Genomic DNA, 143,671 nt, shown 5'->3' with positions numbered 1-143,671 from the left:
AGCTGGCTTGTAACAAATTTGTTCACGGATCAAAGTCATCTGGCAGAGCATCTGGAGGCTGACCCCGGGCACAGCGTGCGTGCCTCTGAGCCTCTGCACTCAGCCTGCATCCCGGCTGATGGATTAGCAGAGAGGGAGCGCCCGTGAGAAAGCCTGATGACCCCACTCGCCCTCAGACAGCCAAAGCATTGTGTTTGGACTTCCCGCACCGCCTTTTTCACGCCTTGCCCTGGATTACAATGTGACAGGAGCAAGATTTATTAGCAGGTGAGATTTCTTCCACCTCCCCATTTCACTGCCTCTCCCTCATCCTGAGAGAGAGAGAGAGGGAGGAAAGAGAAAGAGAAAGAAAGAAAGAAGCCTCCTGTCAGCTGATTCCAGGACACTGGGTAATGCCAAATGAAAAGAAGCTAAATTGATCCATAAAATTAAAAGTCATGAGAAGGAAGAGGGACTTGGGGTGGGGGCAGGGACACAAACACCAGGACTAAGAAGGAGACAGCTTGGATCTGGCAGGGGATGGTTCTGGAACTGAAAAACGGAAACAGGGGCAGGAATGGCAGTTCAAAAAGTGTGGCTAAAGATTCTATAAATTGGGGCCTCACTGGTGTTCTTCGAGACACTTACATGGGAATTCCTTTTCATTACCGTGGAAGGGGCTGGATTCTGCATAGAGCCTGAATCACGTGGACCCCTGCTTCCTATTCCATTAGATGGTTATCAGTGTCATTGACTGATTCTTGCACGAGACAGTGAGTTCCTTCCCAGTTGTAAACCAAGTCCCACCAGCTTAGTCTCTGAGGGCAGCCAGGTCAGGATGGCGTGCACCTGTGACTGAGCTCAAAGGCAGGGCTCAAGACCTCCCCAACAACTCGTACATGTCTACTTGCACCATGGGAATCAGTAGAAGGATCAAAATGCCCACTCCATCCCCTTCCCCCTAACAGGAGCCTACAGACGAGTTAGGACTGTCAAATAAAAATAAATCCACACTTACTAAGGAAAGACGCGTTCAAAAGGAGAGCGAAGAAGCAAATCATCCACATATCGCATCAAAGCAGAACCTCTAGGGAACTTTCTATCATCCAGATCAGTGTTCAGGATTTATGAGAAATAAGAAGGACTCTCAGTAAAACCCTGAGGCATTATTGTCCAGGTGAGTTGTTTTTCTTCCCAAGTGAAAGCAAAAAGGTATTGGCTGGTTTCATCAACCAGAATACTAACGAATACACTGCATAAATCAATTACAGTCAAGAATTTACTGCTGGTGGGAATGGAAATTAGCAACATTATGAGGGTTAGGAACAACAGGGTTTCCATGTGAGGATCTTCAGTTACTTTGGGAAAATCTTTGATTGTGGCTCACAATTCAGCGTTAGTCCAGGGTCTATAAGAAATTAAGGGCTTAACCTCTAGATCTTCAGACGGCTTTATTTTAAAGGGACAGGTTCTGATACATTCAGAGGAAAAGGGAGTGGGGAGAGTTTCAGAGAAAAAGGGAAATTTGGCAAGAGAATTAGTATGGAGGACCGGGGGGCTGTAGAGGAGATGTAGGTGGCGTCAAAGGGAAGGAGGAAGATGGCGCTGGAGGGGGGACCTGACCTCAAGGGGCTGAGGGAGGAAGACAAGATGGCACTAGAGGCAGAGCCTTCGACAAAGGAGCCGAGGAAGGAGAGCCTGAGGCTTCAGGGGCCTTTTTTTCTTTCTTTAACCATTTGTTTGCCACTATTAATCTTAAAATCTCATTTTGCAGAGAGGCAATTTCAGGGCCCTGTTAACATTTGGAAGCTTCAAAACACCAATAAAATAGGGAAATTTTAGAGCTGTGGTTGTCCAATTCAGTTTTAAGAAAAGTGAGTTTGGGGTTTTTTACAGTTCCCCACAATTGTCACTGATGTTCTAAATTGCCTTTGGTTGGGTCAGTCCATTTAGTTGGAAATGCACTTGAGGAAGAACTGTGGTTTTCAAACATAAGATCAGCCAGGGTCCCTGTAGTGGGGGCACCCTCAAAATATTTAGGTAACTGGAATCCATTTCTCAGAGGTTTTTGTCCAGAGTAAAAGAATAATTTTCAAACAGCCTAAACAGCTCAAATAGCCTGAAGGCCTAATACCAGCCAAGTCTAAGGGAACAGTCTGGCCCCCGAAGAATCAGGCTGAAAGCTGCTCAACATGGTTCCAATGAAACAGCCCCCGTTCCTGAAGGAATGGGTGAAGGGCTAGCCAGGTCCAGCTGGGACAGTCTGATTTCAAAATCAGGCAAAAACCTGCATTCAGAATGAGGCCTTACCCAGAAGGGATGAAAACTTAAAATAGATCCCAAAATGCTACTCAGCCACAAAAAAGAATGAAGTAATGCCATTTGCAGCAACATGGATGGACCTGGTGATCATCACACTGGGTGAAGTGAGTCGGAAAGAGAAAGACAGGTTATCATGTGATATCACCTGTATGAGGAACCTGAAAGAAATGACTCAAATGAACTGACTTGCAAAACAGAGGGAGATTCACAGACATGGAAAACAAACTTACGGTTACCAAAAGGGAAGTGGGGGGATAAATTAGGAGTTTGGGATTAGCAGATACAAACTACTATATATAAAGTAGATAAACAACAAGACCCTGATGTATAGCACAGGGAATATCTTGTCATAACCTATAATGATAAAGAATATGAAAAAGAAAAGATACTTTTTAAAAATAGATCCCATATAAAACCTGGAGAGCTTCAATATGCAGAGAAGGCAGAAGCTTGGGTCCAAGAGAAAAACTGACCCTCAGACTCGAGGGTCGGTGAGGAAAGCAGAGAGTGACAACAGTGGATACTGCACCTCTTGGCTCCCCAGCCTGAGTGCTCAGGGGTCTTGTCTGGACCCCTGTATGGGCCACCAAAATGTGACCTTAAACAAATGGGCTGCTAATTTAATTCTCCAGAAAAAAGGAGGTGGGGGCTTTATTTGGGATCAACAAAGAATTGCAATTCTGGTGAGCCACGTGCAAGTTCCTAGCAAAAATGCAGGGGAAATGGGGAAAGGAACTCAGGAGAGCTAGAGCAAGCCAAGTGTCCACGGCTTTTCATTGGCTGAGTAGTGACTTGTCTTGCCAGGCAGGAGGCTTTTTTCCTGTCAGGCGCTATCTTCATGGGGTGTAAGAGCTCCCCCTTCTGGTCTCCTGACTCCGTTTAATCAAGGTTTCTGTTAATTCATTTTTCACACTTCCTACTTTTGGGGTTTTTTCCCCTTTTTATGACTCTTCACAGAACCCCTAACAGCCACCTCCAACCCATGGATGAGCCACTGGGCCACTTGTTTCAAAAATCTTTCATGGAGAAGGACCTATTCTTGCCATCAAAGCTGTGCCCAAGCACAGTCACAAGGCAGAAGCATTAAGATGGTAAATTTTATGTTTTTCCCTCAATTAAATTTTTCTTAATTTTTTAGTTACCAGTATTTCCTTCCTGAAGAGCAGCATGACATACCAGAAAGCCAGAGACCCCAAACTAGTTTAACGGTCATTCAAGACAGTCATGATACTGCCTCAGAAAAGAAATGCCAAGGCTGTCCCAGAGGAGCAGAGCATCTTCTGGGTCCTGGGATGTGGGCTGTCTCCACCTTTGTCTCCCAGTGTTCAGGTACTTTGGCCCACATGCCAGGACCCTACCAACCTACACAACATCCTCGTGCAGATTAGATCAGCGCACTCCTTGGTAGATCCTGCACTCTCTGCACGTAGCCTGCTGGTAGAAGGAATCTTTATTCAACGAAAAAGCTACCCTTTCCTCTGCATAGAAGCAGGCCTATGTCATGGCGCATGACTTGGCCAGGAAAATGCATACTGGAATTCACGCACCCCTCTGCCTGATGCCTTTGTTCAGTGTACAGACCTCACAACCCTATTTGGCAGGCCTGCCCATGCCTTCCTCCAACTAGCACCTCCAGAGTCTGACTTGCCTCCTCAAGGTCTATCTACCCAACGAGTAATTTCCTGTTTGGCCTCTCTTGGGTCTCCACTGCCCTTCAGCTGGGTCCCACTCTACCTCTGGCATTTTCTCCTGCAAGATCCATTGGCTCCAATCGCCAGGCCCCCTAGGAGATCCACAGCCCTAAACCCACTACCACCATCATCACCATCCAAAATTCTTCCCCAGCTTACAGTGCATGAAAGAATCAACCAGTGTTTTTACAGTCCAAGCCTAGTGCACAGAAATTCAAGTACATTTCCTTTCAGATCCAGGCCTTCTCTGTCTTCAGGGCTTTTCTTCCTGGGGAACACTTGGGGAGGAGTGAAGTGATTTCCCTCTTTCCGAGTGATCCTCCATCTAGATCGTCAGCCAGGTTTGTTGGAAAGTGCCTCATTCCCTCATGCTTGCAAATTACTTCTTATGCTGTATAAAGGGTTCAGAGCAACAAAAATGAGACCCATTTCTCAGTCCAAAAGAAAGGGAGGCACTTTGGCTGGAGTTATTGAACTGATATGAAGTGTCTTTTCTGGCTGACCCCACCAGGGTCAGCCTGCTGTTTCAATTTCTTATCTCAGTGGAAACATCGTTCTCATGGAGAGAAATAAACCCTTTCCCATTTCTTTTAAGAAAGGGAACCGAGAAAGAAAATAAATAATTGCTGACATCGGACCTGTTAATGACTTTGTGGCTCCCCATAAAAGCTTCTTACAGAATTTTGCTTTTCCTCTCTGGCTCTTAAAGATTAAACTAGAATTAGTCTGGTATGAAATGCCTCCGCCCTGTCACTGCTCATGAAAGGGAAGCCATCTCCATGCTCCGTGCTCCCGCCCCTGCTCTTGCAGGAGCAGGATCAATGTCACCGCCAAGGCTGGCATGTCATCAGCGCTGGCGGGTACCGCCGTGAGCGTGGCAGAGAGGCAGCTATCCCACTGACAGCATCAGCTGCTGTTTCGTGTGTTCCCAGTCAGGATGTCACATACAACAGAAGGAGACGGCAGGGAAGAGCTCCAACGAGCAATGAGTGTCACACAGAGAATTATCTCGAGCCATCCTCCCGGCCTTTCCTTCCTGTTTGCAACGGAGATGCCCACACCCCCTTCCCTTGGTCCCTTGGCACACAAAAATGAACATCTAAATCTGCCTCTGACTTACTCATTCATTCATTCATTACTGACTTATTGAGCCCTACTGTTAGGGGCTGCAATGTGTCCACCACCAAAGCTGTATGTTGAAGTTCTCACCCTCCAGTAGCTCAGAATGTGACTGCATTCGGAGATAGGGTCTTTAAAGAGTGGTTAAGTTAAAATGTGGCTCTTGGGTGGCCCCTAATCTAGTCTGATTGCTGTCCTTATGAGAAGAGGAAATTTGGACCTACACAGGGACACCAGGGATGCACGCACAGAGAGAAGAGACACAGTCCATGAGGGCACAGTGAGAAGGTGGGCGTCTGCAAGCCAACAAGAGCAGCCCTGCCAATGCCTTGAGCTCAGACTTTCAGCCTCCAGAACCCGGGGGGGGGGGGGGAATTAATTTCTGTCATTTAAGCCACCCAGTCTGTGTTGTTTTATTATGGCAGCCGTAGCAAACTCATGCATTTACTGGGAGCCAGGCACTGTGCTAAGTGCGGGGAAGGAGCTATGAGTCCATGCAAATCTGATTCTTAATCTAGATTCCCATTCTGCCACCCTGCCACCACCATCTCCTCTGACTCTATCTCCTCAAGTCTCTGATGCCTGGTAGGTAGGCTGTGAAAAGGATGTTCTCGTGATGGGTGGAACTTTTTCAAGTGCATCGATTTGCAGGACTTTGATTCCATAGGTACCAATTTCTTATAAAACCTGATGATGTTTCAAAAATAAGCGATTTTCAAAGTCGGGGCGTGGGCATCACTTGTGGGATGGCACCACATACCATCAAGGGACTAAATGTCACTCCTTACTCGGTAGATTTTGTAAATACTTACACTCTGCAAAAAGTGAAACAAATCTGAAGGGTCTGCTGTTTTGTTCTCATAGAAGCAATTCCTGTTGCTTGAAGAGCAGATCAGTTCAGATGTTGCCATTTGCCAGGAATAGAAAACCTGGTTCATATGGCCTTAAACAATAAGGAGACTTGACTGACTCAATATCTAAAGTTTCCAAAGATAGGATGGGTTTCAAAAACAGCTAATCAGGGCTCTAGTGCCTTTCTCTATGATTCTCTTGATTCTGTGTTTCTCTGAGTGCTGGCTTTTTGTCTTCAGACTGACTTCCCTCATATTTGCAAACTGGCTGCAACGGTTCCGGACCTCACATCTGTACACTACACCATGCAAAGCGAGAGAGTATCTTTGTCTCAACATTCCCAGATGGAGTCCTAAGATTTATTCTGATTTTTCCAGCTTAGGTCCTATGCCAAGACACCCAGAGTTCATCACAGTGAACAATGGAATGCATGGATTGGCTTAGCTCGGGTCATGCACTAGCCCGTGGATCTGGAGTGAAGCCAGTTTCCTCAAAATCACATGCATCCGCAAACAGAAACTGGGGCACACTGGATGTCTTCCGCGGCCAGGACCACGGAGGGATGCCACAGAGGAGATCCTGGTGTTCGAGAAACACCATCCATCCTGAAAGTGCTTCCGGTTGGCCGTAACGGTTAACGAGGAACAGAAGGAGGGGAAGGCGAGGCAAGAGGAGGAGCAACCCTTATGGGAAACATTATGGAGGTTTCTCAGAGAATCTAAAACAGAACTACCATACGATCCAGAGATCCCACTTCTGGGAACTTATTCCCCCCAAAATTGAAATCAGGATCTCAGGATGTAGCTGTACCCCCACGTCTGTTTCAGCATTATCCTCAATAATCAGTATGGGGAGGAGAGAGGAACGGAGCTGAACTGTAGGTGGGGTCCTATCGCCAGGGCCCTGTACTCCAGGCTAAATTTCAGAGTTTATGTTCTTCTTAAAAGGGCTGGGGTGAGAAGGAAGTAAAGGGTATGATGTTCATTCTAGGAAGCTGGCTTTCAGGAGTCTGAGCAGGCAAACAAAGGGACAGTAAAAGAGGCCTGGGGCGTATAGGAAGATATGAAGGCTAATTAGCTGGCCCCACGTGCACAATTTCCACGCTGGCAGAATATAGCTTGGCCAAAGGCATCTATGCCTGAGGCTGGCTCAGGGACCCGAGAATCTTTTAAATGTACTAGACTCCCAGAAATCCCTCCATGTTCTGAGCCGGCCGCCTTGCCACAAATGGCCGCCCCAGAATCCACCTGCTACTGCTAGGGTCTGATCATGAGAGGCCCTGGGAGGCCACAGACCCCTCCCCCAGGGCTGTTCCCAAGTTTGGGCCTGGGGTCAGAACTCTCAGATGATGCAAGGGTCCATTTGGATGAGTGCTGGGAGTACCCCTCCCAAGGGTGGACAGAGGCCCTAGCTGCCCCAGCACCAGGTCCTGCTCATGGAGGGAGGCTCCTGCCTACACCGAATACCACCTCTGTGCCAGGATCAGGCCGGAAGATGCCATGTTCCATTAAAATCTCACAATCTCCCCACTTTACAGATGAGGAAACAAGACCTCCAGGAAGTGAAGGGACATGCTCAGAGTCACAGCTGATAACCAGGACTTAAACCAGCCCTCTGACATCAGGCCCACATGCTCTCTCAACCCTGCTTCATCCCTCACCCATGGGCTAGAAGAGCTGGAAGTATCACCATCACTATTTCTCCTTTTATGGGGAAAGTTAGTCCTGAGCTTGGGTGCAAAGCTCCCAGGAGAGAAGGTCTCATTTTCTAAATGTGGGTGTTCAATGACCCTCTCGCGAGACTGGTATGTGAAGGCAGAGATGGGTCCACTGCATAGGTTTTCTATCTTGAAAAGATGTCCTGCACTCCTCTGGGTTCCAATCCTGACTCCAACACATACTGGCTGTGTGCTGTTGGGCAAGTTACTGACCCTCTCTGTGCCTTGGTACCCCCAACTGCAAGGAGGGGATAGTGGTACATTTCTCAAGGGAGTGGTGTGAGGATTCAATTAGTTGAGACTTACCAAGTGCTTGCCACATAGAATGCTGTCAATAATGATTAGCTATCATTATCTTCTTTATCATCTGCACTGCAAATGCCCCCATACTCCTCTTTTCTCTGACATTCAGTGGTGTCAGCAGAGCCGGGATAGCACTGAGCGCTATGCTATGGTTGGGGTTGCAGGGGGACAGGCTGGACTGCCAAGGTAGAGGATGCTGGACCAGTCCTGGAGCCTGGGAAGGAAAGGGAGCACCGGCCAGGGCTGAGGCCACAGAGACCTAAGCTGGCCCTGCTGATGGAACACAGCCACTTCCAGAGATGCTTCTAGAAGCAGACAGAGAAGAACAACAGCTCCTCCCTTCCTCCCACCTTCTGATTTCCCATCCTGCCTCCTCTTGGCCTGGGGACAGGTTTGCGGAGTCTTCATCCTCTGTGAGATAGCAGGGCACAGACGGGGATGTGGGGGGTGAGAGACGCTGGTGAGAAACAGGTGCCAGGGGCCAACAGCTGGCCACGTGCACCCAGGCTGCTCTGTGAGGGGCAGAGAAGGAGAAGGAGAGCCTCCCTCCAGGAGCATACGGCCTCATCTGAAAGAAGAGACCCACACGTGAAAGAGGCAAGATAAGCCACATGCCCCTGGGATGTCCAGGACAAGAGGACTGCGGGCAGTAGCCGTCTTGGAAAACTTCCAAGGAAATGTGGGATTTGAGGCAGATGGAGGAAAAATGGAAGACAAGTGTTTTCTAAGAATGGGGGACAAAATATGCAAAGATTCCAAGACTCTGCCTTTGAAATCTGAATGTGAGTACACGATTGGGCTCTGCTCCCAACCTCTGGCTCCTTCCCTGGAGTGGGTACCCACTCCGGCCCCTCTGCCTGGGAGCCTGGCATGGGACTGGCTCTGACAGTAGAAAGTGCCAAGTCGGAGCTTGAAGAGGTGCTGGTGTCCCTGAATTGTATCTCCCCGGGGTTCTTATGTTGAAGTCTTAACCCCGAGCAACTCAGATTGTGACTGTATTTGAAGATAGGGTCTTTAAAGAACTAAGTACGTTAAAATGAGTTCATTAGGGTAGGCCCTAATCTGATATGACTCGTGCTCTTATAAGAAGAGGAACCTGGATACAGATGCACAGAGGGAGGACCATGTGAGGACACAGGGCGAAGGTGACCATCTACAAGCCAAGGAGAAGAAATCAACCCTGCCGACACCTTGATCTCAGACTTCCAGCCTCCAGAACTGTGAGAAAGTAAATTTCTGTTATTTAAGCCCCCTAGTCTGCAGCACTAATTCATCCCCCTCGAATTCAGCACAACCCCAGCCGTGGCTGCTACTTCAGCCAGGGCCTGGAGTGGGAAGACTTGGAGAGCCGGGTCCTACAGAGCCCAGCCCAGCAGAGCCCAGCAGAGCCCCAGCTGACCAGCAGCTCTCATGTAACCTGAGAGTCTGGGGATGTTTATTACCCCAGCAACGTGACAGATACAATCTCAAAAGCCCTTCCCACCCAGCACCCCCTCCTTCATGCACCCCACCCATCACCCGATGCTTTGCATTCCAGTGACCTCACGCAGCCTCGCGCTGCAGGGAGACTGGCCTACTCCTTGGTGACCTGCCTGGGGATTCTTCCTAACCTGGGACCTATAGGAGGGCCAGTGCCTCTCCGGTACAAGAGGATGTAAATGTGAAAATCCAGAAGTTCAACCTATGGGGAAATTTAGAGAGATTATTCTCTGCTGGAAGAGAGAACAAAGCTGAAACACAGAGAGCAGCAGGGACAAGAGAGAGGTTATGATAGCCCATCTTCCAGGTTTCACTGTTCCTACAACCTTGCTGTCTTCCTGCTCTTCCAGAGTTTTTCCAGGAAGGTCAAAGCCAAGCCTGGTGATCCCATTCCTGGGTCCGGCAATTAGAGTAGATGAAGCCACATGGCCTGTTCTGGTCAGGGAGTCACAAGGTGGAGGGGAAGTCACAGCGCAGACAAACAAGAGGCGCAGAAAATAAAAAGTCATCCTTTTGGTTGTGGAATTAAGTATCCTTGGGGCATAAACAGAGGACTCTTCTGGAAGCAGGCTTTTCACAAAGCCTTGTCAGCCAAGGCCATGTGAGAAGATGGTTCGTAAATGTGGAGGGCATGCTCTGTGAGACCTGGAAAAGGGAGTGGGGGAGCCAAGGGCTCTGGCAGAACACCCGGGGTCAATGCAAATAAGCACGACAACAGCCAGCAGGTGCAACAACCCCCGTCTGTCGGCTGATGGACGGATGAATGAAATGTGACATAAACACACAGCGGAATATGACTCAGCTGTAAACAGGAATGAAGTTCTGATACATTCTAAATAAGGGTGAACCTTGAACGTAAAGGCTAAGTGACAGATGGCAGACACAAAAGGCCACGTTTTGTGTGATTGCACTGATACGAAATGTCCAGAAGAGGCAAATCCACAGAGACAGAAAGTAGTTCAGTGGTTGCCTAGGACTAGGAGAGTGAGGGGGTGGAGGGTGACAGATGAGGGGTGTGGGGTTTCTTTTGGGGGTGGTGGAAACGTTCTAAAATGGATCGTGGTGATGGTTGGACAAATCTTGGAATATACCAAGTGCCCTTGAATGGTACACTTTAAATGGGTGAATTTAATTCCAGATGGTATAAAATTGTGTCTCAATAAAGCTGTTTTTTAAAAAAAAAAAAAAAAAGCATGACTGTCTGAGTTCAGCCCTTCACTGGCGCTCCCATGGGTATTCCTCAACTGAACCCCAAAAGATCCCATTTCAGAGAGATGCTTGTTCCCTACCCCCTGGGAGACCAGAGCATCCATAGGAGCCCCCAAAATGTGGGTCAGATCAGGGCTCCTCTGCAGACCCAGCCCATTCCATGCAGAGCCAGCCCCAGGGCACAGGGAGGTCCTCCTGCCATCCCCTACCCATCCTATACTGGCACCAATGTCAACTCTGATTCCTGGTGTTGAGCCCAGAGGGACCTCAAGGGTCATCCAGTCTAATCAGTTCCTGTTCCAGATATGACAGCCGAGGTCCAAAGAGAAGTGACTTGGCCAAAGGCACACATGCTGGGTCAGTGAAAAACTGAAACCACTATCCAGGGATAGCATGATCCATAGAAATTTCTTGGAACCAGATCAGAGTATTCAGCTGATGCTTACTATGGGGAAAATCCACCTCCCTATGCAGCGAGAGTGCTGAGCACTCTCCCCACATGGTAACAAGGCATCTTAGAATCACAGAGCCATTTAAAGGCACCTGGCCAGGTTTCTGCCCTTGACAGTGGGAGCCAGCTAGATCCCTGGTGTAATTGTCAGGCTTCTTCAGAGAAGGAGAATTAATAGGATATACATAGATGTATAGAAAGAGATTTATTATGAGGGATTGGTTTATGCAGCTATGAGGCTGAGAAGTCCCACAATCTGCCATCTTCGAGCTGGAGGTTCAGGAAAGCTGGTGGTGTCGTTCCAGTCCAAACCCAAAGGCCTGAGAACCAGGAGTACCAATGCCCAAGGGCAGGAGAAGACGGATGTCCCGGCTCAAGCAAAGAGTAAATTCACCCTTCCTCCACCTTTTTGTTCTATTTGGGCCCTCCATAGATTGGGTGATGCCCGTATTGGTGAGGGCAATCTTCTTTACTCAGTCTACCGATTCAAATGCCAGTCTCTTCCAGAAACATCCTCACAGACACACCCAGAAGTAATGTTTTACCCGTTATCTGGGCATCCCTTAGCCAAGTCAAGTGTGCATAAAATTAAGCATCACATCTGGCTAGAATTCTCCATCCCCTTTCCAGCCTCTCCTTTTCTATATACCCTTTCCACCTCCCCTTTCCACCTCCTCTTCCTCTCCCAGCCCTTTCTCTGTCTCTCCCCACCCCTCCATCTTTCTCTGTCTGTTCTACCACTGCTTATTTCACCACCTTTCTCCTTTTGTCGGTCCTAAACCATCACCCCTCCTTTTATTTTTCTGTGTTTGGATTCTGGCTCTGGCCCTTACTATGGGCAAGTTATTTCACCTCTCTGTTCCTTCATCTACAAATGAGAATTAGCACTACCTCGTAGATACATCATTGCACTCCAGACACCATAGCCTACTCAATTACTGTTCCTTAAATAGACCAAGCATGTTCCTACCTCAGGGCCTTTGCACCTGCTCCACCTTCATTTAATGCTGGGAACACCTTGTCTAAAGTAGCATATCAATCGTCCATCACTCTGTACCCCATCCTCTCGCTTCCTTTTTCTTCCTAGTACTAATTCTCACTTGATAATGTATTATACATTTCTTTTCTGCCTTCGTTGCCTGTTTCCCCACTAAACAGTAATCTCCACAGTGCAGGTCCTTGGACCACCTGGTCCAACGCTATATTCCTAACACTTCAAACAGTGCTGAGCCCATAGTAGGCACCCAGAAACTACCTGGTGAATGGTTGAATCATGTCAGTAAACTGCCTATAATAAGGTTCTCAGTAAAGTTAGAGATGATGATGATGACAGTGATACTGGTGATGGTGATGGTGATGATGATGATGATGATGGCTGTGGTGGTGGCAATGGTGGTGGTGATGGTGACAGTGAAGGTTATGATGTTGCTAATGTGGATGGGGAGGATGAGGATATTGATGATGTTCAAAATTAAATGAAAACTAAAGGTCCAAGCACATGAAAAAATGCTCAGTATCACTAATTATCAGAGAAATGCAAATCAAAACTATAATGAGGTATCACCTCACACCAGTCAGAATGGCCATCATTTAAAAGTCCACAAATGACAAATGCTGGAGAGGCTGTGGAGAAAAGGGAACCCTCCTTCACTGCTGGTGGGAATGCAGTTTGGTGCAGCCACTGTGGAAAACAGTGTGGAGATTCCTCAAAAGACTAGGCACAGACTTACCATATGACCCAGGAATCCCGCCCCTGGGCATATATCCAGAAGGAACCCTACTTCAAAATGACACCTGCACCCCAATGTTCATAGCAGCACTATTTATAATAGCCAAGACATGGAAACAGCCTAAATGTCCATCGACAGATGACTGGATAAAGAAGATGTGGTATATTCATACAGTGGAATACTATTCAGCCATAAAAACTGACAACATAACGCCATTTGCAGCAACATGGATGTTTTCCTGGAGAATGTCATTCTAAGTGAAGTAAGCCAGAAAGAGAAAGAAAAATACCATATGAGATTGCTCATATGCGAAATCTAAAATAAATAAATAAATAAATACAAAACAGAAACAGACTCATAGACATAGAATATAACCTTGTGGTTACCAGGGGGACAGAGGGGTGAGAAGGGACAGACTGGGATCTCAAAATGTAGAATAGATAAACAAGATTGTACTGTGTAGCACAGGGAAATATATACAGGATCTTGTGGTGGCTCACAGCGAAAGAGAATGTGACAATGAATGTATGTATGTTCACATATAACTGAAAAATTGTGCTCTACACTGGAATTTGACACAACATTGTAAAATGACTATAACTCAATAAAAAAAAATATTAAAAAAAAAAGAAAAAACTAAAGGGCCAGGGGCAACCCCCAGTGATGGTGCCTTCCCTGCAGGTGGATGAGGAGGAGATCTTTAAACCTCTCTCCTTGAACTAGCCCAACTGAGGAATCACTCCAAAGGTGGCCAGGTTCAGGACTGAAGAGCAATATTCGAGAACAAATCAAATCCTGAGAGGTAAAACCAGCAGACACTGGGTTTGGCTAAATCTTAGAGTGACAAATCATCAAGCTGGAACTGTCTGGGGACACCCCAGCCTGCTTCCTTTGTCCCCTGGGGCTGGGCCTCCCCCCGCCACCACTGCTGGCCCAATACCTTGCCCTGAGAAGGACCCAGCTTCTCCTCTGCAGCTGAAGGAAAGAAGCTGACCTACTGGGAGGTCACAAAGACTAGTGGAAAGATTCTGAAACCAAGAGTTCAGGGGACAAACGTTCACCCTGCTTCTGCTAAGTGTCCTTACAAATGCACTGAAGTCCTCTCAATCACCAGCCACACACACCTGCTGATATTTCTTTCTTGCTTTGGCCACTAGGACACTTAAGGGCAATTATCAGTGTCCGCCCCTCGGCGCCCGCCTCAGTAAAACGATCCGACTTTGTAGCTTGTATCCCTGCATGCTACAGTCTCCCTTCTGGCCTGTCTTTCTCTTCTACTTTTATTTTCCCTTTATCCTGATTCATGCTTCTCTTTAATTTTTTATTTATATGTTGTTTTCGTTTTCTAAGCTGTCGCAGATATTTTTGGAACAAGATGGGAAATTAGTAAATTAGTAGAGAAGTAAGAGCTAATCATCATAGCCAGCATCCACCGAGCCCTCGCCGCGGGATGACACTAAACTAAGACCTTCTCTTCACAGGCGCCAGCTCATTCACTCATCACTAGGCCCATTCAACAAATGCAACAGAAGCCTTGTGGTTAGATCCATTTCATAGATCAAAAAAAACACAGAATCATGAGGCTACAGAATTGAACCAAGATCAGACAGTGCACGACAGTCCCGGGCTCACCCGCAGGCAGGTAGCTCCAAGTCCAGCTCTGCCACCAGGGGGAAATGCCAACTCCGCCCTCCCGCAGACACAGGGAAATAACTGCAGCTCTTGAGTGCCTGCCTCTTGCCTCCACTGTTTATGGAGATAACGTCTGAGAAACCATGTCCCCAGTTCTCCAAGCAGATAGTCAGGAGAAGAGGGAACTAACGGGAGTATGCAGCTCACAAATGTCACATTGGCCATAGATGAAAGTACACTGATGAGATTCAGCCACCGCAAAATTAATCACCCTGAGTGAGCATATTAACATTTACTATCACAAGCATCTTGCAAATCAGGTCTGCAGAAAACAAGTTTGGCTGTATCCTGTTTTCCACACCATCGTGTTCGCATTATCCGAGCTGCACGCTATGGCCTTGCCGCTGGCAGGTCAAGCTCTCCAAGTCTTGCTGATGTGAAATGCCTCTCGCTGACTCCAGAAGCCTCTTTTGCAGCAACTTCTGCAATTACAGGCCCCTGCGCTCCACACATGGCGCCAGCCAGGGCCTCAAAGCCGGCAGAGCAGGCCCTGGACAGGGACGGGGGCTACTGAGGAAGAGCCAGCACTCAGGCCTTCTGTACTTCCTCACTGGGACCCAGGGGCTCATGTTCACTCATCCCAGACACACAAAAGCTCCTGAATCCCTAAGAAAATGTCAAGTGCCTTCCAAGTGTCTGATTTCAAGGGCCAAGCTCTATGCTTCCCACAGGGCCAGCTTCCCTCCCATCCAAACTCATGAAGCCCTCCAGGCCCTGCCAGTCATAGATTCTGCCTGGAGACAACCCAGGGGGACTCACTGAGTTTGCAGGACCCCACCCCCATCCATTCCAGGAGGCCCACCCCACCTCATTGCCCATGCACATGGCCTGTGCATGTGTACACACATGCACAGAGCACACACACGTGCATGCACATGCCACACACCATGTGCACCCTGCATACACACACCATCCACATACACACACCATCCACATACACTTTCCCCTTTGACTCCCTCCCAGGAGCTGAACCATCCGTCCACAGAGACCCTGGAAAATACAGGTTACTAACTGGCCTGCCCAAATTGACACGAAGCACTCAGACTATATGGAAACCAGATCGGGCCCTGGAAGACAGGCCAGGAAAATCCACACAGGCCATGTCTACACAGTACCAGAAACCACTCTCACTGGTACACGGAATCCTTAGCTGGAAATAGATGAGAAAATAAACAGTGCTGGCGGGAGAGAGTCCCAGACAGGCTCCAATCCCTTCCAGCTGGTGTGCAGATGTGAGCAGCAGACGAGCCAACAGAAAAGTGGGGTTCCTCTACTCCAGTGTGGACTGTGCTTCTGGATGAGAGGGCACAGGGCGTGAATCAGAGGTAGGAGGGCCTCCCCTGTTTTCCAGACTGACTGGCTCCTTTTGCAGGTAAGGAAACTGAGGCTCAGGGGCCAGTCATCTGCTGTCTGCCAGCTTAGCAGGCTGCTGTCTCCCTGCATCCAGACAGCCTGGAACCTTCCCTGCACCCTGAATGCCATACCTCTGAGGACTTCCAGAAGCTTCTTTCAGTCTGAGGGATCCTAGGTTCTCTCCTCACCCTTCCCCTTCTTCCCAGTATATCCAAGCACAGACCAGACAGGTGCATTGGAGCAAGAGAGAAGAGCCCTGACTTGGGCAATTTGCACCCACCTCTGGGTCTCACTTTCTCATCTGTAAAATGGGAAGGTTGGATAAGCTCCCTTCTAGCTCTGCTGCTCCCTGACCCCATACCACCCCTCAGGGAGCCAGCAAAACTGGGATGTTCACCAAATCTGCCCTCTGCCGCCTCTACGTTCCCCCATTCCGTGGCATGTCCCCATCCTGCCCCTGCCCCAGCAGAACAGCCCAAAGTCCTCAAACCAGCCCAGTTTCTCAGGTCACGGAGGAAAGATCATTAGGAAGAACAATTTACAATGAAGGATAAAAAAACATCCTGAAGAGGACAGTGCCTAATCCAACAGAGTGGCAGGAAAGCTGAGCCCAAGCCTAAAACAGGGTTGCCTGACCCTCAGCTCAGTGCCCTCCCCGGGTCACCTGGGCTGCCTCTGGGGTGCATCCTCTCAGGGCGGGATGACCCCACACCCAGCTTGTCTGGCCCATGACTGAGCATCCTGGGACCATGTCTCTGGCATGCACAGACACACGGTCCTGAATGTTCCCTAAATGAAGAAAAGACGCTTTGTGTGGGAGACACCCATTGTGTGCCAAATCTTTGCCAAGCCTCAGCCAACCCTTGTCACCATTTCTGCCCTAGCAGTGGCCCTCCCGCATGGACTGAGACCACCTTCAAGGGGCACCATCCATTGTGTCTCAGCTCAAGGAACCACACTCCTCTTTCCCCTCGCTGGGGCTGCCCTCTGGCCATGTAGCAAAGGATACTTGAGAACCAGACCCTCTCCAGACCCACCATGCATGTGCCACCTGCAGGGAGGGGTAATAAGCGCCCCCTCCCGGCCCACAGCTTTCCAGACAAAGGGCAGAATCCCCAACATGGCACACAGAGCCCTTCACAACCAGGGCCCTGGTCACTTCTTCAGAGTATCTCCCCCTATCCCCACTGGCAATCGATGCCCCGCTGTCCTGAGTCATTGCTCTGACCACTGGGCCTTTGCACAGGTGGTGCCCTCTGCCAGGAATGCCCTCTCCCCGCCTCTAGAAAGTCCCCTACCCCAACCCCAGCATGATTTGGTTGCTCTTCCCGCCAGATCCCCATAGCACGTGCTGTCTCAGCGGGTTGTTTGGTAATCACTAGCCTCTCTGGGTCCCTGCAGGACCGTGAGACCCTATTCTGGGCTAAGTGAGACCCCTGCCTCAGTCCCCCCAGCAGCCTGAGATTCCCTCCATGCCCGCACCGTCCTCACTGCTTTACTCCTCAGTGTCCCACCTCCACTTGAGGCCCCTGAGGACAGGGACCCTCCCCAAGTGCCCAGCACGGAGCCTGACTACATGTCACCAAGAGATCACGTCCATTCTTTTTAGTGGGATCATTATTGTCACATCTCGAGAAAAGGGGAAGGACTCGGCACGTCCTCTGACAGAGTAAGCTTTGCTCATTTTTCTCCTGTCTATCTCAAGGCTAAGGGAAGGCATTTCCAAACCATTCCCAGGGATAAAGGGAAGGCTCTGAGCTCAGAAAGAAAGAGTCATCCAAGTCAAATATTCCATAGACGAGGGTGGCGATTTAAGTTATCACCCAAACAGGGACATATCGGAAAGTGAAGGGGGCACGGTGATCAGCAGCTGCAGACGGGGACTGGCCTGAGCGAAATTGCCTGTGCGGCTGTCGCACCTCAAAATCAGCAAAGAGTGTGGGTCCCCCACTGCGGGTGTGCAGGTCACCCAAAGCTAACCTGGCCACCAGGGCCCTGATCTGGGTGGAAAGGAAACGGGTCAGAGCCCAGGCTCTGTTCTCCTGGCATCTCCACGACGCAGCTCAGAAGGGACAGGTCTCACTCATAGAGCTGCTTTCTAGAAAGAAAAGAGACCATTCAGGAGCACTGAGGACCCCCTGTGGGAAGCAAAGGATTTCCAGAGGCCAGCTGTCTCCCCAAAATGACACTCAGAGGTCCTGCAGGCATGAGCGAACCCGGTCTCTACGGGCGGGGATCTCAGCCCTGGAAACCTGCCCGCGTGGAGCCTGGGTGTCCTCAGCTGGAATGGTGGCCCCACAAGGTCCTGCCAGGAACATCTGTTCACACACAGCGTGAGGCCTGTGACCAGAGACACTTATCAGCATCAACAGCTTAGAAAGAACGTGCTGCCACATTCCTGTCACAGCAAAGAGCGAGAGCACACCAAGGCCACTGAAAGCCCCTGTCAGATACGGTGCCACGTTGGCCCACGCGTGTGCCACCCGGAGGGGGTGGGGCGCGGTAATTAACACCTGGGGGGACAGAACTCTGGCCAGGAGGAGACTGGAGCAGTGGACACACTCTTCGCCCTTCCCCTCCAAGGGCTGTCCTGGGAAGCTACAAAGCACAGGCTCAGGGATGATGGTCCCGTCCACCCACCCTGCCCACGGTGGCCCCAGAAGAGGCACCACCCACGCAGCCCCCCCAGAGCAGCCAACTCAGCAGCTTCCTCACACCGGCTCTGCCTCCCCTCCCTCACTGCCCTTGTCCCTCGTCACTCCCGGGACCCAGCCCTCCTGCAGCAGGTGTACGCACGCAGCCTCCGGGGGAGCAGTCGGGCTCTGCTCTCCGGAAACCCAGACTCAGACTCTGGTTTGCTCCTGCGTCATGTCTGCACTTGCAGGATGTTGCTTGAGCCCACGCTGCCTGCCAGGCGCTGTGCTGGGCGCTGTGCTGGGCGCTGTGGGTGCTGTAAGCAATCGCCCGCTGCTCCTCCTCCCCGGGGGCTGGCGGACTGGCAGGAGGAAAGACACGCAGTGGAATATCCACAAGAGAACCTGGTTGTGCCAAGTAAATCTCTTACAGCTAGAAGTTCCACCTGAATAGCAAAGTCAGCTGGAGACATTGAGCTGGGGCAGGAGGAAGCTGGGAGCAGAGAGGCTTCCCCAGACCCTGCGTCGTGGGCATCCCTGCCTGCCTGCCCCGCCTCCAGCTCCACACAAGGGCTGCAAGTTAGGGGCCCACAAAGCCCCAGAGCATCACCCCTTAAGGCTCATCTTCCCAAGGGACAACTAGGGGAGCGGGAATAGGGACTCCCTGCCCCCAATTTTTTGATCTGTAAAATGGGATAGATGATAGGTAATAATTATATCTTCCTGTCCCAAAGAAAATAATGAGATAACATTTAATCCAGAACATAACATAACAAGGACTCAATAAATATTCACAGTTATTATATGCCTGTGCGCCCTACACACACAGCACACACACACACACACAGACATGGGTGAATCAGACCACACCATCCCCGTGAGAATAAAATCCCTTCTCTCTCTCACAGGCCCTACGTGAGCCTGGCCCTGCCACCTCTCCAACTTCAATCGGGGCTATTCCCCCATTCACCATGCTCCAGCCGCCCTGGCCTTCACACACACCAGGCCCTCTCCCATCCCAGGACCTCTGCACATGCTGTTCTGCCTGCACTTCCTCCAGACTGTCACATGGTCAATCTTTCATCCATGAGGTCATACCTTGGAGATCATGTCCTCCCATCCACCCAGTCTAAGTAGTTCCTGCCTCTCCTCCCACTTCTCTCTAACATCATCCTTGTTTTATTTTCTTTGAAGCACCACCACCATCTGAAATACACTGGTACATTTATTGGTCCACTGGTTTCATGCTTGGCTCTCTGCTCAGCTACAGACTCCTTGTGAGCGGATCCTGTGCCTGTCTTGTTCCCTGATGTGTTCTCAACACCTAGCATGGTGCCTGGCACACAGTAGGCCCTCAGTGAACATGTGCTGAATACACAGACAGACACAGGGCTGCTGGGCTGTTCCGTCTGGTATAGTAGGGCAGACTGATAGTGAGTCTTTCTAGAACAGAAAGGAAGAGACACTATCTCCCTATCTGCCCTTCCAAGTTATCTCCTAGAGTCGGGGTGGAGCGGGGAGAGACTCGAGGTGGAACAGGAAGGGCCTGGGTCTCTGACACCCTCCCCATGGGCTCCTTGAGCGCTGGAATCTGGACCTGGAAGCTGAGACTTCCTGATGAGAGAGGGCAGAGGGGAAGGGCTCTGGAGGGGCCAGCCCAGCCCAACCCCAGAGCATATAGACAGAGAAACCGCTGACACTCCCCTGCCCCGCTGCACAGCAATGGCCCTGCAGAGTTGGTCACTTATTCTTTTCACCATGGAGGTACCAGAAAGCTCTGTGCCTTCCAAGGCCCACATTCCCAGCCGAGGCCAGATACGTCACTCTGGCCCCCTTCAGCTTTAAGATCCCAAATACTCTCTGTTCCCCTGACGCCCATGACCTGAGCCCTGATGTGTACCAGCCTGAGCTCCACATTCTACACATGCAATTGCCTTTAACCCTCCCCCACATTCTGGTGGTGGGCACTGAAGCAAGGGATACAACAGGGCCAGGAGGGAGGCGACAACACTGATGGTGGCTGCCCGGCTCAGGGTCCCCGGAGGGGAGCACAGCCAGGTGTGCAGCTGCCCAGCTAAACAGAGAGCCCAGTGTTCATTCCCAGCCCTGCACCAAAGCATCAAAGTCCAAGTATTCTGGGGCCTCCCCTGGCTGCAGACAGGCCTGAGCACAGGGAGCCTGCAAGCATCTTCCACGAGTCAAGAGAGACACCTGGTGGCTGTCATGAGCGCTCCTGCTCAGGTCACCAGTGCCCATCCAGCCTGGACTCCTGGTCCTCCGCCCTGCCCAGCTACCCCAGCCAGTGTACCCAGCCTGATGGGCCCACCCTCCTCCCTGAGGCCAGCGGTATTCCCAGAGCATTTCAGGGGTCCTGCCATGCAGGCGAGGCTCTCAGCTCGGGACCCCCACCCCCACTGAAGCCCTGGAGTCCTCCAGAGGAAATGGTGGCCCTGTCCCAGGGAAGAACTCTTACTAGTCAAATGAGATAAATAAATCTCTTCTAAGTAGAATTTCCCCTGGAAGGGACCCCCGGAGGCCCTGCACACCCCTCTGTCAGCCTTCCACCACCTCCTCTGCAAGCTGCAGCTGAAGGGTCCCCTCCTCGAAAGCCTTCCAAGGCTCCCCCGCCCGCCACAAATGCATCTCCCTGCAGGGATCACACCTTCCAAATCAATCTCGGGACTCCAGGTCCAGTAAGGCACTTGGTCCTCCATCTTTGACTAAACTGGGACTTTCTTAATTTAGCATCATCTGAAATTGTGACTTTTTTTTTTCAGTGAATGGTTTTTAACATATTGATGTGAATGGCGGGGTCTGTGAAGGCCGGTTTTTGGGTTGTTTTTTTTTTAATTTAGGTACAGGGATTTTTTAAATTGTGATAAAATGCACATAACATAAAATTTACCACCTTAACCATTTTTAAGTGCACAGTTCGGTGTCATGAAGGACGTTCACGTTCTTGTGCAACCATCACCACCATCCACCTCCAGAACTTTCCATCTTCCCCACCTGCAACTGTGTCTCCCCGTCAAACTCTAGCTCCCCATTCCCCTTCCCCCGCCCCTGGCAACCACCACTCCACCTTCTGTCTCTGTGGATGGGACTCATGAAGCTATGAATTACCAGTTTTCTGTATTTTATGTTCATCTCCCCGCTCCAGTACAAGTGGGAGCGGGGATGTGGTTGGGTTTCTCTGACCCCCTCACAAGGACACACTGGCAACGCCGGGCCCACAGTAAGGATGGACCCACTGGAAGTCAGTTCATTCCTGCATTTCACAAACGTTCTCTGAGCCTCTGCAGAGTCCAGGGAATGTGTCCGGTGCTGGTTCCCATCTGTGGAGAAGACAGTCACATCCTCTTGAAATCAGAACCAGAGAGAAAAACATTAACCAGTCTTGATGCAAAGGTTTCTATAATTTTACTGTTGTGACCTTGCTCTTTGAAAACATCTGAGGAGCTATGAGGGAGTATCTGGCCGGGGAGATCAGAGAGGCTTCCTTGAGAAAGTAGCGCTGCGATGGAGACTTCCAGAAAGAGAAAGAGCATTGGATGAAGGTGGGAGACCAGACGCAGTGCGAGGGTTTGGCCTCCTGCTGTTGCTGAAACAAGTAACCACCAATGGAGTGGCTTAAACCAACACCAAGCTGTCCTCTTACAGTTCTGCACATCAGAAATCCTAAACTCAAGATGTCAGCAGGGCTGCTTCCTTCTGAAGACTCTAGAGGAGAACTCACTTCCTTGGCTTTGCCAGTTCCTTGAGGCCATTCCTCTGCTCACGGCCCGCCTCTGTCTTCAAAGCCAGCAGCGTAGCAAACCTCTCTAACTCTCTGTTTCCATCATCACATCGTTTTGTGTCTCTGATTCTTCTGCCTCCTTCTTTCCTTTATAAGGTCCCATATGACTACATTGAGCCTGCATGGATAATCCAAGATAATCTCTCCATCTGAAGGTCCTTTAAAATCACATCTGCAAAGTCCCTCCTGCCACACAAGCCACCATATCCACAGGCTTTGGGGATTAGGATAAGGCCCTCGCTGGGGACCATCGCTCTGCCTTCTGCAGGAGGGATCGGAGCAGAGTCAGAGACCTCCATTTCCAAAGAGGAAGGAAACTCTTAAGAGAGGCCTTCTGTGCCCCCAGGGAATGTGATAGCACTGTGGGGGCCTCCTGTTTGTTGTTCATTCTGCTGTTTGTTAAGTGTATGATCTTAGCTGCAGAGTCACATTGAATCCTCCCAGCAACCCTGGGAGGTGAGCAGTGGAAAGTCCACAACCCCTAGTTTTCAGGTGGGTGCCCAGGAGCCCTGAGGTCAACCAAGGGTGCACTGAGCACCGTGTCCAGCCAAAGAAAAGACCTCAGCAGATGGCAGTGGTGACGGGGATGCTGGCAGCAACGCTGGTCACCTGTTGTAGGTGCACCGTCACTTCCATACTTGGGCCCCCCACAGACAGCAGCAGGAAGACTGTGTTGTCTTCCACCCCTGCCCCGACCACTCACTCCTTCCTCGACCCCCCCCCAACCCAGCCCACGTCTGAGCCTCCAGCCTCCAAATCTTTCAAGCTGGTGGTCCTTAAACAGGCTTCCGGCTCCAGCAACACCAGCCCCAGCTGGAAACGTACTGGAAATGCAATTAATTCCTGGCACTTCATCCCAGACCTGCTGAATCAGAAACTCTGGGGTGGGACCAGCATTCCTGCGTTTAACAAGCTCTCCGGGTGATCCTGACAGAGCTCAAACATTAAGTAGCTTCCTCTTCAGGCTTTCTCATCCTCCAGACCTGAAGCTCAGCTGGGCTCCTTCAGGGTGACCTCGGGTTTCTGTGCTCCACCACAGTCAGGATTCTCCCGCCACCCGACTTCCAGGAACCCCTCCACACCCTGCTCCACAGGGACCAGGGGCAGGTCATATGGGGTGGGTGATGTTTCCCCAGGTCCTCTCTGGCCCGGGAGCAGGACCCGGGCCCCAGCCTAGTACTTTTCTCACTGCTTTGTGTATATTCTGTGTGTGCGTGTGTGTGCACGCAAGCATGTTACGTCTCTCTACCTCTCCCTCACCGGCTCCCCAAACTCTTAAATTCCTCTGGGAGAGGGACTGAGTCTTTGCAGCAGATTAAAGAAACAGACAGAAAGCAAATGTTAGTCACCCAGATGTTAACTGCAGGTAACTCCACCAGTGTGACTTGGATGTCACAGAATCACTAATGGTGGGATTCTGGGCACTCTCTAGGAATGGAGAGAGGCATTGACCTCAGTCACAGCCACTATGACACCTTTCTCTGTGGCTTTGGAGGACACAGCACTGCTGATGGGTGAAGAGAGAGGCTGGCTTCATCTGTCCTCAGCATCTGGATCTGTGAGGGCACTGGGCACCATCCAATGCAGGGGCCATGACGCTGTCCCCAGTGTGAGCTGCCCGGACCGAGAACAAGTTGGTTTTTTTCAGTGGTTTTCAAACGGTGCATCATGCAATCCAAGAGCACCACAGAGGAGCCTCTGGCCACAATGTGAGAGGTGAAAGGAGGGCCACAGACAGGCAGGCTCCATGCACCACCCCACCCCAGCCTTGCTCTCTCCAGAGCATCTCCGTGTGTCCTGGGGGCCTGTCTGAGAACTGTAAGGAAGGCTACATTGAGGAGGGGAACAAACGTGGAGCAGCCTCATTTGTCTCCCTGGCCACGCCCCATGGAATAATCTCCCCTTCCTGCCCTTCAAGGAGGATCCCACAGTGTTCCAGGCACACCCGGTTATTAGAAACCCAGTCCAGTCCAAAGTCCAATCACGTACTGCAGTTAACACCTGTCTTCCCAGCTTCCCAGGTGCAGAATAGGCTTCCTCCCAAGGGTCCTGAAGTGGGGAGAGCGGGCGGTCTTCCAGGCGCCCCTAGGGCTCTGGCCTGTCTGCTGTGTTGGGGGCAGGGAGGAGAGGCAGTGAGAGGAAGGAGGAGGGGCTGTCTTGCAATTAGGCAGCCTCGGTTGGTGGGTCCTGCTCTGACCCGGTCTTGGTCTGCCGTGAGGGTCCCTGCATAGATGGCGGGGGTACTGGGCAGGATGAGAAGCGACCACAGCTGAGGAGACCACGCCACCATCGGAGACTACACCCAGCAGGGGCAGCTCCGCTCACAGCACAGGCTGGATGGCTGGGGCCAACCTCTTGCGATGGGGAGCAGCACTGTCTGGATGTTGCTCCAGCAGAAGATAAGAGGGACAGGGCAGGCACCCCAGCTCTTCACCGCCTTGGCCCAGGAGTGGCAGTCACCTGGCCAGAACTAGTCGACCCCCAACTAAACCTGGGAGGGAAGAGTGGAACCAGCTCATGGACTGTTGCATGAACACTAACTGCATTTGCCGGCATCATGGTTTTCCTGGGATGGTGTCAATCTTCACACAGGCTCCTCCCTCCTTGGAGACCACCCCCCAGTGCCCTTAGAGAGGGGCAGCCCCTTTCCGGGTGTGGTGGTCTTTGGCATGCTCACTCTGGGTATGACTTCTCCTCTGCCCTCAGCGCTCCTCCCCCATGGAGCTACAGAAACTCTGAGATCTCCTCCCAAAGCTGCAGAGAACTGGGGTTGTGGGAGAGGTTACTAGAGTGGACAGGAGAGGGGTGTCTCCAGCCAGGCTGGCACCTGTGGAATTCTCTAGACCACAAACAGACCACAGTCATGCCAAGCTCTCCCAACAAGTCCGCTGGTCCATCGCACGCCAGTCTGATCACAAGGCCAGAGAGCGTGGGCTGACTCAGTGGCCTAGCAAGGGTGGGGGCGGGGAGTAATCCCCACCCCACCCCTCACCCCACCAGAAGATGCTCCCAACATCCTCTAGAGACACTCCTACCCTCTTGCTTGCTTTGGGGACAGAGGGAGGAAATGCTGGAAAAGCTCTTTACCTCAAATTCCACTCCTTCCCCTCCATCATCAGATGCCACAGACCCAGGGAGGGGTGGAGAGAAAATACTGTTTGATTCCAGGGGCTGAGTGGCCCCAGAATTTACAGCTCCCTGTGCAAGGTGGGCTACACAACGCTTTTTGCCCCAGTCAAAGCCTTCCACATAAGATCTCATCAGAATGAAAATGTTCTGGAATGTGATAATGGTGATGGTTTCACTACCTTACGAATATTCTAAAAACCACTGAGTGGTACACTTAGGTGAATTTCATGGTATGTGAATTCTGTCTCAGTTTTTTAAGTGGGGGGGGGAAAGATCTCATCAGAAGAAAGGATTCCAAGGCTGAAAGGGCATAAAACCACCAGGCTGGCTGATGTCCAGGCCCCTGCCGCCTGGGCAGCCTGCGCTCTGCGGGCGTTCAGCCTCCTGAGAGGCTGGGGTTCTCTGGTTATTAATGGGGGACCACTGCCACCTACTGTTCACCTCGTGAGATAAACAGCAAGAAAACGAGGAGGCCGGTGGAAGAGAAGAGCACGGGGAGAGAGGAGGGCTGGAGAGGGGCCAAGACACCTCATCCCACCCGCGAGCATTCACACCTTCCCTCCTCCCCGAACCACACACCAGCAGGGTGCAGTTGTTCCAAAAGAGCCAATGCCCCATTCCGGGGTTAATGAAACTCAGTGAGTAAAATCTGAACCCACCCTCTTGTTGTTACACCAACAAAACAGGCGGCTCTAGGCCTAGGGGGGCCTGGACCAGCAGTGAGCTCATGGGCTACTCACTGGCCCTCCATAGGCCTCTGCAGCTGTGGCAACTACAGATGAAGGGGGTGGGCCCGTCAGGGGTTGCACACTCAGTGCCTGCCTGGTCAGGTGGGCTGACCCAGATAGGGGAACAGGCCAGGTAATGAGCTGGCTGGCACCCTGGTACTCCTGCCCCATCCAGGGCACCCACCAGCCAGCTCCAGTAGGATTGCGGGCCCAGGCGCTCAGAACATAGCTATTCATGCATGAGAGGATCCAGAAATTCAGACAGTACTTAAAATGTCTCCGATTTTTATTTGCAGCTGTTTCCATTTTTCTCAAAGACTATGAACCGAAGACACAACATCACTTACGCATTAGTCCTGCCAGAAATGCATAACATGCTTGGAAATCATCAGATAAAAGCAAATGAAGGGACATTCTACAAAACACCTGGCTTGTGCTTCTCAAAATTATCAAGATGAAGAAAGACAAATACCGAGCGACTGTTCCAGATGATAGAAAAGAGACAGGACAACTAAATGCAGTGCACAGTCTTGGATTAAATACTAGATCCAGTGGAGGGGAAAAGACTTCCAGAAAGGATGATATTTGGAACAACTGGCAACATTTAAATATGTCTGCATATCAGATAATAGAATTGTATCCAAGTGTAATGGGATAGGGGCACTTTGGTAGACAAAGTCTGAAATACCTAAGAGCACAGGGCAGGATGTCTACAGCTAACTCTCAATTGGTTAAGGAAAGAAATGTCTAAGTATTGAAAGCAAAATGTGTGAAACATTAATAGTTGGTCTTTGGAACTCTTGTTGTAACTCTTGGTCTGTATACTATGGTTGTATACTTCATACTATTGTTGTTATACTATTGTTTTTACTACTGTTGCAACAATAAGTTTGAAATTATTTCCATTGTTTTAATGTCAGCAAGATCTAGCCTAGGACTACCAGCTTCTACCCTCAGGGCTGGTGCCTCCCGGGGCTCGCAGGTCTGACTCCGCATAGGATGGGCGGGGCTGGCAAAGTCCGGCTGCAGGAGAAGCCCCGGCCTCTAGCTCACCTTGCCCTTTTCTCTTTTCATCACTGTCCCTTCCCCTTTCTCAGGCGGAGGGTGGCCTCCTCCTGTCCTTCCCCGATTCACTGGCAGGGCCTGCACGTTGCACTGCGTGGGGGCCAAAAGCGGTGTCGGGGACAGTCCCAGACCACAAGCAGGTGTAGCTCCAGTTGCATCCCAGGCCCAGCAGTTGCATCCCAGGCTCGGGTGACCTTGGGTGGGGGCTCAGACTCCCTGAGCCCCGGTAGCCTTACTGATAAGATGTGGCAGCAGCTATGACAAGATGTCATCCAGGGATGGGGGCAGGGGACAGGACCTGGGCAGGGAGGACCTTAGAGGACCCGTAGCCTCAGGAGCCAACATGGAGAGCGGGGGTAACTCAAGAGGGGTGCCTTGGTCACCTCAGCAGGGTGTGTTGGCTCAGAAGCTAATGCTGATTAAGTAGCCACCTTACTACCTCCCCAGGACATCCCTCAATGTCTGCCATGCTAGTCACACCAACTCTCCTTTGATTCCAAGACCCAAAAATCTGCAGACTCAACTCCATGGGTTTTCTTTGGCTGCACTGAGTTTCCAAGGTGTCTGAATGTGACATTCCTCACAGGCCCGCCCTCCCTCATGTCCTTACCCCGTCACTTGTTGGTGCTGAGGCCACTGGAGTTGGGGGTCCCGGCTTTAAGTCCTTGCACTTCAGTTTTTAGTACGCTGAGCTAGAAATCAGGTCAGCCCAAGAACATCTCCCTCATGCCGCCCCACACCCCATCAATCTCTCGAACTGCTCTCCCGTCCAGCTCCCTTCTGCATCCCTGCTGCACGGTCCTCGTGCAAATCTTTCACAGCCATCTCAGCATCACCCTTCTGCTCGCTGGCCTCCCACCCCCGAGCTGCCATCCAACTGCCGACAGCACGATCCATCCAAAAGCACGTGTCTGACCCTGTGATTAGTCTCCGTAGAAACGTTCAACGAGGTTCCCAGCGCTGGCTCCCCCATCCCGCCTGGGATGCTCAAGATGGTCTCTTCATATGAAGGAGGGAAATGCTACAAATTATATTTATATTTATTTTATATCTCACTGATTAATTGCTTTCAGGGGGGTGTTTTATGTTGAGGGGTACATATGTATCACTTGTAAATAACAAGTACACATATATTTGAGGAGCCTGTTCGAAGTTCTTTACTATAGGGATGCACCATAAGAAAAATTTACTGATCACAGCCATGGTATGAAGGCGAGGGTCCTCAGCTAGGGGAAGGGCGCCCCCTGCCAGCACTTCTGCCTCATTTCTCTAACCAACCCCCGTCCTTGCCCCTGATGCTCCCTTTTTCTCAAATAGTGCTACTCCTACCTGGAATTGTGTCCAGCCTGGGAGAGTAGCAACATTTAGCATCTTGGCAGCTCTCAGAGCTGTAGTGCCTCCACCCGTTGGTAAAGCATCCCCCACTCACTAATGTATTCTCACAGCCCCACATCTAGACCATTCAGAATTACTGGGCCCATTTTCCAGAGGAAGAAATTAAGGCTAAAAGATAATAGATGGTAAGCCCTTTGACATTGATCTTAGCAATGATTCAGGAACCACCTCAGTGGTTAACAAGTTCAGATAATGCCCGTTGTGAGGGGAGGCACCCTAGTCTAGAGGAGGGGTCTCATGTCACTAGCCTTCCTCCACCAGGGACAAGGGGTAACTTAGGCCTCTGACCTCACTGCGGCTAAAATCCACACCACTTAGGAGCAGCCACAGCCGACCACTGCCCTGTTAGCACTGTTCCCCCAGGGCCACAGGGAAGGGAAAGGAGAGAGAACAGGGCAGGGAATCAGGAAAGCTGGGTTTAGTCCCAGCAGTTACCATTTCTCTGTGTGATCCTGGGCCTCCCTTTCCCCGTCCACACAAGACGAGATTGTGCTGCGAGATGCTGCTTCCATCCCCAGCTCGCAAACGCTAACTCTCCCTGCTGGGCTGATCAGCCTCACCCTCCTGACCTGCCCTGCTCACCTCCCACAGGGAGAGCAAACCTATGTGGCCTGACACTCCCTCACCCTCGTCACCTGTCTTCCATATGGTAGCAACTGTTTCTGAAGTCAAGGCGGTTTTATTTTCAAATGCCTGTATTTATTTCTGGGAGGGGTGGTGGAATATAATAATAACAAAATCCATGGAGCTGTGCATTATCATCTATTATTTTTCACTGAAAGAACAAAGTCATCTAAATTTTGGCCCTTCTGGAACATTCTAGATCTTCCCACCAGCTTCAACCTTTAAACAAGAACAAGTCCCACAGATCCCCCAAAAAATGTCAGAAATGAGAACCACCTACAAGGGCTCTGGGTCGGCACAGTTGTGAATGCATTGGGGGTACTTTTTAAAGTGGCTTCAATCCACCATGGAAAGTGGTCCACGACACAGACCATCATCACTGATGCTCGTTCACACAGATGCTGTTTGCATGCAAATGAGCTACGCACGTCATTTCTGCTTGGCTTCCATTCTGTACCTTAACTCATGGGCCATATGGAAGACAAACCAAAAAAATAATAATAATAATTTTAAATTATTTATTAATTTTCCTTTTTCCCAGAGACAACACACAAATACAGCTTGATTCAAAAACTCAGCTCAGGGCCACCTCTGGCACCGCCTGAGGGGAACAGGGTGGGCTGGGGCCTGGGGTCCATTCCAGGAGGGCTCTCGTGTCTGGCTCTTGCCCTCCCCAAGCTGGGCTTCCTTAGTTCAAACTCCAGCCTGGGGGATTCCGTGCCCTGTTCTGACAGGTGAGGGTGCTGCCCAGATGGAGGCCAGAGGCCTGGAGCTGCATAAAAGCCCGTGTCCATTTTCCCTTTTCTTCAGCATCAATTGTCTGTGGCCACTACACCCTGGGTCTGGGCAGTCTCTGACCAGCAGAGCTCAGTCCAGGCACTGGGGCTTTGTGGAGAGGACACCAGTGACTCTGGGTGGGCCGTTCCGGGCAGGAAGGACAAGGCCCTGTCCCTCTCTCATCACATCAGCTCTATGGCCAGCCTGGGAGGAGCTGTGGGAGTAAGATGGGTCCATCTGCCCCCACCAACCTGGATCCCAGCACTCAGAGACTCCAGACAGATGGACAGACAGACGTCTGCATTCACAACTTCTACCCAGCAAATGTCCATCCTAGGATGGAGGTTCTATTCATTCCCACCTTACAGATGGGGCAAGAAGGGTCACAGAGAGGTTGAATAACTGGCCCGAGGTCACACAGGTAGAAGGAGAAGGGCCAGCTCAACAAGCCTGCTTACCAGCTCCCAACTGATCACCCGCACTTCGGCAGACAGAATGCCACTGACTCCTGCCACTTCATCCCTCACCTGGTCAAGGATCTGGGTAGCTCCATCTTTCCCCGAAGGAGGCAAAACCTGAGGTGGTCCCCAAAGAATCTCACAAGGCATTTTATGGCCAGGGGAGAATGTTTCCACCTTACCTGGAGCACAGTGCTTACATCTGAAACCAAACCCCTTGATTTCTGGAGCTCAGTGGAAAAATATCTCCCAGTCCAGCCCAGAACTCAGTCTAAGCCCAGAAGTCATCTCTGCCCAGGAAAAAGATCAAAATTGTGCAGCCCAGCACTAGCTAAGTCCAAGCCCTACTCCCTGCCCAGCCCATCCTGAGACCAGACCAGGAAGCCAGCACATCCAAAGACGTGCAGGACCAGTCCACCCGGTCCTGCCAGGCCAGAGCCATCTAGCGTAGACTGGACAAAGCCCAGAGCTCCGCCTGGCCTATCAACCAGCCCATCCCAACAGCTAAAGAAGTTTGGTACACAGCCTTCCAGAGCCCAGCCCTATGCTTAGCACAGCCTGAGGAAGAGTTCAGCCAAGAGTCAGAGCCCAAGACCAGGCCAGGCAGCCATAAAACCTGAGCTCAGCGCTTGATCTTAGCCACTGCCCAGCTGACAGCACGTTCACCCGAGCCGGGGCCACCACCTCCTCCCAGGACGCAAAGCAACTCAAAGCCTCACTAAGGCCCCTTGCTGTGCAGTCCAACCCAAAAGCCCCCTCCCAGGCAGCCTACAGGGGTCAGGTGGCATATTGTGGGCAAGGGTTGGAGGCTGGCAGCAGTGACCAGCTTTGGCCCTCGTGTGGAGGCTGACATGACACTGGGCAGCCAAGAGCACCAGATTCCATAAAATAAAACATTTGATGTGGTTGGAAGAGGGAGAGAATAGGGATTAATGTAGGTAATGTGCTTAGAACAGTGCCTGGCACCTAATAAAAGTGTGCAGTGATGTTTGGAGGTGGAGTTGGAGATGATAGAGATGATGAATTAGTCAGGGTTCTCCAGGGAAACAGAACCAACAGGCTGTGTACACACAGAAAGAGATTTATTTCAAAGAACTGCATCTCACAAGTATGGAGGCTGGCAACTCCAAAATGCGTAGTGTGGGCCAGGAGGCTGGAGACCCAGGGAAGAGATGATGCTTCAGTTCCAGTCTGAAGGCTGTCTGCTGCACAATTCCCTCTTTCTCTGGGGAGACAATTCCCTCTTTCTCTGGGGAGAATAGGTCTTTTTGTGCTATTGAGGCCTTCAACTGACTAGATGAGGCCCACCCACATTTGGGAGAGCAATCTGCTTTCTTCAAAAGAAATTTAGATGTGACTCTCATCCAAAAACACCTTCACAGAAAGATCCAGAATGTTTGCCCACACATCTGGCCACTGTGGCCCAGCGAAGTTGACACCTAAAATTAACCATCATAAACAGAGAAGATAAAGGTGGGTGTGGAAGGCAGAATAATGCCTCCCTGCTCAAGAGGCGCACATCCTAATCCCCAGAACCTGTGAGTTTGTTTCCTTACGTGGCAAAAGGGGCTCCACAGATGTTACTGAGCGTATAGACCTTGAGGTGGGAGATTATCCTGGATTGTCCGGGTAGGCCCAACAGAATCACGTGAGTCCTCTAAAGCAGACAGCTTTCCTAGCTGAGTCAGAGAGACTCTAAGTGAGAAGGATTCAATCTGCCATTGTTGGTTTTGGAGATGGAAGAGGGGGGTCATGAGCCAAGAAATGTGGCAGCTTCTAGAAGCTGGGAATAGCGCTAGGCCTCAAGGATATGAATTCTGCCAACAATCCAGATAAGCAAGGAAACAGATTCTCTCCCTAGAGCCTCCAGGATGGAATACAGCTTGCTAATACCTTGATTTTAGTCTGATGAGACCCTCCAAATTCCCAACCTAAAGAACTGTAAGATAATAAGTTTGGATTGTTTAAGCCACTAAATTTGGGGTGAACTATTACAGCAGCAGTAGAGAAATAATACAGTGGAGAAAATAGAGACAGAAATGATGGAGGTGGAGATGACAGAGACACATGATAGAGATGGAGACAAGAAACATTAGAGATACACACACACCCTGAGATTTCTCCTTCAAATGTCCTAGGACCTGGTCCCTTGGGATTTTGCTCAGACTTCCTTGAAAGCTTTAGACACAAAAATGCCAGAACAAGATTTGTCCTAAGTAGGGAAAAGGACAGTACCCAAAACTTCAGAAATCTCCACCAGGGAAAGAATAGAAAGATAAATCATATTTGGTAGGTGCCACTTATATGCCAGGCACTGTGCTGGGTTCTTCACCCATGTTCTCTCATTTTATAGACAGAAACCCTACGGGACAGGCATTCTCATAGGCATTTTTCAAAAGAAGAGAGAAAGCCACTGGTCCCAGTTTACATAGCAGGGCTGGAGTCCAGGGTCCACTGGGAATTTCTGTGGCCTAAGATCTGTGGCAGTGACCAGGGAACTACAGAGAAGGGTGGTGCTGAAGCCTGCAATGACAGAAGCAATGGAAGCAGCAGGACCACTGCCTGGAGCCCAGGTGGTGGGCCAGAAACAGCAGGGATAGACAAGCTATGGTCCCCAGGGCAGACTAGAGGCCAGGCAGCATCACAGGGTGAATGGCGTGGGCTGAATTGTATCCCCCCCCCAAAAAAACTCACATGTTGAAGTCCTAACCCTCAGTGCCTCAGAATGTGACTATATTTGGAGCTAAGTTCTTTAAAGAAATAAAATGAGGTTATCAGGGTGGACCTAATCCAACATGACTGGTGTCCTTGTAAGAACAGGAAATTTGGACACAGAGGGATGAACATGCGAAGCCACGAGGAGAAGGCGGCCATCTGCAAGCCAAAGAGAGAGGCCTCAAAAGAAACCAACACTGCCCACACCTGGATCTCAGACTTCCAGCCTCCAGAACTGTGCGAAAATAAAAATCCTATGGTTTAAGTGGCCCGGCCTATGGTATTTTATAAAGGCAGCCCTGGTAGACTAACGCAGCCCTGGTAGACTGATCGCTTGGGGTCAAAGACCTCTGATTTCTCCACGTCCACGGAGAGTCCCTTAGGCTGGAATGGCCTGGAGAACAAGGCACATATTTTAAGTGGCTTGTCTGGAATAACCGTGTCCCTTCAGAGTGTCCCCCTGCACTGCAACCCTCGATAAGAATACATAAAATTAGCATTTGCAGCAGTAGCTGTGACACTGTTTATCCAGCCTCTGAACACATATGCCTCCCACGTGTCAGGACTGTCATGGAGGCCAAGAGTGATGGAGAAACGAGGAGAAGACTGGTGTTTGAGGATGTGCTTGATGTATTTTAATTTATACTAAGCATCCACTGGCAACACCTTTCAAATTTCTATATCTCCCAGCCCTCAATGCAAAGGGAGAGAACGTGAGAAAGCTAAAATCTACATTTCCAAGACCCCCTGCTGCGAAGGCTTTGGATACAATTGAGGTTCAGCCAATGAGACACAAATGCATGAGATTTAGAAGACAGAAGGGAGGCAAGTGGACGCTTCAACACCCTGACACACAGGCTTCAATAGACTGGGGTTGGTGCCATGTCTGGACCCAAAGTATCACCATCTCCTGTGGCTTCCTGACCCTGGAGACACAGCTGCCTGACCTCTGAGAAAGCACAGCTGTGGTGGCAGCCCCTCAGTCCATTCCTCCAGCCCATCTGACAATTTTGTAAGCACTTAATAACGGTATTAAATGCCTTTCTGCTTGAAATGCCCTGAGAGTGAGGAGACCAGTCAACCATATGAGAAAAATGGCATGAGGCCCCTCAGGCTGAATGAAACACTTAGGATGACGTTCAGACCAGAAATCAGTGTGACCTTGGACTTGATGCCGTTTCCTGAGCAAACAGAATCCTCCAGAGCCCCGTGGAAAATCCCAGGGAAGGAGAGGAGGTGCATCGAAAGTGATTTTTAATTGTCTTTTCAGCGGGGTGAAGGGACATAAAATGCTTCAAAAGGTTAAACCCTTTCCTAAAGAGGGAAGGGGAATAAACTCTCATTCTTGTCTAAAACACATTTGGTGAATGCTTACTGGTGATGCCAGAAAAATTTATTATCTACTAAAGTTGCACTAAATGTTGCTAAATGTTGTACTAGGACAATCATTTAAAAAAAAACAGTGTTAGTGATGAAACACCCTATTACTCATTGTAGAGTTCTTCCTTCAGGTACTTTTTAGCTATATGGCAATAAATATGTACCTAATGTTCTTCCAAAGTGCTAATCAGCTCTTCAATGCTGTAAATTAAGTAAGCCTTTTCTCATTATTTGTGATGTCTGCTTTAGCATACAGTATATTCTACTAATTGGCTCTAATTGAGTTTAACTATTGGGTTCAAAATATTTAACAGCTTCCAATGCCCTTCTTTTCTTATATAGAAGGAAAGTCAAAACGGAGTCAGTATCGCTAAGAGAGCTCTCTAAAACAGAGCCGGGAGGCCACTGAGGAAGTGTGATGTATGCACATCTCAGCCGGGATGGATTCTGACGTTTTAAAAACTTATTGTCCCAACAAAGGCATCCAGAAGATCTGCCAGAAAGATACTTATCAGACCCTTATCCTGGAATCACTTGTGATAGCCTATATACTTATCAGAGCGCTGCCCTAACATAACTCTTGATTCCTTAGGGACAAATATTTCCTGACTTGTGTCAGAGTTGATCACAGTTCTCACTGGACAACTTTAACCACCTTGTGGCTTTTTGTCTTTACAAGCTCCTGACTCTCTCTTCTTCGGAACACTGTTTTACGTGAATCTGGGTCTCCTGAATTGCAATTCTTAAGACCCCCAAATAAAGCTCTTTGTTCTTTGCAGCCTTGAGATTGCATATTGCTTGACACTTAAAATATTACTTTATAGTCTAGCCTTCATTGTGTTAGTTTTTTCTAGACAGTAACAAACAATAACAATAACAAACAGGTTCCACATCTCAGTGGCTTACCACTGCAAAGGTCAGCTGTGGTGGCTCTGGTGGCACCATTCCCTGAGTCTTCTCACTCCCGGACCCAGGCTGAAGAAGCAGCCCCCATCAGGGACATGCTATGCTCACAATGGAAGGAAAGAAGCAAGAGGGCATTAGGGACTCGCAATGCCTTGTAGAGCCTCCGCTCACATGCCATTGGCCAAAACAAGTCACATGACTAGGCCCAATGTTGATGGATATGGGATGTATATTCCTCCCACAGGAAGGCAGGCAAGCCCCATGGCAATGGACAGGACACATGGTTCTTTTACAGAAAGACGGGATGCTTCGCTGGGAACAGAAAAATAATCTACCACATTCCTCCAGGTGAATTTTTACATCCTTTTGATAAAAATCCACTAAAAATGCCTTTGGGACTTTAAATTTGCACGATACTGGGGGTGTAATGTAAAGCTTGGTGACTATAGATGATAATACTGTAATTGTATATTTGAAAGTTGCTAAGTGGGTAGATCTCAAAAGTTCTCATCATAAGAAAAAAAAATGTACATATGGTGACAGATGTTAACTAACTAGACTTTCCATGGTGATTATTTCACTATATATACAAATAGCAAACCATTATGTTGTACCCCTGAAACTAATATAATGTTGTATGTCAATTCTATTTCCATTTAAAAAATGCATTTAGATTTTTTAATTTACATGATATTAAATATTTACACTTATAAGTTTATAAATAATAATAATAATATACTTCTTACAGTCTTTAATCTCCCAACCAGAAACATGGCACTTCCCCTACTCATTCACGACCTGTGGTCTTTTCATAAATACACTGCCTCTCTCACATTCCCTGAGTTTGTGTGTGTGCGTGTATGTGTGTATGAGAGAGACCACCATAAATACTGTCATTTTTCCCAAGTAGATTAAAAAGCTAAATATTAAAATATCATATAGTAGAACAAAAAAATAAAATTGACTAATTATCACTTCTTTGATGGCATGATTACTTTCCAAGCATTGCAGCAATGGAAGAAATCACAGATGAAAAGAGTATCAGTTTAAAACACATAAAAGGCCTGAAAATAGCACAACTAAAATTAAAAGGGAATTACTGGAGTACATAATTGCTTGAAATATGACCAACAAAGGGTTAATTTACAAGTTTTAAGCGGGCAGTACACTGGGGAGAGGACTGTTCCTCAAATGACGAAACTCAATTTCATAGAAAGGGATTGCCATTTTTAAGTGGTTCAACCTCATGACAATCAAAGAAATGTGAATTAAACTATCATAAAAAATCATGTATACATTGCAAATGAGCTCAGAACTCTTTTTATTATAATATCCAATGTTTACGAGATTGCAGTTAAAAAAAAAAAAGAATATCACTTATGTTGGCAGAACAATGTACATGAGAACTGGTGGAAACCCCTTTGCAAAACATTTTGACAACGCACACAGAGAACTTCAAAACCTCTCATGCCCTCTGACCCAACAACCCCATTTCTAGGACCTTGACTTCAGGAGATGATTCAAAAGAAGAAAAGGGGGAGGGTATAGCTCAGTGGTAGAGTATGTGCTTAGCATGAACGAAGTCCTGAATTCAATCCCCAGTACCTCTATTTAAATAAATAAATAGATAAATCTAATTACCTACCCAACCCCCAGGAAAAAAACTTTTTTTAAAAAAGAAAAGGCTACTTTAAAATATTCGCTGCCATTTTATTTGTAAAGTCTAAAAAAGCAATATAGAATTGTGGACCGAGTAAAGGGTTTGGTTTCTAAAAAATAGATTCAAATTCTGTTTGACCTCCTTCCTTCCTTTGTCACCTGTTGGAAGGGTTGAATGAAATGTTTTGTAACTGAATATAAAAGACAGTTTCATTATTTCTACCATCAAAATGAAGACTTGGGAACAGCCCGCACCGGCAACTGTAGGAAAAATGTTAAGTACATTATGATACATCCACCCCATGGAGAATGGTGCAGCCATTAGGGACTGTAATTATGAGGATAATGGAGCAAACTGAAAAAAACGCTCCTGATGTTTTCAAGCAGAAAACAAAATGATGCTACAACAATATAAATATAAAAACTGTGGACATGAACGAGAACAGGAAAGAAAGACGGGGACAGTGATGAGGACAGCTTCCACATTAGGGTGGTAAATTGCAGGCAGTCTTTTTTTTTTCTTTTATTATTGCTATGATTTGTTTGTGTAAGTCAGGCATGGGGAGAATTGCTATTGAATTGTATCACATGCCTCCTCCCTTCTTCTGCAATAACCCCGTGCTTCATTACCTATTCTGTGGATGTGCCGGATTGTGGGAATAGCTTTCCTCTCGTTACTCCGACCTCAGTCCCCTGGGCGAATGTCTGCTAAGTCACAGTGCATTTCATTTCATTCAATCAGAAAGCTTTTCCTGAGCAACTACTTTATACCAGGTTCTGCAACTAAGAAAGAGGCTACCGGGGCGTGTGGAGGGTCAAATCCAGGCCCTCGGGAGCAGAGAAGGCCCACAGAGTAGAGGGGAGCTGGAGCCTTCACAGCAGAACGGCCATTGGAGGTCATGGGGGTGAGCACCTTGCGTGGGTGTCAGAGCCCAGCATGGGTGGGTGCTCAACAACTATTTGTTGAATTGAATTGAACTGAACTATACGGAAGTCAGCAGCCTCCTTCCCATCTCCACCCTCTCCTGTTCCAGCCCAAGGTCAAGGATAAGTCCCCGTCCTCCTGGAGAGCCCTTCCCCTTTATCCCCGTGACCCCTTCACCACAGCCTAAGCCCAAACCAGGCCTCTGGTCCTGGCTGCTCACTCCTGGAAAGTGTGCAAGAAAAAGTCCCTATCAGTCCCCTACAACCCTCCAGGTCTTTGATATTCGATATATGAAAATTCTAGACCTGGGAATACAGAGAAAGAACACTTCCTGATTTGTAAAGTCATTTGTTGAGAAAAAGAGGGGAAAAATCCTGAAAAGAAACAAGAAATGATCACATCTAGGCTTAGATTTAATGAACCACTTTAATTGAAAAGAACAAAACTACCCACGGGAAGACTATAAACTTCCAAGGAGAAAGCCGCAATTGTGTCTGCCTGGTCTCCTCTGTCATTCGTCCTGTGTGTAATAGTTGCTTATTCTTCTTAATGTTTTCAACTGGCACCTCTTGAGAAGCCAGCCAACAATTCGCTTGGCCAGTCACCGGACATTTTCCAGCCAGCTGTCAGGAGCAGCGCTACCTCCCTACCACGCTGCCTGGGGATGGTCACCTTTCTCTAAAAAACAAAATTCCTCTTGCACAGCTCGACTGGCAATAGGTTCCCTTCCCTGACTTTGTTATTCTTTTTTATGCTGAAATAAGATTTGATAGCTAAAGAATTTCAAACGCACTTCTTCAAGCCACGTCAAAACACAAGGCAAAATCGGGAGCAGCCCACTGGTAAGAAGGACCCCCGAGGTCCCTTTCAAACCTGGTGGCCTCAAGCCTTACTCCTCAATTACTTTCACACCAGAGCCGAGCTCCTGACTTTCCTACTCAAACATGCACGCCATGTGCTCACGTCCAGGGGCGGGCCTCTGGGAGTCACTGACATGTGAGTCTATATTTTACTTATAACGCTTTATCCATCCAGGTACGCATTTTTCCAAAACGTTGGGATTTCTGGGGCATGTTGATGGTGTGCAGAGCCAAGGAAGGGAATGTGTGAAATCAGGATGACTGTTCAAAAGATTCCGTGTATAGGGAGGTAGCAAACACAGTGTCCTTGCTCCTATCTTGGGCATGAGGGGCACCTGGGGACCAAATGACACATGGAACTGCGGTCCATCCACCCATTTCTACATTAGGGGAGAGGCATTGGTTGAAAGAGTAAAACAAGATTCCATAGAATTAGACCCTTCTCTGCTCTCTCCTGTGGTTTAAAATGATTCCACAGGGTGGAAAGTTTTTTCCCCATAAGAATCCAGCTGGGAGTCAGAGAGAGACCCAGGAAAGGGGATCAAGGACAAGTTGGCTCCTCAGGGCAGGTTCCATTTGTGACCTAAACTAAGGGGCTTGTTCCCTTTTTTTTTTTTTTCCTAATGAACCTGCAGTTAGCCAGGATACCTCATCTCGACTTCACTCCGTGTAGAGAAAGGGCTGCGACCAGTACTGCCCCGATTCTGGTTCTCATCTCTTCCTGATGCCCAGTCACTTTTCTGGCCTTCTTGGGTTCTGGGAGAGTCTTCCATAAGTTTAGAATAAATTCCAGTTTCCTGGTGTAAAAAGGGCTTTGCCATTGCCCAACCCCAGGGAGATCACTCACATAGAGTTTCAATGTAAATAGTTTACATATAATGCAAAGTGAATAGTGCCCCCTGGAGTTGTGTGACAGAGACATTCATAAGAAACCCTAGAGATCGCCAGACCTAACTTTTGGCCTGATCACCCCTCTTGACAAATGGCGGAAGCCAGAAACAGAGACTGGGACTCCAGTCCTCCCGGTGATCTCAGGCATCACTGAGATCCTGTCTGCGAGACTCAGTCTCCCATCTGCCAAGAAGAGCTACAAGGGCTGAGCCGACAGTTCCTTCCAGCCCTGGCACTCAGGGTCCCGGTGTTCATTCTGAAAGGGTGGCCTGCTAACAGCACCGTGCGCCCTCATCTCGGGAAAGAATCCATTTAGACTCCTTGTTAGAAAACGTGTTGGCCTTCGTGTGGATAATTTGTGCGGAACGTTGCCTCTGCAGCAGGAGGCTGCAATTCCCTCTCTGCCCCATTTTTCCCAACTCCTCTGGGCTCATTTGGCCTGGGAGCAACAGGATGGCATAGGGACATTTACTATCCTCCTTCCCAGGCTCATTTTTCAATCCCCACTTACAGTTAGCCTTAGGGTTACAACTAGGGTTAGGGTTAGGGTTACTTTTGAGGTTGAGGTTAGGGTTAAGGTTAGGGTTAAGGATAGGCCTAGGCTAGAGGTAGGCTAGAATTAGGTTTGGGCTAAGGCCAGGACTCAGGATAGGCTTAGGGTTTTAATTAGGGTTAGTCTCAGGACTGGGCTTAGGGTTAGGGTTAGACTAGGTGCAAGATTTAGGGCTTAAATTATTAATTTAAACCCCTTAATTATAGGCTTAAACTTATGGTGACGCTCAGGCTCTGTGACCTTGCCTTTACTTCTAATTATCTCACTACTTTCCCAGTTTCCTTTGCATGTCTCTCCTTCCTCTCAGTCTTTAAATACTGATGTTCCTGAGCCTCCATCCACCTCGTGACTTTTTTTAAAGCCTCTAGCCTGTATCGTGCCTTTGCACAACTGAAAAACAGTGGCTTCCATTCAAATTCCTTCCCCTTTTTCTGTCCTCCAGAAAATTGTCTTAGTATACTGACTTTTCTGTCTAGAAATTATTTATTTACAGCTAGACACACAGATCTTAAATTGACATCCATTCATTTTTGACAACTTCACATCCCCAGGTAACCTGCACCTCGATCAAGACCCAGAACATTCCATCACCCCAGAAAGCTGTCTGTATTGCATACCCCAGAAGCAACCATTGATCTGATTCCTATCACTATCTGTTGATTTGACCTGTTCTAGAACTTAATACAAATGCCATCATACATTGTAGACCCTTTGGTATAAGGCTTCTTTCAAACAGCAACTGTTTTTCAGATTTATGCATGCTGCTGTGTTATACTGACTTTTTTAGTATAAGACTTATATTCTGATATTTTTAGTATGAAGCCCTTCATCGCTACCTGGCTAAGGCTTGTCACGGTAAATGTGCAGATCTAGCCTGCCTACGGTGTTCGCTATGACTTCAGTTCTCATGCAAACTGCTCTGCTGAACAATCTCGAGTCTTTGATGATGTCAGCTCTTAAATTTACTTTGATTGAATACAAGGGGGACTCATCATTTACTCCAACCATGGTTTGTGAGAAGAGACCAGATGTCAGCTCCCTATGCATCAGCCTGCCCAATTTACACCAAGAGAGATTGGAATAGGATGTGACAGGGAAGGTGGCAGGGGGGAGGGGAGCTCTTCTGCAGGAAGGGTGCAGTACAGCATCTTTCTGGAAGCAGAGAACCTGATCGGGGTGGCTTGGCATGATGGAGAGACTGTCTGATATGGAGCTGGGAAAAAGAAGTTTTAGACCCAAATTGGTCACTTGGCTTCACAACTTTAGGCTAATCACTTAACTTTGCCTCACCCATAAAGTATAGACAACACACTTTCCATAATGATAATAATAACTGGTATTTGGATATTGCCACAGAGAGCCAACGAGACTCTGGAAAATTCTAGGTACCCCATAAAAGTTAAGTGAATGTAATCAGAAGTGCATTGTAAACTGTAAAGTGCCTGTGGAAGCCTCTGGCCATGGTCTGCAGGGACTCAGGACAGGCTGCACTGTCACTTCTCGGGAATCCTGCCAGTGAGCGCCCCCAGAATGATTCGCCCATGGACCTTCCTTCATCTGCACTGTCAGCCCACAAATGTTTCCCAAGCCTGGCCCCACTGCAGACCTGCCCACTAGAATCTGTAGGCCCGGGCCCCACAGCTGACTGTTTTTAAATTTCTCAAGTGACACTGGTGTCCCATCTTGAGACAGCGTCGTGCAGCCACTGCTACTTTGGGGAGGATGGATTTTATGTCATCAGTAGAAGAGTCACTCCGCAGAGACTGCTCTTTGATTAATGCATCTCATTACCTGCCAGAGGCGGGATGACTCCTGGAGGCCAGATGGTGGACACCACCCCACAGTGAAGGGCTGATGGAGAAGGTCCCACCAACACCATGAGGAAAACTGCCATGACAGGAACATCAGTGCTCACCAAATATGCCACGTGTGCCCCTGTGTTTCCCAGCCTCACTTCCAAATCAGTTGGAATCATGTAAGCGGTTTTGACCAATGGTCAGTAAAAATGACATGTGTCACTTCCAAGTCAAGGTAGCTAAAGCCACTGTTCCTTATCCACCCTCCCCTTCTCCTTCCACAGATACCTCAGGGATGACATGTCCTCAACGATGTCTCCTTCGACCTGGGTCCTTGAGTGACTGTTTGGAGCAGAGGCTCCTGGAGACATAACAGGAGTGAGGGATAAACCTTTGTTCTCCAAGCCACTGAGATTCAAGTCTCTTTTGCCACAGCAGTAAGTAATAATTATGCTGACCAATGAAACTACATGTCAAGTGATCTCTGCTCACAGTAGCTCCCCCACCTTATCCATGAGGAAATGTTCCAAGGCCCCAAGTGGATGCCTGAAACTGCAGATAATACCGAGCCCAATATATACCATGTTTTTTTCCTAACGTACAAACCTATGATAAAGTTTAGCTTATAAATTAGGCACAGTGAGAGAACATCTGAATTGCCAGCATCACTGTCATTAAGTAAAACAAGGGTCACTTGAACACCAGCACTGTGATACCACGACAGGCAATCCCATAACCCAGACAGCTACTAAGTGACTAACGGGCAGGATGCGCTGGACAAAAGGATGATTCACGTCCCAGGCGGGGCAGAGCAGATGGCATGAGATTTCATTACACTACTCAGAATGGCATGCAATTAAAAACTTATGAATTGTTTATTTCTGGAATTTTCCATTTAATACTTTCATGCTGCAGTTGACTGCCGGTAACTGAAACCGCAGGCAATGAAACCATGGACAAAGAGGAGAAGACTGTACTTCTAAATATCTCTCAGGAACTGAAATGCGCTGCCTCAAAAAACTAAAAATAGAACTACCACATAATCCAGCAATTCCACTTCCAGGTATTTATCCAAAGAAAACAAAAACACTAATTCAAAAAAATACCTGCATCCCAGTGTTCATAGCAGCATTATTTACAATAGCCAAGATATGGAAGCAACTTAAGTGTCCATCAACAGATGAGTGGATAAAAAAGATGCAGTATACATATACAATGGAATACTACTCAGCCAAAAAAAAGAATGAAATTCTGCCATTTGCAACAACATGGATCAACTTAGAGGGTATCATGCTTAGTGAAATAAGTCAGAGGAAGACAAATACTGTATGTTATCACTTATATGTGGAATCTAAAAAATAAAACAATCTAATGAATATAACAAAACAAAAACAGATGCAGATATAGAGAACAAACTAGTGGTTGCCAGTGGGGAGAGGAAAGAAGGGAGGAGTAGGAGATTAAGAGATACAAACTTTCTATGTATAAAATAAATAAGCCACAAGGATTTATTATTCAGCACAAGGAATATAGCCAATATTTCATAATAAGTTTAAATGCAGTATAATCCATAAAAATACTGAATCACTAGGTTGTGTACCTGAAACAGATACAATATTGTAAATCAACTATACTTCAATTTTAAAAATTACAGCCAAAAAAAAAGGAAAGAAACTGAAATGCTCTGAATAGTGGCATAAGAAACTGAGGATATTCTCAGCCTCGATAGCCACCAGCAAGAATTCCCAAGTAAATAGCCAAGTCTATCTCCTAAAAGCTTTGGAACAGCTCCAAGAAAAGTCCATTTAAATGCTCAACATCAGCAATTCTTAGGACACGTCCCCACCCAGGACCCTCCAGATGTTAACCGCAGGCCAAAACCAAGCGACCAGCCTCCCATTCGATCCTTGCGATTGCACCTAATAAACATTTTATGGACCTGTTCAATTGCAGAGTGATGCAGGCAATTAACTTCCATCACAGTTTTATTGTGGAAAGATGTGGCAAGCTTGGGCCATGAAAGTGGAGCCATGCGTCAATTCAGGAAGCACGGCTGCCAAAGCTTAGTGGGGTCCATCGTCAGAGCAGGTGCGGAGCTCAGATGGGCCGCTCATGGCTAATGGGTTGCTCCCAATCTTGCCCACAGTCGCCTGGCACTGAGCCTGAAGCTGCATTCTCCCGGCAAAGCTCCTGGAAAATGCTGGACTGAACCAGCTCCCCACATGGTATGGCGTGATGCTGAATTCACCCCAGAGGGATGCGTGGGTCATAAAAATCTGCTGTGTCAGTCTTACTAGCCTAATCCTGTGCCTACTACAGACTCACTCCTGATGACTGCTGATGCAACGTCACATCAGACATCTGAGGGGTAACATCTACTAAAGAGCAGCAGAGAGAGAGAAGGAGAAACAGGACTTGGGCCACTGAGAGACCGAGAAGAGGGGTAAGAAGACGGTGGGCTTGCTGGTGCCCTCTCCCCAGTCCAGAGGAATTTGCATGGAGTGGTGTTTCCCTAGCAACAGTCTCCAATTGGTCCCCATCTGTCCACCAGCTGATTTGGGTCCTGACCAATCTGTTCTCTGTCCCCCTGCTGGACAGAAACGCAGGGAAGAGGCTGGGGGATCCAGCTCGGGCTCTCCATGGCCCCTTAAACACCCAGGGCCAGTTTAGGGGCTCTGAACATTGAAGATGGTGATGCCCTACCCACTCCACAATTCACAGCAAAATGGTACTTTTCAGAATGACACTCATTACATTAATGCTATAATTAAAATCGCTTTTTTCTTGATTCTGATTGCAAAATTCTGGATAGGCTTGTCAAAAGTGAACTCTTCTCTGTCTCTTCATGTGTGTGCTTTTGTGTGAGTGTATGAGTGTGCATCTGAGTGTGAGTGAATGTATACGCGTGTCTGTGAGGGTATGTGTGAGTGTGTGCTTCTGATCTGCTGGGCTCCTAAATCTGTTCCCTCAGCCCTCCAGTGGCTTCATCTCTGCCAAAGTGTCTCCCTCTGCGGAGGGCCCCAGACAGGGATATTTGTCGATGGGCCCCTCCAGGATAGCCAGAGTTCAATTCTCAAAGTAACACTATGACGTAGATAGAGACCATCTCGAACTAACAAAGGAAGTCGCAGCCCACAGAGGTTAAGGTAAGTTCCTGAAGGTCCCAAAGTGAAGGCAAAGTGAGAACCCAAATCTGCGTGCCTGGTTATATGCTGCACCACCCCACAGAGCCCTGCTCAGCTGAGCTGCCGGTGGACAATCCACCCACAGGAGACGTACGACCTGAGAGAAGGGCCAGGTCATGAGCAGCGCCCGGGAAAGAACCACTATGCTCACCCCTCCAGGTGGGGCCTCACCGTGTGGCTTCATCCAGGGTGTGAAGTCCCCTTGGTCTCTGGCCCATTCAGACTCAGACAAGTGCATGGTGAGCTCAACTACCCAAAGTTTTGAAGAAGCAGTGCAGAAGAGCACTGGCGATCTGGATTCTTCCATCAGTCATCTGTGAGCAAACCCCCTCCTTGCTCCCGGTTTCAGTTTTCCCAGGTATAAAATGAAGGTGTTGGCTGAGGTCAGTGGTTCTCAAGCCCTAGCAGGCATCAGAATCCCCTGGAGAACCTGTGAAAACACAGATCCACCACCCCCACCCAGAGAGCTGGGCTTCAGGGAGAAGGGAGGACAGGACATTTCTGGTGAGTCCCCATGGATGGCTCCTTTCATCCTCGCATGAGACCCATACTACAGAAGAAGACACTGACGTTCGCAGAGGTGAAGCACTTGGCCACGTCACAGAGCTAGGACACGGCAGAGCCGCACAGAGTCAGGCAGATCACATGGCACCTCTAGTGGCAAGGGAGGCTGGAGAAGCAAATGTCTGCAGCTGCCACCTTCCATGGTAGGAGGGAGGCAGGAGGAAAGAAGAGGGAAGGTGATGGATGTTGGCAGGCCACCAACAGCCTCTGCCATCAGGAGTCAACGAGTGTTTGGCGTCACCTGTAGCTAGGGGAAGAAGATGTCACCAAGAGAAGGATACACAGTGAGGGGAGAGCTGAGGACTCAGAACTTAACAGTAAGTGTGAGAATCAACAGAAAAGGAGTCACTGCAGCGGAGATGAAAAGACCCGTCAGAGAAGCAGGAGGAAGTCCGCAGTGAGCAGTGATGTGCACCGACAGAGCGGGGAATTTCTGGAAGGACAGAACGGCCCTCAGGGTCAAGCACTGCTGAGACATCTCAGACGGGAAAGTCTCAGCGAGTTCAGCAAGGAGGAGGCCTTTCACGATGGCAGTGAGGATGCCCTCAGGGTTGGGGGGGAGGGAGGTGGCCAGTGCTAAAGCACGATAGGCTACCGAGGGGTGACTGGGAGGCACAGAGACCACGATTAGGGAGGAAGGAGAAAGTAGCTCAAGGGAGACCCGGGAGTAAGGGGAGATTTCATCTTTTAACATGGGGGCATCTGAGACTGTCTGAATGATGTGGGGAAGGGTGAGCAGAGTGGGGGAAGTTCACAAAACAGGAGCAAGTGGGGCTGAGGTGGCAGGAAGGGGGCCCAACCCAGATGGAAGTTCCGGCCTCTCAGCCTGGAATAGCAACGCCTCTTCCACTGAGATGAGGCGGGAGATGCTAAGAACCAGGGTGGGGGTTTGTTTGCAGGTGAAGTTGGGTGGGGAGGGAATGAGGGAGTTCATTCCTGACACCTTCTGTCTTCTCTAGAAAGTTGGAGGCAAGGTCATCCCTAGGAAGTTAGGAGCTTAGGGATCTGTGAATGTTATTTAAAGCCATTGTAAAAAATGGCAGAGGACATCGGTTAGTGACACATGGAAGGCTAGCCAGGAAAGGCTGTGGGACCAACTGAATTGGGACAGAGGGAATAATTAGCAACATTATTAAGCTGTACAGCAGGTCAACAAGGGTGAGGTGAGTGAAGGGCCCAGAAACCTAAGGAGGCGTTCACCCTTGGTATCAACCCTGCCAAAAAGTGAGCGTCTCCTTAATCGTGTGTCCTTGGCACCTCAGTCACTTCACCCCAGTCCTGACTGGCCCTGCCATGGTTGTGTGGTATTCGTCACTGGGTGCAGAGAACAGGAACTGGACTGCTGGAATGCTCCAGGACTGAGGGCAATTCAGTAGAAACAATGAAAGAACAGGGAATAAGGGAGCGGAAGGTTTAGCCTGAGAATGGTGCAAGTGAAGGTCTGCGGAGTCTAAACTAGGGCTCGGTGGTAGGAGCTGGGATGGTACCAAATCAAAACAACAGATCTTAGTCCGGCAGACATGCACGGAGCAAGGTGTGTGTGCCAAGGCTGTGCTGGCAGCTGGAGACTTGGAATGAGTTAAATTCACGAAGATTTCCCCAAACATCCCAGCCTATTCCCCATCCACCACCCAGCTCTGCTCCCCAAATCTTCTTAATTCCCTGGACCCCTTAAGGCCCTCAGCCAACAGAGGCTAGAAAAGCAGTCCAGGATAGATTTGTAGAGGTAGCCCCCTTAGTGGTCTCTTTACTTTGAAAATTAAGCTCCAATTTGCCTGCTTCCAGACTTCACATTTTGTGTTCCACCAAAACTCCACGCTGCTCTATGGAAGAGGAAAATGCTGAACCAACTCTCAGAGGACAGGTCTGATGTGGGGAGACCGAAAACAAAAGGAGGGTGTCGTAGGCACCAGGGAGGGAGTGCGGGGTGGAGCATGGGAGGGACGAGAGGTGGCAGCCCAGGAGGTTTAGTGAAATTCCTCTGACTCCCCAGTCCAACCCCCAATACCCACTGTCACCATCACTATCACCACAATCACCTCTATCACCAACACCAATACCACCACATCACTATCATCATTACTGTCACTTCCATCACCATCATCACCCTCACCATCACCAACACCATTGCTATCACCACTGTCATCTCCAACACCACCACCACTACCACTGTCACTACCACCACTACCACCATCACCTGTATCACTACCACCACCAGTCACTACCACCATGACCACCAACACCACCATCACCTCTACTACCACCACCATCACCACCACCACCATCACCCCATCACTATCACCACCATCCCCACCATCACCTCTACTACCACCACCATCACCACCACCACCATCACCCCATCACTATCACTACCAACACCTCCATCACCTCTACTACCACCACCATCACCACCACCATCATCACCCCATCAGTATCACCACCATCCCCACCATCACCTCTACTACCACCACCATCACCACCACCACCATCACCCCATCACTATCACCACCATCCCCACTATCACCTCTACTACCACCACCGTCACCACCACCACCATCACCCCATCACTATCACTACCAACACCACATCACTACTATCACCATTTCTGAGGCCCAGCAAGGGCCTGGCCCAGAGAAGGCCTCATTAATGATAGTGACTAAAGAAAAGATGTACCTGGACAGAAAGGCAGAAAAGAAGTAATGTGCCAGATCTCCACCCTAAATGTCTGACTTTCATTAATGTCACTTTTCAGGCTTTAGCAGACACTGAGAACACCACTGCACTGGGTCTCTGTATTAGTTTCTTATGCTGCTGTAACAAGTTATCACAAACTTAGTGGCTTAAAACAATATAGATTCATGAATCTCATAGTTCTGGAGGCCAGAAGTCCAAAACGGGTCTCACTGGGCTAAAATCAAAGTGTCAGCAGGGCTGTGCTCCTCCGAAGTCTCTAAGGAAGAATCCACCCCCTCGTCTTTTCCAGCTTCTGGATGTTCTCTGCATTCCTTGGTTCTGGCCTCTGGTCCTTTTCCATCTTTAAAGTTACCACTCACATCACTGCAACCTCTCTTTCCATCGTCATATCTCCTTCTCTGATTCTTCCTTCTCTTCTATCTTTTAAGGACCCTGGTGATTACATTAAGCCCACTAGGATACTCTCCCTATCTCAAGGTCCTTAACCATATCTGCATAATCCTTTTGCCATAGATGGTAATATATTCACAGTTTCCAGGAATTGGAATGTGGACATTTGGGGGGAACCACAGTCAAAGAAAACCAGAGCCTGACAGTAGTTCAAGTGGTTTTAAAAAAAAAAGATTTCATTCAGGATTCTCACAATAGGGGAAAAGAGACCTCAGTATGGAGCCAGGCTCAATTCCAAATCCAGCATGGATAAGAGGGAATTTATAGTCAAAGAGAAGGGTGAGGGGTTAGTGGATGGAAAATTGCTAAGAGGAAACATCAGGAGTAAAGGAGATTCTGGCTAAATTGACCTAACAGGACTCTTGCCAAAGGCAGGTCAGGTGATCAGCCGCCACCTGGGGGATGGTGGAGGATGGGGAACCTGATTAGATATTGAGAGTGATCAGATATGGAGGGTGGGGGTTCTTGGCAAACTGACCTAGCAGGGTTCTTGCTAAAGCTGGATTTTACAAGGAAGGGCACAGAGATCCTAGAAGGTTCAGGAGCCTGACTGAAGTTGGGTGAAGCTAAGAATCTCTGTCACCATGTCACCATTATTCTGCCTCCCAAAGCCTCTCTGGAGGCCAGCCCTCCCTTGGCTCCTTTCCTGGGTTGGACCACCCCCTGGCCAGTCCTTCCCCTAAAGCTGCTTCTCCTTTGGCTAAGCTTCTCTCCAGGCCTGATGCTCACTGTGCCCATCTCACTTGGGCGTTTCTCCAGGATCAAAGCAGTGAAAACCCTGCTGCTTCCCACACTTCTGAGTGTGTCTCCAGAAAGTCATGGCCCATCTTTGTACTCCTGCCCCCTGCATCAGTTACCTACACCCCAGTGATGCTACGTAATAACATCTACAGGCAGAAGAGGAGCAGGACTCCAAACCTAGGGCTGGAGCAGGGGTGGGGCAAGGATGCAGTGTCTATGAAAGGGACTCGGGCAGAGGCTGTGCTCTAACCCGGCGTTAGATGGAGGCATGGGCACAGGCAGCCAAAGGGCCCGAGGGTGTCTCCAAGGACCCGGCCTCACTCAGGATGGTCTGACCCTTGGGTGGGTGTGGAGGGCTTCCCCTACCCTCCCTGCAGCAAGGGAGAGGCTGCTGCAGCAGGAGCCAGGCAGCAGGTGGGAGAGTTTACCTCCATCTGCCTCCTCCTTTCTGGTCATTGAAGTGCCCCTTTGTCCATGATTATGGATGTATTTTTTTACACAAACAGTAATGCCATTTACATTGTTCATTTCAGCACCTCGCTTTTCTCACTAATAATTTATCTTGGAGACTGCCCTCTGTGGGTACAGGAAGGGTTTCTCACTTTTGATGGCTGCACAGTCCATGGTATTGGTGGACCATAATTTACTGAATGTCTCTCCTTTGGATGAAGAATTGTACTGTGTTCTTTTTTTTTTTTTAACTATTACAAGCCATGCTGCAATCAATATCCTTCTACATCCTGTCATTCCTCATACGTTTCAGGAAATCTATATTCTAAAGCCCTAGAAATTGAGCTACTGGGTCAAGAGCCACATGCATCTTCAGTTTGAATGGACACTGCCAAATTACCCCCTATTTGTACCAGTGTATGCTAGCGTGGGAGAGCCTGCGTCCCCTGACTTTATCAATCCAGTGTGTCAGCAAGTTGGCTGGACTCTATCTAAAAACAGCAGGTTTTCAGAGCAGCTCCCACACCTGGACTCTGCATGGTGGAGCAGCACCTGTACTCTTGATGAACACCTCCCCCCGCCCAGGACCCACCAGCTGGAGGCTGACCCCTGTGCCATCACCACTGGCTGTCTCCTGCTAGTCCAGCTGCCTCTACGGGGTCAGACTTCGAAGACTCACATCCCTCCCTGTTCCCCGCCACCCATCCCCATGCCAGGCTGGGGAAGCCAGGCCCAGCCATCCTCAAGACAGAGCAAGAAGAGAGTTCCAACAAAATGCTCTGAAAGTTCAGAGGCAGAAGAGAGGGGAGAATGACTTTCGATCCTGAGATTTCTGCAAGCACTAGGCACCTAAGGTGGGGGTGAGTGTGGACCACAAACACTTCTCAAATCCACTCCCAGGAAACCTTGAAATATTCAGGAATCCACTTGATTATTTAGCAGACATTTGCTTTTCATTAATGCTGCTTTCGCCAAGGCAGCGAGCAGCCCCTGGGGAGCCAAGAAATAGTGTGTGTGTACCTTTTAAGGGCTGTCTGGCTTCTCACAGAGCAAGCCATTCCACTGGAAATTCTAGATTGATGTACGAAGACTCAGGTGGTATCAGCACAGAGGGTGTGTGCTATCAGGAGGCTGAGAAAACAGCTGCTAGGAATGCAATGTTAGAGACTGGAGGAGCTGTTTTCCACCCTCCTCCAGCAAGAAAACTCTCAGGGACCCTGGAGCCCCACTATCAGCAATTTTTGTTATGGTTCTGTTTAAGCAGCCTCATTGATGTACAACTGACATGCCATAATCCGCACAAATTTAAGGTTTATTATTTGACTGGTTTTGAAACATGTCGGCACCCATGAAACCATCATCACAATCAAGATTGTACATTTATCCACTACCCCTAAGGGCTTCCTCATGTCCTCTGCAATCCTTCCCTTCTGTCCCTCCCTGCCCTCCATCCCTGCTCCCTGACAACCACTGCTCTGCTGTGCAATTTCTAGAGTTTTATATAAAAGGACTTTTACTATACTACTCTCCTTTGTGTGGCTTCTTTGACTCAGCATAATCATTTTTTTTTAATGGAGGTACTGGGGATTGAGCCCAAGACCTTGTGCATGCTAAGCATGCGCTCTACCACTGAGCTATACCCACCCCCTACCAGCATAATCATTTTAAGATTCATCCATGTTGTTGCCTGTATCACAAGTTCATTCCTTTTTGTTAGTCGGCAGTAATCCTTTGTATGATTGTAACAGGATGTGTTCACCAATTTGCCAGCTGATAAACATTTGAGTTGTTTCTAGTTGTGGGCTGTAACTATATTTATAATTTATTATAATAATACATATGTTATATACTATTATATACTAACACAATCATGTAATCTATTATGATAAAGCTGCTGTAAACATCTGCATACAAGTCTTCATATAGACGCGTATTTCCCTTTCTCGTGGGTAAATACCTAGGAGTCAGATGGCTAGCATCAATGGTAGGGACATGCTTATGTTTTAAGAATCTGCTACCCTGACTGCCAAAGGGGTTACACCAGTTCACACTCCCACCTGCAGTTCCGGTTTCTCCATATCTCGACAACATGTATTTTATTCACCACTAGTTGGTAACCACTCTGCAGCTAGATGCCACTCTATCTCCAAGAGCGATCTAGAAATACCGTAGTAGTTTTTCAGAAGCACTGAGGGCAAAGCTCCAGGATTGAAGGGTTCTGGAGAGGGGTTTAGGATTTGGAGGATGGGTACAAAGGTCCCTATGTCACAGGCTTTCCAGCACAACCCACCCCCCACATCACATACGCAAGCTCAAGCACAGCTGAGCCTCAGTCACGTAAGGCAGTTCACTCAAGACCCTCCCCAACCACTCCTTCCCTGCTCCAGTTCAGCCCGTGTCCTCCCAGCTTTGACCCTTCGTCCACAACCCCGCTGTGCCCCGGCCTCAGAACTGATCTCTGCAGGCTCCCGTGCAGGCCCATGACTCCCCCTCTCTGCCCCTCTGGTTTTGTTCCCACTGGGGTCCTTGCTGACCTGTGCTACCCCAAGAGAACCAGCTCTACCTCAGCACTTCACAGCCCCAGGGGACACTGGTCCCTGGCCAGTGCCAGCAGGTCCAGCACTGCCTGCCCTGTGCCCCTTGACCTGCCTGGAGGAGACAGAGAAAGGCAAGTGGGGGTAACCACCACCCAGCTCCAAGGGAGGCCCAGAGAAAGCTCCTTTCAGCCAGAGTGAATCCCTTCTGCTCCCCCGCTGCCTGCTGGCTCTGTGGGCCTAAGAACGGCTGAGAATCTCCAAAGGGCCCCTTAGAAACCCTCCCATGCAAGACTCTCCAGGATCTTATTCAGCAGTGGGAGCAATCTTCCAAGTGAAATCTTACCCACAACATGCAAAACAGTTGCCTGGGGGGAAATGGGCTGCACTAAGGAACCCAAAGGCCCAGTCTTGTCTCCCCCCTGGGGCAGCCCTGATGTGCTCCTCTGGGAGACCCAGTTTGAACAGCATCAAACCGGTATCATCCTCTGCAGTAGGCATAATCCTGAAATGGCCCCTGCTATGGGTTGAATGGTGTCCTCCAAAAAGATATGTTGAAGTCCCAGCTGCCAGTACCTGTGAGTATGACCCGATTTGGAAATAGAGTCCTTGGAGATGTAAACAAGCTTAGATGCAGTCATATGGGGTTAGGATGGGCCCTAAATCCAATATGGCTGGTGTTCTTATAAGAAGAGAAGAAGGTGCCAGGAACACACAGGGAGAACCCATGTGACGTCTGAAGAAGAGACTGGAATGATGTGTCTACAAGCCAAGGAACACCAAGGATTGCCAACAACACTAGAAGCTAGAAAGAGGCAAAGGATTCTTCCCTAGAGCTTTTAAAGACAGCGTGGTCCTGCCAACACCTGGATTTGGGCTTCTAGCCATCAGAACTGTGAGAGAATAGATTTCTGCTGTTTAAAGCTACCAAGTTTGTGCTACCAATTTATTATAGCAGCCCTAAGATACTCCCACCCGCTAGTGAATACACCCTGAATAATCCCACCTCCCTGAGAATGAATGCAGTGGGACAGTCACTCCTATGATGCTACATGGCACGGCTGACTTTAAGAAAGAGGTGGCAGTGGTGAGATACCCAGAGGTGCCCGGCCCTGAAGACGGAGACGTGAAGCCCACGCAGCCCCTGCCACTGCAGAGAATGGGCTGGAACTGACCACCTCTGCCTGCGACAATGAGCCATCCACAAGAATGAAACCTGTCACCACCTGGGCCCGAGGCTGGTTGTGGGGAAGAGGTGGGAAGAGAAAGTGGCAGCTAGTGGGCGGCTGACCAAACAGAGACCTTGCTGGGAAGTAGAAACCGGACACTTGATGTGGTTCAAATCACAGACACACAGAAAATCTGGAGATCAGGACCACATGGCAAAGAGGGAAACCAAGAAAAGTCAGGCTGTCTTCCGGTCCTTAAGGAAAAGTTCCTCCCTAGCCTGGAAGTCCCCATGACCAGACTCAGAGGTTTCCCTAGCAGCCATGCTGTGGAATGGCCCTCCCTGCTCACAGAAGTCTTTGAACGCCACCTCTGTGACCTCAGGGGCCAGGAAAAGGCTCTGCCCGGTGAGACCACAATTGTAGACACTACACAAATCAAAGGAGCAGCATCCCCAACGTGTGGGTGGATCACGTTCACCAGCAGATAACAGACAACAATGCCCTCAGAGGAGACGTGCAGCTGTCAGCCTGACCAAGACTTGCCTCAGGCTGTAGGAGGCAGGTGACCTCCGTGTTCAGCTTGCAAATTCCAACTGCACAGATTCTGCAAAAGCAACAGGGACTACCCTGGGAGGGCGGACTGCTTAAAATCTAAGAGGATGTGGGAAGACAGCTGACTGCAAACCGGGAAGTAGGCTCTCACTCGCAACCAAACCTGCCAAGACCTTGATCTTGGACTTCCAGCCTCCAGACTGTGAGAAATAAATGTTTGTTGTTTAAACCACCCAACGTATAGTATTTGTTATAGCAGCCCAAACAGACTAAGAGTGGGAAAAATCATTGTTTTAAAAATCAGTTGAAAAGAATAGAGAGCCCAGAAATAAACCCACAAACTTTTGGTCAATTAATCTTTGACAAAGGAGGCAAAAAAATATACAATGGACAATCTCTTCAGCAAATGGTGTTGGGAAAACTGGACAGCTGCATGTAAATTAGTGAAGTTAGAACACTCCCTCACACCATACACAAAAATAAACTCAAAATGGCTTAAAGACGTGAATATAAGAAAAGACATTATAAAACTCTAAGAAGAAAACAAAGGCAAAACATTATCTGACATAAATCTTGGTAATGTTCTCCTAGAGCAGTCTACCCAGGCAATAGAAATAAAAGCAAAAATAAACAAATGGGACCTAATTAAACTTATAAGCTTTTGCACAGCAAAGGAAACCATGTGCAAAACAAAAAGACAACCTACGGAATAGGAGCAAATATTCACAAATGATGCAACTGACAAAGGCTTCATTTCTAGAATATACAAACAGCTCATGCAACTTAATAACAAAACAAACAAACAAAAAAATCCAATCCAAAAGTGGGCAGAAGACCTAAACAAGCAATTCTCCAATGAAGATATACAAATGGCCAATAGGCACTTGAAAAAGTGCTCAGTATCGCTAATTATCAGAGAAGTACACATCAAAACTACAATGAGGTATCACCTCACAATAGTCAGAATGGTCATCGTTCAAAAGTCCACAAAACATAAATGCTGGAGAGGGCGTGGAGGAAAGGGAACCCTCCTACACTGCTGGAGGAATGTAGTTGGTGCAGCCGTCATGGAAAACAGTATGGAGATTCCTTGAAAAACTAAAAATAGACATACCATATGATCCAACAATCCCACTCCTGGGCATATATCCAGAGGGAACTTTAATTAGAAAAGATACATGCACCTAAATGTTCATAGCAGCACTATTTACAATAGCCAAGACATGGAAATAACCTAAATGTCCATAAACAGATGACTGGATAAAGAAATTGTGGTATATTTATACAATAGAATACTACTCAGCCATAAAAATAATAAAATAATGCCATTTCCAGCAACATAGATGGACCTGGAAATTGTCATTCTAAGTGAAGTAATCCAGAAAGAGAAAGAAAAATACCATGTGATATTACTTGTATCCGGAATCTAAATAAAAAGACAAATGAACTTATTTACAAAACAGAAACAGACTCACAGACATAGAAAATAAACTTATGGTTAGGAGGAAGGAGATGGGAATAGATAAATTGGGAGTTCAAAATTTGCAAATATAAACTACTATATATAAAATAGATAAACAAGTTTATATTGTATAGCACAGGGAACTATATTCAATATTTTGTAGTAACCTATAATGAAAAAGAATATGAAAATGAATATATGTATGTATATATATGACTGAACTATTATGCTATATGCCAGAAATTGACCCATTGTAAATTGACTATACTTCAATTTAAAAAAAATCAACATAAGCTATTTGGAAAAAATACTGTCATAACCACAATCATGTGAAGCAGTGGGAAGAGGGGGATAGACCCCATTCACACTCACTGCTATGCGCCAGGCTCTGTGCCAGGGATGGGCTGTGGGATGGAGGAGACAGAGGCCCTCCTGCGTGACACCAGGGTGGTGAGAGGCAGCTGTGTGAGAAATGACAGCACAGTGTGTTATGCGGTGAGCAGGCGAGCGCCGCTAGCCCAAGGAAGGGCATGGAGGGCTTCCTGGATGAGGAGAAGTGAGCCACACTCTAAGATCACCTCTGAGGCCAAGGAGAGGAGGCCCAGGAACAATGTGTGCAGAGGCATCTGGACATGACAGAACCCAGCATCACTTGGGGCCAGAGACAAGGAAGGGTCTCTCACAGCTGGGACCTGGGACCAGGGCAAGAACAGCAGTGACCCTTGCCTCTCAAATAATGGTTTGGGAAGCACACACACATAAGGAGAAGAGCAGTAGATTTGATCAAACTTCCCAATAGTGTGGAGATGTGATTAAGTATAGCAGGGGTCCTCCAGGAACAGTAGCCCGGATTCAAGCCCAGAGTCCCTTACTCAACACTTAGTGAAGCAACTTAACCTCTATGTGCCTTTGGTTTTCTCATCTGTAAAATAGGATAATACCTCCAAACTTGCCTCAGTGATCAAATGAGACGTATCTAGAATATATTTTACTTAAGTTAAGTGAGATTAAATTAAATTTAATTAAATGATATATCTTTTAATAGCAATGCCAGTTACAGAGTAGCAAGAACTCAGTAAAAGTGGGTCATTATTATTGAGGCAGGGGCCTTGCTGAGCATTTACATGTTTCACTTCATTTAATCCTCAGAATAAACCCTATGAGAGGATCACCATTACTGTCTCCATTCCACAGAGAGGAAACTGAGGCACAGAGAAGTTAACTGCTTTGCCCAAAGTCACACAGCTAGCAGATGGAGGTGCAGGGTCTCAACCGGGTAACCTGACTTCAGACTACACCACTAACCCCATCATCATTCCACCTGTCCCCAAGTGCCAGTCAAAGGGAGACACCACCGAGATGGTCCCACATCCCACATGCAGAAGGCCGATGCCTCTTCTCCAGGAGCTATGATTCACTGGACCAACACAGCTCAAATTTACCAAGCATCAGAGCATCTCAGACACCACCCATTCTAAAGGCTTGGAGGAAGAGAGCTGGGTCTTGAAGGATGAGTCAGGGTTTTCTAATCAGACAAGGTGAAAAAACATTCAAAGCAGAGTGAATCCCATGTGCAAAAGTTCAGTGATGTTGAATCTGTGAGGAAGAGTTGGCAGAATTCCTTAAGCTTAAGCAACAGGGGCATAATTTAATATAAAGGTAGGTGATTTCAGACTAGGAGGAGCCAATTGGTGATGTCATCAATGCCCCAGGATCTTTCTGTCTGCCCTCTCAGCTTGAGACTTTTTGTCTTTCAACTTTTGACCTCATGGTTCCAAGATGGCTGCCACAGCTCCAAACATCATGTCCTCACACAACTATGTTAGAAGTAGGAAGCAGGAGGCATCCAGAGTCTACTAGAGGTCTCCTTACATGACCTTCTCCTTTTATTAGGAAAGAAAATCCTTTTCCAGAAGCCTCATCAGCTTTTTCTAACATTGGCCAGCACTGTATTAAAGTCCAACATTGCACCAATCACTAGCAAAGAGAAATGAGATTACCATGGCTGATTCAGACCAATTACAAATCATCTCTTGGGCTTGGAAGGGACTCTCAAGTTCCCTGAACACATTGTGGCCCCTTGGACCTGGGGCAAGCTTAGTAACAGGATGGTCAATTGAGCAGGGCAGAAATGATGCCCTCTCTACAGCATTTGAGCTGCAACCCTTAGCCACCTTATAAACAGTCCAACTACTCTGAGGTCATCCGGCTGCGAGGAAGCCCAGACTAACCCTGCAATGTGCCTACATGAAGGGGCATCCCCAACCAGCCCCTCCGTTCCTGCCCCTCCCACCCCTCACCCCCTCCTCCCCACCCTCTGTCTGCCTGAAACCATGTGAGAGACTTGTCCTGCCCAGAACAGCCCAGCCAAGCAACTCCAGAATTCCTGACCCGTGCAAGTCATGACAGGCACAAGGTGTAGGGTGATCCATTTTATTCCACTCCGTTGCGGGGTGGTTTGTTCAAGCAGCAATAGACAGCAGAACACTACTCAAGGTCATAGAGTGGCCAAGCTGTGATCTGAACCTGACCCCATACTGCCTCTTGGATTCACAAGCGGGAGAGGAGAAAACCTTCTTTGAAATGCCAGAGAGAATTTTTAAATCATTATGGATTGTGGGACCATGTGCCTCAGAGACTTTTAAAAAACCCATTAGGGAAGGAGAAGAGAAAAAAAAAAGTCAGCAGGAAGACAAAGGAGCATGGACACAGGATGTGCCGTGCACCGTGGGTGACCAGTTCCTTGGGATGAAATGCTGGGAAGGGCTGAGTGGCTTTGGAACAAAAAGTAGGTTAATAAAGCTGATAAATGTGAGGCGGGTCTGAATGCATCACCCCATGAAGGATAGCTGCTTTAATGAGGAGAGAGCGGAGAGAAACCCTGCTGTCAGACCCCCGAGCGCTGGGTCAGTGTCCACGCCGCCATCGTCTTTGGAGGAAGCCATGGCAGGGTCAAGGTCTTTGACCCGTGTGTTAATAATCCACGCCTTCTGTTGGGAAGGCGCCACATGCTGCCAGGTCAATGGGATGGGGGTGGATGGCAGGTCTAATTGGGAGGAGGGGGACAGGGCCAGGCTTGTAGGCTGTGCCCTGACAGAAGGCACAGTGGTCCCTCTCCAGTGATGAAGGGGAATCCCATGAGGTTAAAGTCTGCTGCGGGCTGAGGAGTGCATGAGCTCCCCATTAAGCCAGCGCCAAGGTGGGCAGAGGAGAGATATGGGAGGCTGGGGTGGAGGGGGCCCTTGGCATGCTAAAGCTACCCTCAACTCACCCCTGGCCTCAGGTTTCTCCTTTTTCCTTTGGGTCTCAGACTCAGCCTTTCTGGTAGGGGTCGGGGGCCAGCCAGCTGGAATAATGTTCTCTGCAAGCCTGAGCAGGCTTAGTCAGCTCTGAACAAGTGAGTGACCACGGAATCCAGCCCACACTCAGGCCTTGGACTCAGTAGAGGATGGAGGTAGGGGTGCTCCTTCTGGTTGGTTTAGTGCCTGTATTAGTGTCCTGTTGCTGCTGTAACAAATTATAGCAAACTTCATGACTTAAAGTAACACATGTAAGAACTGAAAACAGATAAATGAAGGCTTGTACCCATAAGCTCACAACAACACTATTCTCAACAGCCAAAAGGTGGAAACAACCCAGATGGCCATCAACTAATGAATGTGTCAACAAAATGTGATCTAGCCATACAACGAACTCAGCCATAAAAAGGGATGAAGTACCAGCTACTACATGGATGAACCCCAAAGCATCCTGCTAAGTGAAAGAAAAGGTCATAAAAGGTCACACATTGTATGATTCCCTTCATATGAAGTGTCCCAAATATGTAAATCCATAGAGACACGAAGCAGATCAGGAGTGGCCAGGGGCTAGGGGAGAGGGGAATGAGGGTTCTTCTGGGGATGATAAAAATACTTTGCAACTAGATAGAGCTGGTGGTTGCACAACACTGTGAATGTACTAAATGCCCCTGAATTGTTCACTTAAACATGGCTAAATTTATGCTCCATGAATTTTGCCTCAATAAAAATAAATATATAAATTATTATTGTTGTTGTTGTTGTTATTATTATTATTATTTTAATCTTAGAGTTCTAGAGGCCAGAAATCCAAAATCAGTCTCATTGAGTCAAAGTCAAGGTGTTGATAGGCTGGTTCCTTCTGGGGGCTCTGGGCAGGGGTCGGGTAGGGATCTGTTTGTCTCTTTCAGCTTCTAGGTACCACCTGCATTCCTTGGCTGGCAGCCCCTCCTCCATCTTCACATCCTGCAGTCTGGCAATCTCCCTCTCTCTCAACTTCACATCACCTTCTTTGACTTTGACCTTCTTACCTGCCTCTTATAAGGATTCCTCTGATTACACTGGACTCACTTGGATAATCTTGGATAATCTCTCCATTGCAAGATCCTTAACTTAATCACATCCACAAAACCCTTCTACCATGTTTGTGACATTCACAAATCCCAGTGATTAGGAAGTGGTTATCTCCAGGGGCCATTATTCTGCAGACCGTGGTATCAGAGTCTTCTCTCCTTGCTGCTCAGATTCCCCAGGAGCAGGGACCCTGCCTGTCTTTGGGCATCAGCCTGTGCCAGCTTTGTCCCAGCGAGCAGCCTGGACCCAAGGCACTAAGGAGAGGTCTGCAGGGTTAGGTGGGAACAGCCTTGCCTCTCCTCTGGGAGTTAGCCCAGTGATCAGGATGGAGACTTCAGGCCCTGGGCAGGCAGCGAGTGTCGGCTGCTGGCAGTGTGCTAATAAACCAACCTCCGGGGAAAAGCTCTGCTCTGTACTGTGTGCCCAGGTGTAAATACCCACACCATGGCCAACTTCATGCTACCAGATCAACACAACTGCACGTGGCTTGGGGAAGAGACAGGCATCGTCATGTGGAGTGGCTGCCGCTCACCAAGGCCCACAGGGACACCCAGGCTGGACAAGGGGCAGCTGAAGAGACATGACTGAAATGTGTCGTCAGAGCCAAGGACTCCAAGGTGAGTGACCGGAGTTCAGACACAGAATTGAAAAGCGACTTAGACCTATAATGTATATTTTGGAGGACTGCTTAAAGATTCAATGAAAAATGGCAGTGGGGAGAGGGGAATTCACATAATACTTACTAGAAGAAGCCAAAGAAGCCTCTCTGTGCAGCCACCATGGAAAACAGTAATGGAGGTTCCTCAAAAAATTAAAAATTAGAGCTAACATATGATCCAGTAATTCCACTTCTGGGTATTTGTCCAAAGGAAATTAAAACAGGACACCAAAGAGATATCTGCACTCCCACATTCACTGCCGCATTATTCACAGTTTCCAAGATGTATAAACAACCTATGTGTCCATCAACAGATAAATGGATAAAGAAGATGTGGTGCATATACACAGTGGAATATCATTCTGCCATGAAAAAGGAAACCTTGCCACTTGGGACAAAATAGATGGACCTTGAGGGCACTATGCTAAGTGAAATAAGCCCGACAGAGACAAATACTGCAAGGTATCACTTATATCTAAAATAAAATCTTGGAAAAACAAGTCAGACTCTTAGAAATAGAGAGCAGAAAAGTGATTGCCAGGAGCTGGGAGGTGGGGTAGATAGGGAGCGACTGGTAAAAGGGTGCAGACTTTCACTCACAAGATGAATAAGGTCTGAGGATCAAATTATGACATGGTGATGATAGTTGATAACACTGTATTGTATAATTAAAGTTTGCTAAAAGAATAGAACTTCAATGTTCGCATATATTAAAAAAAAAGATACGTATGAGGTGATAGGTGTGTTAATTAACTGAATGGTGAGAATCCTTTTACAATGCATATGTGTATCAAATTGCCACTATGTACATTTTATATATCTTAAAATTTTATTTGCCAATTATACCTTAATAAAGCTGGGGGAGGAGGAGCTTCTCTGTTGCTTCTACCCACCTCTAGCTCAAAGGTGGGTTCTGGGGACCATCCACTGGACTTCCAGGTCCCCAGCCCATACCTAGAGGCCTCCCCATGGCTGCCAGGGAGGCTGCAGATTCAGGAGGTCTGGCCAGCAATGTGGGGTTACAGAGCCCTGCCCACCAAGGCCACTGTCCTCCTGCGTGCTGGCACCAGGCCACACCAGCCAGAAAGTCACATCCTCTGTCCCCATCTCCCACAGACCCTTTCTTTCCCCATCTGGGTGGCTGAGACACCCTCCTGCCACCTCTCAACCACCTGATCAGGATCTGGGCAGAAGCCTGGTCTCTGAGGAACTGCCTGAGCCACAGGGATCCCCAATGAACCTGCCAAATACTGAGACACAATCAGACCTAAGCCCAGAGAGGCAGAATCTGCCATGGCCCACCTCTCACCTACCAAGCCAACCTGGGGACAGGCTAGGGACAATGCTGCCTGGATTCTAGCCCAAGGACTAGGAGGACTCAACAAACACCATTATATCCATCCGGTGTGATATTTTGCCTCTAAAGATAAAAAATCGACAATGGATAATTCACTGGACTTTATAGAACGTTAGAGAGGCTAGGAATTTGGGGTTTTCTATTTAGAGTCAGACTAAGACACTTTAAAAAGCTGTGTGGTCTTGGGCATCGGGCAAGTCCTTTTACTTCTTTTGCCTCTGTTTGCTCACCCTTAAAATGGGGACAACAATGCTCCCCCTTCCCCAACATGTGGGAGGGTTAAATGAAACACTGACTGTGAAGGCCACACTCAGCACCCACCCTGCTATGGACCTTTTAACCCCCAAGCAGGGTGGCAACACAGTCCCTAAGGCCCAGTTCTCCCTGAATCTCTTATAAAGTGACACTAGTTTGATGCTCCGTTGCTTGCTGCCACCTCTGTTCCAGCTTCAGCAGCCTCCTTTGGAGGCTCTGAAATCACCAAGCTCTTTTCTACCTCAATGCCTTTACACAGCCTCTCCCTGGCTTCTTCATATCGTCCAGGACTCTGCTATAATGCTCCCCTGTCAGTGAAGCTTTCTCTGACCCTACCTCAGTTAGTGCCCACCACCACGGTCACCCCATCCCCCACCCCCAGCTACAATCCATGAGCCTGATCTAGCCTCAAGATGATGCCCCCGTGTAACTAACCAGGTAGGATTTTTGTGCACAACTTCACACAGACATCATCAAAGCCAAGGCCAAAGGTCAGGATGAGGGAGGCTGGAAGACACACAAGGCAAACTTTTCCTATAAAAGGCAGAATAGTGAGTATTTTGGGCTTTAGGGCCATATGGTCTCTGTCACAACTGCTCACCTTTGTTATTGAAGTGCACAGGCAGCTACAGACAACACGGAAGCAAATGAGCATGGCTGTGTCCCAAACAATATTTTATTCATGAAAACAGGCAGTGAGCTGGGTTTGACCCACAGGCCACTGTTTGCCAATCCTGATCTAAGTATCTGGTGGAGGAATTAGATCACCCCTGAGTACAGGATTCCCAAGATCCAGGCATGTGGAGAAACAATGGAAAAAGAAGGAGACAACTGGAGAAGGGATAGAGGGAGTCAGAAAAGTGCCACAAAGATCTAAATGTGCTTTAACTACACATCCAGGCACGTGCCTCGGGCCCACTCACCAGCGTTTCTACTTGGTTTGCTGGACAATTTCTTTTACAGTAACCTAAATCTTATTTTTAAAGAACTTTAGAATGTAATAGAAAGATACGATTTGATTTATAGAAACTTATTTTACAGTCGACTTTGTTAAGAGCCACCCTAGAACTGAATTTCCAGCCACCTTCAAAGTCAATCAGTGTTTGAATTCCTCTGATCTAACTCCTCTAAGTGATCAGTCTGCTGGAAACGTACATCCTCGCAGTTAGGTGCTTCCGCAGTGGCAACGCCCTCCCTTCCACTGAATCGTCTCCCTGCGTCTCTTACAGACTGACGCTGGTTTGATGCTCCGTGGCCTGTGCTTTCGGCATGATAGAGGAGAGTGTCTTCAAGGCCTGGAAGACCTTCTCCCACTCCCCAAAAGGTTATTCCCCCCTCTGTTAGGAACATCTCAACGGCATCAAGCAAACCCTGGCTACCTGGCTTGAACTGACCTTTGGAGGCTAGCTGTTGATTAACCATTTCATGTCCTTGCAGTGAGCTCTACTGACATCCGTTAAAGTCACATGGATGACAAAAGCAGACACTAAGATGTTCCCGAGCCCATCTGTAAAGGGGATCCATGATGGACGTTTCCAAATTCCTGTCTAGAAATTACACGAGTTGCCCAGTAGAGCAGTAAGTTTAGTGTTTCCAGAAGCATTTAAGCAGAGGCAGGTGCAGCGTCTATTAGGGGGTAGTGTGCAGTGCACTCCTATACTGACTGAGTAATAATTTTGTACTGGTCTGCATTATTTCCCTACTACTGCGTAACAAAGTAACCCCAAAACTTAGTGGCTTAGCCAACAATCAACATTGATTCTCTCTCACAGTTCCTGTAGGACAAGAATTTGAAAATGTACTTATATGTGGAATCTAAAAAAATACAACAAACTAGTGAATATAACAAAAAAAAAAGAAGCAGATTCCCAGATACAGAGAACAAATCAGTGGTTACCAGTGCTGGGGGAGGGGCAACATAGGGGTGAAGCAGGCATAAACTCTTAGGTAAAAGACAGGCTCAAGGATATATTGTACAACACAGGGAACATAGCCAATATGTTATAATAACTGTAAATGGAAAGTAAGCTTTAAAAATTGTATAATTTTTTTTTTATTTTTTAAGAAAGAATTTGAAAATGGTGCAGGTGAGGGTTTCTGGTCTGAAGGTGTAGTCAAGTTGTCAGTTGGGCCTGTCATCATCCGAAAGTTTGACTAGGGCCAAAGGACCAACCTGACAAGTTGGTGCTGGGTATTGGCAAAAGGCCCTGGATCTTTTCCCCATGGACCTGCCCACAGGAAAGTTTGAGTGTCTTCATGACACTGGAGCTGGCTTCACCCAGAGCAAGTATCCAGGAGAGGCCAACATGAAGATGCCAAGGTTTTTTTACTGACCTAGACTCAGAAATTACACCACTGTGTAATTTCACAATATTCTACTGGCCACACCGGCCAGCCCTGAATCAGTGTGGGAGAGACAACACAAGGACGTAAAGACTCCAGTCTCCAGTGCAGCATTTAAGGAACTTGTTAGTCCTCATTTCCATCCTACATGCACCCTGATCGGTGTTCATAGCAGCACTACTTATAATAGCCAAGATGTGGAAGCAACTTAAATGTCTACTAACAGATGACTAGGAAAAGAAGATGTGGTACATATGTACAATGGAATACTATTCAGCCACAAAAAAGAATGAAATAATGCCATTGGCAGCAATATGGATGGACCTAGAGATTATCATACTAAGTGAAGTCAGACAGAGAAAGATAAATATCATATGATATCACTTGTATGTGGAATCTTTAAAAAATGACACAAATGAACTTATTTACAAAACAGAAAGAGACTCACAGACATAGAAAACAAACTCCATGGTTACCAAAGGGGTAAGGAGGGAGGGATAAATTAGGAGTTTGGATTAGCAGATACACATTACTATAGATAAAATAAACAATAAGGTCCTACTGTACAGCTCAGGGAACTACATTCAATATCTTGTAATAACCTATAATGAAAAAGAATATATATGTATAACTGAATCATTCTGCTGTACACTAGAAACTAACACAACATTGTAAACTGACTATACTTCAATTTAAAAAAAATTAAAGGGAAGACTACCCAATGCAATCTACATATTCAATGCAATCTCTGTCAAACTCCCAACAATGTTTTTTACAGAAATAGAAAATCCTATCCTAAAATCCATATGGAATCCCACAGGACTCCAAATAGACAAAATCATCTTGAAAAAAAAAAAAAAGAACAAAGTTGGAAATCTCATACTTCCTGATTTCAAAACTTACTATAAGTCTACAGTAATCAAAACAGTGTGCTCCTGGCATAAAGACAGACATGCAGACAAATGGTCTAGAAGAGAGAACCCAGACATGAACCCTCACATATGTGGTCAAATGGTTTTGACAAGGGTGCCAAGACCATTCCGTGGGGAAAGAGCAGTCTTTTCAACAAATAGTTCTAGGAAACTGGATATCCACATGCAAAAGAATGAAATTGGAGCCTTACCTCACAACATACATAAACATTAACTCAAAATGGATCAGAGACCTAAACATAACACCGAAAACTATAAAATTTATGGAAGAAAATGTAGGAGAAAAGCTTCCAATGTGGCAATGACTTCTTGGCTATAACACCAAAAGCCCAGTCAACAAAAGAAAAAGTAAACATATTGGATTACATCAAAATTTAAAACTTCTGTGCATCAAAAGACATGATTAACAGAATAAAAAGGCAACAAATGGAATGGGAGAAAATATTTGCAAATCATATATCTGGTAAGGGGCTGATATTCAGAATACATAAATAATTCTTACAACAGCAACAACAACAAAACCTGATTTAAAGAGGCAAAGGACTTGAATAGAAGTTTTTCTTCTCCAAAGAAGATATACAAATGGCCAACAAGTGCATGGGAAGATGCTCAACGTCACTAATCATTAAGCAAATGTAAATCAAAACTATAATGAGATACCACCTCATACCCTTAGGATGATTACTGTCAAAACAAAAACCAGAAAATAACAAGTCTTGACAAGGATGTGAGAAATTGGAACCCTGTGCATTATTGTCTGGAATGCAAAATGGTACAGCCACTGTGGAAAACAGTATAGCAGTTCCTCAAAAACTTAAAACTAGATTTATCATATGATCTAGCCATTCCATCTCTGGGGATATACTCAAAATCGTTCTTACGTTGAAATCAGAGTCTTAAAGGGATATTTTCACATGCATGTTCACAGCAGCAATTCACAACAGTCAAGAGGTGGACACAGCGCAATTTTCCAGTAATGGATCAACAGATGCAGTATATCACACAATGGAGTATCTTTCAGCCTTAAAAAGGAAGGCTGTTCTGACACATGCAACAACATGGACGAGCCTTGAGGACATTATGCCAAGTGAAATAAGCCAGTCACAAAAGGACAAATACTGTATGATTCCACTTAACATGAGATGAGGTACCTAGAGTAGTCAAATTCATAGCAACAGACAGTCCCGTGGTGGTTGCCAGGGGTGGTAAGCAGGGGAATGGGGAGCTGTTGTCTAATGGGTGTAGAGTTTCTGTTTTGCACGATGAAGAGAGTTCTGGAGACTGATTACACAACACTGTGAATATACATAACATTAGTGAACTATACGCACAAAAATGATTGAGACGGTGAATTTCATGCTATGTGTATTGAACCACAATTTAAAAATTTTAAAATAACAAGTTTTTAAAAGTAAAGGGATGAATAAAGATATAAAATGGTAACACTAACTGAAAGAAAGCTGAAGTGCCTCTACTAAATTTCAAACCGAACGGACTTCAGAGCAAGGAAAATTATCAGGGATAAAGAGGAGCATTATATAATGATTAAAAAGATCAATTCTCCAGGAAAACATAACAACCCTCAATGTATTTGCACCTAACAACAGAGCATCAAAATACACGAGACAAAAACTGACAGAACTTCAAGGAGAAATAAATGAATACACTGTAATAGTTGGAGACTTCAAAACCCCTCTGCCAGTAATTGACAGATCCAGCAAGGAGAAAATCAAAAAAGACACAGTTGAACTGAACAGTTCCATCAATCAACTGGATCTAATTGACATCTAGAGAATACTTAGTCCAACAAAAGGAGAATATACATTCGTCTTGAACTCATATGAAATATTCACCAAAATAGGCCATATTCTGAGCCATAAAACACACTGTAACAAATTTAAAAGAATAGAAATCACACAAATTATGCTGTCAGACTACAATGGAATTAAACTAAAAACCAGTAACTAAAAAATAGCTAGAAGCTCCCAAGTTGTTGAACACTTGGGGATTAAAAAACACACTTCTAAATAACACATGGGTCCAAGGAGAAGTCTCCAAAGAAATCTTCAAGTATTTTGAAAATACAACTATCAAAATCTGTGGGATGCAGCAAAAGCAGGGCTTAAAGGGAAATTTATAGCATTGAATGCACATACTGAAAAAGATCTGAAATCAATAATCTAAGCTTCCACCTTAGGAAACTAGAAAAATAAGAACAAATTAAACCCAAAATAAGTAGAAGAAAAGAAATAATAAAATTTAAGCCAGAAATCTATAAAATTGAAACAGGAAATCAATGGAGAAAATCAATGAAGCCTAAAGTTGATTCTTTGAATTGATCAATAAAGTTGATGAACATCTAGCCAGGTTAAGTAAAAATAGAGAAATACAAATTACCAATATCAGAAATGAAAGAGGGGCCATCACTATTGATCCCATGGGCATTAAAAGGATAATAAAGGAATATTATGAATGACTCTATGCCCACAAGTTTGATCACCTAGATGAAATGGACCAATTCCTTGAAACACACAATCTACCAACACACAAGGGGAAATAGATAATCTAAATAAGTCTTTATCTATTAAAGACGTTGAATCAATAATTAAAGTCGGGGAATAGATGAGGCTGGAGAAGGTGGGCCGGGCCGGGCCAGGCTCAGGAGCTACACCAGGAACTCTGTCTGTTATACAAGATAATCCCATGGACAGATTAGCCACCCCTCAGGGAGTCACAGGCCCCCAGCCCCCTGATTGGTGGGCATCTCACTGGGATGGGCTCTATGAATTTACCTGATAGCAGGGCCCTCAAACCTAAGTCAACCATATCACCAGTAACTGAGACCAGTCCCAACTCCAGTGCAGGAGAACTAGCTTCTCAGAGAAGAAAAGAGCAACAGGGAATAACTGAGCATTGTGATGAAGCCAGAGCAAGAAAAACAGAATGAACAAACATGCCAGTGAGGACACTTTGAAGGCAGAACCAAAGCATTACAAACTCTACCACCATTCTTTCAGAACACTTCAGAATCTATTGCCCAATCCCAGATTTCTAGGAAACATTTGCCAGCCCTCAGTGAGGTCTGGATTGCCTGGGGAAGAAGGTGAAGGGCTCTCTTTTTTGACCAGAGCTGAAGTGACAAATATTAAATTGCATTATTCAATAAATGTTTATCTTGATGAAAACCCTCTTGGAAATAGAGTGCTCTCCACAGAGTTCCATTTAATGATGAGCTAGCCTCAAAGCCAACTGAAGTCAGTGGAAATCTGGAAGGAAGTTGGCCAAACATCCAGGCAGGCCCTGAAGGAGCCAGTGGGAAGAGGCAGCAGGAAGCAGAAGCTTCTTTGCCTGCTGCCCTGACCATGCTGAAGCGGGTGCAGATGAGTTAGGACAGGGCATCAAAGATGGTATCTGGCAAAACTCTCTGCAGAACTGATATGGAAGATGTGGCCAATTGCATTTTCCAAAGATGGCCACAGCGATCTCTCCCATACCACATGCCCTTCCTCAGTGTGACCTTGCCACTCCACCATCAAGAGGTGGGGTCCAGGTCCCCTCCTGTCGAATCTCAGCAGGCTCACGACTGCTTCTGCCAATAGAGTATAGCAGAAGTGACTGACTCTCCAAGGTTTAGTCAGAAAGAGCCATGCAGCTTCCACTGGCTTTCTTGGGATGTTTACCCTGGAGGAAGCTAGGTGTTATGTAAGAAATCAACCATCCAGAGGCTGCCAGAGGAAGGGGACACATGCAGTAGCCAACAGCCAGTGAGCATCAACTGGCAGACACAAGAGTGCGCCATCTTGGATGGCCACCCCAGTCATGCCTTCAGATGACTGCGTTGCTAGCCAGCAGTGACCTTAACCAAGTGGTCGACCCCAAGAAAGAGTTGTCCAGCCCAACCCTTTCCTCATTCCTGACCTACAAAATGGCAAGCAAAATAAAATAATTATTTTAAGCTGCTCCATGGAAGGGTAATTTGTTATGCAGTAGTAATAACCAGAACCAGGAGAGAAGGGGAAAGTACAGTGGATGGGGAGGAGTAGAAAGGGAGGGAGTGTTGGCCCAGTAGTTTGGAGGACATTGAAGAAGGAGGAGATGGAGATGAAGGTAAAGAAGAAAAATATGATGGGGAGGGGGAAGAGAGGAAGACAGATAAAACACTGATGGAGTCCAACCTTTCTTCTCCTACTAGCCTTTCTAATTTTCTCCAGGCCCTGGCAGCAAGGGGACGGTCTGCTCTTTTCTCTTATGTTTCATCCCCTGGCACTCCGGAAGCCTTTCTTCTGACCTCTTTATGCCTCAATACACAATATACTTGGGGAAGAGAGGTGGGGAGTCGTCTTCTGCTCCAACTCCCTTTTTATCCATTCTTTGCTCAACAAAACCCTTACAGAATGCGTACACCGCTGTGCTCAACAGGAAAACAGACAACGTGCCCTCTTGTGGCCCTGAAGGCTGCCAGGCAACCTGTGGGGAGGCAGGCAGAGCCCCAGCATTCTTCTTTCTTTCGCTGCGACTGTATCCATATGAATATGAACATCAAGCAAATAGGAGCACTCAGATCTCTCCTCTCCAAATATAAAACAAGAAAAGCAGGGTTAAGGAAAATCAGCAAAAGGTGGTTTGAGGTGTTTGGGAGGGTTAACTGGGCATGTTGACAATATAGCTTCTTCTTGGGTGATGCTTAACGGATGTTCTTGCTGCTGAAACTGTCACTTTAAAAATAAATCCTCTCCTAATGGTGACTGGAGCCCTGCCACTTGACAGAAAATCAGCAGAACGTAAAGGATCTTATTTGGAAATGACATTCTGTATTGTAATTTTTGTTCTGTTTTATTTTTAATTTTTCTTTTTATGACATGTCTATGATGTGCTTTAAAATCTTCCAGCCAAGAGAAAGAGGGGATGGGGAGAGGAGAGGAAGTGAAGTTGGCAATAGGGTGATCGTTACTTAAACTAGGTGGTGGGTCAATGGAGATTCATTGTATGATTTACTCCACTTTTGCAAATGTTTAAAATTTTTTCCATTATAAAAAGTTCATTGTTTTTCTTTTTCTTTCACTGGAAAGGAAAAAAGATGTTCAGTTTGAAATGTTAAAATGTGTCTGTGACCTTGTTACAAAAAAACAGTAAGTGCACAAAGATTTTGATGCCTCTCTCTCTCAGAACGTGATACACTTCAGACCTTCCCTATTTGATCCACTTAATAAAGATATCGTCAAACTTAGGTCTAAATCTAGCACAGTTCTGCTCTGTGCACATTGCAGGGCCATATGGATTGATCTAATACAGCTTCTCAGTGGGTGGAATTCACCAGCAATTATGTCATCAATACAACCCTGGGGACACCACATTGCTCAACGCTCAGCCCTTGATTCTTATATTTAATTTTTATCTCAAATTGGCTGTTTTTAAAAAGGGGCCATTATATCCACGGAAATGCTAAGATCAGCAGCCAGGAGATGGATCTTAGGTGCTCAGATGCAGAAGGGTAATCGGGGTGTTTGTCAGCACCCTGTCCAAGGAGATAAAGAGGTACTCAAGAGCAAGGAGCCAATGTTGGTGGAAAGAATTTCGGTGGAGAGTATTTTTTTCCTTCACTTAGGTGCCAGCTATCAAGCACAAAGCAAAACCAAATGGAAGTCATCCTTGTGACCTGGTTGAGGTGATGGCCCTGCTTGGCCTTATAAATGCCATTGTGCATACATGAAACATTTTAAGAAAGATGCTGCCGAGGGCATATGCTTTAAAAGCTGTAAGATTTCCTAGCTGAAGTTCAATGCCACTTATGTTTTCAGAGATGTGCTTCAACACCAGTTGGTTGAAGACTGTTATGAGCTTAGTTGTATCTCCCCCAAATTCATAGGTTGAAGTCCTAACCCCCAGTACCTCAGATTGTGATTATATTTGCAGATAAACCTTTAAAAAGTGATTGAGTTAAAATGAACCCTTAGGGTGGGCCCAAGCCCAGTATGGCTGGGGTCCTCACAAGAAGAGGGGATTAAAACACAGATACACAGAGAAGAGGCCATGTGGGGACACAGGGAGAAGGTGACCATCTACAAGCCAAGGAGAGAGGCCTGCAGAGAAACGAACCCTGCCCACACCTTGATCTTGGACTTCCAGCCTCCAGAACTGAGAGAAAATACAATTTTGTTGTTAAGCTCCCTAGTCTGTGGCTTTGTAACAGCAGCCTGAGAAGACCAACACAAAGGCAAAGACTTCCGATGTATAAAATGTAATAAACATGGATTATATCAATTTTTTTACAGTACTGAAAATATTTTCTCTAGGAACCTGTTGATATAATAAATGATGTTCATTAACTTCTTGGACCACACTTGCATTCCCATAATACACCCTACTTGCTTAATAGTGAATTATTTTTGATATATTGCTAAATTCCCTTTGTAATATTTAGGAATTCTGCATATCTATGTATATGTGGAATTGGAACATATTTTTCTTTCTTGATAATATCAAGTTTTGCTATTTAAGTCACTATGACTTCATATAATAAATTAGGGGGCTGTCCATCATTTTTCTTTGCCTTGGAATAACTTAAGTCACTAAAATTATGTGTTATTTAAAGCTTAAATAAAGCTTATTCATGAAGCCAAAAATAATAATAATAATCAACAGGACTAGTCCATCAAGAGACAAAACAATATAACAAAATCTGCCTAATGATAGAATGGAATTTCTCTACGTGGATCAGGAATTTTTGAAATAGTGGAAATTTTTTAAAATAAAGAAAAGGGAATCATTTCATCCAATAAAGGAAATAAAGATTAAAAACAAAAAAAAAAAAGACAGCAAGTGTCCTCTTGCTTTAGCACTTGAGGGTGCTCTGGGGTTTTCTACATCCCCTGTCACTGAATTGCCTTGGTTATTTATTTAACTTTTTCTGTCACCATGACAGCCAGGACCTTGCCTGTCTTGTCCACTGTTGAAATCCCAGCACCTAAATGAGCAACGAGTTGGCTCTCAATAAATATTTGTTCCATGAATGAACCAGGCCAGTTTTCCTCTCTAAGACTGTGCCATCCCATTCAGTAGCCCCCTAGTCACATGCAGCTATTCACATTTAAATTCATTTAAATTAAGTTAAAAAAAATTTTAACTGGCCTCAATTCAAGTGCTCAAGAGGGCCTGGCCACATGCATTCAAGTAGCCAGCATATTGGGCAGCTCAGACATGGAACATTTCCACGACTGTAGAAAGTTCTGCTGGGCACCACTACTCTCAGGGGCCCAAATGTGGAATTCATGGTAGCAGCAACTCTCAGAGTCCAGGGGAGGCACAGAGATGCAGGAGGTTGTTATCAACAACCAGGAATGATCCCGGCCTCCTTCTGTGGAGTGCTTGCTCTAGGCTGGGGACAGGGTTAAAGGCATTAGAAGCATTGTCACTGTCCTTTCCGACAACTCTTCAGAGCAGGTGATATCACCCTTGTTAATGATAAGGAAACTGAGTCCCCCAGTAAGTGATCAAGGGAAAAGGACAGTCCCGGGTTCAGGGGCTGGCAGGAGTTGGAGAGGGGCATCAGGCGCCCAGCCAAGGCGGCCAGACCTCAGGGAGGAGACAGCTCCAGTGGGGCTCTAGGGCATGAGATGGGAAAGCAGGAGCTGCACCTGTCACTGGGGATACTTGACAAGGGAAGAGGGCTTCACGTCATGGATCCACAGGTGCCCAGGGCTCGCCCACCCACTGGGTGCTAGGCTTGAGGCTATGAAACCAATGCCAGCCCCAGCTGCTGGATGAGCTGTGGCTGTTGACCCAGGCTCTGCTCTGGCCAGGTCTCTGCCCAGCGCCCCCAGTCCCAGTGGGGAAGCCTCAGTGACCCTGGATAAAGATAACGGAACAGCCAGAGTGACAGGGCACCCTTGAGACCCCAGGAGAGCAATGCCTGGGCCCTTCTTGGCCTGCTGCCATGCTTCATGGTTGATTTGTAAAGTGCCTGGGACAGGCAGCCTCCTGGAAGTGGAACAGGGCACGTGCCTGTATCTCATGGGCCTCAGCGTCTCTGCAGCGGGGGCCCCCAACTGATGGTGGAGCCACCCTGCTCTGGACAGGAAGCCCCAGCCTCAAGGGTATATTCTGGATTGTCACTGAAAGCAGCCACAGGGCTGGAGAGAAAAAGAATGAAACAGTCAGCCAAGGGCGCATCGTCAGTCTTCCGCAGCATCAGCAATCCAGTGCAGGAGCTCCCAGACAGACGGAGCTCCGACTCCTGGCACCTCCCCCGTCCAGAAGGGTGGGTGGTGGGGTCGGGTGCCACGCTGCTCTCAGAGCAGCCCCCTCGGACTGGTCCTCACCTCTTCTCCCAGGCTCTGGGAAGCCAGGCAGAAAGGCAGAGGCCCTTTATGTGCCAGACAAGACCGCTGTCAAGGGACTGCAAATCTGCTTGAGGTGTTACATGTCTGTTTTTAGAACAAGAATGTCACATCAGCAGGAACCAGTGGCCAGAGATGGGGGGGGGACAAAGCAAAAGAGATTAGCTTCTGTCTCAGAGTTTTGGGTCTGCTGCCCACATATCTAGGGCACATTTGTACAGCACAGAGAGCTATTCACCCTCCTGGGCTTTATCAGGCTGCTTTATGCCCAGTAAGGCCAGGCCCTTGACATGTCTTAAGTCACAGTGTGCTCACAGCAAGGCAACAGTCAAGTAGCAATGCCTCTGCTTTGCAGATGGTGGAACAGGAACTCCAGCTTCTGCATTTGGCTAGGCGGGTTCCCTAGGCTCTCCAAGCCAGGGCCCAGGGGCAGCATCTGCAGCTCTTTGCTAAGGCTTTCTCGAGCCCCTGAGTCTGTGCTGCCTAAGTGGGGCAGGGGCAAGCAACAGGGAATGGAATGCCCCAGGGGCTGCCCTTCACCAAGGACGGACGGGACTCGGTGCATACACACCTGGGCAACCTCACCCCGCAGGTGGAACAGCTCGAGTCACCAGTGCAGCTCAGCTGCCTCTGTGGCAACTGGCTTGTTAGAGTCCCCGCATTGGCTGCCTTCTCTCCCTGTCTCGCATCTCCACACCCCTGCCTGGGTTTCTAGGATGACTTGTGCTTGTATCCCTGTCTCAGGGCCAGCTTCGGAGGGAACTCAAACTAAGCAGATGAGGAGGAGAAAGCTGAGAACCAGTAGGGCCCCTTGCGGCCACCTCATTGTATAGCCTGGACAGAGGTGGTCCGGGGTGGGGGAGCCAGGCTGGAGGTGATGTCCAGGCTGGCTGTTAGGATGTGTGGCCCAGCAGCAGATCTCCAGGGAGAGAAGCTGCTCGAAATGGCGCTGGAGAAGGATTCTATTTTGAGTAGCCTGCCCAGATTAGAGCAGGACCTGATGACATGGAATTAGGATCTGGCCCTGGGAAAGGGGTCTGGCCAGGCCCGGGTAGCTGGACCAGGGCTCAGGATCAAGGTATAACCACAGGGTTCATCTCAGCTGAGGCAGCAGCCCAGAAGGATCATTCAACACACCCAGTGGGTCAGAGGAGAGGAGAGTGCTAGGTGGGGACAGGATTCTTGGGACCCACAGGACATCTGACCCACTCAAGACCCCAATTTCCAACCCTCTCTTGCTCTTAGTGACATGGGCCCTCTCATCTTGGGACCTTTATAAATCCTGCTCCCTCTGCCTGGAAGAGTCTTCCTTACCTCACTTTTCTCTGTTCCTAAATGACATTCTTCCACCCTCAGATCTCAACACAAACACCACTTGCTGAGTGCAGCCTTCCATGTACTCCCAATCAGATGACCATTCTGTTACCAGAAGTGTCCTCACCACCACCATGAGAGCACAGAGAGCCAACGGGATAAAATATACCAAGGAGCAGTTAAGAGAACCAGAGGAGAGATGGAGGGATCTCAACATATGACTGATGGAAGTTCCAGAAAAAGTGAGAGGAGGAAATGATGGAGAAGCAATATGTAATGGGGCAATCAATGATTATTTTCAAGTGCTAAAGAGCACCATGAACCCTCAAATCAAAAATATACCCCAAGAATAGACAGCATAAATTAAGTCTATATATGGCTCTATTATAATTAAACTACACAAAATCAAGGATAAAGAGGAAATCTTTTAAATTATTGAAAATTAAACATCACCACCAAAAAAAAACCAGAAAGAAATATAATCTCAATCTTCCAAACCAGCAACATTTAATACTTCAACATATGCGTGTATATGCATGCGTATATACACATATATAACCCACAGAAGACAAAAAGGAAAAGAAAGATAAAATAAGTAAAACACATGCAATGAGGTGGTATAAGTCCAAATACATTATTAATCATAATACATGTCATTTGGATAACACAAATAAGAAATGTAATCATATATATGAGATGGATAGGTAGATAAATATTGTACCATCCAAAAAATTGAGGACCTAATAAATTGAGAATACTCATAATTTTCACACACATTAAAATTTGTAAAAACTAATCATTTATTAAGTCATAGAGCACTTTGACAAATTTTTTTAAAAAGATGTTTATCATCCAGAACATGCACTCTGACCACAATTTAATTTAAATGTTTTGTTTTGGAAATTTGGAAATACCGCCTGGGTAAAAGAGGAAAATGCACTCAAAACTACAAATGTCTTATCACTAAGTGACAATTAGAGTAGCACTTGTATAATGGAACTAGAATCATTTTTAGAGGCAAACGCGTAGTCTTATATTCATGAATTTAAAAATCAAGAAAGAGTAAAACATATGAGTCAAACGTGATAAAATAAAAGAGCTAGAAAAGGGGTACCAGAGCAAATGTAAAGAAAGTACAAAGAGGGAAATAACAAAAAATAGGTCAGAAATAATGAGCTGGAAAACAAAGAAGAAACAGAAAGGAATTTTAAAAAACGTATAGCAGAGACTGCCCTTGTTCCCCACTTTCCATTCTCACGTTGCTGCAACGCGATAGAATCTCTAGGAGGTGCATGGCCACCCAGTCACCTCTCCAGCCAGATGTAAAACATGGAAGTAGGCACAAGTACTGGGTCATATCTCTAAAACACAGTGTTCTGGCCCTTCCCCTTTCTCTTCCCAGCTGCTTGGGATGCAGACGTGATGGCAGGTCATGCTGAGGATGGTGGAGCAACAAGAGAGAAAGAGCCTGGGCCCCCAGTGACCTCCATAAAAGTTGTGACTTTATGTGAGACAGTGTGTTAGTCTGCTCAGGCAGCCATCCTAAAATACCACAGACTGGCTTGAACAACAGAACTTTGTTTTCTCAGAGTTCTGGAGGCCAGAAGTCCGAGATCAAGGTGTCAGCAGGGTTGCTTTGTTCTGAGGCCTCCCTCCTTGGCTTGTAGATGGCCTCCACTTCTTGCTATGTCTTCACATGGTCTTTTCTCTGGGAGCGCACACATCTGGTGTTCCCCTATGTGTCCAAATTTCCTCTTCTTATAAGGACACCAGTCAGATTGGATTAGGACCCGCCCATCAAAATGGTTCCTCACTTTAGCTTAATTACCTCTTTAAAAGCGCTACCTCCGAATACAATCACATTTGAAGAGCTTCAGTGTGTGAATTGGGTTGGGGGTGGGGGGGACACAATTCAGCCCACAATAGGTAATAAAAAGTGCATGACTTGTTTAAGTCATTAATAATTTTAGGTTTCTGTTGTAGCAGTCAAATTTACATCCTATCCAAATACAGAACCAAAAGCTGGGTCTTTGGAGGAAAACAATGATACAATAAAGATACCAGTTAGCCTATGCAAAGAAAAAGGAGGAGGAGGAGAAAAACGGCACAAATAAGAAAAGTAAGGAATGAAAAGGAAGATAGTCATTCAAACAGTAACCACACTAGTAAATACATTTAATCAATTCTGAATTGACCTCCTCCACCCCAAGCCCAAGTAAGTTTAGAGGCAAATTTTCTGAAAATTCTGAGGACCAGAAAATACATACTCTTTACAGAAACATTTCAGAGGACCAAAAAAAAAAAAAAAAAAAAAGAATAAAAGCTACCTATTTTATTTTATGAAGCCAGTATAACCTTGATGGCAAAACCAGAAAAGGATAATTTTTTAACAGGAAATACAGATCCATTATACACTTATGAACATGTTTTAAAATCTTAAATAAAATATCAGCAAATTTAATTTAGCAGCAAATTTGATCTACCATAATTTCAGTGAAAAAAATATATATATATAAAATAATAATTGCTGGCCAGGTGGGGTTGATACGAATTCATGTTCATCAGCTAAGCAGAAGTCAAAGTCTTATAATACAATTGTTGATGGAAATGTAGAGGAACGAAATTCTCATATAATGTTGGTAGAGTCAGTTGGTATAAGCCCTTGGACAGCAAAGTGTAGATGCTCATAGTCTTTGCCCCACCTGCTCAATTTACTATTCTCAGTAAATAGCCAAGAGAGAAATCTCAGCACCTGTGCTCCAGAATACATTTACAGGAATGTCTACTGCACCGCTGCTTAAAATAGAAGGGGAAAAAAAAAAAAAAACAGACACAAAGAAATGTCCACCAGAAGGAAAATGGGTAAGCAAATTAAAGTATTCTATGTATGCTAGAATATGATGTAGCAGTAAAAATGAATGAACAAGAGCTACATGTAGCATTATTCCACAAATAGTGTCAACTTGTATAAATCATTAATGGTGAGCAAAAAAAAAAAAAAAAAAGCAAGCTGCAGAAGGATACATGCAGTATAACACATAAAATGCTTTTTGGTTCAATACTTTCAGTCTAGTTTATTGAGATACAATTTGCATACAGTAAACTTTACTCTCCTTAGTGTACAGTTCTGTGAGTTATGGTAAATGCATACAGTTGCATGGTCACCATCACAATCATGATATAGAACAGTTCTATCACCTCCCCAAATTCCTTAGTGCCCCTTTGTAAGCACTAAATCCCTCCACCACCCCACTCCCAACCCTTGTAATCATATAGTATGTAGCCTTCTAAATCTGGTTTCATCCACTTAGCATAAGGTGTGTGAGGTTCGTCCATGTTACTAAGTGTATCAACAGTTTTTTATTGCTGAATAGTATTCCATTGTATGGGTGTACCCATTTATTCATTCATTCCCCAGTTACAGTGCACTTGGGTTGTTTCCAGTAAGAGCAATTATGAATAAACCTGCTGTAAACATTTGTGGGCTGGTTTTTGTGGGAACATAAGTTTTTCATTTCTCATGGGTAAACACGTAGGAGTAGGATTGCTGGTAAATGCATGTTTACTTTTATAAGAAACTGCCAAACTATTTTCTAAATTTTCTACACAATTCTGTATGAATGGTAGTTCTGCATCTTCACCAGAGCTTGATAGTGTCAAGCTTGTTTTTTACATCATGGTAATAGGTATCTCATTTTGGTTTTAATTTGCACTTCTCTAATAGCTAATGATGCTGAACATCATTTTATGTGCTTATTTGCCATCCATATATCTTCTTACCTGCAGGGTTTGTTCAAATTTTTTGACTGTTTTTAATTGGGTTATTTGTTTTCTTATTATTGAGTTTTCAGGATTCTTTGTAGTCAGGATTCAAGTTCTTTATCACATGTGTTTGGTAAATATTTTCTCCCAGTCTGTAGCTTGTCTTTCCGTTTTCATAAGGATGTCTTTTGAAAATCAGATGTTTTTAATTTTGATGCAACCTAACTTAGCTTATTTTTCTTTTACAGCTCATGGATATAGAAGCTACAACTAAGAAAATTTTGCCTAACCTGAACTCACAAAGATTTTCTCCTATGTTTCCTTCTGGCAGTATTTTAATTTTAGGCTTTGCTTTTAGGTCTGTGATCCATTTTGAGTTAATTTTTGTATAAGTTGTGAGGTATAAGTAATCAAGTTTTTTTTTTAATGGATGTTCAGTTGTTCCAGCACCATTTGTTAAAATGATTATCCTTTCTCCATTGAATTGCCTTTGCACCTTTTTCAAAAATCAACTGGTGTATCTGTGTGTAGGTCTGTTTCCAGTTTATAATGTTGTGAAGTGTGAAATACAGGATAAATTTTTTTCAAAATATTTCAGCCATTCTAGTGGATGTGTGGTTGCTACCAGTGAGGTTCCCCAGGAAACAGACTCAGAGATGGAGTTTAGCAAACAGGATGTTTATTAAGAAGTGTTCTTGAGAATAACACCTGTGGTCAGGAAGGAAACAGGTGCGAGCAGAGGGAGAAGGTGAGCCTCCCCTGACCCCAGAGGGAGCAGTAAAGCTGGAATGGCCAAAGTTGGCCAAAACGGCTGGTGGGGCCACAGATCCATGGAAGGGGATCTGAGCAATGCACCTTTGCATTCAATCACAGTAGGGGTATACTTGGGGTTTTAACTTGCACGTCCCTGCTACTAATGAGGTTGCATGCCTTTTCATATGCTTATTAGCCATTTGACCGTATATCTTTTTTGGAAGGGAGTCTGTGAGAGGATGATGAAGTAGCTTAGGGCCTTAGTGAGAAATAAGGCGCCCCTCTGGAGCCTCAGGCTCTGCACAGAGCACAAGGAAGCAGCCCCCAGGGTAGTGGAAAGCCAGACAGACATGGGTCCAAATCGGTCTTCCACTCCCTAGCCATATTCCCTGGGAGAGCAATTCAACCTCTCGGAGCCTCAGTTCATCCTCATAAAATAACTGAGATTGTGACTAGGGGTAGAAGAAGGAAAGGAAGGTGCTGTCCTGGCTAAACTCTGGTCCTCCAGGATGTCCAGTCAATTCCAGAGGACCAGGGAAGTTGCCCCCATGGGTCAGTTGGCAAAAGGGACCCAAGAGCTTCCCAGGAAGAGACTCAACCTGAGGGAAGAAAAATGTAATTTCCAAGTGGATGGAGCCAGATCAGTCCTTTAGGTTGACCCTGGGTTCAGCCCTATGGCGCCAGGTCTGAGTCCCAGGGGACGACAATACAAGAGAAAACTGGAGGAATCCGTTGTCTATTGCAGTGAAACAAACCATGCCGAACTTGGTGGCTTCAAACAACAACAAACATTTATTCTGTTCAGGAATCCACAGCGTGGGCAAGGCTCGGAGGGGACAGCTAATCTCCGCTCTAGGCGGCACCAGCTAGGGTGGCTGACTGAGGCTGGAACATCCACTTTTCAAGATGGTGCACTCACATGGCTGGAGGGTGGGTGCAAGCTGCAGGCAGAGACCCTCAGCTCCTTTCCAAGTGGGCCTCTCCATGTGCTGTTTGTGCTTCCTCCTAGAATGATGGCCAGGTCCCCAGGGCAACCATCCCAAGCAAACCGGTGGAAGCCACATCACTCTTTATGACCCACTGTATTACTTCTGCCATAGTCACAAATCCATCCAGATTCCAGGAGAAGGAGTCAGAGTCACATTGTATGAAGACCATGTGGGATGGGAGACACTGTTGTTACCATTTTTTTTGAAAATACAATGTGTGGCAAGCCCTGTCCCTAAGAAATCTACACAATACTGAGAGCTGACACGGCACATTTCAGAGCTGTGTGACCACAGATAGCAAACCTAGAGGGACAAATGGGGAGAGGAAACTCCCTTTTAGGGTGATGGGGGTGGCTCAGAGGCCTGGGCTGTGGCCAAGCCAGCCTTCAACCTGGAGAGGTCCTAGGCCTTCTGAAGAGTAGAGGCCACAGCAAAAAGCTTGAGAGCAGCCATCCCAGCCTGAAAGCCAATCACAGGAGGAGGAAAATGGCGATACAATGTGACAGACGAATGTTCCTGAGCACTAGTGAGATACCTGCTAGGGCTCCTGGAAATAAACAGCAGCAACTTTGAAAGGTGAAGAGGTCCCATGAGAGCAAGAAGGAAAGAACACTGGTCCAGTTTTCTGTGGCTGCTGTAACAAATGACCACAATTGGCAGCTGAAAACAACAAAGATTTATTCTCTCACAGGTCTGGAAGGCAGAAATCCAAAATCTGTATTACTGGGTAGAAATCAAGGTGCCATCAAGGCTGTGCTCCCTTTAGAAGCTCTAGGGGAGAATCCCGGTGGCTGGAATCTGATGGTGGCCAGCATTCCTTGGCTTGTGGCCACATGACTCTGATCTCCGCCTCTGCAGTCACGCCACATTTTCCTCTTCTTTGTGTGTCAACTATCCCTCTGCCTCTCTCTTGTAAAGATATTGTGATAACATTGGACCTACCTGGATAATCCAGGCTACTCTATCTCAAGAGCCTTAATTTAATCACATCTGCAGAGACCCCTTTTCCACATAAGGTACTATGTGCAGGTTCCAAGGACTAGCACTAGGATATCTTTAAGGGCCATTACCAGCCACCACAAGTACAGACACCGGGGTAAGTCTGGATGATCAGGAAGGAGGCTAAGGTCAGAGCAGGAGGGGCAGGGCAGAGAGCTATGTGTACAGAGTGAAGGGAGGAGGGGATGTCAACAGGAACCAACTTGGGGTCAGAAACCAAGGAGACAAGAGTAGGTCAGGAAGCCAGCCTGAGATGAAGCCAACAGTACAAGTCCCCCCAGGCCAGAGCAGGAAACAGAGGACAAATGCCAGAATCCTACCATAAGGAGAGTGTGGGGTTGCACTGGAGAAGGCCACTGGGGCAGTGGGGGAAGGAAGGGTAAGCTACTCATCTGTCCTGACCTCTGGGCAAATTAGAAAACACATCCCTTTCTCAGGATGCTTCATTCTGTCCTCAGGAAATTATCATAATATACTGATTTTTTTGGTCTTTTTTCTTTCTTTCTTTCTTTTTTTTTTTTTTTTTTTTTTTGGTTGGAGGAAGGTAATTAGGTTTATTTATTTTAATTTTTTCTAATGGAGGTACTGGGGATTGAACCCAGGACCTTGTGCATGCTAAGAATAAATTCTACCTCTGAGCTGTACCCTCCCCCTGCCCCCATAATATACTGATACTATAAGAGCAAGCAGTATCACTGCTTTGAGGAGAAAGTATTGTAATGAACACAAATCTAATGGGGCCCCTTAGAGGTACCCAAGCTCGCACCACTGTATGTGTTAGAATATGCATGTCCAGTAGAGGGTGAGAACCAGGGCGAGTGATGTCAAGTAGCTCCCAGGTTTGAATGCGAGGCTGGATGTCCCAGGGATGGGCTCTGATGCTGCCGATGTCTGGGTTTTTACAGCCATCTATCCATCATCCATTTGTCTATTTCAGTGATCTAGCTCCAGTGAAATGATCAGGATGGGGTGGGCAGATGAGCAGGGGTGAGGGTCTTGAAGGCTGTTTTATTTGGTGCTGATGGTGTGATTCCAGGGCAGAGTCATAAATGTGAACATCCCCCAGGACCGGTAGCAAGTACGATTTCCTCTGAGGTCTCAGGGCTCAACTTCACTGTCCAATGACACTGCCATTTATTGACCATCTACCCAGCACCAGGCACTGCCCTCTTAGCCATATCATCCTTCATCCTTACCTCAACCCTGCTGTGACAGTGTTATCACCCAGCTCCATTCTACAGATAATGAAACTGAGGCTTCGAGAGAGAGATTTGCATGGGGATACACAGGAAGGAAGCTACAAGGTTGGGATTTACCCTGGGTTGCCTGGGACTCCACGCCACCCCCCACCAGGAGATGGGCAGTTCCAGGCTGAGAAGGCCATGGCAACAGGCCTGTGCACTCGGCCTCCTGCGCCTGGGTCCAGACTTCCATCTCCTCAGGCCTGAGGTGTGGACAATGCCTGACCCACTCACTCTGTTTGGGAGCCGAACAGTAAATTAAAGGGCTTCATTATCTCATTTGAGAGTGGAATAAAACACTTTGGAAAGGCTGGTGAATTAAGTGCAATCAAGTTCTGAAAGGTTCTCCGTTGCTGGAAGGAACGTCCTCTGATAAATTGCTCTTTTCACCGAGATGTGGCTAATATCTCATGAGCAACCCCAGCAGTGTCCACTGCAGATGTTTCTGCATCTTCACAGAGGATTTTAAAGAGACCAGATTCCTTCCCAAGGGAGCAAATCACCTTTGCAATATCCAAAAGGAGGTCCTGGGTCTAACTCCCTCTGCTATGACCTGCCAAGAAGGAACACTGGGGCTGCTTTGGCTCTACGGTCACCCAGGAACCCCAGGATATCCCCACTTGCCAGTCACCACACGTGCATCCTGAGTCACTCCACAAGACTTGAATGGACACCATCCCAGGGAAGGCCACACACCACCCAGCCCTGCCCTCCTTGAGCTTACAATCCAAATTAGGCTGTGTGTTAGTTCCACAGGACTCAGCTATGGTTGTCCTGTCCCAATGACTTAATGACCAACATCTCACCACCTTCCTGGGAAGCAGCCATCCAGACACTTGCATTTTAGTGATCATGAAACTGACGCATAATTTAACCCAAATCACACCTCCAGAGTCAGTTCCCAGAATATTAAAAAGCTGCAGAGGGGCCAGCCTTGGACACAGGTAAGAACAACAGCAACAATTCACACCCACTGGGCTCTTCCCCTTGGCCAGGCCTGGACTCAGCACCTACACACACCACCTTGAGTTCTTAAAACACCCCCAGTTTACAGATGAGGAAACTGAGGCACTGGGGTGTGATTAGCAGGGTGTGGAAGCCTCTCAGCCTCTATCATCCACCATGTCAACATGCAGTCCGGTCCTCAGTCACAGATAATGACAAAAAAGAAAAAAGAAAAAGAAAAAAAAAATGCTGAAAGGGCACAGGTTGAGAAATATATAGGAAGGGGTGGGGGAGGCAGGAAAAAAGTATGGAAGGAAATGATCCAAAACAGAGAGAGAGAGAAGACAGAAAGACTCAGTGGCCTCCTGTCCTGCCCCAGCCCTGCCCAAGGATGGCACAAGAGAAAGAACGGAGCTCCTGCTGTCACCATGGTACCTAACAATCACTCACTGAGTCAACCAGTGTTCCTTAAGTAGCACCAAGTGCCCAGCCCTGCTGCAGGCCTTGGGAGACCCAAGAAAAGCTGTGCCCATAGGCTTCCCTCCTCCTGACCAGCTCCCAGCCTCAGTCTCCCCATCTATAAAATAGGCATATGAATCCCTGGCTCTCCAGAGAATCTGATGCAATGCACAGACAGCAAGGAGAAGCCCTAGACACACCCCCTTCTTTCCTTTCTTCCTTCACTGAGGGAGCCTCAAGTCAGGAAGAAGTAAAGTAGAAGCCACAGAGGGAGCCTGACCTTTGGGCCAGACTGCCAAAGAGCTGCCCATCTAAGCATTCACTCATTCACTCAACAAACATTTACTGAGCAGCTACTGAGCATCTACCGAGTGCCAGGAACAACACTGGATGCTCTCCCAAAGGCACTCTTTCATTTAATCCCCATGCACACATGCACACAAGCACATCCTATGAGAGAGGCACCATTATGCTCATTTTACAGATAAGGAAATCAAAGCAGAGAAAGATGAAACTTGCACAGCCCAGAAGGGGATAGAGGCCAAATTCAGACTAGGCCTGGTCCTCTAGGATGAAGTGTTGGTTGGTTGGTTGGTTGGTTTCCCATACCCCACACTCTCTACCTTGGTGAGGCCAAGTGATGCTTCGTGTCTCTGTCTAAGTGTGGATTTGCAGCAGAGAGGCTGGTACTTGGTGTCTGGGGCCCCTGGGAAGGCTGGGCAGGCCTGAGAGCACCAAGGAAGGAAGAGCCTGTGCCTGAGATCAGGATAATGACTGATGGGGATTAAGCTATGATAGTTTATGTTAATTCAGTCCAATGCACTTTGGGGACCATCTTTTCCTGTGTTGGGGTGTAGGCAAGCATGTGGGAGAAGCATGTCTAGAAGAGAATCAGAGAAATCTCTTCTTCCTGCAGTCCTGTGGAAAAGTGTAGGAAAGGGAGGTGGCTAAGGCCTGGGCTTCCTCAGAATAAGCCAACAAGGCATCCATTTCAACAGACTCCTCCCCTGCTCAAGAATCTTCAATGACTCCCCATGGCCTTCAGTGTTTATCAAGCCCAGAGAAGGAAGTTCAAGGTCAGCTCATCTAGTGACTACAGAAGGATCCAGAAAGAACCTGAGCCCCAAATAAAGATGCCCCTTAGTTCTCCTGACCCTCCCCTCTCTCTCTTCTTTTTCCCACTCCTACCCCATCTGAGCAGCCCATGCTGGTAAAGCCCATGATAGGCCATAGCTGTGAAAGTGAAAAGTTCTGCCTGTCCTTGGGCATTGCTTTCTTGGGTCCAGAGACTCCAGACTTAAGAATAAGGGGCTTCTGGCATCTACATTCCCACATCCCACCCTGCCACAGCAGGGTGACTGAGGCCTGGAGAGCTGATAAAGAACAGAGGTCCAAGCTCCTCAAAGCAGAACAGGGCCAGGGCCTGGGCCTGGGTAGTATCTTTACCAAGTGCCCTGGTGATTCTGACACCAACCACAGTTTAAGAACCATTGCTCTAGGGCAATGCTGCCCAATAAAAATACAATGCAAGCCATACATGACGTTAAAGTTTAAAAAGTAAAAAAGAAATAGATGGACTTAATTTTAATAATATATTCTATTTAACCCATTATCGAAAATATTATTATTTCAACATGTGATCAGTATAAGAAATTATTAATGAGATATTTTACATTTTTTTTCCATACCAAGTCATTGAAAGCCAGGGTGTATTTGACATTTATGGCTTATCTCCAGTCAGATGCATAATTCTCATCCACAAGACTCAATCCATCTATACTTGGATTTCATAGATTTCCATAACCAAATTGTTTCAAAGTACTGTCACCAACTCATCCTGGTTTACTTACACACTGGTTTTAAAACTCGAAGTCCCACATCCTGAAAAGCTCAGTCCCAGGAAAATCAGGACAGTTGGGCAGCCTCTTCCAAGCATATTTGAATGTTTTCCAGTGACTGAATCGAATATCAGTTTTTAATTTTAAATTAATTAAAATGAAGTACAATTAAAGCTTCAGTTTCTCGTGGCACTAGCTCCATTTCAAGTGGTCAACAATCATGTTTGGCCAATGGCTACCATATTGGAGAGGCTGGGTGTAGGAGCCAGGGGCCTCTTTCCCTTCACATAAGACCAACTATGGAGGATCCGGGTTTTCTTAAGAGGGATGTGGTTTGCTTGTGGCCCCTAAAGGAGTTATAGTGGGATAGGGACACAGCATAGAACAGCTACCCTGGCAACACAACGAGGAAGGAATGGACATTATGAGGCCACTGCAACCATCTAGGACAGGGAAGTTGTGTCCGGAGGTGGGAACATGGTGGTCAAGGTGGAGAGAGAGGACTGGGGTGTGCAGAATATAAAATCATTCAGACTTGGTGATTGATTAGATATTGGGAGGGGGTAGGGGCAGGAAGCAAGAGGTATCAATCAAGGATAATTCCCTGGTCAACTCCATCTGTCCCCACCCCCTCATCAACACCACCAACCAGGTTGATTCTAGGATGTTCCAGTAATCTATTGATGCTTAAATGTAGTGGCTTAGAACAACAATAACTTTTATTATTATCTCTCATGGATCTAGATGCTGACTGGGCTCAGCAGAGAGATTCTTGCTCAAGGTCTCGCGTGTGTTTGTGTCAAGAAGCTTTCTTACTATATCTGGTGGTGATACTATCAGCTGGAACTTCAGCTGGAGCTATTGGCTGTCATACTGCCATGGGCCAAATTGTGTCCCCTCCTCCAAAACTCATATTCAAATTGTGTCCTAACCCCTAGTACCTCAAAATACGACTGTATTTGGAGATAGAGTCTTTAAAGAGGTATTAAGTTAAAACAAGGTCATTAGGGTAGGTCCTAATCAATTTGACTGGTGTCCTTATAAGAAGAAGAGATTAGGACACAGATACATATACAGAGGAAGGACCATGTGAAGCCACAGGGAGAAGGCGGCCATCTACAAGCCAAGGAGAGAGGCTTCAGAAGAAACCAACCCTGCCAACACCTTGATCTTGAACTTCTAGCCCCTGGAATTGTGAGACAACAAATTTCTGTTGTTTAAGTGCCCCAGTCTGTGTTACTCTGTTACACAGCCCTACCAATACAAATGCTCACTTGTGATCTGTCCATGTGGTCCACACTTCCTCACAGAATGGCAGATGGGTTTAGAGAGTGAGCGTCCCAAGAGGACCAGGTGGAAACAGGATCACCAGGTATGACCTAGTTTCAGAAGTCACTGGTGTCATTTCCTCTGGAGTTGCAGGCCTACTCAGATTCAAGAGGAGAAAACACTGGCCCACCTCCTAATGAGACGGTGATCAATGTCGAGTTGCGAGAAGAGCATGCCGGATGGAAGATCTCGTTGTGGCCATCTTGGAAAATACAACACGCCCTAACAGGCTGGGAACTTTAGGGACTGGCGATGATGTCATTAGCCAAGATAGGGATTACAGGAGGAAGAGAAGGTCTGGGGTGGGTTAGAAAATGAGGTAAGGTTTGAACAGGTCAGTTTGGCCCAAGCCTGTGAACATTCAGGTAGAAGTAACCAATTGCTAGGAAATTAGATATGTGAATCTGGGCCCTGTGGACATGTTCTGAGTGGAAACTGTCAATTTGGGGGGCCATCAACATATTAGAAGCCAGAGACTGAGTCCACCCACAATGTGAGAGAAGATGACGGTTGAGGGAAAGCATTAGCCATCTATTTCTACATAATAAAACCATTCCAAATATTAGTGGCTAAAACAACTGCAGCTGAACCTTGAATAAGGCGGGGATTAGGAATTGTGGCCCTCTGTGCAGTTGAACATCTACTTATAATTTATAATTGGCCCTCTGTATACGTGGGTCCTCCATATCCACGGCTCTGCATCCACGGATTCAACCAACCATGGATCACATAGCACTGCATTATTCACTGTCAGAAAAAATCGGCATATAAGTGGACTCAGCAGTTTAAACCTGTTGTTCAAAGGTCAGCTGTATTTATTATTTTTCTGTAGGTTGGTTGGGTAGTCGTCCTGATTTCACCTGTCTTATTCATGTGGCCAGATTCATCCAGACAGTGAGCTAGAAGGTCCAATATCATCTCACTCACATGTCTGATTGATGCCAGCTGTTGACAAGAGGCTGGGCTCAGCTAGAACAGCTGGAACACTTGGGTCTCTCTTTCCATGTGGCCTTTCATTTGGGCTTCTTTATAGTGTGATGGCCTCAGGGCAGCATCCTAAGTGGGCAAGTCTCAATACAAAGGACTACAATAGCTAAGACATGGAAGCAACCTAAATGCCCATTGACAGATGAGTGGATAAAGAAGATGTGGTGTATATACACATTAGAAGCCAGAGACTGAGTCCACCCATAATGTGAGAAAAGGTGATGTATATATACAATGGAGTATTATTAAGCTATAAAAAAAAGAATGAAATAGTGCCATTTGCAGCAATATGGATGGATCTAGGGATTATCATATTAAGCGAAGTAAGTCAAAGAGAGAAATCAAATGTATGATATCACTTATATGTGGAATCTATGCACAGGACTTACCAAGCACATTTGCTACCAAGCTAAGACCTCACTGGGCAAAGAAAGTCACACAGACAAACCCAAAGTCAGTGTTGGATGCCTTACCACGAGGCATGATTCGCTGGCAGCTATTTCTGTAAAAATACACCTCTACTCATTTTAGGGTTGCGCAGAAAAGAAACCAAAGATAGAAAACCGGAAGAACCAGGAAAGGCCCAGAAGAACGCAATGCTAAGGAATCAAGAAATGAGTGAATTCCACAAGAACATGCCAAGCCAGGACTTGCGTGACCTTGGGAATGAATGTCTCACTCTAGCCCCAACCTGAAACTATCCTCTGGATTTGGCAACACAGAGGGCAATTTCTTCAACATCCCCACATTCACTTCAGGAGTCAATGTCACAAAAATCTTAAGCACCAAATACAGCTCAGTGAAAACAATTCTGTAAATCTAACAAACATGGTCTAAATTTGCAAACTTTACAACAGTCTGGCTTGATTAACGAGAAAGCCCTGTGTTTGCAAATGTTTTGACCAAGGCGCACAGAAAGAAATACCTTTGCATCGAGATCCAGTGCATGCATGCTCACAGATGCACACACATGCCTGCGTGCACACACGTACACAAGTGGCCAAAAAAAAGTTTCCTGAAACATAGAAAAGATAATAGTAACCTACTAGGTCCAAAGCTCTGTGTCCCTTTCTATTCAATTGTATTTATTTTTTAATGCTAGTCATGCCTTGCTAAATTGATTTCACCTCCCACCCACTCATGAGTCATGGCCTGCAGATTAAAAAATACTAACTTAGGCCATCCAGAGCAGAAGTCAGAAAACTGACCAAATCCTGCCTTTAGCTGTGTTTATTTGGTTTCACCTGTTGGTTGTTGTTGTGTTTTTTTTTTTTTAATTTATTTAATGGAGGTAGGTACTGGGGATTGAACCCAGGACCTCGTGCATTAGCTAAGCATCTGCTCTACCATCACTGAGCCATACCCTCCCCCTGGTTGTTTTTGCAAAAAATGAATTTTATGCCTTCAGGCTGGCCTCCTTTCTCCTACATACTTCCAAATGTCTGATACCCAATGCTTCACACATCTTCACACTTGCCTGGCCCCTGGATGCATTTTTGTTTGGGCCTTCTAGAGCTCTAGATGCTAAAGGAATAGATGTATGCATTTATGCATTCCATAAATATTGAATGCATGACTCTCACCTGCCAGCCACATTTCAGGCACTGGGAAGACAGCGGAGAGCAGACAAAAATCACTGCTTTCATGAAGCTGAGATTCTAGAAGAGGGAGACAGACAAGCAAATAAGAAATTATATTCTTTATTAGATGGTGATAAATTCTTTAGTGAAAGTAAAGTGAGAAGGGGCTCAGCACGCTTCAAGAGCTCCCAGAACTGCAGGATTCAGCTCCTTTGTGGAAACGAGGAAGCCTGTTCCTACCTAACAGAGGGCTGAGAGAGGAATGTGGGAGAGTATGGCCAGAATCTTCCTCAAAAAGAGAGTTCCCAGACGGCCCCAGCAGGTAAACCTGATCCATCACGTCCCCAAATTACTCTGCTAAAGAGCAAAGCACCAGTAACTTTAACCTAGAAAATTTCAAAACCTGTCAGCCATTAAGGGGAAATCATCGCAAGACACAGTCACGGGCACACTGCACTGGCCTAGGGTGGGAAGCCCTTCGGTGTATGTTAGACTTCTCACTAATTCGGTCTTCCCAGTCCCCATCACCCTCTCTCCCACATGATAAACGGCCACCTCATTAGCTCTGCACACATGACCCTCTCGACTGGACTCCTGGTGACTGCGCCTGCCTTATCTCTTGCCTCTCCTCCCTCACATTTTCCGCTCCAGCAAAGCCAAACACAGCCCCGTGCGGGCTTTCACGCTTCTGTGCCTTTGGACACGCTGTTCCTTCTGCCTGGAAGGCCACCCGCCTCCTTCCCCGCGCGCCCCCTCCCCCTCCTCTGCAAGCTCCCATACATCCTTCAGAACCCAGCCTGGATGTCCCCTCCTCCAGGAAACCCTCTGAGATCCCCCGGCTCCAACTCTGTCCCCAGCACCTCTCTCTGTGTTGCTTCTCTGCACTGTAATTACCGGTCTCTCCAAATCTCCCCCTCCCAGACTGGGGCCTCCTCCGGCGCGGGAGTTGTTTGGGCCACTCGCTTTGCACCCAAAAGCGCCTAGTCCCGAGCTCTGAGTAACAGAGCTTGCACCCAGGTTCAGGCTGACTCGCAAGGCCCCCGTTTCTGTCCTCCGCCTCTCAGGTGGCCCAGGGTCGCGTGGAGGGGGGCGCGCTCGCGCACTTTCTCCTCACCCGGCCGGCCCCTGACATCAGCAGCCGGCTGCGCCTGGGCGGCGCGACTACAAGTCCCGGCACGCCCCGCGGCGGCCGCGCATGCCCAGCGGGCCGGCGTTTGAGTGGCAAGTTGTTTGTTACAGCGAACACCAGCTGCTCTCCGCGCCGGGCGCCGCGCGCCGCTGCTCCGCCAGCGCTGCCGCCCTCGCCCGCCGCCGCCCGCCCGCCCGCCACCCGCCGCCCGCGGCCCCTCGCGGCTTGGCGGGCCTCCTCTTTGTCCGCCCCGGCCTGCCCGGCTCCGAGGCCCCGGTCCCCGGGCCGGCTGCCCGCGGCGCTCGGTGCCGGCTGGGCGCGCAGGGGGCGGGGGCCGCGGCTCGCCCCCCGCGGATGAGCCGCCGTGGAGCGCGGGCGGACGATGGAACTCCACATCTTGGAGCACCGGCTGCAAGTTGCCAGCGTCGCCAAGGAGAGTATCCCGCTCTTCACCTACGGCCTGATCAAACTTGCCTTCCTGTCCTCCAAGACCAGGTGAGCGCGCGGGGACGCGGCGCCGGCCGGGGAGAGACAAAGAGGCGCACCCGGGCGGCTGTCCTCGCCGCCGCGGCTCGGAAAACAACTTCGAGCCCCGGGGAGCGCCCCCGCCCCACCGCTCGCCTTGTGTTTGACAAAGCCACCCAATCTGCCCTCCAACAGGGTCCTTTCACCCCGACCCCCCCACCAAGATGCACCCCTGCCGCTGTCTCCCCATCTCAGCCCCCTCCCATTCCCTCCCCGAGATCCAGAGGACCGGGGAGGCAGCTGTAATGAATCCGTGAATGAATGAATGAACGAACGAATGAATGAATGAAAAACAGGTGTGGGGACGCGGCAGTGTAAAAAACAAACTAACGCCCCCCATCCCCCAATCCCTCGGTTGGGCCGGCCCCCGTCGCCAGGGCGGGGGAAGGGATTCTGCTGAGCGCGGCTACCCAGAGCAGAAAATCATAAAATCATTAGTGGGTGTTTATCTGAAGGTGCCTGCGAGGATTGCAGACGGCGCGGGAGGCTGGGGGAGGGCAGAAGAGGGGGCTGCGGGTGAGGGTCGCTGTGGTTCTTTCTCTTCGGGGTCCGGGAAGGTGGAGGAGGGGGTGTTTTGCCGAACCGTGAAAGGGGGAGGAGCAGGCGTGTTTATGGCTCTGCCTTGAGGCTGGGCTTGGATGCTGCAGGGGGAAAAATAGTTGAAGGCCTTGGGAGGTTGGAGAAAAAAAAACCAAGTTGGATTTTTCCCAATGCCAGGTCAGGGTCTGATTTTGTTAGTCCCGAGTGGGTACTTGGATTAGGGTGTCTTATTTGTTTGTTTTTAAGGAGCGGGAGACCAGTGGAGTGTGAGTGTGAGCTAGCCGCTGTAACTTAAATTCCTTGTTTGTCCACCATTGTGACTGTTTAAAGGGATGAAGTTGTTGCTGGTTGGGTCTTCCGCGGGTTGAGGCAGAGGTGTTCCTCCTTTGCAAAATGAATGAATAAAGTACAGGTCAAGGTTAACGTTAAAATGATGGGCCCCTAGGGTGCCCCCTTGGGCGCTGAGCTCAGGGAGCTCCGGGGATGTGAGGAAATAATTCATTCAGAGCCTCTTATCTGCCTGTTAAAGTTCTTGCCTGGAAATCTCACTTTGATGTGTGTATCTGAGAGGGCAGCTCAGTCCCGCCATTGTTTGCGAGATATAGTGAGAGCTAGTGGCATCTTGTTTACTTTCTTCTCCGGCTGCTCGGTGGGGTATGGAGGGTTGAGATCCTCACCTTCTCAGGGCCAGGGCTCCTTTGATTGCAAAGGTAATTATTAAACAGGTTATTTGAAAACAAAAGCCAGCAGCTCAGATCCTGAACCTTCCCCTCCTCCTTGCCCCCCCCCAACCCCCTCTGGCTGCTGACACCCACCCATCCTGCATCTTCCTGCACTCTGCTCCCCACCCCCAAGCCTGTCTTGAGATTCCCAGGCTGGTGGTAAGAGAAAACGGCCTTGTTTTTCCAACCCTTGGCCGGCAGCCCCCGGCAGCCCCCTGGCTGGTTTCTCAGCTACCATTCAAACCGCCGACCAGGATGATGACTCAGGCTGTCGCTCTGCGGGGCCTGGGTGCTAGAAGGAGGGTGCACTTGGGGGCTTCTTAGAAAGGCAGCAAAGGGGCACTCCCTCTGCCCCTTTCTCTTTGTGAAGGGACTGGCCCTCTTTCAGCCCCCACCCCAGGGTCCAGTTTAGGGGACTCATAGGTAGGAATTTCTGGGGGGTCAGCCCCTGCTGACCGGTCTGACCATGGAAACCCCACTCCTCCATGGGCCCCGCTTCTCCCTCTCCTGCAAGAGGCATCTGGTCTGAGGCCCAGGTGACCGACCAGTCCAGTCTCAAGATGACTCAGAGGTCAAAGGTCACCTCTATGTCTCCAGGGTCTGGCTCTCAAAGGTGCTGAGCATATTTGTCAAATGGCCAAAGGCCTGCCTCCCCAGCACTTTGGGCCAGGACACTGACTTCGGTTGTGACCAACCCCTTCATTGCCTGTGTGACTGTGGCAAGATCCCTCTCCTCCTCTGGCTCTCACTTTGTCCATCTGTAATGGAGACAGCACCACTTGGCCCGCTCAGTTTCACAGGGCTGCTGTGTGTGTAGCAGGGAATGACTGTGGAAACTGGCTTTATTGGAAGTGGAACGGTGATGGGGTGTGGATATATTATTTAAGCGATTTTCAGTGATCGGTCATCCATGTAGAACTTTTGGTCCTTTTTGATTGTTCCATCAGTACGTGCCCCCAAGTGGTGGCCCATAACCCTGTCGTTTTGGTCACTGTGCTGCCTGTTTACAAGTTTCCGACCCCTCCCTGGAAGAGCCAATCCTTGCCATGGCATTTGAGACGTTTTGGGATCTGGGTCCAGAGTCCTCATCTTCAGTCACTCTGGCAAATACTCTGTGACCCACAATTTGCTTTCCTTTACACCTCCCTGCTTTAATACTTTCATCTCTTCCTGGAACCTCCTTCCCACCCACCCACCACCAGTAAATTCCTTTTCAACCCTCAAGATCTAGTGCTATCACCCAAAACTTTCCTGAACCTCCATTCCCTCCACCCCCAGCAGACTCAGTCACTTCCTCCCTCTTATGCCTACCTGGGTGGAGGCTTGGGGAAGGATGTGGCATTGGTAGATACCTACTCCGTATAGGGGTGCAGCTGGGTTCAAGGGATGCTGAGATACCCTACCTCTCCTTCTTCAAAGCCCAGAGCCTGATGGGAGAGAAGGATGAGGTGATCACAATACAGCAGGAAAGAGAATGTCTAAAGGGTAGAAAAAGGATCTGGGGGACTGCCTGGGGGAGCCTAGAAGGCTTCCTGCAGGAGGTGGCACTACATCTTCGGGCTTTAAAAAAATAGGAATTAGCTAGATCCTGGCCCGGGATCCTGTGCATGGTACAACCCTGTGAATTAGATTTTACACCTGCTTTGCAGTGAAGGAATCTGAGTCTCAAAGATTGAGTGACTCATTCAAGGTCACACTGTAAGTGGTAGAACTAGGATCTGAATCAGCATCTTTTTGGCTCAGACTCAGAGATTTGCTATTAGAGGTTCCAGAGACACCCATATTCAACAGTTATGTCCAGCCCTGTATTTGCAGCATACTGTTCTAAAGCTTCAGGGGCAAAGGATGGAACCTGTAGGCTTTCCACATCCCTTCCGCCCTGCCTCTGTGGGCCTTATCTTCTGCCAGGAATGCTTGTCCCTCATCACCTCCCATCTAGACTTTCTACTTCCTCCCCTTAACTTTCATCGCTTCTCAACTTTCATCCATAACAGTGTATCCTTTGCTTGTCTTATTCTCCTATCACCTCGATTATAACCCTTACTCTCAGGAAGCTTTTTGTGCGTCTTTTTATCCATTGCTTCCCCGCCGCCACCCCCCACCCCCCAAGTATCCGAGATAACAGAGCTGCCATTGATTTCACCATCTATTCCAAAGAGGTGAAGACACTGGATTTGGAAAAGTAAAGTGGCTTGCTCAAGGTCACACAGCTGGGAAAAAACAGAACTGGGATTTAAACCAGGTCCTTTCTCCACTGTGCTTAGCACACTGCTTTGTAGGCACTTAGTAACTGCCTATTTGATGGATGTCTGACTCGTGTAGAGTGACCCAGATTTCAGCCAGAGTCTCTTATGAGTGCCTTGGGGGCTGGAAGAGGCTTGGCAGGCAGAATCACACCTGGAGAAGCAAGGCCCAGTCCCCCTGCCCCAACTCTCAGGGCAGCATCTGGATATGACTGGAATAGGGCACAGAAGCCAGGCTGAGTACACTTATTCTAGGCACAACGCTGGAGTGCAAGACCTTGGGTGAGCAGAATCAAGGCTGTCATAGAGCTTCCCTTCAGCCCATGATAACCTGCAGTTCTGTACCTGACTGAGGGCGTGCTACAGCCCACTACACTGCTCCAGTCTCACAGGTTATTTCTTCCATGTATGCACACAGATACACACAGACACACACACATACGCCCTGTAGTGTCTCCAATCTCAGGCCTTTGTTCTGTCTGCCTGGAATGTCGCTCCTTGCTCTACCCACTTTGTCCACCTCATTCTTTTAGGTTCCATTTTAGCCTCACCTCCTCCAGGAAGTCTTCCCTGAGTGCACAGCTGAGCTCAGACCCTTTCTCTGTTATGATGGGCTTAATCTCAAGAAGATGTAACATGACCAGCCATGGAATATCAGCAAGATCCTTTGGGCTGCAAATAAGTTGGCCCAAACAGTAAGAAGTGTGAACTTTGCGAGATAAGAGATTATAAGTCAGGCTGCTCGAGGGTTGGTGATTTAAGGGCTTGATGATGTCATCAAGGACCCAGTCTTTCTCTTTGAGGCTGTAGAATGGCTGGGGTAGCTCCAGGCATTATGGGCAGTTGCAGGAAGGCATGGTGGAGGACCCAGAGGATGGAAAAGGCAGTTGCCTCCAGGGTGTCTCTGAGAAAGCCTTTCCAGGAATACACCCACACCTCATATGCAGACTTCCTCATCTCACTGGTCAGAACTGGGTCACATGAGCATGCCTCCACCAATCACTGACACAGGAAATGAGACCATCACGGACCAATCAGGATCCACCAATGCAGCTGAGGCCGGCTGCCTTGGGGCTCCTGTCCACTGGGAAGTGGGGCCCCCTGGGACTTTCCAATTTGCTTTCTGTGAAAGTGGGAATAATTAATACATGTATACATGTTTGAAAAAAAAAGAATGACAAGGATAATAGCTGACACTTATAAGGCATTTACTACATTCCAGGCACTATTCCAGGCACCATACATCTGTTCATTTAATCCTCACTACCACCCTCTAAAGTTGGAGCTAGATGGTGCCCCCATCTTGCCCCCATCTTACAGATGAGGACACCGAGGAACTTGAGCGCCTAAGGACACACAGAAGTGGCAGAGCTGGGATTTGAACCCGGGAAGTCTGGCATAGACCTGTCCACCTGGCCAGGTCTAAAATCATACTGGTTTGGACACCCCCTCCCAGGGGCCACTTAGCAGAGGTGTCTCTGAGAGGCCATAGCAATGAAACAGGGATGAGGGCAAGATCATTGTCCTTCAATGCAAGTTCAGATGGCAGGAAGCTGCAGCACCCTCTTTTTTTGCCCATGAAATGCTTGTATCTAGAAAGTCCATCTCATTTGATTGGCAAAAAGGAAAAAAAAAAAAAAGACACTTAAGTAATAGGCAGTAAGCACGTGCTCCCAGAAACCCACCCTGTCCACCTGGACTGGATTCACCATCTGCAAGTCTTGGGTATGGTTTGGCCTGCAATCGTTCATCCACGGTGCTGCCTCTGGGAAATCTTGCCAACATGCTATCATGAGCACTAGAGACTTGAGGCATTTACAGGAGAAAAGCTCAAAATTGCAAAAAGTCCTTCCAGAGTCCACTGTTTTCCTGAGTGCCAGAGGCCAGGCCACTGCTTGATCGCATTAGGGACAGGCAGGCTGGCAGGGGAGTTAGCGCCTGCGACTCTGGACTGGAGTGGAATCCCAGCACCCCTACGTCCTGGCGGCAGCATGTTAGACAAGGTGCTTGACCCCTCTGTGCGCTCAGTTTCTAAACAGTGATCGTGCCCACTGCCTAGGTTGTGTTGAGGACTTAGACAAACCATGACAGGCACTTTGAATGGAGCCTGGTCCACTGCAAACTCTAGTAACAGCTGAGAGAGAAAACGCCCTGTTGAAGCTGGCTGCTGAGTCTGTGGAGGCAGTTTGAAAAGCCTAGGGTGAGGAGACTTTTTAAGGCTCCTTGCACACGCACGATCATACTGATTCTAGGAAGTGGAGATTCTGTCACTGCCCTCCAGGAACCTAGCCAAGGAAACTAATCATTTAGGGCCTCCAAAAGGGGCTGTGAAAATGCCATAGCACCCCAGAGCTGTAAGCAAGTAAGGCTTCCTAGAGGAGGCGACAGTGTGAGCTGAGTCTGGGTGGAATGGGAAAACATCAGGAGGTGGAGGTGCTGGGGATAAAGGAAGACAGACCAGGCAGGGAGCAGGAGTGGGTGGGCACAGATGGATCAGAGGAGGGGTGCAGGTGGGGATATCAGAGTGGGCATTTCCCATGCCCTCCTAGGGCAGCCGTGGCCTGTTGCTGTCGCAGAGGAAGGTGCTTGCTCAGCCCCGGCTCCCAAGCACCAGGTATGGGAAGCACAGGATTGTCCCTGGCCTGTCCCATACCCAGCTGCTCAGTGTGGTCCACCCTCTTCACCTGGGCCCATGGCCTTTGCCATGGCCAGTCCTTCACATCTCTCCCCTGAATTATCCAAATAGCATCCCCACCAGTCCTGTCTGCCTCCAGGGCAGTGCAAATGGTTAGCGTGGCCAGAGCCCTCTGGACAGGAAGAACCGCAGGAGCAAAGGCCAACAGGCTGGAAAGAGACAGATGTATGCAGAGCACATGCTGCAACTTGTGGCCAGTGTGACCACAGCTTGGGGTGCAAATTGGCATGTTTTATTCATGTAGAAACCCTGCAGCATGCCCTTGCTATGTGCAGGGGGAGACACAAAAGGAGCTTCTGTCTGGGGAGAAGAGGGTGTGTTCTCTGTGAAAGGTGAGAGGCCCGAAGGCCCAGGAGCAGGGAACAGCTGGTACTGCGAGGGCCAGGGGGAGGCCCTGTGGCCCCACCGGAGCTTGCTTCCCTCTGAACCCCTGACCGTGTCTCTGCCTTGCTCAAAAACCTTCTCAGACTGCCCCCTGGGCCTGGTTTACTCCCCTTACCTGGCATTATGAATATTCCTTAGTCTGACTTCTTCTGTCCTCTCTGGCATTGCCCCATCTCTATGCCACACATGCCCTATTTTTATAGTAAGCGTGATAGTTTTTAAATTTCCCAGATTCTTGGACATTCTTCCCTTCAAAAGCTAGAGCTCCTTTGCCTTTAAGTGTGGGGTCTGGATTAGTGCCTTTCTTCTAAGGACCGGAAGATGGCAGAAGGAATGCTGCGAGGCCTCTGAGGCTGGGGCATGAAAGGTTGGCTTCTGCCTGGCACTGCTTTGCTCCGTCTCTCTCTTGCTCTGTGGGAAGCCAGCTGCCATGTTGGAAGGACACTCAAGCACCCCTGCGGAGAGGCCCACAGTGGAGTGGAACTGAGGCCTCCCACCAGCAACCAGCTTATAAGTGAGTCACCTTGACAACAGGTCCTTCTGCCCCAGGCATGCCTTCCAGTGACCACAACCCCAGCCAGCATCTGAACTGCGACCTTATAAGAGACCCTCAGCCAGAAGTGCCCAGAGGAGACATGCCTAAATTCCCAGCCCATAGGAACTGTAAGAGAGATCAAAGTTGGCTGTTGTTTCAAGCAACTAAGTTTTTTAGGTAATTTGTTATGCAGCAGATAACTGATACAGTGACTATGTAATTTATCATCTGAGTGGGGACACTTCTGAGAATAACAGGGAGCACTAAAAATAATTACCCTGGACAGCAGGGCAAACCAGAACGTGTGATCGTCCAGCCAGACGGCCCTCACAAGTCCAGAGACCTAACACAGACTCTTCTTGGAGTCACCTCGAAGCCACCCTGGGGCTAGGTGAGTGCCTTTCTGGGATCACCTGTGCCTCAGGGTGTAGATTGGGAGGGCTGTTCCCCCTCTGTTCTCACCCCAGGTGCATGTCCAGGCCTCAGGACCAGTGTTCTTTTGCAGTGACCCATCTTCTGTTGCAAAGGACTGAGCCTGCACACACTGGCTAGTTTTTTCCTTCTAACTGACCTCTGGGCCTAGGATCTAGCCCTGAATAAACCAGCCTCATCTCGCCAGTGCTGGAGCAGTCAGCTATACCTGGGTACCAGTAGACAGATCCGCCGAGATCCACCCCCCCAGCTGCCAGTTCACCCAAACCTTTAGCCACTCAGTTTGTTGTGAGTGTGTTAAATTACAGCTTCTAAGGGAAAGCTCACCTCTGGGTGCCTTACCCTCTTCCTTGCCTCAAATATAATATATTGGACACACTTCAGCCTCTGAGATCTAAGCTTAAAAGCTTGGGGGGTCTTATCTGCCCACCAATATTCATAGCAGCAGCATTCACAGTAGCCAAAAGGTGGAAGCAACCCACGTGTCCTTTGACAGATGAACGGATAAGCAAAATGCAGTATATGCACACAATGGAATATCATTCAGCCTTAAAAAGGAAGGAAATTCTGACGACATGGATGAGCCTTGAGGACATTATGCCAAGTGAAATAAGCTAATCACAAAAAGACAAATACTGTGTGATTCCACTTACATGAGGCCCCTAGAGCAGTCAGATTCATAGAGACCGAGAGTCGAGCAGTGGGTGCCAGGAGCTGGTGGGGGCAGGGGTGGGTGTTGTTATTCAGTGGGTATAGGGTTTCAGTTGTGCAAGATGCAGGGTTCTTGAGATCAGTTACACAACGTGAATGTACTTACTACCGAACTGGACACTTTAAAATGATTAAGATGTTAAATTGGATCTGATGTTTTATGAAAATTTGGGGAGAGAGGAAAAAACGTGGGAGCCTGGCGAGTGCACGGAACCAAAGAGAAGCATGGCAAGTGGATGGCAGGGAGCCAGGGCAGCGTGGGTGGCAGAGTCAGACGGAGGGAAAAGCTAGCAGCCAGTGAGACCATTGCTCTGAACACGTCCTGTGATAACTCATTTCATCCTCAGTGACCCTTATCACGTAGGTACAATTACTGGCCCCATTTTATAGATGGGGAAACTGAGGCATGGATGGTTCAGGACCTTCTCCAAGATCACAAAACCAACAAGTGAAGAGTAGGTTGTTTTTTTTTTTTAATAATAGCTTTATTGAGATATAATGCACATACCATACAGTTTACCCTCTTCAGGTTTACCCTCAGTAGCTTCTTGTATGTACAGAGTTGTGCAACCATCACCACTGTCTAATTCCAAAACATATTCACCATCACCCCCGAAAGAAACCATACCCATGAAGCAGTCACTCCCGCAGCCCCTGGCAGCAATGGTCTACTTTCTGTCTCTAGGGATTTGCTTATTCTGGACATTTCATATACATAGGATCATACAATATATGGTTCTTTGTGACTGGCTTCTTTCTCTGAGCATCCTGTTTTCAGTGTTCATCTGTGTTGTAGCGTGTTTCAGTACGTCACTCCTTTTTCTGACAGAATAATATTCCTTTGTATGGATAGACCACATTTTGTTGACTCATCCATTGATGGGCATTTGGATTGTTTCCACATTTTAGCTGTTGTCAAGCTCACTGCTGTGAACATCTGTATACAAGTGTCATTTCCCTTGGGTGGATCCCTAGGAGTGAAAATGCTGGGTCATATGGTAACTCTGTGTTTAACACTTGGAGGAACTGCCAGGCTGTTTTCCACAGCGGCTGCACCGTTTACCGTACCTGAGGAGTAGGGATTTGAACCCAGGGCCTCTGGCTGCAGAGTCCGTGTTCTTAAACCATCACACTAGCTTAGTGTGGGTAGGAGCCTGGAGTCCCTTACCAGGTGGGTGGCCACAGCTGGGCTGCTGAATCTCTGGGAGATTCAGTTTTTTTGTGGGCAGACAGGATTATGGGGAAAGGCCAGCCCAGATAAAGCCCTTGGCCACAGGAGGTGTCATTTATAGTTGTCCTGGTACCGAGCTTGCTAGACTTTGGTGTCACCTAGCAGGTCTCTCTGTGAGTGGAGGCAAGGAAGTGTCACGTGTAGATTCTGGTGGTTCTTGGGGTTATCAGAGATGCTCCCAGGTACCTCCTGTTTCTCACCTGTCTGGAGTGGGTGGTTACTGGAGTGATGGGCCCCGAGAGGGTAAGGCGGCCCTGGGGAGGCCGCACCTGGAGGCCCTGAGGAGGTGTCAGGGGAGGGCGGGCTCCCTCGCTGACCCAGCCTGGGCTGTGGCCACTTGATCTGAGCTGAGGCAGCCAAGAGGTGAACAGCCCTGGCAGAGGGCGGGGGTCGGGGGTCAGGTCAGACCTCTCTCCTCCTGCATAGGCCCTGGACCCTGCACAGTAGCAAGGTGCTTACTTTCAGAGTAGGGTTGGCTTCCCCTCCAAGACTGGCCCTCCGTGGAGTCCAGGCTGGGCCTCCTGGACATTCACCTGGACTTTCCTCTCTACCCTCAGGGCCTCCACACCAGGCCTGCCTTTTTTTCGAGCCCCTCCCGGCCCCATAATTTAGTTCCTTTCTTGAGCAGGAAAGGCAGTGGGTAGAAATTTGTTCTGAAGAGTCCAATCTTTTTCCTTCAGGGCTCAAAAGTCACTGAGGCAGTGACTGATGTGATAGATTTAGAACAGACAAAACTCAGCCTCAGAGATCTTTCTTGAGAGCCTACTGCGTGCCAGGCTGCACGAGGGTTTTTCATCCTTTTGCCTCAGCAGGTCCCGTAGGGAGGAGGGCTCTCCCACCTCAGCCGGCAGCGGAGACAGCTGCTCATAACTCACCCCAAGTCACACAGCAGACCTACCTAGCAGGCTGGGGTTCAGGCCTGTGCTCAGGCCCACTTCTTAGGGGATGTACACACTTGTAAGGGTCGAGAAAATGTGTTTTTCATCCCACCAGTTTTGTAACCCTGGGCAAGTTTTTGAGCTCCTCAAAGGAGGCTCAATTTTTGCATCTTTAAAGTGGACACCATAATATCGAGCTCTTTGAGTTGTGCTGAGGATTAAATAGGAAATTTTACATCAGGGATTTAGGCATCCGACACACACTGAGCTGGTTATTCATATGAATTCAATGAATATTCATTGAGGACCAAAGTGCCCTGGGCTGGCCTGCGCGCCTTGGCCAGGGGCAGTGGTGGCCTTTGTCCCCATGGCGCTGACGGCTTGTTCTGCTTCAGAATCGTTGGATGGGCTGAGCTGATACAGGTTGGAATGACTAATTCTGATTTTTATTTGACAAGGGGTGGGGTTTCTTTTTGTTTTTTTGTTTTTCTGGACTGAGTAAGCTCTGGGGACTAGCTTGGACTGGCCCCAGGGCCCAGGGAGGCAGAGGCTAGCGGGAGAGGCTAGTGTCTGCAGGCACACGGACCAGAGAGCCTTTGGGGTAGGCAGGTGGCCCACTGTAGGAGCAGCTTGTCAGAACCAAGAACACTGGTGTCCTCTAGTCGGCCTTTTAAAGGTGTGAGCTTTCTGCTCCCAGCAAGGTCTTGGGAGTCATTCTCTGCACCCTGCGCCCGACAGCTCTGCCTGGCTGATGCTTAGACACCCCAGGCTTGGCGTGTCCCAGATGGTCCTCGTCATCTCCCGCCCAGACCTGCTCCCACCCTCCTCTGCATCCCCATCCATCTCTTCCCTCCCACCCAGCCCATCACCAGTTTCTTTCTCTGAGCCCCTACTCTGTACCCCCAACTGCCCTAGTCCCCTCCATTCAAGCCCCCTCACTTGACCCGGTGACCCTCGACCCCTCTAGGCCCTTTTTCTAGGCAGAAGGGCAGCTTTGATTTGTGCAGAAATCTAATCCCAACCTACACAGCGTGAACTACTCTGGGTTGGAGTCCAGGCCCTGAGCGGAGGCCCGAGGCCCCACCCTCCAGCCTCCCCTACCCCAGCTCCTCCCTGCCTTTTCTTTCCTGCTTTGTTCTTGCTACACCTCCCCTGTGACACTCCTTACCCTCTTCTCTGCCTGACAATCTCTGCTTGGCCCCGGATAGTCCCACCGTCTGAGTTCGGGGCCCGGCTCCTCTGTGTTCAAGCTGTGCAGCCTCTGCCTATCGCTTCCCGTCTCTGAGCCCCGCGGCTCTGGTCTCTGAGATGCATCAGCAAAACAGGGCAAGGCAGTCGTGTTTTATGCAGCCTGGAAGGTTTGGCCCAAGTGAGACCAGGGGCTAAAGCCTGAGAGGAGCGGGGGGCTGTGTTTGCAGCCTCAGGTGGGCTTGAGAATGGCGGGGGCGGGGGGTCCCTTTCTAAGTCCATGCTCGTGCCTCCCTAGGAGTGCCTGCAGGGCATGGCCCTTCTCTGGCCATTCAGGGTACGGAGATGGTGTCCATACCATGCTTCTGTGGGAGAGTTTGAACGTGGCCTCAGAGGCCTTAGGACTGGGACAGAGGTGTCACCCAGCTGTGAATGTGATACATTCGAGAGGAAGCCCTAGCGGTAGGAAGAAACTCCCCCCACCCCATGCTTCGCGGAGGTTAGAACCTGGAGCCTGTGGTAGGATCTGGACCACTGGCATGGAGGGGTGGGTGGGGAGGCCTCAGAGGGGTCCTTGGACTCCACTCATCTTCACTGCCTTAGGGGTGAGACTGGAGTAGGGCTCAGGGACAGGCGCTAGGGCTCCTGTGGGATCCAGTTCCCTTCCCATGGCTTGGCCCCATACAGGTGCAGCTCTGGCATGGGGACCTCACTACTGGACAGAACTCATTTGTACCCACCCAGGCTGGAGCCCCCTAAGCTGAGGAGTCCTTCCTTTTGGGGTGAGTGGTCCACATTGTCTCCCAGAGCGAGATCTGAGGGCCCCAGCAGGTAGTCCAGGTGTACAGAGTACCACCCTTGAAGGCAGTGAAACTGCTTTTTTTTTTTTAATCTGCTATTTTCTAAATACTTCTCAGAGTAGTTCTATTCAGAGTGATTCCCCCCACCCTCCTCAGCTCCTCAGTCCAAATCGACCTGGTTTTAACTGCCTCAAGTTGTCAGTTTCCACTGAAAAAACGCAGAAGGCGATCACAGTGCAAGGGCTGCTCCAAGGATTAAATGAGATCCTATATACAGATCAAATGCTCAGGTCAGTGCCTGGTCCAGAGTCCAAGCGCAGGGAGAACTGTGGGGCTGGAGGCGGGGGCGAAGGGGAGACCCCTCGGTGCCCACCTGTACTGCCAGCCTCCCTGCACACCAGCCGTGCTGCTAAAATGTCCTGTGAAAAATCGAGCCATTGGAAGATTGCCCTGTGTTAATGCCCCGGGGAGCACTTGTTCTCCAAAGCCAGGACCTCTGAGTGCTCCCACAGAGTGTAGGTTCTTATATCACCCCCACCCAGCTGCACACACACACCTCTGTCCTGTGAGAGCAGGTAGGTATCCTTCTGCCAAGGACAGGGACAGACCAAGGAGGGGCCTCGAGGGAGCAGTGCAGGCCGGTGTGTAGTCCGGGAAGCCTGTGCCTCCAGCCTCCGGGGGCTTATCCGTCACCCCTGGGGGAATCCAGCCCATCGGACCGTGACTGGGGAAAGCAGAGCTGCACAGCGGAGGCGGCGTGTTCTTTCTGTCTGGGGTGTCCATACACCTGCCCTGGACTCTCCGGGACAGGGAGGTGCAGGGCTGGAGACTGGGGACAGAGGGATCCCTTCCAGCCCCTCATGCCTCAGCCTGAGGTCTGGCAGCGCCATTTGGGTGTAAGCACTGCCCTCCCTGGTGGAAAATGTTAGCACACTGAGTGCCTAGTTCTCCACTGCTCTGAGCTGGACCCAGCCTGACATCTTTAGTTCAGTTCTTTTAATTCATGGATTTGGAACCCAGTCTTTAAAGGAGAGGACTTGCCAACACACGTGGTGGTTACACTGATCCCCCGGGTGCAGACAGGTCCTGGGGAGCCAGGCTGCTGGTCAACGTGGAACCCCGAGCCCCCACCTCCCTGCTCCGTTAGCCTTTGACGTGACACTTCCTCTCCTTTCCTTCAGCTTGGAAACCGTTCTGTACTGTTTCTCACTAGCTTATGTTCATTTCAGCCCTTTTCCATCATTTCTGGTCATTTGTCCAGTTGCTGCATGGGTCTCTTCTCAGTAACCAGTAATGTCCTTAAGGGTGTTGTAGACTGAGTATTTGTTACCCCCCACCACCACACAAAACTTACATACTGAAGGCCTAACCCCCAGGGGGACTGTATTTGAAGATGGGTCTTTTGGAGGTGATTAGGTTAAATGAGGTCATAAGGGTGGGGCCCCAATCCAGTAGTAGCATTAGTGTCCTTATGAGAAGAGATACTTGCTTGCTTTCTCTCCACATGGGCACAGAATGAAGGCTGTTGTCAAGCCAAGAAGGAGCCCTCGCCGGAAACCCTGCCAGCACTTTGACCTACTTCCTGCCTCCAGAACGGAGGCAGTAAACTTCTGTTGTTTAAGGCCCCCAGTGTCTGGTCCTTTGTTCTGGCACCCGGGCCCTCTCGGGCCCCTGAGAGTGAGAGCCAGTGGCAGAAGCCCTGAGGAGACTGTCCCGAGCCTCTGTGCCCATCTTGCTAACGGCGGTGGTGGGGAGGGAGTGGCAAGTAGGTCTGGTACTCGTGGGCACAGTCACAGTTTTCCTGCCCTTTCTTTCCGGCCAGGGTTGAGCCCATTAAAAGAGCTAAGTGTCAAGGCTCAGCATTTTCTCCACTGAGCTAAGTGACTGACGAAAGGGCCTTTCCTGGGGGAAAGTAGTGGTAAACTCAAGACCCCGCCTCGTGCCAGCAGCTAGTCCTTCTCTCTGAGGATCTCAGTGAGGTTCTGGACATCAAGGAGCTGGAGATGGAGTCAAGCCTGGAATGGTCCCAGTGCCTTGGGGATTAACTGCAGCCAAATGACCTGGAGCTGCAGGCCAAGGAGGGGCCATGGGCTTTTTTTCAGGTGGAAGCTGCTTGCATTTGAGTGAGTGATGGGTAGAAGAGTTCCAGAACTGTGCTGTTCAAATTGATAGCCTCTAGCCACATGTGGCTAAGTTCATTTTAATTAAAACCAAATAAGATTTTTTTAAAAAATTCAATTCTTCAGCTGTAGTAACCTCATTTCACAGGCTCAGTAGCCACACTTGGCTGGTGGCTACCCAGCTGGGCAACTCAGGTGTAGACCATTTCCATCATTTCAGGAAGCTCTTCTGGATAGCACTGTTCTAGAAGCCTGGTTTGGATTCCATAAGAGAGAATGCCAGATTGATTTTGGTAATGGTTGTCCTGACTTGGGGTTGGGCAGACTTGGGTCACACCTGCCTATATGTGACACCCTGTCAAGGCGGGTGCTGGGGGTGCAGTCTGTGGGCTTCTAGACAAAGCAGCCTGTGTGCTGTATGTAGTGTTATGTGGCTGGGCCTGGGCTGGCCAGGCTGGCGGGAATTGACTCCATCCTGGGATTTCAGGGCTCCATTCTGACATCCCAGCCACTCCCACACTTTACTCTATTTCAGCTTTCTGCTCTAGCGTCACCACCTCCAGGATGCCCTCCCTGAGCTTCAGACCCCCCCAGCACTTCCCCCACTTGCCCTTCTCTGCTTATTCCCTGCATCGCCCCCTTATGTAAACACTGCACTGTGTCTGCATCCCCAGCAAGCATAGCACTGGGCCCGTGGGACCACAGTGGACAGGGCAGCGTCTTGACAGAGCTGGAGCAATGATGAAGCAGGGCATGTGTTCTGACTCCAGGAGTGACAAGGCACCAACCCAAAGCACAGATAGGCACAGGGGCATGCCTAGGGTCATCCAGCTTGCTAGGAGCAGGAATCAAGGCTAAACAGCCAGGCCGGGCCTGAGGTGCTGCTACCCAGGCCCTGGGTTTGAGCCCCAGAGAATTCCAGGAGTCAGGACATAGCCCAGTTGCAGCAGTGAGCAACTGAGCCACGCAGGTCAGCGTCCAGATGGGCACAGGCCACTTCTGTTTGATCTGGTTTCTATTTTGCTTAACCTACTCTTGACCCCACCTCAGAGGCAGCCCAGGGAGCTCTGAGGAGTCCCAAGGGCCCTGAGCTCAGGGTCCCGCTCCGGCACTCCTGGCACTGATCCCACGAGTGGCATACACACAGACACCCGACACCCCTTCATCCAGGAAATCACCCCGAGAACCCAAGACATTTGAACACTTGAGGGGTCTGGGAGGGGAAAACGGGATATCTGTAGGCCAGGCATGTTTTCTTTGGCCCACCCAGTGTGTTTTTTTTTTAATTACACCGTAACATTTAAATATTGAGAGAGATTACAGAAATCTGGATTTCCAGCTTTTCTGGAAAAATTGGAAGATCTTGCAACCCAGGGCCCACGTGGAACAGTTTCTCAGAGCTGAGTGGCAGCTGCCCCTCTTCCTCCCCTCTTCCAAGCAGCCTTAATCCCTTCCCCCCACACCATGTCCCCCACCCCGACCCTCACTGAAACCAGGTACCAGGCCCGTTTGTCATCATGTTGTTACTGGCCTGAATAAGATGTCTCTACTATTATTTCCCAAAACTGCTAGGAAGAAAGGCTGAAAGGAACACCCCTTCTTGGTGCAAGTGAAGAATGTTCCTGGGTATTTAATATGCAAAACGTATCTGACTCCTGGTTCTCTTCACCCAAGTATCTTGCAGGCCTCTGAGCTGTAACCCCTGTTTGAGACATTTCCAAGCCCTTTGTTGATTGAGGTCCTCTTCCCATCCTCTCTCTCACCCCATTTGGTTTCTTGTCCCTGGGGCCCCTGTAGAAACACACACGTGTCTGTGTGTGACCCCCTATCTTGGGGGTGACTTGGCCAGATTGTGCTGACTTGGTAAAGACTGTAGCAGGTGAGCGTAACTCCTTTTGGGGCTCCCGACCATCCATCCAGCTCTCCACCTGGCACAGAGGCTGGGGTCTGACCTGGCCAGACTCACAGGCTTCGATTTCTGGGCCCTGCATCCCAGCATACCCTGGAAACCCGCCCACCGGTGGCCCATAGTGAATGAAGCATGAGCCCAGCTCTCCAACCTAAGAGAAGATGGGACTAAGCAGGTGGAGGGGCGGGGGGGTACAGAGAACAGCGAGATTGCCATGGAGGTACGGGAACAGCTCTCCTCCGTGCGGCCAAAGTCAGCTGCTTAAGACGTAGACCCTCAAACATTTCAAAGCCTTTTTTTTTAATGGACCTCAGGTGTACAGAATGCAATTACTCATCTTCCTTGGTCTGTGATGCACTTGTTGATCCTAGCTTTCACGTGACGTTTGTTGCTTGAATAACAGTACGCCCCACCGCGACCGTGACATTGATGGTAACGGCTGTCCACCCACGCTTGTCTTTCCCTTGACTTTGACAGTTTTGTCCTGGGTCTCCATCTGACAAGGGTATCTGGCTGTGTGCTCTCTTCTGGGGCTTGCTTTTTTCCACTCAGCGTTGTATCACGGGGTAGAAGATAGTCGATGTTTCGAATCGCTGGCGACAGTTTGACCACAGCGCTGTAGAGGATTTCTCTTCCTTGAGTTAGGGGTCTTTCCTTCCGGGGTCCCCTGCGTGTGCTGCCACCCCTTCCTGGATCTCTTACCCCCCGACCCCAAGCCCTTTCCGGGCACCCCATCCAAAGGAAACCCACACTGGTGCTACCTTTTAAACGCTTCCTTGTTTCACAGCCTTTCTGCAGTCACACTGTGATCATGGTTCACATGCTTGTTTTTCCCAGCCCCACACCAGCGGGGCGCCCTTCCAGTCTCGCTAGCACCTGAATGCCCTGCCCCAAGGCCCACCCCACAGAGAAGGCGGGGCCCAGGCGTGCTTGGGTGGGCTGAGGTGTGCAAAGGAGTTCTTTGGGGGCAAATTTGAGCTGCTTTTGTGGAATTATGGAAACTGGGGGCAGAGGAAGCCAGCCAGGAAATCTTTTTTTAATAAGGATGTTTGTAGCAGCTTTATTCATAATAGCCAAAAACAGGAAACCACCAAATGTCATCAACAAGAGAAAGGATAAATTAAAATATATTATAATACATTATAAGTATATATAAACATATATAGATATACATTCAGCAATAAAAGCAGCTACAAATGATATAAAATAAAACGGATGAATCTCACAAACAATACATTGAACAAAAGAAGCCAGACATAAAATAGTACCCACTGGATGATTTCATGGCTGTGAAGCACAGAAGCAAGCAAGCAGTCTAGGATGGTAGTATGCATTTGTTAAACCTTGTCTGACTGCATGCCTAAAATCTATACGCTTCATTACAGTAAATTATGCCACAGTTCAAAAAAAAATGTTTTGGGTGAAAAGAAACAAGTCATCAGTAAGAAATTATGATCTAAGCCCAGATTTGATCTCACTTTTAAAAGCATTTCTTGCCTAAAATGATGAGAGCTGTTCAGGAGCCCAGAGGCCCTGGCCCAAGAGAGGGATATCACCAAGGGGACGTTCTAGAATCCTTTATCCTCATCCATGTTTGGGTCACCTCCTCACTGCCGGTGCTCCCTCAGATCTTTGTTCTGAGTGTCCTTGAGGTCCACGCTGGTTTGTAAGCCATGTGGCCACCTCCAGGGAAACCACTCGCCACCTCTGCTCGACTGTGACACAGGAAGACCCAAGGTAGACAAGAAGAACGGCAAGAACTTGACCCCCTTTGGCCTCCGCCCAGCCTGCCCCTGGGACTTTTTCTCCTCTAATGGAGGTTCTAGGGATTGAACCCAGGACCTTGTGCATGCTAAGCACGCACTCTGCCACTGAACTATACCTACCCCCCTAACCCGGGACTTTTCTTCTCTGGTAGTGAAGTAGCAGCCGCATTGGGGCATCCATGTGCAGCTCAGTGAATTCCCAAGGACTGACCACACCTGGGGAGCCAGCACCCAGGAAAAACCCACAGAGAACATTCCCAGGATCCCAGAGGTCCTCCATCACCCAGTTCTGCCTGCTGTCCTAAGCTCTGTCAACTCTGTATGATTCTGCCCGTTTTTGAAGCATTTTTGGTGCCCAAAGTGAGACAGTCACAGGAGAACCAAGAAGTTGTCCCATCATCATCGTCCTGCTGGTATTTCAGTGGACGGGCGTTGTTAGAAGCAGCTTAAACCCACAGGCCTGGGCGCTGACATCCTGGAGACAGTGGTGCCTCCAACTTAGGGAGCAGCTTGCTCCGCAGGGTCTAACAGGCATCCTCAGTTTTGTCTCAGAGGACCCATTAGTGCCAGCTGCCTGGAGCAGTGTGCAAACATAAAGACAGCAGAGCCGGGTGTGCGGCAGCCCCAGGAGCGGCACACCAGAGCTCCTTAAATGGACAGTGCCCTGCAGGTAGGCACTTGCCCGGGGTGGGTACCCAGAACGTGGTGACAGGTGTGCGTGCTCAAGCCCCCTGTTAGGCAGCTGGCTGGCAGCCTCTCCTGGCCAGGAAGGCCCAGGCGTCCAGTGAGGGAGGCTAGCCCCCTGCCTCTCTGGTTTTCCACCTTTGGCTGTACACCCTCAAAAGGCCCAGTGGGTACTTTTTAGAGCTCACCGGGTGAGTTCAATGTGTGGCCAAGGTAGAGGACCAGTGCTTTAAGCAAACAGCTGGGACTTACGTAATGTTTTTGCCTGTAAGCCCTGTTCCCACCGAGGGAAGAGGTGACTGTCCTGTCATTTTCCCAGCTGGAGTGAATATCTGTGGGTTCCTGAAGGGCAGAATTAAGACTCTCCGTGTGTTGGGTAAAAGGAAGCAGCATTGATAGAGCTTTCTAGAAATGAGCTAACCCAGGTTCAAATGAATTGCCTCCCAAAGGAGTGAGCTCCCCCTCCCTAGGGGTCTGCAAATAGAGTCTGGGTCCAGGGTTCCATTACCAAAGGAGGCAGCACACAGCGGCCATCCCAGCCTGATTCTGTGCCTCCCTGTGGTCCGCCTTCATCTCTGGGTGATTCCAGGAAGGCCGCCCCGCCTTACCTTGTTGTGAATTTAATGGGGAACCTGCGGTGAACGGTTCCACCAATTAAACTCACCGTTGCAAATCTCTTCCCTCTGCTAATTTATCTGGTTCATAAATCTGAAATCTCAGAGTGAGTCTGCTAGACGAGTTTACCTGAAAATGGCCCCCACCCCTCCCCCTTCCCCACCCTCCCCCTCCCCCTCCCGGTTTGAAGTCCACAGGGCTCTGACTAGCCAGCCGGGGCTCACTGCCTAGGATGCCCAGGAGAGGACCGTGTGAGGGCCTCGCTCTGCTGGGTTCGGAATCCAACAAGAGTAAACAGATCGCGTTTCCAGTGTCAGCCGGGTTGCCCATAACAGGCGGCCACAGCTATTGAAAATGAGAATGTTCTCTGAGATGACTCAGCCACTCAGCCCCAGGGTAGAGGCAGCCCCAAGCCTTGGCTCAGCCCCGGTGGCTGGCTGTCAGCCAGGCCCAAGGGGAATAGCAGTGGGTTTTTAGAGTCGGGCAACTGATGCAGAGTTCCATTTCGTCCCATGGGGATGAGGGCACACGCTGTGTTCTCGGTCGTTGGGCAGGTTGCTGTCCTCAGTTTGCTTGTCTGTGAAATGGGCATCAACACTTCCCTCTTAGAGGGTGGATGTGAGAAGTGAGTCTGAGACTGGTCCAGCCAGTGTAGGGTCTGAAGCTTGGGGAGAAAGCCTGGGCCACAGCCCTGGGACCCTGAGAGTGAGAGAATCAGGGGGAGGGTGTAAGGTGAGGAGCCAGCATTGGGGAGGCTTCAAAGAGAAGTCACTGCAGGAAACAAGAGGAGTGTCAGCATCAGAATTCAGAGGAGACCCTGGGCTGAGGCCTTGGCCAGCCACGTGGGGTCCAGCAAATAGGTCAAGGACAGGAGGGCAGCGGTCACTGGTGAGCTGAGCAGGACCCACTAGAGGGTGGAGGCTGGCCAGCGGCAGTGACTACAGAGTTGGCGGTGGTGGCCTGAGGTGGAGATGGACTTTTTTAGGATGGAGGAAACTTGAGCTTGCTTGTCACTAAGACGAAGTAGCCAAGGATGAGATTCCAGAGAGGAAGGCGCTTGTGGGATCAGGGACTTAAGAGAAAAAAAGGCTGCCTTGGTGGTACCATTTTTTCCAAGGCCAGAGAGAAGGGATGAGATGGATGGAAAGGCAGAGATGTTTTGAGAGGAGGCCCTCACTGGTCTGCCGAAATCTTAGGAATTCTGGGGTAGAGGTTGGGGTGTGGAGTGTGCACACACAGTGAGGTGGAGAGGGAGGGCTGAGCTGGTCCTGCAGGGAGACGACAGGTGAGAGCCAGGCCCTGGGGGATTTCTGGGCTGGAAATTGCTGCTGAGGAGGATGGTGCTGGACTGAGATCATCTAAGGATGGGGTTGGCCAAGGGGAGCACCCAGGATGCCCTGCCCCTGGAGCAAATGGTACAGAATTGGAGTAGCTGCTGATGAGAGAGATGCTGGAGTGGCCCAGGAGTGGGGGCATCGCAGCCTGTTGCCAGGCAACAGGATGGCAGCTCCATCCAGGCAGCACCTCAGCGTGGCTCCAAAGTCCTGTAATAGCAAACCCTTTAGGGAACACTGGTTCCCCATTAATAGCGTCAGTGACTTGGTAGGGCGGGACTCGGGGACGAAGACCACAGACTGCTTTAGGATCGAGCCTTTTGATTATTGTTTGCAGCCTGCTGACCAGAAGCTGTTTGCATCCTTGGAGGGTGTGTATCTGTGTGTGTCCTCAGCTGCAGTATGAGGAACAGGGGAGACTGAATAAGCTTCCAGTTTTGTTCTGAGAAAACCAGGGGAACATCAGCACCATTATCCAAACTGCAAGGAAAGAAAGAAAGTAATGCTGTTTGAGCAACCACTGGTGCCTGGTGCTTTCATCTGTAAAGGGGATGCCGATCTCACACACTGGCCCCATGATCGGTGAGGTTATCCCCTCTTTATGAGAGGACGCAGACTCCAGGTCTGCGTAAGCATCTAAGGTCATGTACCTGGGACTCAGCATAGCTCGTTACCCACAGCGCCATCAGAGGGTCAGATAGAGGCTGGACTGTGGGGACCAAGTTGAGGAGCGAATGTAGATCTGTCACACCCAAGTGAGCCCCCAAATCACTGATCGGCCAACGCCAAGTTGAATGGCCCAGGTGGGGGTGAGTTGTAGCCCTGGGACCAGTCCTGCCCTTTCATCCTGGGACTCTTGCCTGGTTCTGGCACCTGAACCCTTCTCAGGCCTCCTCCTCTGGGTGGCTCATTTGCTGCGTTTCCGGCACCTTTTTGCAGCTTAGCCTGGCTCCTGTTCCGTCACTGGGTGCCTTCTGCCAGACCCCAGTCCCAGTTGCATACTGCTTAAATGCTCGCCTGATCCAGGTTCCCTGAAAGCAGCAGCTGCCTTCAGGACACACCTGCAGCCCCTCATCCTTCTTCCTCAGCTCAGGTTCATCACCCTCACCCATCGTGTGTCCTCTCACAGCCCACCTTTATTCATTGAACTAACTAGTTAATAGTGTGATCAGCACGTGCAAAGCCAGAGCAAAAGTAGGATGGAGACAATACCCTTCAACTAACCAGAGGTCTCCCCTGCCCATCCTCTACCCCAGGTAACGTGTTCTTTCTTTCTATGTAGTTATATTGAAACTCTGTGTAGTCTTAAAGGTGTTGAGTTTTTTGTTTCATTGTAGCTGCTTTTAACTCTGGTAAAAGAGTACCATGTTGTACATAAGAGTTGGGGACCTTTTTCCCATCTACTATTACATTGCTGAAACTCATTTGTATTTTTGCAAGTCCTTGTAGTGTTCATTTTGACTGCTGGGTAATATTCTGTCCTCCTCCTCCTCTCCCAGTGATGGGCATGTGGGTTACAGCCAGGTGTTTGTTACAGCCTGTTATCAATTCTCTCATCCGTGTCTCCGGTTACCCATGTTTAAGAGGGTGGATGGCTCCCGGGGAAGAGCTGAGTCATAGGGAATATTCTGTGGGCCACACCTGCCCCCGGGCTGCCCCCCACCTTAGAGACCACACATTACAGTGGCCCCAAGGCCATATCTGCCTTCACTGAACCGGGTGTCAGTTTTCCCGTCTACAAAATGGGAATCATTAATTACACTACATATTCATTCCATTTCCACTGATGACACGTGGACCCCGTTTCATGTGCTGTACGAGGCGTAGGGGACCTGGATGAGATAGACTCGGCCTGTCTCCCTGGAACAGATACCTTGCCAGCAGAGACAGGCCAGGAAGTGAATCATCTCAGCACCGCAGTGGGTATTGTCATCGCTGGGGAGGTGATAGGCAGGTGGGAGTGAGAGTGCACTGGGACGGGGTCTTCAGCCTGCCTGGGGGATCTGGGCTGGGCTCATTGACTGCTGCGTGAGACTTGACTGTACAGCTGTTAAGGGTTGGGATGGAGGCCACAGGAATGGGGAGACGCAAAGTCAGGCAGAGATGGTTTAACACCAGAGAAGCCAAGAGTCCACTTCAGGGCCTGAGCACGGCCCGGACGGTAATGCCACCACGGACGTCCAGTCCCACCTCGGTCCCCAGGCCGGCTCACTGCGTCAAGCGACTGCACGTGCTCAGGCAGGGTCTTGAGCTCTTCCTTAAACCCTAAACTACCCTGCAGGAGAGGTATCTTCAAACTTCTTTCACAGTCTAAGGAACCTGGGGCGATTGGAGGACCAGTAAGTTGTTCCAGCCTCATCGTGGGTGGGTAGTAAAAGCCAAGATGCCCACTCGGGCTTTTTTCCATCTCAGTCCCTCCCAAAGAAGAAAGGGAACCACTAGCCAGTGCCTCGTATGCGCCCTGCCCTTGGGTTCGTGTTCACAAACAAGAAACTGGCCATCCTCAGATGGGCAGACGGCATTCCTACCAGGACCCTTCCTACCTGCTCGGCTGCCCCAGGCCTCTGGCATGGCCAGAAGGAAGAGCCGTTCTCAAGCTCCCTGTGGTTTGTGCTTTGGCCCTCAGGGCAAGGGTAGGGAGCCCCACCTTCCTCACCAACCCAGGTCTCCATGGAGGAAAGGACCAGCGCAGTCAGTCGGGGCCAGATTCGGAGGTGAGTGAATTCTGCCAGTTCAGGGACCCACCTCTGCTTGCTGACCTCTCTCCTGGGGCCTCTGACCAGAATGCTGACCGTGGAAGACAGTGGTTCCCTGCCTTGGCCTCGTGTTTCTCACCAACCTCCTAGCACCAATTTGTTGATTACTTCCTGGCCACAAACAGACCCACACCCACCACCGCCGCCAGACTGGTCCAAGCCACTGTCAGCTCTCACCAGCCTCCTTGAAGTAGACGAATAGCTTCCTAACTGATCTCTTGGCCCCACCCTGTCCTTACAGTGGCCACAGGCATCATCCCTCCCCCATTACCTCAGATGTCACCACCTGTCATTCCCCCTCCCCCACCACAAGGCCACTCTGACCTGAAGGCTTTGGAACAGCAGCATACCCGCTCTTCCAGCTTCTACAGGTCTCGTGAAGACCTTCCCTGCTCAATTGTTTTTTTTTATTGTGGACAAAGGTACATAATAAATTTACAGAGTACAAAATATACCATTTTAACCATTTTCAGTGTATATCTCAGCGACATTAAGCACTTAAATTCGCATTGTTCTGTAACCATCACCACCATCCACCTCCAGAACTTTTCATCATCACAAACTGAAATTCTGCACCGATTGAACAATTGCTCCCCATTCCCCCTCCCCCACAGCCCCTAGCAACCACTCCTTGCTCTGTTTTAAATTGCAAATCCACTTATTTTATTGGCTCTGCAGCCCGCACCACTGTCTGACTCACTATTTTATTTATCCTGCCCCCATGTAAATTCTAATTGTCCAGCTATTCAAGGTGTGTCTCCAGCACCTGAAGCAGTGCCTTTAAACATTAAAGGCATTTAACAATTTGTTTGTTGAATGACTGAGTGATCTAGCCCACTGCATTAGGCTGTTGCCTCGGTCTTGGGAGCTTTATCCAGACCTTACCAGTTCCTTCTCCTCTACCCAGTCCTCCCTGTGTGTGTCACCCTAGAATTTTCTAACCCCATTACCTATGCTGTCTGATTCTCCTGGCCACCTGAGACATGAGCAGATTTTTTTTTCCCATCTTAATAGAAGACATTTTTTGGGATTGCCCTTCAAATCACAGAACTGACACAGGGCTTATTTCTAACTAAAACTTGAAACAGCAGCTTCTAGTTGTTAAAGACAGTAGAAGTGAAGTACAGGTAACACGAGGGACCTCCTGAAGACCCAGGAAAGTGGATGAAAATCTGCAGCTGGTTAAGAGAAAAAAGCCTGACACACACCCTCCTCCTGGTTGTCCTGTGGGAAGAAGAGCCCGGGAAGGCATGAGGCCAGCACCATGAGCGCCCCGAAGTGCATCTGTCACTCACTATATAGTGTGCAAGGCTCCTGTGCTCCACTGCAGAAAAGCATCAGTGGGGCTGACAGAGTCCGGGATGGGTGGTCCCCAAAAACGGGTCGGGCCCTGGCCCCTCCATCTCATCGCTGTGATATGCCATAGAGAAAGATGTGGCTAACCTCCCTCCTTCCAGAGTGGACAGGCTCCACTTGGCCAGAAACACTTGTGGCTCTCCAGGCTGGTGCTGAAATTCAGAATGGGCATTCAGAAGCCCTGCCTGAAGGAAGGGATGAGAGCAGCTTGTGGACAAGTACTCTGGAACGTGCTAGAAGGCCGTTCTCAGTCCTGTTTGCAGGTTCCGTCCAGTGTGCCTGAAGGCTCCTGCTCATTTCATAGCCCTGCTGACCAGGCTCTAAATGCAGAGGGCTGGACTTGTTCTGTGGGCAGCATCAGGTGACCTCAGCAGGGTCTGGCTGACACAGGGCACGTTATGTGGAAAAGAGGCCCAATCCCAGATGAGGTCTGGCCCACAAAGCTAGCTTCTCTCTCCCAGAGACCCAGGTCTTCTGCGTGAGACTCCACATAAAGGCAACTTCTGCTGCATCCTGACTCTGTAAGGGGGTCTTTGTGTGTGTGGGAAACAAGGGAGGGAGCGCAGAACAGCCTTGCAGGACCATCACTCAGCCAGCAGGAGAGTCACTCAGTGACTGGAGAAGGCGAGACGGATGCTGATCGGAGCTCCCACCCAACAGTGATGTGTTAGGCCATTTCCCTGGCTCCCCTAATCTGCATGGTCCCTGTGCTCAGACACGCCAGATATCTGTGATGATTCTTGAGGCCTCGGTGTGGCATGTCAGAGAGCCAGTTTGGCTCCAACAGACTCACTGGGAATTTCAGTCTAAGTCGATCTCTTCCATCATAAACCATCCTCCCTTCTCTGGCTGCTCTCTGGTGGGAGCTGGGTTACTGGGAAGATGAATGGAGACTTCCTAGCCAAAGCTTGTTGTGTAGGGTCAGTGTGCAAGAACCAGTGGTTTCAAAGAATCGGAGACTCGACGCTCCACAGAACCTTGGCGGGGGCTTGATCCATCCTCCTTATCGAGGCAGCAGCATCCTTGCAGCTCACCTGCCTGGGGCTCAGCCCCTTGGAGAAATGACATCTCACCACCTCCCAAACCAGCCCGTTGGTCTCTGTAGCCCATTTGACTTTAAAGCTTTTCTTACTAGGACCGCAAGCCGGCCCCCTCACCATGGCCCTCCCACACCCCTTTAGCTGCCTCTGCCCTCCAAGACGGAAAATTAGCCAACATATTTGAATGCTTACCATAGTCATGGTGGGTATTCATGCAGTCATTCATCAACAACAACCCTATGAAATAGAAACTATTATTATCTTCATTGTACACATGAGAAAACTGAGGCACAGAAAGGTTAAGTAACTTGCCTAAAGTCATAGTCATAAGCAGTAGCATTGTTTCCATCCTATGGTCCACAACAACCACAGAGATCTAAAGACGGCAGCCGGAATCTTCCTTGGGTTGAAGTGGGTACAGTTTAAAGTCCCCTCATTTCCTCTGGGCCTGTTCCGTGTGGGCCGTGAGGCTCCAAACAGACAGGGACTTCTTGATGTGGCCTCTAGTACTATCTGGCACCCATGCTCTGTTCACAGAGCCCAAGGATGCATTGGCTCCCCTGGACAGGGGACTTGCATGATCCCTGGGGTTTATCCTGAACCACAGTAAACCAGGGCTCTCCCCAGAGCTGATGTTCCCCAGCTTCCCTCCTTCACTGCTCAAGACTCTAGAGGTTTGTATCCCATCTACCTGACTGCTCCCACAGGACCAGCCAAGTGATCATCACACACGGTTGCACAGGTTGTGCACCGCTCAATTCTAAGGGCACTCTTCACAAATAGACTGTGAGATGAATGAGCCCTCCCCCCGGAGTCCTAATATACCACCTACCCAGCTGCCTGGGCAGCAGATCTGTCTTGGGTTCTGATCGGAGCTGGTTGGGCGGTTTTGCCTGTCCTTGAAAAGCATTTTCTAGGCAGACTTGATGGTTCTGGGATCATCTCTCTATGCCTTGTTGCCACGCCCCTCGAGGTTCACCCTGCTGTGGAGCTGGCAGGGTTCCATGTAGCCTGTGCTCCGACCAAGCTGGAGCTGGACAAAAACTAGTCCACCTTTAACCTGCCCCTCACTGTAGAGGGTATTGAAGCAGCCCAGGGCTCACCGCCCCCAGGTGCCAAGTTGGGACTGGAACCCAGGTCTTTTGGCTCCAGGACCCCAGTCTTCTTCCCTCTCTCCCAGGCTGCTCTCTCTTCCCCTGTTGTTTCATTCTGTTCCTAAGCACCATGAGGGCATCTAGAGGGCAAACACTTCTCCTCCTCCTCGGGTTTCCTACCAGCACTCCGCAGCAAGCTGAGTAATTGCTGGGTTTAGGTCCTCTCTCCAGCTACTTGTAGACAAAGTACAGAGAGGCCACAAATACCAGGGACCCAGCATCTGGGGTATGGATCTATTCATGACTCATTAGAGAGCGTGGGGTTGGGACAGGAGACTTGAGTGTCTCCCAGAGGAGGGTAAGTCAAGGCAGTGCCACACACAGGCAAGGAGGGTTTGTGCTGATCAGGGCTTCTCTGGCTTTGGGGGTAGAAATGTGGCCATAGTTCCCTCTTTTGCTCATCAGACAGCAAGTGTTGGTTCTTTGCTTAGCCACTGTCAGGTATAAGGTGTGTATAAAGAGAACCCATAGTTCTTGCCTGTGAGCATTACTTGTAATAGATTGTGGGAAGCACTCAGGACTGTCATGTGCAGTTGTATAGGTTGCGCACTGCCCAACTCAAAGGGCATACTTCACATACACTTGAGATGAACGAACTCTCCCCTAGAGTGTGATGCACCACCAACCCAGCTGCCTACAGTGGCCTTAATGACCTCTCATAGACCTACTTTCAAGGGAGGACCACCCCTATGGTGGGAAGTGAGAGACGGAAAGTAGCTGGTGCCAATCAGAAAAAGTTTCACCTCAAAGAAAAAGCTAAAACTGGGTCATAAAGGATGAGTAACTCATGTCCAGCTAAAGACGAGGAGGGAGGGGTATGTCGGGCAGTGGAAAGAACGTTTGTCAGCCTTTGGAGGCATGAGACTGAGGAGGCAGGTCAAGAATGGGGGATCTAGATGAGGTAGGCAGGCAGCTAGTATGGTCTTCTAGCAAGCATTCACCTGGAGAGGAGTGGTGGAGAGAGGGGAAAACAGATCTCAGAGTGACTCGGGAGGGAAGATAGGGTGAGCTCAGAGACATGCAGGACTTGGGGGGTGACATTAGGAGAGCAGGAAGTCTGCTCCTGAGTTTAATGATCAGAGCAACAGCGGCAGGTCCCTCTGGCTGCCTCGCCCTCCTGGAGGCCTGCCTGTGCCAAAGTGCGCATTCCGAGATGGATGTCCAACAGCTGGCCCTCGGCCCCTGGAGACAGGCCACATCAACAACATATTTATTCCCCATTTATATAGAGGCTGATGTTGCCTTCTGCTGGTGTTTATGCCCTCCAGGGTCATTGACATGGTCTATTTCTGGAGTGTCCCTCACCGCCAAGAGGGCACGGGGAGCCAGTGCCACATCTGTTTGCCTTCACGGGGCTCTCTACCCAGGGAGTACCTGCTCGTGGCAATCTGGTGACTTTGGGGTGGGGGGTGCTTCCGAGGCTCTTTCTGAGCACACAGGGGTCCCCACCCCAAAAAGAAGCTGGGCCAGACCAGTGATTGCCACTCACTAAGGTGATAATTTGCCGTTGTCCCCCAGCAATTACAGATTTCATTTTTCTAGGCAATAGTTGCAAATTGGATATGGGACAGGCAGGGACAGAGATGTAATTTGAAAACCAAAGAGCTGGAGGGAAATTGAAGAGTTGTGCTGCTGGTTGAGCAGAATGTCGGAGGCAGAGAACAGAGAATGCCACCTTGTCTACGACTCTGGCGCAAGCATTTTCCTTGAAGTTGGGTTCACTGAGGTATCATTTACATATACAGTAAGATTCACCCCTTTTAGGGTACAGTTCTTTTGAGTTTTGACACGTGTATGATCTTGTCATCACTACCACAATCCCAATACCAAACAGTCTGTCACCCCTAAAGGTCCCCAGTGGTCCTCACAAGTCAACCCCAACCCAAATCCGGGCAACCACAAATTTGTTCTCCATCTTTACCGTTTTGCCTCTTCCAGGAAGTCATATAAATGGAATCATATAACGTGTCACCTTTTAAGTCTGATTTTCACTTAGCAAAATGCAGCTGAGAGTCATCCATGTTATCGCACAGATCGGTAATTCACTCCTTGTTGCTGACCAGTGTTCCATGGTGTCGATATGCCACAGTTTATCCAGTTCTCCAGCTGAAGGGAGGGCATTTGGGTTGTTTCCAGTTTGGGGTGATTGCACATACAGGCTGTAAACCCTTGCATACAGGTCTTGTGTGGCCATGTGTTTTCATTTCTCTTGAGTAAATACCCAGGATTAGGGTTGCTTGTGGTCACGTACGTTTCACTCTTTAGGAAACTGGTGTTTTCTAAACAACTGTACCATTTGCATTCCTGCCAGTTCTGGTTGCTCTCCTTCCTTGTGAAAAATTTAAAGAATAAAGTGAAAAGGGTGCTTCAGGGGTTCTGCTGATAAGGCTTCAGCGTTGCCGGGCGGCTGCCGGGATCGGGGGACCAGGAGGAGAGAGATCCCTGAAGTTTGCCACCCCCATTCGCTGCGACACAGCTTCTACATCAAGATTGCTTTTCCATTTTAATCTTTGTAGAAGCGACGTTTGGGCCCTTGCCGGGGTTACTCGTTGGCCCTCTTTCTGTCATGACTTCCCGTGATGGATGGGTTTTACACATTGGGCATGGAGCCCGTGCTGGGCCTGACACTTGAGATCTGTGACCCCAGATGAATAAATGACCATGGGCCGTTTCCCGCACACTACTGCCTTCGCATGCCGTCTCTCCCTGGAGCTGCCTGCACAGTGGTCTGGGGGCTGTTCTAGCTGGACAGGGCGCGGGGAGACAAGCATGGAGGGGTGGTAACCCCCCTCACCTGGTGATGGAAAGCTTCGAAGCTCAGCCCAAGGGCTGTCTGGACCCAGAGCCCAGCATGTCTGCCAGTCACCAAGAGTGTGCTTCAGGGCTGAGACCAGCAGGGACGAGATACAGATGGAGTGATTGCCAGACCCCACCCTGGCCTTGGGAAATTGATGGTCTCATTTTGGGGGTGGAAATGAGCAACTTACACCCTAGGCTAAACAGTATTACCAAAGGCGACATGTGGCAGTTTGGAGATCCGTGCTCCAAGATGGCAGTCAGCCACACTCCTCTCTCTTGCAAGGAAGGAAAGTACTCTAAAGGCCGGGCTGTCAGTTAAGTGACAGTGGGAGCTCTCAGGTTGATGAGGAGAGGGGCCAGGACCGGGGGGGGGCAGCAGAGGGCGAGGGGAGCTGCAGGGACAGCAACAGTCCTAGTGGTCGGAATGGACAGCAATGGGAGTTGCTGTGGAAAAGATATTTCATCTGCATGATCCCTGCCAGAGCTGCCCTGGGGACAGTACAGGACCCTGGAGGCTGGCTGGCTCAGGGGCCCCCAAAGATTGGGAGTTGCAGAGGGAACAGTCAGCATCTCTAGGCCTCTCTGGGACCTCCTGAGTCAGAACTGGGGCACTGGAAGGAGAGACAAGCAGCCCCCCAGCAGCCTGGGGCAGCACTCTGGGTAAACTGAGTCATCTCCCGCGGGGTCACAGGTGGGTGGCTGCCAGCCACAGGGTCTGCCGGGACTTATGACAACCTGTGTCTGTCTGTCTGTCCACCCAGGTGCAAGTTCTTCAGTCTGACCGAGACGCCGGAGGATTACACCATCATCGTCGACGAGGAGGGCTTCCTGGGTGAGTGCTTCTGTCCTGGGGCCTGAGCTGGACGGGGGCCTGCGGTCAGTGCTGGCTGGCGCTGCCTTAGTTCCGCCCCCACCTGCTGGTGGGTTAGGAAGTCGGCAGAGCTTCCTTCTCTCCCTGTGTTCTGGCTGGTCCCCTCCCTTTCTACTCATGAAACTTTCCCTCAGGAAAGGCCTCAGAGCTAAAAGGGGGCAGGAGCTGAAGCAGCCAGAAATGCCAGGGGCATGCTCTCTGGGGCACTGACTGTGGGGGGGGGTGTATTAAATCGTCCTTAGTCCTTGTTCTCACGGAAACAAGCCCCAGTCACCATCCTTTCATGATTTTCCTTTATCTTCCTTCCATTTTTAAAATTGAGATATAACTCACATACCACGAAATTCATCATTTTACAATGTGCAGAGGTTCAGCGGTCTTTGATATTCACAAGACGGTGCGGCCATCACCACTGTCCAATTCCGTAACATTTCCATCACACCAAAAAGAAACTCCATCCCGCCTCCCCCACACCCTTTTAGTTTTATTATTTAAGTTCATTATGTTTGTCCTGCTCTGAAGTGACGGCAAGCATCACTCGTGCTGAACGCTGAGTGATAGGCATTACTTGCAGAGGGGTCGTCACCTGCCCTGCGGTTATCAGTGAGGAGTTGGGAGCGGAGGCAGGAGTCGCATGTCCTGACCCACCAGCTGAGCTCCCCCCAGAGCTGAGTTACAGTCTTCCAAACACGCAGAGAATGCAACAAATCTAACATGTTTTAAAACCCTAGTCCCACCCCAAAGACAACTACTAGTCACTTTTTCTTGATTTTCATTCTAATTCTTTCTCAGGTGGTCTCCTTGAATTTATAGAAACGTTTTCACTTCACCTTAAAAACTTCCTGAGACATCAGAGCCTTCCCGCAGCAGTCCTGCCTCCCCGCTCAGGCCCCTACGGTTGGCATTAAAGTTGTTTTAGCTGTTCTCCAGTGAGAAATTTAGGAACTTATCCTTAACGCAGGTTAATTCCCAAAACGGGGCCTGAGAAATGGCATTGTGGGGTCAGAAGTTGACTGTTTTGTGATTCTCGATTCTCGTTGCTGGAGTAATGGTATTGACCCTATTACTGGTGAGAGAGTGAAGCCCCGGGAAGCAACTTGCCCCACTACACTCTGTCATCCTCACGTGCGCTTGGTCTCGGGCACCAAACCAGTATGGGGGGCTGGGCCTGGCCCCCCACATCCCAAGAGGTACAGTGTCCCTCTCTGCCTCCTAGGGGGCAGCTGTGTGGCCAGAGCATGGATGGGGCAGACCCCATGGGAGGCCTTGCCCCACCATCAAAGTACCCGTTTAGTCACTCACTCAACTCACTCATTCATTCATCTAACATTTTCTGAGGACAGGCGCCTTAGATGGGAATTTTGCCTTAACCACAAAACACAGTCACATGAAGAGTGTCTGCCTGGGCAACCCAAACACATGTTTCTTTTCTCATGGGCACTCAGAACTGCTGGGAATTGGGGCACCTCGGATGTGGAAGGAACACCCCAGGGTATCTCTTCTCTGGGAAGAGAGATTCTGTGCAATCCGTCTTCCCAGATGGGAGCAGGCTCTATCTCTGACTCTCCCTCTGGAGGCAGCAAATGAGAAAATACCTTGAGCAGGGAGGGAGGGAGGGAGGCTGCAGGACCTGGTGAGCCGGTTCTGCAGGCCCTGGAAGGCTGTGTTTGCGGGAATTGTCAATAACCAGAGAGCTGGCTGTCCTTCAGCTGAGCTGAGTGGCTGGTTGTTCTGAGCCAGCGCCCAGGGGTGGCGGGAGGCAGTATTTACTGAGCACTGGCCATGTGCGGGCGTCTTGCTGGGCCCTGGAGATGCAGCCGGAATGAGAGGCACCACCTCCAACCCCCTGGGCCTCAGGGCCTGCCAGCTAATTACACCATTCATTGTCGAGCTGCCCTTGTGGCAGGTGCTGCACAAGGAGGGCATGGATGCTGGGAGGGCATATGAGAAAGGATGCCCGCCGTCCAGGAGACCCTACAGCAGAGGCCCTTGAAATAGGAGGCAAGACCAGAGGGTTGAGACTTGACCCCTGAGTCGACATAGGTGGACATTTCCCCAGCCCTGACGGTGCTTCTGTCCGCAGACACTGTGCGGAACGCTGGAAACGACTCTTCTTATCCTCGTTTTATAGATGAGGACATTGAAGCACAGACATGTGATGGAGCCACCCCAGGCCTCACTCCTGGCGCCCTTTATGGGTGTTTCCAGGGAGCAGGCCCTCAGCAGGGTAAAGCAGGGCAGACCAGGAGGTGCAGGTTCCCAGCTGGAGACGAAGAGGCCGTCGGCTTGCACTTCGGTCCTGGGAAGGTGGGGCATGGGGAGGCAAGTTTAAACTATCAGCCGAAGAGTGGCCCAGCCACTGGCTGTCCTGAACTCTGTGACTTCTGAGTGACAGTCTCACTTCCTGGTCAGTACACCAGGCTGCTTGGATATCCATCTCTGCCCGAGAGAAAACTGTGTACCTCTGTTTTAAGTGGTAAGTATCTCTCTCACTCGTGCTGTGGAGCTGCGGGGGGAAGGTACGCAAAGTCAGACTCCCACTCAGCCTCACTGCTCTCACTGTAACTGGAGCTCAGCAGAGGCGCACCACCTCCTGGGATCATTCCAGTGGCCTGGAGGCTGAAGAGAGAAGACCCATTTTACAAGTGAGGAAACTGACATTTATGTGCCCGGAGTCACTATGAGTGACGGGCTGATTTGAACTTGGAAATGCCTTCAGGGTGGTTTCGGCCAAAATGAGAAGAAAATACTGCTGAGAAGGGTGGTGGTTCCCAACAGACCAGGGTCAGGAGCAGTTGAGAAGTGGGGAAGTCTCTCAGAGGGCAGGATTTGGGGTGGAGCGGGGTGGGAGCCGCAGTGAGAGGCAGTAATGCTGAGTTCCACCCTCTCGCCTCAGCTCTGGAAGGGGTGTGTGCGGGTTTCTCAGGAGGCTCCTCTTCAGAAAGGGAGTCTCGTCTTGTGGCTGCCCCGGAGGGACCAGGGAGGGACGCTGGCTGCGCCCACCATGTGAAGGAAGGTGTCCTGTCTCCCAGCTCTGCAAATGTTGCTTCTCACTAAAGGGCCTCCCTTGGCCACTGTTAACATGAGCCAGGGTGCCTCGGTTATTGTTCGCTGGCAGTACTCCCGCGTGAAGTTTTACAGTTAGAAACCAGCAGCTGTCCACAGCTCACTTGTATGTAAGATACTGGACCTTTCCTGGGAGGGAGGGGTGATGGTCAGTGACATTAACCAGACAGCTCATTCACCGTGGGGTTTTAGAGGTTCTTGGCTCAAATGGATACTGTGTGTCTGGGTGGCAAACAGAAGCGATGTGCATGTGTGTGTTTTGAGCTTTTATGTATTTAATGAGCACTTACTATGTGCAGTGCTACATGTTATCAGGGACCCAGAATGAGGAGCAGCAGCCCCTGCCCTGACCGCTGGGGAGTGAGCAGAACCCCAGGTTTGCAGTTAGAGGAGCCCCGCCCATCACAGTCCCCTGTGTGTGTCGGTGTGATCTGTAGGCCTGACTGATCAAAAGACAGAGGGAGGGAAGTGTGAAGGAGTAGCTGCTGGCCTCCCCCAGGGCTAAGATGGGGAGGCCTGGATTCGGATCCAGGCTCTGCTACTTCCTGAGCAAGCTGCTCAGCAACTGGGGCCTCCGTGGCTTAATCCCTGAACAGGACCGCCTCCTTCCCCCTCATTTCCGTAAGGCATTCGCAGGGCCGTATGACTTGCACCAGGTAGTCGCCACATCCACCTTGCTTGTCCGCTGGGGCTAACAGTGCAGTGCCCATCAGCGCTCCTGGCATCGCCCTCCTGGCTCTAAGCTCATAACTGACCATTTCAGTAAGCCTTGGGGCAAAGTACTGCCCCCAGCAGGGGTCCCTCTACACAAGGTCCAGGTGAGAGAAGGAGCCTGGATCTCTGATCGAGCCGGTTCTTACTTCCCCTGAAGCTGGCCCTCCCCATAAACACTGATGGGGACGATGCCCACCTTCTTTATCTGGTCATCTGTCGATGGACATTTAGGCTGTTTCCATGTCTTGGCTATTGGAAATAGTGCTGCTGTGAACATTGGGGTGCATGGGTCTTTTCGAGTTAGAGTTTCCTCCAGATATATGCCCAGGAGTGGGATTGATGGATCATACAGCAACTCTATTTTCTAGCTTTTTAAGGAACCTCCATACTGTTGTCCATAGTGGCTGCATCAGTTTACATTCTCACCCACAGTGTAGGAGGGTTCCTTTTCCTCCACACCCTCTCCAGCATTTATTATTACTAGACTTTTTGACGATGGCCGTTCTGACTGGTGTGAAGTGATAACCTCATTGTAGTTTTGATTTGCATTTCTCTGAAAATTAGCGATGCTGAGTGTCTTGGAAAACATATGTTTTAAACAGATGCATAGTATTCTGTCATAGTTGAACTGTGGTTCGGCTACCGGCTCTGACATTGACTTTTATGTAGCTCCCAGGTCTTCATTTGAAATGCTTTTGGGTTGGACGCTTATACTCATGACTCTTTGTCCCTTGAGTAACTACTCCTTTACAGTGAAACTGCACATTTTAAAACTCTTAATACGTTCTCCCCAACTGCCATCCAGAAACCAGCAAAACTACCACCAGCAGAGTTGTAACAGAAAGGCTCAGGGTTTTGTCAACCTCGGACAGCAGAGGTGCTGGTCTTGCCCAGGGTCACACAGCAAGGTGAAACCCACCCACCTGACCCCAGGACTCTTGACCCTGCAGCAGGCAGGGTAGGAGAAGCCTGACAAACTGTGTGGAGGGCGTGAACACGTAGCACAGGGAACCACGCGTCCTGAAGCCGGAAATGGGGGACTCTTGGTGAGGTGGGGGGGGGGCAGCCAGAGACAGAGCTGCTGACTTTGTGTCTGGAAGGTGGCAGGCGTCCCCAGCGATCCACCAAGGAGCGTCCTCAGCTCTGAGAGGCTATTTTTAGGGTCTTGGACGATGGGCAGTGACAGAAATAATACTCCATTTCAGTCTTGGAATAGGTCCACTTCTCCTCTAGGGAAGGGCGAGCTTACTCCCTGTTGGCCAACCTCCCGGCGGCCCATCCCCACAGCCCCAGAGCAGCACCTTGGGCACCCAGAGGCTTGGCCCGGGTGAGGAGGGGGCCCAGGCAGGCCTCCCCTCTCCCCCAGAGTGCCAGGGCAGCATCTGGGGTTCCCAGAGCCAGAGGCAGCGAGCTCTGTGGCCTCCTGCTTTGCTGCTCTGACAGAGCTTGCCCTCTGGAAGCTTCAGAGAAGTGACCACTGACCCAGAGCTGACCGGCTTCTCCGTCCAGGCCTGCTGCCTGAAGCACCTCACTGGGTTCCATCCAGGGCTGAGAGCCGGGAGCAGCAGGCCCAGAGGCCGGGAGCTGGGTAGACAGACCCCTCCCCGCTCACTGGCCGCCCGGACCTTGGCCAGCATTTGGGTTGACCTGAAATCTCTGGGCAGTGGCAGCCTGTGGGCTGCTCGCCATCCCCTGCCCACCCACTTACGCCCCCATTTCCAGTCGGCCTCAAGCCTCAAGCCTGGGGCCTGTCCGAAACTGCCAAGAGACCCCTCGGAGCAGAGCCTTGGCGACTCCAGCACCCCCTGAAAATGCACTTACCCCAGTGCTTCATGGACTCAGAGGGAACAGCCTTCCCCACTGTATTGGCAGCAGCTTCCCGGCAGCCTCCACTGGAAAGGATGGAGCCAGGACTAGAGTTTGTCCCCGTCTGAGCCCAAAGCCTGGGTTCTGTGCTGCCACCCCCACGTGCTCACTGAGGACCCCACTGGATGATGGACAGGGGACAGAGGGCAGTCCTGAGGCTGAGGCAGCGGAGTGTCCACCTGCGGGTGGGACCATGGTGTCAGACTGGGGCATTGGAACCCCGGGTTCCCGGACACCCACACTTTACAGTTGTGAAGCTAAGCCCTACAAGAGGAGTTTGCTCAACACCCCACAGAGGGCCGGTGGCAAGGTGGGTCTGGAAGGTGTGCCACCCCCAGAATGAAACATCCCTACCCCTCACCCCCATCATGTACTGCAGCATGACCTTGGGCCAGTCAGCTTCCATCTCTGAGCCTCAGTTTCCTGTTCTATGAAATGGGGAAGCAGCTGGCTTCTCAGAGCCAGTGTACATATGTCTCTGAGCAAATGGACCGCATTCTGCTCAGTCCCCACTGGTGGACTGAGAAGTCAAAGAAGTTGGCAGTGTCTCGGGATGGCACTGGCTTTCCTGATCCTGGAAAGTCGGGTATAGGACTAGGGGATGATGTCAGAGGCCACCTCCCGCCCAGGGTCTGGCAGTGGGACCAAGCCGTGACCGCAGAGACTGAGCTGAGGGGCTGGGGGGAGCAGACAGGGTAGATGGGTGGGAACAGGGGCCTGGACAGAGTAGAGAGGCAGGGATAGCTGCCCGTGTTCCTCCTCATCCGTTTGTTTGCAGTCTCCGTGTGCCAGGCACTGAGAATAGCAGAAAACAATGCCAATCAGGACCGCCGCCCTGGGGGAGCTGACCTGCTAGTGGGGCCAGTCATAGACTTGAGGTAGCCACTCACCCAAGGTGGCTATGGGCATTTAAATGAACTAAGATAAATAAAACTTAAAGCTGTATTTCTTCTGTAGCACTAGCCACATTTCAAGTGCTCTGTAGCCGCATGGGGTGAGTGGCTACCGCTTTGGACAACGCCGGTGTAGACCGTCTCCCTCATCCCAGAAAGCCCTCTCGAACAGCGCTGGGTCCCAGCGTCACAGGGTCTTTGGCTTTTACTCCAGAGGACATGGGAAGCCACTGGGCAGTTCTGAATTGTGAAGAACTTGGACTAGGCAGGCAGAGGACAGGTTCACAAAAGCTGACATGGCCCTGTTGTGTTAGCATGTGGTGACATAAAGGACCCTCCCAGATTTTTCCCAAGAAGGCTTGAGGGGTTCTGCCCTAATGGAAAGGGGCATTTACATTTTTATCATTAAATATGTTTACTAATATTTTGTTTATTACTATATCAAAATGGTGTTTCAGATGATAGGACCATCGGGGCACCCAGCCCTCAGTGGCTCCTGGGGCTGTCTCTGCTTAAGACGGCAGGGTTGGGGGCTCACAAAGCTCCCCCCAGGAAGTCCCCTCCATGGCCAGGTCCAGGGCCCTTAGAATTTCAGGATTGAGCTGGGACCCCCAGTTCTGTGGAACGTGTTTCCTCTGGCAGTCCTGGGGCTGAGAAGTCTGTCTTTTGACACCCCAGATAACAGGTGGACAGACTGGGTGTGGAAGCCCGAGGTCAGGTCCTTTTAAAACTGTTCCTTCTGCTCCCCTCCCCAACTCCCTTCCCTTCCCTGGCAAACCTTCTGCCCCTCCAGCCAGCCTGGCAGAGGACTAGCCCTTCCCAGCCAGCAGGCCCAGCGGGCTCCCTGGGCTGCACTCGCCATGGTGACCGGAGCTGGGCGGGTAGGGGCCCTCTTGCCTGAGGCCAGCCCAGCTTCCCTTGGGCATCATCATGTCATCACAGCCCCCTTAACTCACCAGTGTCGGGGTCGCTCAGCCTCCGCCCTTGTTGGGGACCTTGCCCTTCTTCCCAGGTGGTGCCCAGCATGGAGCATGAGGGTCTGTTTATAAGTCAGACCTGGGTTTGAATCCTGGCTCTGTTATTCTCTAAGTGATCTTGGGTAAGTCACCAGCCCCTCAGAGTTCTGGTTTGTCACATGGACCGTGGGAATAGCAGCCCTGGTGTGGGGTGGGTTTGGGCAGGCGACTGTGATGTGTGAAAAGTCCGGAAATAACACAGTCATTACTGCCAAGTGCTCACCGTTTTACAGCTGGGGAGACTGAGGCCCAACACAGACAAACTACTCGTCCCTGGGGTTCCCGCCCTGCTGAGCTGCCTGGCACATCCAGAGGCCTCTGAGGGCCTTCCCTGCTCTGTTCTCCCAGGATGGGACATTTGAGGCCGATCCCATCCTCCTTTGATGGATGGGGGCACTGAGTTTCCGAGGGTGTGCTGGCCGAGGTCACACAACTGGGGCTTATCAGTCACAGGCCTGCCTGCCTTGTCCCCGTCCAGAGCTGCCCTCCTCAGAGCACTTGAGTGTGGCTGATGCCACCTGGCTGGCCCTCAACGTGGTGTCAGGCGGCGGCAGCTTCTCCAGCTCCCAGCCCATCGGCGTGACCAAGATCGCCAAGTCAGTCATCGCCCCGCTGGCTGACCAGAACATCTCCGTGTTCATGCTCTCCACCTACCAGACGGACTTCATTCTGGTAAGCCGCGGCCCGTGCTGAGGGCCTTGGGCACTGTGGGCACTCCACAGACGCGGTCTGCAGAGTCTGTCACCCACCTCGGGTCACAGGCAGAGAGAGGTCAAGGGTACCTCGGGTCGTTAGTCCTCTGTCAGCATGGCCTAGGCCCAGCCTCACCGTCTGCCTTTTGTGTGGACCAAGCTTAGTTTGAGCTGGAGGCCAGGCAGTGAGGGCTGGGGACATGTGGGTGGGGCCCCCTCCCAGCTGGACATCTGGCTCACCAATCCCATACCCCTCCTGGGGTGTCTGGTCACGGAGCCAGCAGCAACTCCTGGCCACCGTGTCATTCTTGCTTGTCTCCTGTGGGGCCTGGCCACCCTCCAGAGCATGGGCCTGGGAGGGCTGGAGACAGATCTGGGCACCACACTCAAGAGTATAGAGTGGGACGTGGACCTGTACCTCCTAGCCCTCGGCACAGTCTCCTCCCCTCTGTGTCCTCCCTGCTGCTCCTGGGAAAGCACATGCCCTGGTCCTGGGCTCCTGTCCCCCACCAGGACAGTGAGAGACAAGAATGAAGGAAGCTGGTTCTGGGTACAGAATCTCAAATCTCAGAGTGAAGGGGCCAGTGCCTCCAGGCCCACTCCATCCAGGGACCATGGGACACTTACATCCTTGACTCCCCATCCCCAGGTGCGAGAGCGGGACCTGCCCTTCGTCACCCACACCTTGTCATCAGAGTTCACCATCCTGCGGGTTGTCAATGGCGAGACGGTGGCAGCTGAGAATCTTGGCATCACCAATGGCTTTGTGAAGCCCAAGATGGGTGAGTTGAGGGAGGAGGGATCTGTGCAGAGAGACATCAAGAAGTTATCAGGTCCTGTGCCAGGGCAGCCCCGTTCTTAGAGCATCAGTTGAGGGCCAGGCATAACACAGTACAACAGTCCTGGTCAGACCTTATGCCCAAAGTCTAGCGAGGGTGCAGCCAGCGATGGCCAGAGGCCACCCCTAACCTGACCTGGGGTATCAGGGCAGGCCTCTAAAGCCAGTGACTCTCAAGCTGAAGCTTGGAGCACAAATAGGAGCTAACCCAAGTGGTGAAGGTTGGAAAGGGCGTTCTAGGCAGCTGGCATGGCATGTGCAAAGGTCCTGGGCCCTAGAGGTAAGCCTGGAGAATCAGGAGAGCTTTAGGTGGTGATGGGGGCCAGATTTCACAGGGCCTGCAGCCTGTCCTCCCCAGAGCAGCTGCTGCTGCCCCCACCTCTGTTCCTGGGCCCTCCCACTGCCCCGCTGCTCCTCCCGTCCCCGCTCAGCGCCTGATGTCTGTGCCCTCGCAGTCCAGAGGCCCGTCATCCACCCCCTGTCCAGCCCAAGCAACAGGTTCTGCGTCACCAGCCTGGACCCCGACACACTGCCTGCTGTTGCCACCCTCCTCATGGACGTCATGTTCTACTCCAACGGGTAGGAGTGAGGGGCTGCAGGCTGGGCTGAGGGGCAATGTGGGTCTGCTTAGAACTCGCGTCTGAGAGGGGAGGCACAAATCTGCTCTGGGAGCCAGTCTCGGGGGTGAGGCACAGACCAGCCCTGGAAACTAGTCTAAGAGGGGAAGTCATGGCTCTACCCCAAAGCCCCATTCTAAGAGGGGAGCCATTCTTCCCTGGGAGCCCCAAAGCTTGGTGAAGCCCCCAGCCCACATGTAGATGTGACAAACACCCCCTGTCCCCTGAGCTCCAAGGGCGAGCCTAGTCACTTGAAGAGCCAGGAACTCAAGTTTTTTCATTTGGTGGATGCCAGGTTTTGCAATTTTCCATAAAGCAGATTTTAAGTTTAAGCCAACACCAGGTGGGGTGGGGCCGGGGTCCAGCAAGCTGACAGTGACCACAGGCTGTGTGTGCCCTGAGATGTGGGCCAACACAGGGACAGAGACACCGGGCAAGTGTCACCTGCGCCGAGGGCCAGCTGGGTCCCAGCACTGTGAAGTGCGGTGCTCACCTCCATGAATGCCGTGGAATCATTCACATTTCACAGAGAAGGAGACCGATGGGGGGCATTGGCTCAGGGTCCCCCAGTGAGGCAGGATCAGAGCCAGGACTTGGCCAGGCTGGTGCTCTCCCCAGCACCCTGAGGCTGATGGGCAGAGCAGGCGGGCTGGGCAGGGGTCACGGTGTAGCAGGGGCCCCACGCCACCCCTCACCAGCTCTCTCGGCCCCCAGGGTGAAGGACCCCATGGCAGCCGGTGACGACTGCGGCCACATCCGCTTCTTCTCCTTCTCCCTCATCGAGGGCTACATCTCCCTGGTGATGGACGTGCAGACCCAGCAGAGGTGAGCTGGCCAGGGTGGAGGGGGCTTGTGATGGGCATGTCACCCACCCTGCCCTAAAAGACCATGGGTCACCCAGTGTCATCCATCACTGTTTGTCCCTCAGCCCCCCGTCTAGAGCTGGGGAGAGGTAACCTGACCAGTCCGAGCAAAGAGGGCAGTTGTTCCAAAATCCGGCCCCTGCCTTGCATTCCTGTCCCCATCCTGCCCGCCCCCAGATGAGGGAGCTACACAACGAGTGCGTCGAGGGCTCGGGAGGCCCCTTGGGACCCCTGAGCTCAGGCCAGCCACCCCCTCGCTCTGGCCCTGCACTGAGTGCCCCAGGGGCAGGGGACGGTGCAGGAAGGGCTGGCGGAGGGAGCATGGTTAACATCTGGGGATGAACATCCATCCCAACATTGCTCACTCCCGTTTAAGGTTTCCTAGTAACCTGTTGTTCACGAGCGCATCCGGAGAGCTCTGGAAGATGGTGCGGATTGGAGGACAGCCCCTGGGATTCGGTGAGCCCCACGGACTTCAGCACTGGGACGGGGGTTGGGGGGTGGGGGTGGGCCAGCACTGCTGATGCACCTGTACCCCTGGTATAGATGGGGAGACTGAGGTCCCCACTGCCCACGGTCCCTTAACCTTTGAACGACAGGAAGCACTGGCCTCCAGAGGATGGGAGGAGCGGCTTCAACCACAGCACTCATTTCCCCCAACTCGAAAATTAAAACCTGCTTGTAATTAGAACACTGGGGACATGGTAAAAATTGAAGAGGAAAAAAAAAAAATCACTCCTCAGTCCCACTGTTGACAGCTAATGACTGCTGTCATTTTTAATGAGTTTCTTTCACATAATTACTGTCCATCTCTCAGTAAAACTCAGACGTCCCAGCCCCTCACCCACTAAATACCTCACCTTTTCTGTCCCAGGGAAGAAGCACTTCTCCCTGTGTACCCATAGTGACCTGATCCCGTCGGAGAAAATTCACACGAATTCCCTAAGACTCAGTCTAGCCTCAATGTCCACAATTGTCCAAACTGTCTTTGGGAGATAGTTTGTCCCATGAGCATTTTCCAAGGAGCCATGGTCTCAGACCCCTCAGTTAGAAGGGCCATGCGGTACTGATTCTCCCAGAATCGGGTGTAGGCTGCTGGCCCTGTTGTGGTGACTGCAGCGAGCTTTTTCTTGGTAATAGAAATGATTTCTTTGGGCTAGACTTGGCAGACCAAAAAGCTTGTGCCCAGAAGAGGGTCTTGGTAAATCACAGGATGGTTGTTTCCAGGGAGCACCCCTCAGCCAGCCCTGGTGGGGTCGGTAAACCCTGACTTCCCATAGACAGAGCATAGAGTGTTTCAGTTAAGGACAGACTGCTCCAGGGCCATCAGGTCAGCCCTGGGGGCTCTGCTCCTGGGACAGGACACAGAGGTAGCAGGGCATTTTGACCCTGGGGGCAACGGGTCCATGAGGGAGCCAGGTTCTGCCGCCTGCCTGTGCCTTTCTGTCAGCAAGGTCACAGAGGAACAGTAACTCCACGACTGGACAGCACCCCCTAACTGCTCACATCAAGGCCAAAGCCAGAGCATCCTGGGGGCAGGGTAGTGGGCTGCTCTGTGGAGTGCTAGGACACGTATACTGAGGGCTCCTGGTCCGACCCGGGGCTTCAGCCTGTCTCTCAGGCTGCCTTCTCCAAGACCCCAGCATTTCTCCTACCTACATTCTCCACAGACCCCAGCATTTCTCCTACCCACGTTCGCTGCCCAGTTCAGGGCCATGGGGATGTGGAGACTGAGTCACCCAGAGGAAAGGTCGCCAGTGAAGAAGGCTGAAGGAAACCAGGGTGACCTCGGGGGTGCCGTTAACCTGGGAGCCTCTGTTTCCTGACCTGTAAAATAAGGATGACAGTGGATGCTGCTTCAGGGTGGTTCTGAACGCTCCGCAACGTGTCAGTTACACCAACTGGTTGCAAGCAGCAGTTGCTGTCACTGTCATGTGTAAGGCTTGGAGAATGTCAAGGAAAGGAAGGCTTCCCGGAGGAGGTGGCTCCAGAGCTGACCAGCAGATATTTACCCCACTGATGGGGAGGAGAGGGCAGTGCCAACAGAGGGAGGTGTGACACAGAGGCACCTCTCCACAGTAGAAACAGTGGGAGAGGAGCCTCATTGGGTCATCACAGGCAGAGGGGCAGGGTCCTGATGCCAGACCAATGGGTCTGTCACCATTTCTTCCTGAAGGTAGAGGGACCAGCAGAGCAGGAGGGTCAGCCAGGCATCACTGGGGAGGAGACTCAGGCAAGAAGCAGGAATACGTGCACATCGGCTTGTCTTTTTATTTCCAGCTTTGGTTCGGAGTTTACCAGAATACACTCAGTATAATAATATTACAGAAAAAAGAAAGTCAGGATGAAGGGAGAATCAAGGTGGAGAGAGCAGATGAAACTCAGCTGTCTTACCCTCTGCGTGTTGCTGTGGGCTGTTCTGGGCGGCCCTAGGGAAGACTGCAAGGAACAGCACCGTGAACCTGGCGGGCAGCAGCTGCATCTGCCTTCCAGGATGTGGAGGGGTTTAGCACCAGGCTAATAGCTGTAAATAGCCCTGCAAGAAAAATAACTTATTGCGAATCTGAAAGATTCTAGCTTGGTGGATTCCATATGTTTTTGACCACAGTTTGGGATAAATATGTTTTCCATCACAGCCCAGGATGCACATACACAGACAACTCTACAGTTTTCACAAAACTCAGCTCACTCCAATACTATCCTTTTCTATTGTCATTTTGTAAAATGCTGGTCACCAGTCTTCTAAATTGATATCCCACATGGGTCACCGTGACCACGCACGGTTGGAAAGGCACCATTCTAGACCCTAATCTCCTACCCACCCCCCTTTTGTAGGAATAAAAATGAATGTGTCTGTAGCTAAAGGATCTTAGGATACAACCGGTCTCCACTAAATAGCACCCCAGGCAGTCACAAGGCCTGAACAGCCACCGAAGGGGCCTCCATCCAGGAGCCCCGGGAGACCGAGCAGAAAGCGGAAACTTGAGAGACCTGTGAAGTCACCTCCTGGGTCCCAGGACGGGCTGACGAGCAGGACCAGGACCAGGGAGTGAAGGGGTGCAGAGGATGCTTTAGGCGCTGATGGCAGTGGAGGAAGGCTGGACCTCAGGTTGATGCCCAGGCTCAGGCCTCAGAATCCCATGGGGAGCTGGTGGCCAGATTGGACTCTCCCACTCAGTGGGGACAGTGTTGGGGAAATGCATCATTGCCAGACGCATTTGAGGTATTGTGTTGATGGAGAACAGTGGTCCTCAGATCCTGGAGGTCTTCCTGTAGGAGGAAGCTTTGCATGGTGCCTTCAAATCAGGGAGAAAGGTGGAGGTTGGTGGAGGACCATCGCCAGGCAACCCCAAGGCCACCTTATTGGCTGAGGTTTGGGGGAGACCAGAAAGCGCCACTGCTTTGAAGATTTAGAAGGAGAAATCACATTCCTTGTGATCAGCTGCCTGACTGCCTTTAGGACAGGCAGGGACCTTTACCCAGGAGGGACTCAGATGAGGAAACTGAGGCTCAGATGGCTTGATTTGGCCACATCATCTGGCTAGAAAAGAGTCAGAGCAACAGAAAAGGGGGCCTGGACCCATGTCCCCTTTTTACGCACACTGCCTCCTGCTCTGTCTTAGAGAACTCGCAAGGTGGCAGGGAAGGTGAATCCCATGTGCAACGCACGGAAACAGGCAGATGATCCCAGTTAGAGCTGGGTTCTGTGGCGCCCTGAGGATAGAGAGCTCTTCACTGGCCAAGGAGGTCAGAGAAGGCTGCTGGATGGAGGGGCCTGTGCACTAAGCCTTCAGGGCGTGGGGTGGGGAGTCTCTGGGAAGACTGGGTGCAGGGCAGGCACTGCCAGCAGAAGGATGGAGAAGCTGGAGAGCAAGGAGGGCCAAGGATGTGCTGGGTGACGGGGTAGGGAGGAGGCTGAGCGAGGTCCCCACCTCTGTCCCCAGATGAGTGCGGCATTGTGGCCCAGATCTCCGAGCCCCTGGCTGCTGCAGACATCCCCGCCTACTACATCAGTACTTTCAAGTTTGACCACGCACTGGTGAGTATCTAGCACCCGCCCTGGCGCAGGAGAAGCTGGTTCCAGGGGCTCACAGGTGTTCACTCCCTCCCGCCCCTGCAGGTACCAGAAGAGAACATCAACGGTGTCATCAGCGCCCTGAAAGTCAGCCAAGCAGAGAAGCATTAGGAGGGCCTGCTCCGCTCCCCTCCGGCCGCCCCCCAGGCCTGGGCCCGGCCCCACCCCGAAGACTCTTCATGCAGTATTTCTCAACAGACTGGAAAATCAGCCCCGGGGACCCCAAAGCAGGGGCCTCTGGGAGACACCTCCAACGGCTGACCCTTCCCTTAGGCCTGAGGGCCATGCCAAGGTCTCCCCTTGCCCTCCTGCCTTCCTGGAGCCCCCAGACCCTCCAGAGAACACTGCACCTTCTCCTCCCACCCCTGCCCCAGAAAATGATGTCTGAGGCCCAGGGAGCTTGTGAGCTGACCCACCTCCCCATCCAACCTTGCCCACAGCTTGGGGCAGACGCCGAAGGAAGCTGGCGCCTTCTACAAGACACTAGGGTACCGATTCTTGTGTCATCCTGGGGGGCTGGCTGAGCGGGGCTGAGTTCACGGAGCCCGGTAGGCCCTCGTGAGACCACGCTGTGGTCGCTGGTCTCTGGTTCCCTTGTTCCTGCAGAGTGGAGGCCAGTGGGCGGCCCTCTGGTCCTGTGCTGGCGAGGCTCCGAGGGAGCTCGGGTGGGGACTTGAGTTGAGGGAGGGAACGCCAGCCACCTTGCCTGCCAACCGCAGGGCCTGTGCCCTGACTCCCAGCAAGACTGCCAAGGGGGCCCTGTCCAGACCCCATCACAAGCACTCAGGCCTGGGGGAGGGGGTTCCCGGGAGACACCCCCCCAGCCTGGGGCACAAGCTCCTACCCCCTCTGCCTTTCCTTCTTGGGCAGGCAGAGCCTCGGTTCCCCCAAGTGGGGACATCCCCAGCATTCGGGGCCTGGGGTTTCTTAGGTCACCCCCACCTCCCCAGCAGCTGACTAGACCAGCACAGGGCTCCCCCATCATCCTGCCCACTCCCCCCGCTCCCACCCCACTTTTGGGGGAAACACAGAAGGCCTCTGCCCCCAACTCACCTGCCCACCTGTCTCTCAGTCCAGGGACCGTGGCGTTCATGAGTACACGACCTAGGAGGCAGCTTATCTGAGCCTTAATAGCGAAAGCCGTACCTTATTTTAGTTTCTTATTTAATGTGTTTGCACCCAGGCTGCGGGCGGCAGCAGCCTCAGGGGACAGGGCCCTCTGAGGCCGCTGGGGGCCCAGAGCTTGACATTGCTTGGCTGGCACCCTGTGGGGCCGGGCTCGGGCACAGGGAGCTGGAGCTGCCTCGGGGGCCTCTGCGGCAGGGAGCTGGGAGCAGAGGTCTGCTATGAGACAGGTCCCCAGGGCCCCCTACACAGGGCTGCCCAGCCAGTCCCACGGACAGGTGCCCAGGCAGAGTCGTTCTGAGCATCTGAGGGGCCCTGAGGGCCACAAGGAGGTGGAAAGCCAGGTGGCAGGCCAGCCCCCATGGACAATGGGGTGACTCCCGTGCCTCCTCCCCAGCTGGAAGGGCTTTCCAAGCGAGCAGGACCTGAGGGGCCCTCCTCGGCGCTCGGGCAGCAGCTGACGTGTGTGCTCGGAGAAGGGACCTTCTCTTGGCCTGGTGACATGCGAGCCGCGCGGGACCCTCTGAGCCCTGCAAGCCCACCAGGTGGGGGAGCTGTGCATCTAGGTCCTTGCAGGCATTCAGGGCTCCAGCACTGATTCGGAACCCACTTTTCTTTTTTTTAAGTTGACTCATTTTGCACAAAACTCCAAAACAACCAAAACGTGTCAATACTTTGCTGGTTCCAAAATGGGGGTGGCCCTTCAGGCCCCGAGTCCCCTTTGTGTCCTTGGAAGGCCTTGATTTTTCCGTGGCGCGTCTCTCCAGACCCCCTCCCGTCGGCTCCCCTCACCGTGTCCCCTCCCCGCCTCTCCTCCCGCCGAGCCAGTGTCGGCCCCGTGCCCCCCAGAAACGTGTGCCCCAGACCCCCTAGGACGTATATTGTACACACATATAAATACCTGTGTTTTATGTTGATATAGATATATACTGTAAATAGCATATATACTTGAGCAATATATGTTAATATATAGCGTGAGAGCGCGTGCACGGGTGTGTGCGCAGTACGTGGACACAGACTCCACTGTGTGTCCGTGCGCGTGTGTGTGGGCGTGCCCCGCTGTGTCTGCCATGCACACAGGCACATTTTGAGCCACCATATATTTTTAATTCAAGTATACAGGCAATACGATTATTAGAGAAGCCGACTGGCGGCCTCGGCCCTGACTTGAGAAAAACTAAACCAGCAGCCCAGGAACTGAGCCCCGGGGTGCGTGTTGAGGGTCCCTACCCTCTCCTCCCCGAGTCTCCCTTGAAAGTAGGATTTGGCTCCTTCCCACCCCACCCCCCCATTTCTACCACCAAGGCCCCCAGACACCCTTGTTTTATTGGGGGACAGCAGCACGGAGGGAGGAGCAGTTGGAATTTCTTGCTTTGGAACAGAACGGCCCCCTTGCCAGTCCTCTCGACCTGAAGACCTGGGTCAGCTGGACGGTCACCCTCTGGGTTTCCGTCCAGGTCTGCTCCCCGCACCCTTGATCACTGATGGCTCACCTGGTTTCTTTCACCTGCAAGGTAGAAAGCTCAGGTTCGTTTCCCAGGTGTCATCCTGGGGACAGGCCCTGCCTCTCTGAGAAGTGGGTGGATGCCCTTGACGTTTCCAGGAGGGGCTGGTGCAAGGACTCGGCTCTCCCCGCTGCACAGGTGTGTATCCAGCCAACGGGGCAGGAGCCGACATCCGGGAAACCCACTCCCTCTCTTCCCCATCCTCTGCCCCCCAGCCGTGTGTGGAGGCCAGCACGTCCTTGGGGTCAGCGTGGTCAGGGGTTTGATCTCCAGCCATCTGGGGAAAGTGAACGGTTTTCCCGGTGGCTGACTGCCCCCAGCCATTTCCAGCGGTTGCCGGGTCTCCAGACCCACAGAGGCAGTCTGAGGAGCACACCCTGCTGGGCTGGGCACTCTTGGCTGTGTTTGGGGGGTGAGCAGGCAGCCCTGGAGCTGCCACCTGGGTTCCAGGTGTGTCTTTTGCTTCTGTGCTATTCCCTAGTAAGAAAGCTCAAACCATCTGAACGCTGCCCTTGCCCCTCGATCGCCCCATCACTACACACTACAGAGTGGGGAGAGGGAGGAAGGCGGGGAGCCGTGGACACCCTCTTCGCCCCCGCCCCCAGTTACAGAAATCTGCCCCTTTGGTTCGACCCTCACTGCGGGCTCCCCTGGTTCCTAAGAAACCCCCTTTCTCCTTCAGCCCCAGGCCTGAGCCAGCACAGAGTAGGGCGGTGCCCACACCACTGCCCTCAGCCCAGGGCACACATCTGAGCACGAGAGGTGCGCAGACCTCCCAGGATTCAGGGTCCAGAACCCCCCAGGCACCAGCATTCTCCCCTCCCACCAGCTCAAGGCCACAGGCCCCCAGTGGGAAAGGAGGGAGTGGGGGTGGCCCAGAGCTGGCTGCTGGGGCCTCCCATTAAGGCAACATGTCCTCGGTGACCAATGTGGTATCTAGAGGATGCCTGGTCATTTGGGGCTTGTCCCCTCTGAGGTGACAGAGGATGCCATGGAGGTCAGGAGAGGAGGCTTTGGGAAGGTGGGAAAGGTCAGGCCACTACCCCAAGCCAAGGGTACCATTTGCCTGATAATCACAAATGAACCTGCCCACCCACTAGCCCCTCTGGCCACAGTTCCCATCCACCCTGGGCCACCATTCTGAGCCTCTGGGTCTGGGCTCTTCCCAGACCCAGCTAAGAGAGGGGACCTTGGGAACCTCCCAGGTGATGGCACAGCAGCCCTGTGGCTGAGGGATTTTTTGATGCCACTTCCTGAGTGAAAACGGTGAGGGGTAGGTAGGAAGCACCCCCAATGTATCTGTGCCCACATAAGCCAGGGCTGGGGAGCAGCCCAGACACCAATGTCACGACCGCAGAGAAATGGCGGTGTTGGTTGGCTTGGTGAGTGGAGCTTGGTGGAGGATGATGGGGTCTCCTAGCGGAAAGCCAGGGGCTTTGGCTTTTCGGGTTTCCTGTATTGTGCCAAGGAGGTGCTAGGTCTGGAGTGGGGAGTAGCCCTCTATTTAAAGACCCACGTAGGACGGGAACGACCACAATGGCTGACGGTGGTCAGCCGGGCAGAGGGCGGAGAGCGGGCTTGGGAAGAGTGGCTGGGACTTGCCCTGAGGGGAGCTGAGCCCTGGTATAGCTAGATACCTTTTCCTCCATCTCAGAGCCCATCCCAGCTCTTTTCTTTGTTTCATTTTCAAATTAGAGGGAGCAAAAGGACAAGCTTAACTCTCTCCCTAAACCCGGGGAGAAAGCCACGGGGTGGGCTGCGAGCTTCAGCTTTGAAACCCATGCCCTCCTAGGAAGTCTGTTTTCTCGGGCGGAGCAGGACAGGAGTTCTTGACTGAGGCAGCCTGCTGTCCTTGGGGCTGAAGGCACCATCTGTGACCTGGACTGGAGGTAGAAGGCTCAGCCTGGCCCGTGGCTTCCGTGGGCAGCCTGGTGGGGAGGAGGATTGTGGCTCTCGGTTCAAGGTGGAGGATGCTGTGACAGTGGGCAGTGCTGGGAGTCAGGACAGTGTTCTGTTTATACACACACACATGTGTGGGCGTGTGCTGTAACACCCACTAATATGTATGTGAGCAGCAGAGCCCAGATCAGAGTTAAGGGACTGGCTCACTGAGTATTTTGAGACCTTGGTACATTCTTACCCGTGGGCCACATGTACAGTTGAAAGGGTAGGGGTGGCAGACCTCTATCACGGGACCGCCCATCCCCTTGACTTTGTTAAAACTGCTCTGGGGAGGGGGCAGAGGTGCCCCTGCAAGGTCTAGACCTGCCGGGCCAACTCCAGGAAGAGCCAATCCTGAAGACAGTATTTATAGGGAGAGATTCTGGGGATCAGTGCCACCTCGCCTACTGGGGTTTGTCCATGAAGAGCGTCCAACAAAGTTGGGAGACTACAGGTGGGACACGGCAGGGGAGTGAAAAACAGGCCAAATTCAGGTCCCAAGACAGAGGCCATGCGCAGTGCATTTTCCTGTCCACTGCTTCAGTTTACCTGTTCAGTTAATGGTCCAGGAAGATCTGGGCAAAGTTGGTTCTGAAACGGGGTGGGGTGGAGGGTTGGCTAACAGCAAACAAAACCCCAGGCCCTCCTCTTGCTCTTTGCCAGAATCATTTCCGTTATTCTGAGATGGGGTTGAGTGGATGCTGGATACACAGTGGGGCTGAGAGGGGTCTCTGCCCTGCCCAGGGTCTCGTCTTGGGTCTCGCCCTCACCCGGCATGCCCTGGGTCACCAGCAGTAGAAGTGACACCTTACACCTGTCCCAAGGTCTGGGTGAGGGGAGAACTGGGCAGCCCTGCACCCTGGGGTCCTCATGCTTTCTTTCTTTCTTGAAGAAATACAAAACCCTCGAGATTCATGTACTGTATGACAGAGAGAAAAAAGTACCTAATGTTCCCCCCCAAAAAACAGTATATTTTGTACTTTGTAAAGTGTTCATTAAAATGGAGGAAAAAAACGATGTTGGCTGACGTCTGCCTGATTCTGTGTTGACCCGGGCTGCATCTCATCTCTCTCCATCCTCCGTACTAAGGCTGGGGGAACACGGGCCAGGAGCTGGGAAGGCCGAGCAAGAATCTGAGAAAGGAAATAGCTCTAATACAGCCCCTCTCGTTCTAAGTTACTCGATGCTGTGTAACAAGTTGCCTCAAAACTTAAGGCTTAAAATAATTATGTGTCCTGCTTTCTGTGGGTGTGGAAACTTTTGAAAGACCCAGCAATCCCACTCTGATGTACTGACCCAAGAAAACTGAAAACACGTCCAGCCAAATACTTGTGTGGGGATGGTCAAAACAAATAAAACGCTGGGCCAATGTCAGACTTGTACATGGATGTTTTGGCGTTATTCACAATAGTCAAAAAGTGGAACTAACCCAAATGTCCATCAACTGATGAATAAGCAAAATGTATGTCAAAAACAGAACTGTCCCCAGATGATTCTGTTCCACAGCCAAGGTTGAGAAGGCCAGGGTTAAGGCGTCGAGTCTGCCCAAAGGAATCCCAAAGCCCCCATGGAGGACACTGCCTCTTCTGGCTGCACCGTGGGGCAGCT

General features: G+C 49.7%; 1 protein-coding gene and 1 long non-coding RNA gene across 3 annotated transcripts; one reads left to right on the top strand and one right to left on the bottom strand.

Annotated features, from left to right (window-relative positions):
* Positions 1 to 77,986: 77,986 nt before the first annotated feature.
* Positions 77,987 to 91,594, bottom strand: LOC123613481 (uncharacterized). 2 transcript variants are annotated; one of them, XR_012500277.1, is made up of 4 exons: positions 91,550 to 91,594; positions 90,439 to 90,513; positions 89,781 to 89,870; positions 77,987 to 81,159 (listed from the first exon to the last, which is right to left on the bottom strand). It is a non-coding gene; the product is annotated as an uncharacterized LOC123613481 (long non-coding RNA). The 2 variants fall into 2 exon arrangements; XR_006720837.2 differs by having other exon boundaries at positions 77,988 to 81,159; positions 91,330 to 91,588.
* A 218-nt stretch (positions 91,595 to 91,812) lies between these two features.
* CASTOR2 (cytosolic arginine sensor for mTORC1 subunit 2) lies at positions 91,813 to 143,080 on the top strand. Its single transcript, XM_074345969.1, has 9 exons — positions 91,813 to 92,059; positions 122,743 to 122,813; positions 130,886 to 131,079; positions 131,749 to 131,881; positions 132,393 to 132,516; positions 133,269 to 133,379; positions 133,794 to 133,876; positions 137,362 to 137,456; positions 137,538 to 143,080. Exons 1-9 carry the CDS (start codon positions 91,947 to 91,949, stop codon positions 137,601 to 137,603), a joined length of 990 nt encoding a protein of 329 aa, XP_074202070.1. The 5' UTR covers positions 91,813 to 91,946; the 3' UTR covers positions 137,604 to 143,080.
* Positions 143,081 to 143,671: the final 591 nt, after the last annotated feature.

Source organism: Camelus bactrianus, chromosome 18 (genome assembly GCF_048773025.1).
Source record: "Camelus bactrianus isolate YW-2024 breed Bactrian camel chromosome 18, ASM4877302v1, whole genome shotgun sequence".
Taxonomy (NCBI): Eukaryota; Metazoa; Chordata; class Mammalia; order Artiodactyla; family Camelidae; genus Camelus; species Camelus bactrianus.
The sequence above is the reverse complement of the archived record's forward strand: the minus strand, read 5'-3'. Positions and strand labels throughout refer to the sequence as shown.

What these genes read in the sequence shown, in the direction of transcription:
- CASTOR2 (XM_074345969.1), top strand. Translation starts at nt 91,947, where the DNA reads ATGGAACTCCACATCTTGGAGCACCGGCTGCAAGTTGCCAGCGTCGCC. An exon ending in TTCCTGTCCTCCAAGACCAG is followed by an intron (nt 92,060 to 122,742) that starts GTGAGCGCGCGG and finishes CTGTCCACCCAG; the next exon opens with GTGCAAGTTCTTCAGTCTGA. An exon ending in CGACGAGGAGGGCTTCCTGG is followed by an intron (nt 122,814 to 130,885) that starts GTGAGTGCTTCT and finishes GTCCCCGTCCAG; the next exon opens with AGCTGCCCTCCTCAGAGCAC.